Source organism: Lissotriton vulgaris, chromosome 5, assembly GCF_964263255.1.
Source record: "Lissotriton vulgaris chromosome 5, aLisVul1.2, whole genome shotgun sequence".
NCBI classification, from domain to species: domain Eukaryota; kingdom Metazoa; phylum Chordata; class Amphibia; order Caudata; family Salamandridae; genus Lissotriton; species Lissotriton vulgaris.
The window spans coordinates 845,231,119-845,375,297 of NC_141693.1; the positions used below are offsets into that span (position 1 = coordinate 845,231,119).

General features: G+C 45.5%; 1 protein-coding gene across 1 annotated transcript; it reads right to left on the bottom strand.

Annotated features, from left to right (window-relative positions):
* Nucleotides 1-25,225: 25,225 nt before the first annotated feature.
* On the bottom strand, nucleotides 25,226-92,811 carry SRGN (serglycin). Its single transcript, XM_086922396.1, has 3 exons — nucleotides 92,653-92,811; nucleotides 91,587-91,731; nucleotides 25,226-25,615 (listed from the first exon to the last, which is right to left on the bottom strand). Exons 1-3 carry the CDS (start codon nucleotides 92,738-92,740, stop codon nucleotides 25,405-25,407), a joined length of 444 nt encoding a protein of 147 aa, XP_086778522.1. The 5' UTR covers nucleotides 92,741-92,811; the 3' UTR covers nucleotides 25,226-25,404.
* Between the last annotated feature and the right edge of the window lie 51,368 nt (nucleotides 92,812-144,179).

A 144,179-nucleotide genomic window follows, 5' to 3' on the forward strand; every position in this document is an offset into this window, starting at 1 on the left:
ACAGGTTTCTGCTCCTGCGTCTCCATTGCCTGCGCAGTCGGATCGTGTTTATGATTTGCGCGACCGCGCGATGATTAAATCGCCTGAGAGGTTTCAGGCTTCTGACCAACGCTCTCCTCGTTCCTTTCAGGACTCATCGGCTCCGTCAACCGGTGGTGGAGGGGGCGGCAGGGGCCGGGGTGGCCAGCAAGGACGTGGTCAGCCCCGCCCGCGTGCCAGTGGAGATCAGCAGGAAGGCTCTACGCCCAAGAGACCACAGTTTACCACGAAGAAAGTCGCTGCCCTGACCGCGCATCGTTATGCCGAAGATAGTGAGAACGCGGCTTCGGAATCTGACGTGGGCTCTGACCTTGCTAGACAGCGCAGCAGAGATTACCATAGTGAGAGAGGCCCTCCGTCCACTGTTGAAGGTGACAGCGACTGACACTTTTGTTGTGATTGAAACAGCAGATACGCATGTTGCTCCCCCTGAACGACTTTTTGAAATTGTCCTGTTAATTGAAGGTGACATGCAGCGAACTGTAAAAGGGGTATTTTGGGAAAATCTCTCGTCTACGTATGACATTTTACTTTCGGAGGCTGACTGGCCCCCACCTTTTGTTCTCGCAGCTCCGCGAGGGGAGGAGGTAATCCTACCCAGCTTCGCGCACACTGTGCCGAGGGTGGAGGCGCTGCATTTTGCAGAAGAGTGGGCTCTGGCGCTTGCGCCGGCTGTGTACCGCAATCAATGTGGCTGGGATAAATTGTCACCAAGCCATGAGATTCCTTTACGGTCACAGCCACAGCCGCAACCTCAATATCCCATACGGCGTGAAGCGAAAGCTTCAGTCGCAGCTATCCTTGAACAATTGGAATATCAAGGTGTAATTGAAACGTGTGTGTCACCGATGAATAACCCCCTTTTTACTGTGAACAAGCCGGACGGCTCATATCGTTTGGTTTTGGATTATAGGCATTTGAACTCGCATTGCCGTAACTGTGCAGTACAGAATACGCACGGCTCTGCGTTAGTGAATAGTCTTGAGCGTAAACGGTTCAAAACCACGCTTGACATTTCCAATGGTTTTTATGCACATAGATTAGACGGTCTAAGTTCCCAATGGACCAGTTTTACATGCGCCGGTGTGCAAAAAATGTTTAAACGACTCCCAATGGGCTACAAGAACAGTCCTGGAGTTTTTTCCGCACGCATTGTCTCTCTTTTGGAGAGCTTCGACCCAGTTGCTTGTTCGTATGTGGATGACATTTATCTCACAGACGAAGATCTTTGGGAGCATCTGTGTCGAGTAAATAGCATAATTTGTAACTTTGCTGACATGGGTTACAAGTTTAACTTTGCAAAATCGCACATTGCAGAGTACACTGTGTTGTTTCTTGGTTATGAGCTTAACCATGAAGGGAAGGGTTTAGCACCCCATTTCCTGGAGAAATGCGCACAATTGTGCTCTCCGACAACACTGAAAAAATTACAATCTCTTCTGGGCTTTCTGAATTTCGGGAGGACATACATTCCGGAATATGCCCAGCGTATCAAGCCTTTGTATGCTTTGATACAACCATCTTTTTCCAAATCATGCTGGCTGCCAGAGCATTCGGCCATTCTGCAGTCTTTGCAGGCTGATTTGCTCGCTTCTGAATACTTACAGACTCGTGATAACCAGACCAACCTGGTGATAAGGATTATCCCTGGGGCGGTGGGTTTCACGTACCTGACTTTTAATGAAGGTGATACAGTACCTATTGCTTACAAGTCACACTTGTACACTTCGGCTGAATAGCGTTTTTCCACTGTGGAGAAAGTTTTAACGGCTGTACAGATGGCAATTCTTAAGGAACGTGCCCTGTCACAAGGAAAGCGCATGTTGGTTGTTACCCCGTGTCCTGCCTTAGAGGCGGTTACGAAAGCCAGTGTACCTAATTCCAAAGCTTTGCACCCTCGGTGGATTCAATGGGCTGCGTCCTTGACGTCCCAGGATGTCACGTTTATTTTTGACGCCACTTTACGGTCACAGGAATATTTACAGTATGAGTTTGTTCATCCTGCTCCATTAGCAATGTGGCCGTTGGAGGATTTCCATTGCATCATTTACACTGATGGTTCAGCGCAGGTTGCGCATGGCTCTAAACATGCCTACATTTCCGCTTGCGCCATTGTGGTCGGTGCCATGGTGAACAATGAGTTCAAGTCCAGTGTCGTGCACACGCAGACGCTTGGTGACTGCACCGCACAATTAGCAGAGCTTCGTGCTCTGATGCTTGCATTAGAGTACGCAGATCTTAGTGTGACGACTTTGATCGTAAGTGATTCTTACTACTGTGTCCAGTCTTACAATGAAAACTTGTTCTTTTGGATTCAGAATGATTTTCGTGACTCCAAAGGTAGCACAATAAAACATAAAACGATCTGGGTCCGAGTGGCGGAACTTAAAGAGAAGCTGTCACTCGTGTTTGTAATTCATACTCTCGGTCATCAGCGCGTGGGGGTCCACGCTGTTGGCAACTCGCTTGCTGATGAAGCAGCAAAGTCAGCGGTATCAAAATACTTAGTTGCAGCAGTCACGAGGTCCAAAAGCAAAATAGATGATGACATCTTGGCAGCTGTAGCTGCAACGGAGAAGGGAAGTAAATATCCTGCGGGATTCCCTTCTAAATACACATACCACTTAAGTCCCGATAAGGTTCCTTATGTGAAAATCCCTGAAGTTGGCGAGCGTTTAGTTCCCAACTCGGATCGCAGAGCTGCTTTGATTACAGCGGCACATGAAGGTGTGGCGTCTGCGCATGCGGGCGTCTCGGCCACTGTAACTCAGCTACAACAGAGATTCTGGTGGCGGGGACTGTGCAAACAGACGCGTGAATATGTTCTTCAATGTGACATTTGCCAGCAGATTAAACCTTCGACTGCTGCGCGTCCGCCTCAGACACAGTTGTACATCTCGAATAAACCACTTGGATGTGTTTATTTGGATCACTGCGGTCCATTTTCTTCTGATACTGCGTATAAGTACATCTTAGTAGCAGTTGATTCATGCACACGCTTTGTGTGGGTATGGCCGCATCGGAGCGCTGATTCACGTACTGTCATTAAGGATTTGCGAGTCTTTGTGGGAATTTTTGCCTGTGGTACCTTCCATTCGGATCAGGGTCCGGCGTTTGCCTCTAAGGCGTATAAGGATGCTATGGTTTCGATGGGGGTCCAAGTCAAATTTTCGAGTCCCTACAGACCTGAGGGTAATAGTGTAGTAGAACGAATGAACCGCGACTTAAAGCAATCTTTGACAGCTCGAGTTATAGGCACTGGCAGTAACTGGTTAGCCCACCTCATAGGCGTGCAGCGTGCGCTTAATAATCTCCCTAGAAGGTCTCTGGGTGGGCGGACCCCATACGAAATGCTCTTTGGTATCAAGATGTATGTACCTGACCTTGATGGGCTGGACTACAAGGCCCAGGCCGGGGCCTTTGACGTAGATGAACATTGCAATGTTTTACAGAATCTACAAAAGACCAGAGACAGTCTTGCAAAGTAACATTTGCCCTCCACATCGGATGATGCGTTGCAGATCCCGGTAGTTGGCTGGCTACCCCAAGTTGGAGAACTGGTTCGAGAGAAGATCGATAACAAGAAAGAGTTTGGTCCCTCGTATCGAGCACCAGTTCGAGTCCTTGGAGTGAAGGGTACAAGAACAGTCATTTTACCACCACTTCCAGGTCGTAAGGAAAACAGATTTATTTCTATTGACAATGTCAAGACACACAGGGTGGCCGATTCTTCATAGCATGACACCGGCTGTATCCTGTCCTTCCATGGTGAGGCACTCTGTGCTGGCTATTACATCTGGTGCAGAACAGGAGGTGTCCCTCGAGATGCCTGCCATATCCAGTCCTTTATTAAATTCTATTCCTGATACTAACATTGATGAGCTAAACTACACTTATCCTGCTGATTTATCGATGCCTGATTTACAGACCCGTTTGGCAGGCCAGTCCAGATTCTCTTTTGACTCTGTTTCGGAAACTTCAAAGAAACCCACAAACATTGCAAGATATGCCACGTTGTTTAAAAAACATTTTTTAATTCCGCCTTGGACATACATTTGGTTGATCCTATTTTCATTCTATCTTTTTATGTCAATTGGTTTTGTGTTTTATTTTTTCCGCCTGATTGATGGTCACTACGTTAAAGAAAGAACAGGAATTCGGTACCTTAATGGAACATTGGCCCCTCTTTCCTCTTCACATTCTGCGCACAGACTGAAACGAAACTTAAATACAGTTAACATTACTGCTTGGCCTGTCCTTGATGGGATTGTGTGGGATGCGGTTAGGTTTCAGATACATGGGCCTACTGAAGTGATTAATGTTCCAAATGTGCTTAGAGTAAACATGGGAGATGTGATTAAACAAAATATACGTTCTGATGATTGGGATATTCAGGCCGTTGAAGCATTATTCTCGGATTTGAAGTATTATGCTGCCTTCGATGCTGAGGATCTGTATACAGATTCTATTAATTATGGTGATTTGTTTTGTTTTCAACACTATGGTAATCATTTTTTGCATAAGACAAATTCCAGGAGGGTTGCTGTAAATTATACACAATGGGAACATTGCCCTGCTCCATTCAGTGGCAGTTCCAATACATTTCTGAAAAAATATACCTATTTTACAGACTTTGATCAGTCTAATCCCGAGTCATTTTATTTTAAAATGACACAAAAGCCCATTTCCAAAGTTAGACTTACCAATACAAAATTGCTGTATTCGAAGTCCTTTTTAGACAGGTTGGCTGTAGATGGCTACGAGTTCTGGAAAGGAACAATTGACCTTAAATCGGTTTGGGGTACCAAAGATTGGCAGGTACAAGGCACTGAGGCTTTGCACCGTGCATGTCTCATCCCGAATCACGTTGTTTTTAAATTCGACCATTTTCCAGACAACATGCTTTGGGTTGGCTACTTCTAAAAAATTAAATACACCGACTATCCCAGATTTAAATGAATATACAGGTTGGGGTAATTTCACTGGTTCCTCCATTCAAGAGTTGCAGACTCTTTTACATAATTCGTCCTTTAACATTTCTAGTTTGGATTCCAAGGGTTGGCTGGTATGGCAAAAGAGTGCTGATTCTTGCCAGCGCCGTTTTATGGGTTTGGCTGAGGGGTTCACAAAACTCAGGCCCGATCCACGTTTTGAAGAAGACTATACTGTCACAACTTATTCTGTGGGGAAGCTGTGTCAAAATTGGTTACAACATTCCACTTTAGCTGCAGTTAAACTACATCTGTCTCAATTGCATGATAATGTGGATTTGAACGATTTTATAAAAGGCCCGGCTAAAGGTAGATCTAAACGATGGCTGTATGCGATTTACAATGAAATTTGGAAAGTTACCCAGGTTGAGGCTGCTAAACGCCTGAGAGCTATTGATCAAGCTAATTTAGAAAAGGTACTTGCTGTCGTTGACAATAGCATTAACACGCTTTCTTCCCGAATTTACACGCTAAACAATATTGTGTCTTCTGTTGTTGACATTGTACATGATGAAGTGTCTGTGTTATATCATGGTCAAAATCAATTGCGTTCTGTGATGCAATTTGCGTGGACACTACAGACCCTTAAGTCTGGTCGAGTGCCATGGACTTTTATGAACGTCTCATCATTATTTGCCCCGTTCAATCTGACTGAAAAACAGCGCAAGCTGTCAATGAGAGATGCAACATTCTCTATGTTACATATTGAAAAATTAGAATCCCTGCCATTTTCGGTGGCTGAAGTGACTGCGGCAACATGGCTTATCCATGGTATTATAACATTACCTTTTGCTTTGTATAAATTTACAAATTGTATGAAATATATAGCCATTGGGCGATATGAACCATTAGGCAGCTCTTTCCTCCATGAGACATGGTCTTTACCGTACACTTACAGATGCCTTAAGGAGGGAAATGAAGTGAATCTGAATGGTGAAGAATGTACACAGTCGCCTGACCGCTCACTAATATGCAGACACATCCAGCTGCATGGTTCTTGTAATCAGGACAAACCTAATTTGGCCTGTGTTTTGAAAGGGACGCCAGTTCCTGCAATAGTTCCCACGTTCACGTTGTTGTCCAACGGTAGTTATTTGCTTTTGAATAACGAGTTTTGTTGTGGGTTAGAGGCTGGTATCTCGTATGTGGTTACCGTGTCAGAAAGGGTGGTTTGCTGCAAGAATGTGTTGTATCCACCCACGCATGGAAATTCAGAAGTTTTAATTTGGCCAAGAATACCAACCTTGAGAGCTGAGTTCAATGGTTTAGGCCGTATAAGAGCCCTTTTGTCTCAAAAACAGGTGGCCCTGAGCTCTGCCCGTGAAACTTATGTCCTTCACATAGCAAACACACGCACAGAAGTACAGGCACTTTTAAGTACTGATTTGCCGTTTCATTTTTGCGAGCTGGTTCATCAGATCTTCAATGCCTCCTCCACAACGAGCCTCGCTCATTTTTTTAAAATGGTTAGCAGTGGTCTCGTGACTACATTTGAAAAAGTATTTGGTATTATCCCTGCGTTCTTTCATTCTATATTCGCTAGTCTGTTTGGCGGATTTCCTGTTTTGCTGGCTTTGGCGGCAGGCGTTCTGGTGATATTTTATTTTATAAAACATGGATGCCCATCCTGCGCAAGGAAACGCTCAGCCCCTACTGATGCAGTTTCGCAACCGGATGCTTGATTATTATGGATCCCTGCCGCTTGCGACCTTAAGCACGGCTTTTGGATTATCCTTCAGATTTTCCTATTTTTCCTGCCTGTGTTTCATTGCCTGAGCTGTGATTTCGACTGGGCCATTGATTTGTGTCTCTGTTTACCGACTTCTCCTGACGTCAACTTTGATCAGCTGATGTACCCCGTAGTGGCTCACGAGTTGGTCTGTTCTGGCGAAAGGGTTATGGCTGTGGCAGCGATGCATGGACTAATGGATCAGTGGGACATATTCGCAGCGGCGCATGACTTTCTGGCACAGAGCGTTCTCGAGAACCCACTGAGTTGTCCTCTGATGTTGCTAGAGGATTCGGTGCTGGAGGAGCACGTATGTTCTTTCCCATTGCTTAATTGGATGGCTGAACTGTTTTCGGATGATGGCAGTGATTTCATGTTGGAAGCTGTAGCTACCTATTTTGCATATTCATTCAACGAGGAATGACTCTAAATACTTCCATCATTATGGCACGTGACTTTTTAGTAATTCTGAATGGTGCCAATTTCAATACGAACATTCTATTTTTTCACATGTTCTAGGCCTATTAGTTGAAATTAGGCCTCATGATCGTCTTTTATATTTTGTGTGGCCACTATAGGCATTCATACATACAATTTTGTGTTTTTGAATTCTACATACATTTACATACATTTAGCTTGGCTCGATATCATTGAACTCTGCTTTCATGTCTTGCCTCTCATAGAGTATTGGCTTATATTTTTTCTTTTAACCGTCCTCGGATCATTGGGGGGGTGTCATATGGCTATTACGTTTCTATATATTGTGTTAAGTTAGCATGTGCTTATTAAATGTTTAAACGCCATATTTTCTTTCTGCTTCGGTTTGCACACGACACCTAATTGTTATTGCAGCTTTTAACCTAGACGAAAGATGTGATTTATTTGAGAATAATATATTATTGTACTGGTATCAGTCGTGCCTGGAACACTTGGTACAACTGTCTGCACACTGAGAACTGCACACTCTAACACAAGGTTGCTGCAGGCCTGATCCTCGCACTACGTTAGTCATAACACAAATAATGTTTGTGCCAACTTTTGGCTTTACGTGAGTTCAAGATACAGTTACAGGGAATGAGAAGTTAGACTTGATGCTGGACATGCTGAGAGCTGGTAGCTGTTGATGTGATCTCCTCCTACTGAGAATTCGAGGTATGGGTCCGCCCAGCTAAGAGCCCAGATGAGACCTTCTTAGATATAATATAATATGCTAATTAGGGTGCGCGAAATATAGGTGACACAGAATTCTATAGATTTTGCATCATAATATGTTATCACCATTTGCTTACTATGGATTAGTGACTATGCTGCTGACTCTGATTTTTATAATATGTATGTTGATATTATACAAGATACTGCGTTTGAGAATGTTGCATTGAAAAATAAACATTTCAAACTTGCACGTGTTTTCATTGCCTCCCAGTTTCGGTTTGGAATGATAATATAACGAAAGAGTGTTCATGTGTTCCACGATACCTGAGGTATTCTAAGTTCATGTTCTGGATTGTCTAAGACATTGGGAAGTATATACTACCGATGCGACACTGTAGCTAGCTAGGTAAGGGGATTTCTGAAACATAGGTGAGTTGTGGGTCACCCTGGCTCACCCAGGTTCTAGATCTCTGTGCACAGTTCTGTGAGAGAACGGAAACCCTGCGACAGGTTCCTCGGGGACTGTACATCGATGAGGTAGGTAACCTGGCTCTTTTGTTCCACCACTTTGAAGGGACCTGTCCACTTGTCCTGCAGGGCACAGGGTTCCACAGGGGCCATCACCCAGACCTGTTGTCCTGGCTGAAATTCGACCAGAGTGGCATTCTGGTCATACCACCTTTTCATTTCTTCTTGACTGGCCTCGAGGTTTGCCTCGGCCAGCTTTCGGAACTTCCGAGTCTGGTTTCGAAGAGCCAGAATGTATCGAAACACATCTGGTGGGGGCTCCAAGGAAGTCGTCTCCCACCCTTCTTTGACCAGGCTGAGAGGTCCTCGGACGGGGTGCCCGTAGAGCAGCTCGAAGGGGCTAAACCCCAGGGACTTCTGGGGGACTTCGCGGTACGCGAACAGCAGGCAGGGGAGGAGGACGTCCCACTTGCGCCTCAGGGATTCCTCAAGACCCATGATCATCCCCTTGAGGGTGCGGTTGAACCGCTCAACCAGGCCGTTACCTTGGGGGTGGTATGGGGTAGTGAACTTGTACGTCACCCTGCACTGTTGCCAGAGAGACTTCATATACCTCGAGATGAAGTTCGTTCCTCTGTCGCTAACTACTTCTCGCGGGAATCCCACCCGGGAGAAGATCCGCATGAGGGCCCGCCCCACTACGGGGGCCGTCACCGTTCGGAGGGGGATGGCCTCGGGATATTGGGTGGCGTGGTCCACCAGGACCAGAATGAACCGGTGTCCTAAGGACGTTCGGGGGTCAAGAGGCCCCACGATATCGATTCCCACCCGCTCAAAGGGGGTACTGACCACAGGGAAGGGTTGGAGGGGGGCCTTGCGCCTTCCTCCGCTCTTTCCGCAGGCCTGACACGTGAGGCAGGATCTGCAGTGGGCCTCCACATCAGCGCGCATGTGAGGCCAGTAGAAATGGGTGACCAAACGGTTGTACGTTTTGTCTTGACCCAAGTGTCCCGCCAAGGGCACATCGTGGGCCAGGTTCAGGAGAAAGCCGCGGAAACGTAGGGGTACCACCATCACTCGGGCTGACCCTAGTTCGGCGGACTTTTGCTCGCTATATAACAGGCCATTTGCCCAATAGACGTGGTGGGAGCCAGACTGGTCACCAGCGGCCTGGGCGGGGGCCTGCTGCTGCAGCCCCACTAGAGAGGGACATGAAGTCTGCTCCAGGCAGAACGCCTCTCGGGAGGGCCCCCCTCCTGGCGCCACTGGGACAACTCGGTGAGATCGTCCGTGCTCGGGGCTGGCTCACGAGCTTGGTCCAGGGGACCTGGGCCGGGGTCGCTGATTTCGCCGGGAAAGAGGTCAAGGCCTTTTGTCTGCCCGCTGCCCTCCGGCTCGGCGGAGACGGGGCGAGGGTTTTCGGGTACCACCTCCTCGGGGGCGGACACCCGGGCCGTCATGGATCGGGTGGTCACGCAGGCCCACTCGGGTAGGCCCACTATCTCGAGGTGAGTCTTTCGCTCTACTTGCTTCCAGGGGGAGCTCTCTAGATCGTTACAGAGGAGACAGTCCACTGGCATGTCGGTGCGGACTGCTTCTCGTAACTCTCCGGAGACGCTCCCCACTCGAATGGGACCTGAGCTATTCTACAGGTGCGGATGGAGTTGTCAGCGGAGATTACTCTGCAGGAGGCATGGGGTACTATCTGGTCCGGAGTGACTAGGTGCTCTTTCACAGCAGTGATACTGGCCCCGGTATCTCGGAGAACTCCTATGCGGTGCCCGTTGACCGTCACCTGCTGTCGGTATTTCTCTGTGTTATCTGGCAGGAAGGTTCCGGGGACCATTTCTCTATCCCCCGGGAGACTAAGGTCATGGCTGCTGGTTCAAACCCCTCGGGGTCCTCTATCTCTTCTTCTTCTAGGGCTACGTTGGCGAGGTGGCGCGCAGGGGGACTTGCAGCAGGGGTTTTCTTGAGCTGGGGGCAGTTGGGGTCATTGGCATAGTGCCCTGTTTGATTACATCGGTAGCAGGATGTGCTTATTCTGGGTCCTGGTCTAACGGGAGGGAATCCAGCCCTTGCGTCTGGCGGGGGGGTCCCTGGCTGGTTCCTAGGGGGGCTGCGGGGAGGCCCTGCCTGGGAACCCCTCTGTCTACTCTGATTCCCTGCGCCCCTCTGACGTGGAGATCCTTGTTCGTTTCGGCTATAGTCTCCCACGGGACCTCGTGGGACTCTGGTGTTCACCCATCGATCAGCTTCGACAGCCAACTTCCGGGGGTCGGCCAACTTGCTATCCAGAAGGTGCTGTCTCAGTTCCACAAAGCAATTGTTGGATAGGTGCTCATAGGCGATGAGGTCTACAAGTCCTTCGAAGGTGGTCACCTTGCTGCCCTTGATCCACCCTTCCAAGGCCCGGCTGTAGAAATTCACATATTCTACCCATGTGGTGCCGGGGATCTTTTTGCAGTTGCTAAATCTCTGCCGGTACATCTCCGGGGTGAGCCCATATCGAGCCATGAGGGCGTCCTTCATATGGGTGTAGGAGTTCATGACGGTGGAGGGCCGATCCAGCAGAGTGTCTCTTCCCTCGCTGAGGAAGTGGCCCCATAATCCGGCCCACCCAATCCTTCTCAGGTACACGGTGGGCGGTCATGGCGACCTCGTACGCTTTGAACCACTGCTGGATGTCATCATTTTTATAATATTCTTTCACGCCATCCTTGGGGATGTGTACTTTTGGTTCGACCGGGGGACCAGGGTCTCTGTTCCCCAGGGGTCGGGTTTCCTCGTTCCGGGCTTTAATTTCGAGTTCTTTCAAGCTGCGCTCGTGTTCGAGTTGGAGTTTCTTCCCTTCGTGCTCCCGCTGGAGCTTCTTCTCTTCCAATTCTCCTTGCAGCCGTAATTGCTCTACGGCTAGTTTCTTTTCCGCCAGCTTTATTTCTCCTTCGATTTTAAGTCGGGCCAGTTCTAGCTCGTGGTTTCGGTTGTGTTCCCGGTCTGTCATTTCTTCTATCGACAGACCTCTTTCCGTGCTGGCATTCTGTGGTAGGGAGTCGGATCCCTCTTCCCTCAGGCCGTCAGTTGGGGTCGGCGGCTCCTCCTCTCCACCATTTCTTTCTGTCGTGGGGAGGGGGGCACCGGCTTCTACCCAGGCCGTCAGGGCTTTCTGAAAGTCGTCTTTGGTGCTCAACCCAGTGGTAGCGATGTGGAAATCTTTACAGAATTGTTTTAATTCTTTGTGGGTATAATCTTCCAGGTGTTCTTTCTGAAATGCGGTCTTTTCGCTGGTTCCGGTGATACTCATGGTTGCCCTTGTTCGGGTTGTGTGTCAGTTGCTTTACTGTACGATTCTTAGAGGTAGGCTCTGATCCCGTCGCTTGCCACCAATGTTAGGAGTGCGATCCCAGAGGCCAGGTTATGTCTACCCGACTCCTCCGCGACCCGCCTCTCCCACCAATAATGCTGAGCCTTAACGAGAGATCCCCGCCGAGGAAGACCTCAAGTATTGAATCGTACACACGAGGACCACATCACACTTATGAACAGACATCACACCGTGGGTTTTCGATATCAACTTCTTTATAATCACGTAAAAGAATTAGCACTCTTATATACAACGATCGAGGGATCGCAAACGACTCAAGGCTTCAGGGAGGGGGTAGCGGGACAGTCTTAGTCTCATAGGCCAGTACGTAGCGTACCCTGCACACAGCTCTCAATCCTCGAGCCGGGGGGTTACGGAAGATGGTAGCCGCACTTGTGATCCTACTCACTTGAGGATGACTCAACTCGTGTTGGTATCGTCGATAGTCCAGCCGGACTAGAGTACTCCTCGAGCCGCGACGAAGTCAGCTGGGCTCGATCCAGAGGGTAGTTCGTGAGGAGCCACGACCACGTCAGCAGGGCTCAGGAGGTTCGGTTTAGTTCTTCAGCGTTCAAGCTTGAGCCGCGACGAGGTCAGCAGGGCTCCGATGTTCCAGTTCCGAGAATGAGCCGCGACACCGTCAGCAGGGCTCGAAGAGTTATGAGGTTAAGTTCAGCCGCGATCAGATCAGCAGGGCTTTCTTGTCCAAGATACAACTGCCCGCTAGTTCAGGGGCGGGCCTTGATATAGTCCAGTGGCCCTTTGATGTCCGGACCCTCGCAGGTGGAGGTCCGAGGCTTTGGGGGCGGCCCGTGGGTGAGGTCCGGCGGTTGGTCCTTTGATCCCTTTGAGGATGCGTCCGGGAATTCCCAGACGCCCAGCAGTTCTGGAGCCAGCACTCGGGGAGGCCAGAGGTGCAATCGAAACTGGCCCCCAGGGGAAGACCAGAGGTGTGACAGAAACCAGTCTCTCAGGGGAGGCCGGAGGTGCCATTGAAACTCCTTGTCTTCTCTCACTAGGGTAGCCCTCACCCTCCCAACGGGGGCCGGCGCGTCTGGAGCCTAAGCTGCGCTGGGGTCATGATAGACCCACAGAATCAGGGATCTCGGGAAGGGAAAATGGCTGCCGGTGGGCCTATGGGGCCTTGCGGGTTTGGGGCGCGCGGGCTGGGAAGGTGGCCGGGGACAGGCCAATGCGGGCCGTGGGCGTTTGGTCGGACATGGGCATAGCAGCTAGGGGGTTCTAAGCAAGGAGCTGGGCTAACGGAGAGCTGAGTAGCAGGGGGGGAACCACGCCACGAGGCCAGGTCCAACAGGGGACCATCCTTCAGAATTGCAGGCTGGCCCAGTTGAAATCGCTCTGCACGGACTCGCAGGGCACTGAATTCAACGCGCGCCCGCTCCCATAAACCCCCACCTGCCGTGGATCAATCTTTCTGGCAGTAGCGGGACTGAAAGCATCGGCTTACCTCAGTAGTGGGCCTACTACTCCGGTAAGCTCTTCACCATCTTGCCCGCCCAAACTGCAAATTACCGTTTATTTAGGTAGCGGGACTGTGAACTTTTGCCTTGGGAGAACTGTTTTCCTTAAGGGATCAGAGACTGGCTTAATTTTATATGAGTGATTGGGGAATTGTTCTACCCCTAATATTTTCCAGCTAATGGACAGTCGCTACTGGAATATCTGTAACAGTCAACCCAGTGGACACTTGAATAGATCCTTTACTTATCTATATGTGAAGACTTACTACTTCTTTTTGATCTTGCACAACTTTAGATAAAGATACCTTTATTTCCATCTACAAACTGGTGTGGTGCCCTTCTTATGAGTCTGTTTACTGTGTCTCTGTTGGTGAATGCTGCACAAGTACTTTACACATCGCCTCTTAAGTTACGCCTTCCTGCTCTGTACCAAGCTACCCTGTCGGAAGCTGTAGTCCCTACTTGGACTAGGGTGCATACCCCTGCCAACTAGTGACCTCGGTTCTAATAAGGACCAAGCCAGGAGAGTCCACTCTGGGGACGGATACAACCAGGATTATCAAAGACCTAAGGGCGGAAGTTAATTCACTTAAATTATACATTTTAGACCTAAAAGATCAGGTCAAACAACTCTTGGGTAGTGACCCATCCAAAACTTGCGCTCAAGACTATTCCAGTGGTCCTGTAACAATCCCTCTTTTGCACCAAAAAAAATGTTGCTCCTCGAAATTTCACGCCCAACATCCGTCCTCTGATGTCCATTTCTACATGCCCCCCTATAAAACATCGTTCCCAAAGGCTCAGGAACCAGAGGGTAGAAAAGCAGGTAGATATGACATATTTAAGGATAACAACATGCAATATTCTAGTGACTCACTTGTACTGTCCAATTCATCGTCAAAGAGCATCTTCCTGGTTAATGTGCCTAAAATACACACAATTCATATGAAGACCACAATTCCTTAATCAATAAATTGATCCATTGAATCAGAAATGTTAGGGTCTGTAAATCGGTCATTCGAGATGACAAACTATGGGCCAAAAGGCTGAGTCACCTTGATACTCAATTGGATTGCATTGAGTTACATTTAAGAGAGGGGAACCTAGTGCACAATTTAATAGCATTGGAAGTGAGAGCATGTCCACATACTCCGACAGGCACACAGATGAAATATAACTTAAAGAGCATGTCCCAGCCCCAAGCCCAAAAGCGTCCTGTCGCACGGCCAGGGCCAGATTCAGTCTTAGATAAGGTGGACTGACTGGTACCACCGGTCTCTCCGACCGGTACTTTACTATACTGCAAGGAATGGGGCTTACCTAGAGTTGAATCATATTCCCCTGTTACCCTTAATGATAACTATGAAGTTCAAGAAACTAGGGGTGATTTAAGGCCAGACCGACTCCTTGACAAAACAGATATGTCAAATGTACCAAGCCAGCAACCTACATTACAATTGATATCATGGAATATTCCAGGATTGAAAAGGAAGTTGAATGACGCTGAATGGCACAAATATATTGTTAATAATGAAGTTTGTTTGTTACAAGAAACATGGGCCATGGAAACCCCATATAAGCTTTGTTATAAAACATATAGTGTGAATGCCACCTCCTCTTTAAGAGGTAGACCGTCGGGTGGGCTAGTTATATTACATACTGATCTCCATCAACTTTTGGCCAAATGTCCATGACTTAAAGGTCGAAATTAGAGGGGACAGCTATCACTATCCTCTGTGTCTCACAATAGCAGGCAATTCTTTCGATCCTAATATTCGGGAAGACAATGACAATATTCCTCTTTTAATTGAATCCACAGTTACTAATAATCGTAGAGCTCTGAAATGGCCTTCTATAGTAGGTAAAGATAAGATCATGATAAATATTTAAAACACCTTTTCAGACGTTATCTCCCCGTAAATTGACTTACCTACTGCAGGGTTTCCAATAATACAGATCCATAACACAATGACAGACAAACTAAAACAAATTCTGAGTAGGATGCCAGGGGTGAAAGAAGGGGGGGGATAGCTGCTAACTATCCAGTAAACCAATGGAATAATAATGAGTGTCGTAAAGCCAAGTGCGAATGAATTACGGCAGCAAAAAATAATGATGTTATTGCACTAAGAGATAAAAGGTTAAAATATAAAAAATTGTTAACACAAACCAAGAAAGAGTGCCTGGACGGAAGTGATTGCAACAAACAGTAAGGATCATGTAAGTTTTGGAGTTTGATAGCTAAAGGAAACATAAAGGACGTACCAAAGGCCTCTTTTTAGATCCAGGTACTTGGGTAGATCACTTCTCTAAAATGTATTCAGGAACTACAACGGATACAGTAAACATCCAGCAAGGTAATGCAATAAACTTTGAAATAACAACACCGTTCTTTAGCCTAGAGGACACCCTAGCAGCTATCGATTCAATAAAAGCCAGGAAAGCCCCGGGTCCAGATAAACTACCTGGCAACCTGCGAAAGCACGATAAAACTGTATGGGGGCCATATGTCAACTGCCTTTCCAATGTTGTGGCGGCAGGTGCTCCAATACCCGAGTCCTGGAAAGGAGCCAAAATCATTTCTATTTTTAAAAAAGACCGCCAAAAACCCTGCTAATTACCGGCCAATAAGTTTAATCGACGTCCTTCAAAAAATATATGCTAAGCAGATTTTATTAAAATTAAACGATTGGATTGAGGAGAACCACATTTTATCCCAATACCAGGCTGGGTTTAGAGCCAAGACTAGTACAATTGATCAAGTTTTTAGATTTGTTTGTATGAGTTGGAAATATACGATTTAAAAAAAAGGCCACTTGTATATAGCCTTTACAGATTTGAAAGCTGCCTTTGACCTCATCCCCAGAGATTTGCTCTGAAAATCTTTAAGAAGCCTAGGTGTACCAGAGGATCTTCTTGCGCAAATAATAAGATTGCACGAAGATAATTATGCAAAGGTTAGATGGGGTTAAAGTGGAGAGCTTACTGAGGCATTCCCCGTAAGGATAGGTGTAAGGCAGGGTTGTGTACTGGCACCAACCCTATTTTCATGAATTTCTGTTAAACGCAGAAATGTAGATACATGAAACTTCTTTCATCGCAATGCTTGTACTTATTAATTGTTTCTAAAATCATTGCTCTACTTCAGTGAGTAAAGCTACAGGGTATGTGTTCACTTTCCAGCTTGGTAGTTTTCGGCTAAGTATGTTGTCCACTCCTAGTCAGTTCTAAGTTAGCTAGGGACTAATGCTTATTCCAGTTATTTCTTCCTTTCTCTCATTATGCCCTAGTCTGGGATGCACACATGATTCACCAAAGTTAGGTGGGGTGCCAGTACCCGCTCTTTTATTTGCAGATGGCACTATTTTAGTGTTGCAGACCCCGAAGGGCCTTCAAGGTTTATTAGATTCTTTTAGTGTCTATTGCAATTTGAAGGACCTAGAAATTAACTCTAGCAAAACAAAATATATGGCAGTCAATCCACACAGATTATTTGAGTAGAATATAACTGTCCAAAAATAAAAGCTAGAATATGTGACAAATTTCAACTATCTAGGCATAACACTAGACACTAAAATGACCTGGCACCCACATTTCAATCAATCAATCAATCATGGGCATTTGTATAGCGTGCTACTCACCCGGAAGGGTCTCAAGGGGCTGGGGGGGGGGTCCGTTACTGCTCGAAGAGCCAGGTCTTGAGGAGCTTCCTGAAGGAGAGATGATCCTGGGTCAGCCGGAGGTGGATCGGGACGGAGTTCCATGTCTTGGCTGCCAGGGATGAGAAGGATCTTCCCCCGGCGGTGACTTTGCGGATGCGTGGTACGGCGGCAAGGGCGAGGCTGGTCGATCGTAGCTGGCGGGTGGGTGCGTAGAAGGTCAGATGGTTGTTGAGGTACTTGGGGCCCAGGTCGTGGAGGGCCTTGTGTGCGTGGGTCAGGAGCCTGAACGTGATCCTCTTGCTGACAGGGAGCCAGTGCAGGTCTCTCAGATGGCCGGAGATGTGGCTGTGTCGGGGGATGTCCAGGACGAGTCGTGCGGAGGTGTTCTGGATGCGCTGGAGTCTTTTCTGAAGTTTGGCTGTGGTTCCGGCGTAGAGGATGTTTCTGTAATCCAGTCGGCTGGTGACGAGTGCCTGGGTGACGTCTTCCTTGTTTCGGTGGGGATCCATCGGAAGATCTTACGGAGCAGGCGCAGGGTGTTGAAGCATGATGACGAGACGGCGTTGACTTGTCTGGTCATCGAGAGGGAGGAGTCCAGGATGAAGCCCAGGTTGCGTGCATGGTCCGTTGGTTTAGGGGTGGTGCACAGGGCAGGGGGCCACCAGGAGTCGTCCCAGGCAGAGGGCGATGGTCCGAGGATGAGGACTTCCGTCTTGTCTGAGTTCAGCTTCAGGCGGCTGTTCTTCATCCATTCGGCGACGTCTTTCATCCCTACGTGTAGGCTGGTTCTGGCGGTGGTGGGGCCGTTGGTAAGGGAGAGGATGTCGTCGGCGTAGGAGATGATGTTGAGGTTGTGTTTGCATGCGATGGCTGCGAGAGGGCTCATGTAGACGTTGAAGAGGGTTGGGCTGAGTGATGACCCTTGTGGTACACCACAGATGAGTTTGGTGGCCTCATATCTGAATGGGGGAGGCGGACTCTCTGGGTTCCTCCGGCGAGGAGCGAGATAATCCACTCCAGTGCCTTCTCTCGGATTTCGATGATGCTGAGGCGCTGTACTAGGGTGCGGTGGCAGACAGTGTTGAACGCTGCAGAGAGGTCCAGGAGGATGAGGGCCGCTGTTTCCCCGTTGTCGAGCAAGGATCTGATGTCGTCAGTGGCTGCAATGAGGGCGGTCTCGGTATTGTGGTTGGCTCGGAAACCGGACTGCAAAGGGTTGAGGGATCCGTTCATCTCGAGGAAGGCGGTAAGCTGTCTGTTGACGGTCTTTCCGATGACTTTGGCAGGAAAAGGGAGGATCGAGATGGGGCGGTAGTTCTTGAGTTCGGTGGGGTCCGCTGTTGGTTTCTTCAGGAGGGCGCTGAGCTCGGCGTGCTTCCAGGTCTCCGGGAAGGTGGCGATGTTGAAGGAGGTGTTGATGATGTCCCGGAGTTGGGGTGTGATGATGGAGTCGGCCTTGTTGAAGACGTGGTGGGGGCAGGGGTCGTTGGTGATCCGGAGTGGATGGTGTTCATCGTGCAGGTGGTGTCTTCGGTGCTTATCGGGGTCCAGGCGCGGAGGGTGGTGGTGGGGATCATTTGTTCGGTGGTTGGGTGCATGGTTGGTGTGCCGAAGCTGTTGTGTATATCGGCGATCTTGCGGTGGAAGAACGAGGCGAGTGAGTCGCAGAGGTCTTGCGAGGGAGTGATGTCGTTGTTTCCAGCGCTGGGGTTGGAGAACTCTATGACGATGCTGAAGAGTTCCTTGCTGTTGTGGGCGTTGTTGTCCAGTTGCTCTTTGAATGCTGTCTTCTTGGTGGTGCGGATCAGCTGGTGGTGTTTGCGGGTGACGTGCTTGAGGGCCGTCATGTTGTCCGTGGTCTGGTCGTGGCGCCAGGCTTTCTCGAGGGTGCAGCAGTTCTTCTTGGAGGTCTTGAGTTCGTCAGTGAACCAGGGCGCTTTCTTGCTGCCGGGTCGGCTGGGAGGGTCCTTCAGTGGTGTGAGGTCATCTGCACAGTTGGTGAGCCACTGTGTGAGGTTGCTGGCTGCTTCGTTGGGGTCCGTTGTGCTGGTAGGGAGGTTCTGGCGGAGGGAGGCGGTGAGCTGCTCGGCGGTGATCTTGTTCCAGCTCCTGCGAGGACCCTGTTGCAGGTGGTGGTGGGTCGTGGTTTTTCTGAAGCTGAAGTGGATGCAGCTGTGGTCCGTCCAATGGAGTCCGGTGGAGTGGCTGAAGGAGATGTGCTTGCTGGAGGAGAAGACGGGGTCAAGCGTGTGTCCGGCATAGTGGGTGGGGGTGTTCACCAGTTGCTTGAGTCCGAGGTTAGCGAGGTTGTCCAGCTGGGTGGCGGTGTTGCGGTCCTTGTTGTTCTCCAGGTGGAAGTTAAGGTCCCCTAGGAGGATGTAGTCGGCGTAGAGGAGGGCGTGCGGGCTGATGAAGTCGGTGATGTCTTCGCTGAATTGGGTGCGTGGTCCCGGGGGTCTGTAGATGAGGGTGCCTCTGAGGGTGGTCTTGGGGTCAGTGAGTATCTGGAAGTGGAGGTGTTTGGCGGCGGTGAAGGTGTCGACGGGGTTGGTCGTGATGCGGATGGTATTCTTGTGTACGATGGCGATGCCTCCTCCAGTCTGGTTGACGCGGTCCTTCCGGATGATCTTGTATCCGTCCGGGATGGCTAAGGCGATGTCAGGCGCTGAGGAGGCGTTCATCCAGGTTTCTGTGAGGAAGGTGACGTCAGGTGATGTTGTGTCGAGCAGGTTCCAGAGTTCGACGGCGTGTCTGTGGATGGAGCTGGTGTTGAGCAGGATGCACTTGAGGTGGTTGTTGAGGGTGCTCGGCTTGCCGGGTGCGGTGCAGGTCCGGAGGCAGGTGAATTTTCAGGTTTGGCAGGTGAAGGGTCCATGGGTGCGAATCGGGGTGGCTCGGTAGCAGGCGGGGTTTCGGCCGGCGTTGAGTGCGTGGAGGGTGGCGGCATCGTAGGTCTGTCGTATGGTCTGGCGTCGTGGGAGGCCAGGGGTCCTGGCACTGGGCGCGGTCCAGACGCGGACGGGCACAGACGGGCTTGCCTTTGGTGCGCCTTTGGCGCACAATCGGCGCGCCCGCTGCCCGTACACGCGGGTTCCATTTAAGGCCAAGTGGGAGGGAGGAGCAGCTGGGAGGCGGGAGCGGGGGGGCCAATGGGGTTGACAGAAATTAAAAGGGGCTGGGCCGCGAGGGAGCAGCGGCAGGAAGCGGGGAGCGGAGGAGGGGATCACACAGGGGTAAACCGTGACAAAATAACACGGCGCAATAATTCTACTTACAGAAAAAAGAAGCACTAAACAGTAATAACAGTTGAAATACAGGCACAGAGGGCAAAAAGCTGCAGAAAACGGGTGAAATTGCGAGCAGCAACGAGGGGGCACCTGAAGCCAGGGATGGACCTGTGGTGCTGGGGGGAGCCGCGCCAACAGCTGGTGGGCCGTGCAGCGTGGGGGTGTCCTGGAACATTTGGAAAAAACTAAGACTATCCTGAGTCAAAACTCCTTAACAATAATAATAAAAAATGGGAATAGCATCACAAAGCCAGTGTCCCCTGCACTTGAAGTGTATAAATACAGGGCACAAGCAGCATCCCTTTACGGTGCAGAAATATGGGGGGCTAGCTGTAGGAACACATTTGCCAGGCAAGAAAAAACGTTTTTTAGATCGCTGCTACATCTTCCTGTGCGAACACCTAGCATACCCTTTGTTATGGACTTGGATATAAAAGCATAGACCATCAGGCCATATTGAGACCTGTGTTGTTTTGGGTACGAATATAGACTACAACAGAACTAGCTAGTTACAAGGAAGGGCTAGGGGAGTTCCTAGAGTTTGGCAAAAGTAAAACTCTCCAGTGGGTTAAGCATGTGCATACATGGTTTGATAAACATGGGCTAAAGCACTTTTGGGAAACTATTTTACTGACAGCAACAGCCAAAAAGACATTGAAAACTGCTTTCGGGGCGTTTATACAGAATAGTGTTTCCCATAACGCAGACAAAGGCAGATTAACATCTCAGTTACTGCTTATAAAATCATTCCCAGTTTTTGAACAATACTTGGATGAGGTACAGCCCCAGTTGGCAAAAACATTGTATATGAAATTTCGCTATGGTATACTGAAAATTAATTCAAACAGTGAAATGGGGTCAAAGGACTGATGTGATTAATAATGATGACTGCTGTGTCTTATGCCAATGTAACTTACTAGAAAATGTGCTACATATCTTATTCTTTTGCCCTGTATATGCCATGCCAAGGCAAAAATGGATAAAACCCATTTGTCAAAACCGAACTAGGTCTTGTTCTGAAGCGTTTAGAATACTAAAAACTAATACTTTAAAGATTTTTTTTAGTATCAGTAGATACTTATTCGCTGTGGGAATATTAAGAGAGAAAAAAGGCCTGAAATTCAACAATGTTAATGTTTTATAGCTGTAATTTCCAACATGTACTTTCATATTTTTGCACTCACACTTTGAAAAAGGGTAGTGGTCTGAACGAACTTGTATCGTTTTGTTCCATTTGTCTATATGCACTTTCAAAAGCATCTGCACGTTGGTTGCTGCCTTGACTCTTAAAATTCTCCTGTGTTTATACCTATATAGGATTAGAAGCTTAGCATCTTTTTATTACATTTTAAAAGCAACATTTTTTTTGCCGTTGTTATTCTCAATATCAAAAGAATGTCTTGACTTTTAAATTATGTTTTTGAAATCAAACATGTATAAACTGTTTATTGTGTTTCTTTTAGGGTTTTATAAATTGAAATAAAGATTTAATGAAAGAATGAAAGCATGATTAAGCCGATTTTGCTAGACTGAAAGTTAACATTTATTTTCGAGCAAAAGCAGTTGTAATGGATGGCTTTATAATTACATAAAATAAATAGGGAGACACCCTTTATGCTGAAAAGGGAACGGGTATATAGACTACAAAAAACAGAGGTTTCCCTTTTCTTGGTTATAGGTGGTAGGACGGACTGCAGATAAGCAGTCCTCCTACCCAAGCGTAATATTAAGCTACAGCTGGAGGTATAATCAAATATAGGACGCACCACACAATAATAAATTTACATTTCGTCTCTAATCCGTATGAGTAAGGTTCTTGTCTCCCACCCAATTTGAAACACATTACACAGATATGTAGATGGTCAAACGAAGAATAATGATCAGTATGAGTTAGGTTCTTATCTCCGACCCAATTTGAAACACATTACACAGATATGTAGATGGTCAACCAAAGAATAATGATCAGATCATAGAGGTTCTATTACTGTAAAATTGAGTAATTTATTTAGAACAAAAGATAATAATTGACATTCATTGACATTCTGTAAAAACAAGATAAACAAAACATTTTTCTGTTATTAAACATTCTCATTTCCAAAAGAACCTCTCTTTTTTATGTAAAATGGTATATTCTCTTAATCTTACCTTTCACATTTAAAGTTCTTTCTAATAAAGACTTTAAATGTTATTGATGATACTGTTTGGTAACCCAAGACATTATTTTGTTTCTTATTATAACTTATTGTTGCGCTCAGCCGCTATGAATGGGTTTACAATGTTGGGGGCGACTTTTGTAAATTTAATTAGCTATTCTATCTTTTGAAGGGTTGCTCCATGTTAAAGATACTTCCCTTTACATTTTCAGTACTAATCATAAAAGAAGCGCCCTAAGTTATAGAAACCTTGGGTACGAAGTCTGCAAAGCCGAATAAAGCAGAGAATTTAGAGATAAAAGTGAGTACATTAAACTCCTAGGGTCATTCGTTACGTGGGTAAAAAAGAGGGCTAGCACCATGGGGTAACAAATGTTAGAAGATCAAAAATATGTATGTATCTATAAGATGTTTAATAAAAACAATGTACAACAGCTCCCTCTGATTTGAACAAGGGAGACCGTAGATGATGTTTTTCTACCTGATTAATTAGATAAAGAGATGTAGTAATTTGATCAGAGTGATTAACATTTTACATAAAAAAGAGAGGTTCTTTTGGAAATGAGAATGTTTAATAACAGAAAAATGTTTTGTTTATCTTGTCCAATATAGATTGTTTTTAACCATAGAAAGCATTGTCCTGAAGAAGGTGTTCAACCTGTTCACTGAAACGCTGCGTCGACAGTATTGTGCTTTTTCCTTTTTTTAACAAAAAATGTCTCATGATGTTGTTTAAATAAAATGGATGTGACAATGTGTTTTTACAGAATGTCAATGAATGTCAATTATTATCTTTTGTTCTAAATAAATTACTCAATTTTACAGTAATAGAACCTCTATGATCTGATCATTATTCTTTGGTTGACCATCTACATATCTGTGTAATGTGTTTCAAATTGGGTGGGAGATACGAACCTTACTCATACTGATCATTATTCTTCGTTTGACCATCTACATATCTGTGTAATGTGTTTCAAATTGGGTGGGAGATAAGAACCTTACTCATACTGATTAGAGACAAAATGTAAATTTGTTATTGTGTGGTGCGCACAATATTTGATTATACCTCCAGCTGTAGCTTAATATTACGCTTGGGTAAGAGGACTGCTTATCTGCAGTCCGTCCTACCACCTATAACCAAGAAAAGGGAAACCTCTGTTTTTTGTAGTTTGGCTTTATAATTACCACATTAATGCATTACGATAAATCATAACTTTAATGCCTTCCCGTTTTGTTTTAAAAATCTAAATCCTTCTTCCTATCCCCATAATGCAATAAAACGATATTTGTAACCTGAACAATATCAAATTACACAATTGCATGACTAATAACATGTTAGTTTACTGCTGTATAATGGACGCCAAAGTACAAGCACATTTTATGAACCTATTTAAAGACATGAATTGTTAGTTCCTCTTTTTTTCGTCTCTGGGTCAATCATCAGGTAATTGACCTTAAAGGAGAATCCTGTTTCCTAGTTTCATCTACGGGACATGGAATGACAGTAACTCAAGTTCTTAAATATAACCTTAAAAATACAGTGTTTTAAGCGTGAACGTTTGAAATTCTGAGTGTATTTTACTAAGAGCAGCAACGTGGGAAACTTTAGCTAGTATATCCCATTGAAATCCTATGTTTTAGTGAATATTCACTGTTTTTGTGTTCCAGCATTTAATTGGTTGTTTACATTTTTCAGAATGATGTTCAATTTTGTCTCTTTGACTGATAACAGCCTTGAATCGTTTACCTAAAAAGACGCCAGGCATGCCATTTATTAAAAGAAACCTCGCTCTCACACAAATTTCTACTCTCGATTTGTAGGAGATCACATTGATGGAGATCTATATCTCCGTAAATATTTTTTGCAAATGTTTTTCAAATCTGCCATTCGCTATTGGAATATCTCAATGTATTGATATACTGAGTTTGCTTAGGAGAGTGGGGTGTTCTCTATTATTTATTAAAGCAACACTCTTTTAGCGAAGAGGTATGGTCCTTGGATGTTTAATTTTATATATAGCATTTTATAACCAAGTTTTTTATTGGTTTGTATATTTTTCGTGTGATACTTTTGTGTACATTTTAACACCGAAATCCGTATGAATTTCTTGTAAAAATTCAGATTGTTTTTTATTGTTTAATACCTGCGTTTTTATGATTATTTTTAAATGATGGAGTTAAGAACAATTGAGATTGTTGACTGTTATATCATATTTTTGTTTCCGTCAAATTGAAGAAGCCCAAAAACGTGGTCCAGGGATTTTGTTCCAAGATGGGGTTGGCCATACACACTTGTCTTCATTTGAGTGGAAAACATTTGCTGCTGCAATTGATCCTAGTTCACACTACAAATTGGGCGGGTCTACAACGGGTTGCATCGCAAAACCCAGGATAATATCTGCCTCAAGGTTTTATGGTTTTAGCTGCAAACACACAGTTATTACAAATATATAAGCGTTGTTCATTTAGGTGGATCATTATTAGGTTAATAATGCACATTATACATGACCCTAGTTAAAAAAAATGCAGCACCTTATGGATTGAAGCATGGGGCAGAGTTTGCTTATCTATGCTGAGAAATGTTAACCCACTAAGGGCTGGAGTACGAGTGAAGCAGAGAGATATACTGCCCTGCCAAGTTCTGAGGTGACAGGTGCAGAAACATGTCTGATGAACCCCCCTTTGTTTCCACCCAGAATTTCCTCTTGCTTTTTCTGTGCGGAAGTGGTCCTGCAATCAGAAGTATGAGTGCAGTAATGAAAAAGGATTGGTAATTCCAGGCTCTGCAAGGCAGTCCCAATTCTTGACCCAGAAAGTTGCAGTTGCAGGGTGCACAGGTGGAATTACTAATCGGAAATCAACAATTAAGGCCCCAGTAATTCCGAGATCCAGAGCGGTGCAATGAGCAAGTAAGGCTTTTAATGAAAGTTAACACTAAGAACACAATTACGAGACTGTGGGTCATGCATTAGCCTTAAAATATAGAAATTTGGAATTGTTTTGCTTTAAAACCTATTGCTGTTAAGATATGCAAAGACAACAAAATTAAACTTTCATGGCAGAAGCAAGAGCTTTTTTTTACAAAATGAAATCTTCATCTCTGAGTTTCAGCACAAAGTCGTTATTTGTGTAACTTTGAGGAGGTTCTGGGAGTATATCTGGATGTTCAAGATTAGAATTCATGCCGGATCCTAGATCTAACTCTGTTCCAGATGTAACATCAACACCAGATCCCGATTCTTCTCCAGACGAAATAAAAATGCTGGGTCTTCCCACAAAAGTCTTCCTCCTACAAAAAACACATTATTAGTTCAAAGTACTAGACTGAATTCATGGGTTGGCAAATGTAAAACTTGTTCATTTCAATAATTTTGATAAAAGCAAATACAATGTGTGCATTCATAATGCAGGCTTAATTTCTTGCGTCATTGCTACTTTTTCTAGTACTATTTTATTTCTTCACCCAAATTTAAGATAGGATTGAGAACAAAAATGGGGTTGAGTTATTCATTTGATGGATCATTATGTAATTTCCCCTGATGATTCCACATCATTGACAGCTTTACCATACAGTAACACCAAACCCACTTCAGACTGCCAAGTCTCGGTCCAAACTCGAATACCTAGACCAGATAGCTCAAACACAGGGGAGGCAGATCATTCTTGCCCTCTCACTTTCAGGCATCATTGACATCTACTGCTCCAATCCCTAAGCACCTAAACCAGGATTTATTTCTGACAATGAGGTACCCTCTAGGCTGCAAGACAACACTTTGATAATAGAAGTACTAGTGAAGGTTGGCCTAAATCAGCACCCCGCTGACAGAACAGGTACGCTTTATTAACGGCCTTTGCATTATATTGCTTTTAATTCAGCTATCTTCGTCTTTTAAATTATAGTTTAATGCTCTGCAACAAAACCAGCCATAACAATCCTAGGGCTTACACTTAGAGACCACCTTTGTTATATGCTCATAAGGCACAATTGGCTACACATAAAAGACACAAGTTTTGGCAAAGCAAATCAGTCATGCCTTTTAAAAGCAACAAACACCTTGTGGCTTACTACTGCTTTTTGCCAACGTTTTTCCGCATCAGAAAGAAAAACTTGTCGAAGCTGAATAGGATTGTAAAAATAACATATGCGTGCAAATGCGGCACGGTGTTAGGGCAGTCCAGCGTTATGAATCATCATGTATGTGCAGACATTAACAGACATGTGCATGCATAGGGCATGGTGCGACTCTCATTTTGATTTTCTTTACTGATCCAGGATAGTGGATGAAAATATTGGAGCTGTAAATAAAAAAAATTGAATGAAATCTGCACTAAAGTGCTTGTTAACCCTTTCGATGCTGATGACGAGCTCAGCTCGTCATCACCCACGGGTGTCGTGTGCTGATGACGAGCTGAGCTCGTCATGGTGCCACTAAAATGGCATTTTCCAGCACAGGGGGGGGGGAAAACGCCCAGCAGCCATGTGGTTAAGAAAGGAGCAGCGTAGCACCAAAGTGCATGTACTAAGCCCTTGAAAAAATAATGTAAAAGGCCACATGGCAGGCTGGCATGGGAGCAATGGAGGAACTGGTTGTGGATGGTAGGAATTCAGGCCTGCTGAACACCAAGAGCAGCGGTTGGAGCAGCTGCTGCTTAACAATGACAATGCCTTTTATTTATCTGTTTTGAAAACCAACACATAAAGAAAAGGCATTGTCATTTACAATGCCCATAGCTCAAACTCTCGCAAATGCGAGACCTATTGCATTTTTTAGGCCTGGCCTTAGCCAAGATCTTTCAATTCAATTCAATTGATCTTTATTTCGGCACTACATGGCCATAAAAGATTTGCACGGCAAACACATTGATAAAATACATGTTAAATCCCGTTTTTAAAACAACTGATTATTATTGCTAATAAAATCAATACAGTTTTAAAAAATGTGAAGCGTGGTGACATACCTAGCTTTTGAGCATTAGGACACGGAGCTGAAAAAGTTACCAAAAAAATACATACAGTCAAATCACTAAACAAATAAAACCAAGTGAACAAGTGGTATACGATTTTGTCCTTATAGCTTTAGGCCTTTTTTCTTGCGCACAAAGTGGATGGAAAGCCAAGATCTTTCGATTTTTCTAAAATTATATTGTACACTTACTGATAGGGGTTTTCAGTTAGTCCCCTTCCTCCATTGTTCTGTTGTTGTATCATTCATATTTTTATTCCACCCACTGTGGCATACATCATGGAGCTGTGGGTCAGCCCAGTCATCCATTTGTTAACTTCACTGAGTGACAGCATTCTACCCTTTCACAAGGAGCATATCTGCACACACTAGTTCCCTCCAATGCTAGGGTCTCAGATCGCAAGGTGCATATTTGAGACAACAAATATTTTTACTTTCAGCCTGTTTTCTTGTCTATACTTGCACGGGCCCAGCAGCTCCTACAACTCAATCAACCAATCAGTGACTTGTACAGCGCGCTACTCACCCCGAAGGGTCTCAAGGCGCTGGGGGGGGGGGGGGGTCTGTTACTGCTCGAAAAGCCAGGTCTTGAGTTGCTTCCTGATCAACCCATACAAGCCCTGACAAAGCTAAAATGTTTGCAGCCCATGCCCGGCCTATTTACTTTGCCAGTGATTGTTTAACCTTTGTACCCAGCCTCCTAAAGCCCGCATAGGTGTTCCTGTACCAGCGTTTAAGAAAAATACCCAAAAAGATGCCAGACAAATTGTATTATTGTTTCTTTTTCATGAAAGTCCACGAATCAAAGTGTGGATTAAGTTAGGGATGTGAAAAATGTTAACTTTGCCATAACAAAATCAGGAAAAAAAGCTTGCACAGTTCCCTGACCTTAAGACCAAGTTCCACTTTTCTGTCACTTATTTTCTGTAGCCGTTGAGAAGGAAGAAGGTCTGGCTGCAGAGAATTTGATCGGCACTTTCCCCTTTATCACACAATAGCAGTGTTGTAACGCTACAGACTATCCACTCCTCGCCCTCCGGATTTCCCTGTCTTAACAGTAGGATATCAGGGTTTTGATGAATGCAGTCTTTCACAGGGAAAAGTTTCCCTTGTCAAATCATTGTCCATTTCAACACTTTTATATAAACTACACCAGCTTTGCCTTTTGTGAAGTTTTTAGAACATAATTTTGTGAATCTGGAATCATTGAACTTTGTTACTTTTCCCACAACTAGCTTTGTCCATTTTTTAAAGTGCAGTGATAGCATGTTTCTGTCAAACTACCTGGGAGTGACCCGAAACCTGTACGTTTTGTGAACAGAAGCACCTGAAGATCATTGCAGAGATAGCTGCCAAACATATTCTGGCAAGTTATTGTATATAATAAAAGGGTAATGGATAGATCCTACGTGCTATATTTGTTGCAACTTAAGTGCAGATGTACCTCTAACAGTTAAGTCCATTTGATATGCGTAATTTGTCTAGGCAGACGAGTGGTGCCCGTAACTGAATGCATAAAGCACACAGCCCACACTTATGAGAGTGGAGTGGTGTTGCTTGGGGTGGGAAAGCAATCAGAAACAGCGGGGAGGAGGTGGGGGGAGTAATGGAACCAACACAAGAGATGGAGCAGCAATGGCAGGGGTGAATTAGGGACTATCAGCTAGATTCATGAAGCCAAATTGCGATTGCAATAGCTGCAAAAAAGCAATTGCGATCGCAATTTGATGAAAAGGAATTCAAGACAGTGGAAAACCAAAAATTGCGAATTCGCAAAACTTTTTTGCGATATCGCAATTAAATTCGCAGAATCCTGGAAGAAGCCCTTTAGCGATACTGAAATTGCGAGAAACCATGGACTCCGCGAATAAAACTGTGAAATCGCAATCGCAATTCATGAAAAATCGCAAATTGCGAAAAACCCGAAATTCGCATTTTGCGACGCGCAATTTAAGGAGACCCCAAACCAGGTGGTAAATAGTAAGGATTTTTTTTGTTGTTGTTGAAAAAAAAGTTTCCTAATTAGCAACAGGTGCAGGCCTGACCAAACACACTTAAGGAGATGCAGCTGCAGCATCAGGACTCTCACAATGCCAGGACTCTACATGGTGGTCAGGCGGCGAAGGCTACAGCGAGCAGCACGGAACAGACGTAGGATCCAGGAGCGGATATTCCGCCAGCGGGTCACCCTTCTGGGCCAAACCAGGGAGCAAATATACGCTAAGTACAGGGGCTCCATTTATCTGGGCTTTATGGACTTGTCCACAGCTTTTGATCTAGTCAATAGGTCGAAGCTGTGGACAATGCTCCTGGAGCTGGGACTTGATCGGCCCCTTGTGTATTTCCTGGCCGAATTGCATAAAGACTTGAACACCTCAATCAGGATGACGAACGAGGGGAAATGTACGTCCAGTTTTAAGTCCAGTAGAGGGGTGCGCCAGGGATGCATCCTGGCCCCTATGCTGTTTACGCTGTATATAAATTCACTGGAGGTAAACCTGCTAGCAACGACCCTGGACATTCCGCGTATGGGAGACACACCGGTTCCGGTGCTCCTATACGCGGATGACGCTGTCCTACTGGCAAGGACCCCTCTGGGCCTGCAAAGATTGCTGGATTCGTTTGGGGATTTTATGAAAAGCCTGGATCTGGTAGCAAATAACGGTAAATCGCATGTTATGTCATTGGGGCCCACAAAAAATAAAGTTAAGACCTTCTTCTGTGGTAGTGAAGAAATCACTAGAGTGAAGGTATTTACCTACTTGGGAGTAGTCTTTGATGATAAGAGTTTATGGTCCCCTCAGCTTTTATTAAAGGTAAACTCGGTGAGAAATTCTTCAGCCGCAGTGCTAGGTTTTGCCAAAAGATTGGGGGGGAAACCCTTTGAGGCAATTTTAACAATCTACAAAAAGCTAAGACTATTTCCATCATAAGGTACGGGACAGCAATATGGGGATTTATCAAACCCGACGCTATTCAAACGGAAGAAAACAAATTCCTACGCTCCCTCCTAGGCCTTCCACAATCTACTGCTTCCCACTCGGTCCATCTTGAATTGGGGATTGGTTACATAGCAGACATAATTAAAATAGCCCCAATGCTGCTATGGATTAAAATCTGGTTAAATCCGAACCTCTCCCTAAATCATAAGATCTTAAAGGACTGTATTAGGTTAGACAATATGAATAAAATCCAGTGGTTGTCTAATATAAAACTGTTAGCTATGTATATGGGGAGACCAGAGATTTTTTCTAACCCAGAATCTCTCTGTAAGGCTGACATTGAGTGGGTAAAAACTAATTTCATCAAGTTAAGGGAGGCAGAGCGGGAAGGAGTAGAACTATGTAAACCATCAGTTAGGGGCCATGCTTTGGTTACCCAGTCACTTGCAATGTCACCGTATTTGATCATAGTGATGAATTCTTTCCATAGATGGCTACTGACTAAATTGCGGTTTAATCAAATTCACACAGTACTTTGGGATTTGGAGGGTTGGAGTAGACCTGAAGATGCTGCTCCATGCAAATGCGATGATTTTTCATCGCAAGACACTATGCACTTTATCTTTTTTTGCCCATTGTACCAAGATGCCAGGAAAAGGTTTATTTTCCCATTATTAAAAAAAATGAATTTTATTCAGTGTAAACCTGCTTTAATGTTTTTACAATTGTTAGAATCCCCAGTAACTATGTTTTGTGTTGCGAGCTTTCTCGCAGCGTCTGTTAGAAACAAGAGGGATAGACAGAAAGCTGTATAAGAAATTGAATCCTCTCAATAACAGTAATTGTATCCTATCAACTGCTTAATCGTGGGCACGATTGATCACGCATTTTAATTGATTATGAATTATGTTTTTTTTTAATCTTGTATAACAGATTTTTATCAGATTTTTAATGTTTCTGTATATGTCTAGCAAACTTTTATGATTTTAAATAATCGAATAAAGTGGTTTTGACTTGACTTACGCTAAGTACCGCCTGAATGGGCCAATGATCATCAAGCTAATCCAGGACCTAGACCCCCTGATGCAGCACCCAACAAGGAGGACCAATGCCGTGCCCACACATGTCCAGGTATTGTGCAGCCTGCACCTTCTGGCCTCCGGAAGCTTCCAGGGGATAGTTGCAATTGCAGGGGGGATATCCCAGCCCACCATGTCCCGCTGCCTAAGGAGTTTCCTGGATGCAATGCTGACCCGGCTACACCACCACATCTCATTCCCCACCAGCCAGCAGGACTTGGATGAGACCAAGCATCAATTTTACAACGTTGCCCAATTTCCACATGTGATAGGATGCATTGACTGTACCCACATCCACATCTGCCCACCAGCACAAACGGAATACATGTACCGCAACCGCAAGTCCTACCACTCCCTCAACATCCAGATGGTGTGCAATGCTAAGACATACATCACGGATATAGTGGCACAGTACCCGGGGAGCCCACATGACTCCTTCATATTCCGGCACAGCGGCCTCCACACACGACTGGCCAGGGGATACTTTGGTGAAGGACACCTACTCGGTAAGTACACTTGCCCCACAATGTTACACTGTGATGATGTAGCTGCGCAGCACAGGCACTCACCCTCTGCTCCTCTCATTCAGGTGCCAGTGGCTTCGCTCTCCGTGAGTACCTCCTCACCTCATACCTCAACCCTGCAACACCACAGCAACCGCGTTACAATGCAGCACACATACTCACAAGAAATTGCATTGAGAGGACATTTGGCCTTCTGAAGAGCAGATTCTGCATACTTCACAAGACTGGTGGGGCCATCAAATACGAGCCTGAGGTCTGCTGCTGCATTGTGGCCGTGTGTGCAATACTACACAACATTGCTACCAAGCGCCGGATACCTGTAGAGATATCTGGCAGTGAGTCGGAAGGGGACCACCGCCAACCTGCACATGCGCGTCATGCACGCGGGGAAAATCGTGCTGAAGGACACAGACGATGCAACCAAATCACAATGAACTGTTTCTAGTGCACCCACTCCCCTCACCCAACACTTCACTCATGCATGACAATGGAAATAATGACATGAGTCTGATGTACTATTATTGAATAAATATTATTGTTGGTTGCACAATATTATGGCATTATTTCAAACAGTAACATTTGAGGAGTATTGCGTCATACTACTGAAGATTTTGTAGTGGGCATGCTTATGTCAGCAGCATGTCCCTGCCCTATGAACGTTAATGTCATTGGCGCCTCCGGCGCGAAGCTCCTAGTCCCCTCTCGACCTCTTCCTCCGGCTGAGCACGTGATGCAGCAGTGGGCCTGCTGCTGCGGCGTGGAACACTAACCTGTGACGAAGACAGGCTGCTGTGACTAGATGTCCCCTCAAGTGTGTCATCCCCTCCTGCATGGCCATGGCCAGTTGGCTGCAGAGCCTGAACAGCAGTGGTTACCTGCTCGAGTGCCCGTGCCACGTCCTGACAGCATTGGACCATCTGGAGTTGCATGGCCAAAGACCTACGGGACAGCTGGGAAGTGGCGTTGCCAATTACATAATTGGAGCGCGTGTATGCCGAGAGTCGTGTGAGGAGCTGGCGGTGGCGGCGGTGGGTGAGGTTTCGCTTGCTAACCATGGCCGCAGTGTTTGCCTCCATAGCTGTGGTCATCCGGTCCATCCGGTCGGACAGATGGGCAACATTCCTGCCTGTATTGTGCAGCTGCAGGTGTATAGCTGCAAGGTGTCGTGCCTGTATTGGTGCACGCACAGCATGCTGCGCTCTATTGAGAGCCCTGCCACACGCACAGTCATCCCCCTCCTGCCGGTGCGTGTTGTACTTTGGCGCCGCTCCCTGACCTGCCTGCTGGCCTGGGTGGGCACAGTAGGTGTGCGTTGTGTCGCTGGTCTTGCAGCTGCTGGTGTTGACGATGCCACTGGCATGGGTCTCACAGCTGACGATGGTGGTGCGCCTGTTGTAGCTGGCGTTGCAGGTGGTGGTACGCCTGCTGGCACTGGTGCTTGGCCAGATGGAGCTGGTTGTGTGAATGTATCTTCCTCACCCTCAGGATCCTCATGTGTTTCATCAATTTGCAGCCCCTCACTGTCGCTACTGGTGTTATCAGCGCCACCTGTGATGGAAAGTGGACGTTGATTAATTACATGTATCTTTCACATGTAAGGTTGCTACATGCATGCTGGCTACCATTCCCTGACTGGCTGTTGCATTGACTACATTAGGACATGTCTGGCTGCATGGGACTTTTTGTACATTGTGGTCAGACTACATGTCGCACAATGCTATAGGGATATTCTGGTGTGCAAGGGCTGCATGACTGGGGTTTATTATGGGTAGCTATAGGGTCATGGCCATTGTTAGGGGACAGGGTCGCAGTCGCATGGCACTTACCTTGGCTGTCTTGGGTGGGTCAGGATGAGTCCAGCCGGGTTACCCCCACGCATGCCTCAGGTTGCAAAGTGTCCTCAACAAGATCCTCCAATGGGGTGTTGGGAGGGACTGTAGGCTCTCTCCCTCCTGTTGCAAGGCGCTGACCCAGCCTCTCAGCCACCCTCTCCTTGACACAACCTCGGAGGTCATACCACCTCTTTTTGAGATTGTCAATTGATCTCTGTGTGACTCCAACAGAGTTCACTTTAGCGCGGATGCGCAACCACAGTCGCCGTTTCTCGGCCTCTGGCACCCTCCTGGAGTCCTTGCCAAAAAGTCTATCAAGGTCTTTACAGACTCCATCAATGAGATGTTCCAGCTCCTGTTCGGAGAATTTAATTTTGCGCTTTCTCCCTGTGTCACTGGGCCCTGCTGCTTCCTGTGACATAGCTGTAGTCTGCAGTATCCAAATGCAGAAACTGGAGGTGGTTGGAGTGGAGCTTTGAGCAGTGCTGCTTTCAATTCTGCCTCAGTATTCAGAATGAGGTAGGGAACTGCCTGCTTCCTGGTTGTGATGTCATCACAGTGCACAAAATGCGACTTCCCTTTTTTGCGATCTCGCTATTAGCGAGAACGCAATTTGCAATCTCGCTAATAGCGAGATTGCAATTTCAACACTGGATTTGACCGATTTTGCGATTTTTCTGCGATTTTAGATTAATCGCTTTCGGCTTTTGAGGCCGAATGCGAATCGCTAAATTTTATCGCGGATTTACATGAATCCCATTATGCGAATTCTAAATTGCGATTCGGTATTAATCGCAATTTAGAATTCGCAGAATAAGGTTTTCATGAATCTGGCAGTATGCTCGTCTTGGTTGCTGATAGAGTAAACCAGGACAAAGGGGTTGGAGGGGAGAGGATAGGCTGAAAACAAGCTGCAAGCGGTTGTGTTTTCAGGCAATCCTCGTTAGTTTGAAGCAATTAACGAGGATCAGCTGAAAAAACACACACTAATTAAACAAGAACACACGTTTTATCCCCGTCTGCAGTCATTATATTGGGGAACAATTTCCTTACCTGAGCACAGGGGATGTTCACGGTGACAGATACTTCCTTTTCCTCCTCCCCCTCGTCCATGACCGGGTTGCTAGGTGAAAGGGGTGGGTCTTGGGCAGCTGCCGGGAGAGGCAGCGCTGTGTGTGCGGCAGAGGCAGGGGACGGAGTAAGGGACGTTGAGGGTTGGCATTTTCTTGGCAGGCAACTCAGTTTCTTTAGACGCAGCTCGTCTAAAGAAAGGGGCGTGGCAGCTATTAAAGAGAAAGAGCGAATGGGGCGCTTTTACAAAAAAACATTTGTTTCTCTAGTTGACAAACAAATGTTTTTTTTGTAAAAGTGCCCCATTTGCGCTTTCACTTTAATAGCGGTCTCTCCCCTTTGTCTAAAGAAAGTGGCACGGCTGTCATTAAACGTAAAGTGTGGAATGGGGCACTTGAAAAAAAGAATTCGTTCATAAACAAAAAGATAAAAACTTACAGTGTACGGAAACTGAAGTTGGCCGGTGCTCCTTGCTTACAAATTGAAGTGATGTATCGGGAGCGCTAGCCAATAAGGAGCCAGGAAACAAGAGCAATAGAATGTTTAAGCAGTGGCAAGCAGCAGCTGTAATTACACTCTGTAGAGTGATTACAGCAGGTCTTGCAGACAGCGTATGCGCTCTTATGCCCGACCTAAAAAGTCAGGGAGGTGAAGCAATGAAATAGCTATGGTGCGAGGAGTGTCAACAAACAACACAGAGAGCGCGGTTTTATTTAAAGGGAAAGCATCACAGAAGGAAAAAAAACAAGAAAAATGCAAACAATTGAAGGACAGAAGTAATCCAATCAGAATATAGTAAAGTTGAACTGATGTAGCAGCTTAACAGAATAGAGAGGAACGACATTGAATAAAGAGCAGAAAAATAAGATAGATGGGAAAGCCATCCAACCAAGAGCTAGGAGCTGACATAAAGCCCACAATACAATTATATTTTAATGTATTAAAGACAATCGGTCTTCAACAACAGGAAATTAAATCTGAGTTATTTTTCAAAATACTCTTGATAATCTACAGATCTGTCTGTACGTTCTACAATAACCATCTACAAACACAAAGTATATCTGCCAACTCATACTCCGAGCTATCAACAAGTTCAAACTGAAATTCAAGCAGAGAAATCAACAAAAAATTATCTGCAGTCGGTTCTCTTTTTAATTCTTAGTGGGGCACCTGACACATCTGAAGTTTTTTTGCAAGTTCAACAAGAACATCCATATAACAGTTTCTGAAACTACAGTTGGCATATTTTTTCTTCTTGTAACACAAGTATGACAGTGTAGCATCAACCTCCATTTTCAACATTACTAAGCTGGTTATTACTTTGATGTGCTGTCCCCATCAACCATGCACTCCCCTCCCCCCAGTAATCCCTTAATAGCACTCTATTGACCCCACAGTTGTATAGAATTGCAAGTCTGAAGAACGGTTTTCTATCCAACTGTTTCTTCAAACTTATCTTAAATAACGTTATCCCAAACATCTTCACCACTATTCCCATCAGCTTTTTTTATAGTTAAACATTCTTATCTGCTTGCTGTTTCAAATGCCATGATGCTGTCGCATATGACATTTGAACACTTATATGTCGATTTATAATATATAACATGGCATTTGTATGCTAGTATATGCCATTACAAAGGATATTGCCCCATAACAAAACATATAGCAACGAGGAACATACAAGAACCAAGAATATTGTGTTCATTTGTCCAAGTTCTATTCCTATAAAAAATAACTCTGCCAAGAAAATTGGCAGAGGACTCAATATGGGAGATGGGCTTTAATAGCGATGTTCTTCACGATCACCCTTCTTGAAATATGTATGATAAATTAGGTGGACCAAGAGGGAGACAGATGAAAAGTATTCAATCACACTGGATCACCAATAAAATGTAGCATGGAAAGAACAATGAACCTTCTTCTTGACGTACCTGAACTAACCAGCGCCTTAAGACAAATCACTTGTCTCGCTATTTAGGTTATTCTCTCACCATCTCTCCGTGTAGCCTACTGGACCAGGAGCAAACTAATCCAATTTGTATTTCTCTTACTAACAATTGGACCTATCCTGTTTTCACCCTGCTATCTGTGACTATGCCCTCCCTCAATCCTCCACATATCCCCTTTCATTACCTGGCTTCCCTTTTCCACCTGAACAGCATTTTCCCTTATCTGTCCAAAAATTTCCTTAATGCCTCATATACAGACCTTATATTGTCCTTCCGTAGGAAGCCACAGGTGCGGAAGCTGTTGGAGGAAAGCTGTTGGAAGAAAGCGAGGTGCGACCCAGATCGGACCCAGATTGGAGACGCAGTTATGGGGGCCGACCCGACTTTGCCTCAGAATCAACAAGCTCGGGTGCTCGAGGCTAACGGACCCCGAAGAGATGGGAGGCGGGCCGGCGCGTGTTGCAGTCTCCACGCGCTGATGCGCCCCCGGAGTCCTGCATCGGATCGGGAGAGGCCGCGAATGGTTCTTGCTGCCAAGACCTCTGGGATTGTGAGACCCCTTGCCTGGGGCACTTGAGTCTGATGGCTGGTGAGTGAATTGGCAGCTTGCTCCTGGCACTTATCCCGCGATACACTGGTTGAATCTGGGCAGTAACTGGGGGCCCGAGCTGGGTTAATTGTGCCCGGAAAGAAGTAGCACCTGAAATCATGCTCGCTCGGGGGTCAAACTGGGAGCAGCTGCACATCACCTGGCACAGCGACAGCAGCGCTACGCTGCGATGAGCTGGGAGAGCACCCACTGCTAACTGGGGGGGGGGGGAACTATAGTCCTATAAAGGCTGCGAGGGTACCTGGCCAAGTGAATCGGGTTCTGACACTGGGTGGATATATTTTAAATCTGCCGAAAAGAAGTGGTACTGCCTGCATGCTTTCTGGCTTGCTGTAAGCTGCCTACACTGCAACATGGAGTAGTTTGGATTGCTGTGAAGTGCAAGGCGCCTTAGGGATCATGGTGATCCAGTCCGTGTCTTCCAGGCTGCACCGGACAATCCAGCCATTCTGTGAGAGGAGCAGGAGCAAGTGAGGAGCGAGCGAGGAGCAAGGAGGACGCTGCTCCTCTACCTCAAGCCCCTATCTCAATTCCCCACAGCAACTGACAGCTAGGAGCGTTGGAGAGGTGAGCCGCGGCCGCGCCGTGGCGGGAAACGTGCTGGGAGTCGGGAGCAGGCAGCTGCAGTGCCGCTATCAGCGGGCGGTCCTGCAAGTACTTTTTCCTCTCCTTTGGTGCACGGCTGGGAGAGAGCCGGGGAGCAGGTGCCGCGAATGAGAGTGGCCCCGTAGACTTTTCTCCCCCTACTTTGATGCACAGAAGAAGCCACGAGGATCACTCTGCACCTCGCACTTGCTCTTTCGGTGCGTGGTGCCACAGCTGCAAGCCGCTGTCCCCACCGTCCCCGCCAGCTCTGCCAGTCATGCCATTGCAGCTAACATGCTGCAGAGGAGACAGAGTGTGGAGGAGCGGTGAGGAGTGCCACTGACCTGAGAGGAGGGGAGGAGGAGAGGCGAGGTGAGCAGCTGTGGGTGCCGGGAGTGGTGTGGCTCCGTGAGACTTTCTCCGCTCTTTTGGTGTGTGTCGGGGAGCACTTCTCACCCCATTGGCTCACGGTGCATGGCGGACATCACTACCTCTTGCCTTACCTATATACCTACAGTCTCAATCGCTAATGAGTAGACCCAACCACTTGACCCAACCACTAGAGAGCAGCATAGAGCGGCAAACAGCAGTGAGCCTCGGAAAGATACGAGGGGAGGAGTGTTGGCAGCGGCGGCCTGCTGGCTGCTATCCGCCTGTCTCCTGCCACCCGCTTGCTGCCCACCTGATCACCCTCAACCTGCTACCGGCTTGACCAGACCCAGGCAAGGGTGACAAAGAAGAAGCCAGGTGAGAGTTTTCAACCCTGGTCGAACCAGTCTGGGATGGTTGGACTGTGAAATGGTGGTGAATGGTGCCTAGCGCATGGTGGTGTATGGGGGTTTATTTAACTTACACCAACGCACCTCCCACAGCCCACTCTCTCTGACCATAGTGCTGAATAAAGGCCAAGGAGGACAACTAACGATTCAACCATTGCCCCTAAAAGGAACTGAGATCTGGCAGAGTCAGGGGGTGCCCATCTAGAACAAAAAAGGAGAAAAAAATGAGTAAGCACAACAGAGAGTCTTTGACACTCAAGGACAGCCACTCACCAAAACCAAATTTAGAGCAGGCGCTTCATCCCCTGATATGGGTCCTACTACAAGTGATATCAACCCAGAGGCAGGTCTAACCCAGAATTGCTACAAATGGTTACAGCCCAAGATCTATACAAAATTTTGGTTCCTAAAAAATCCGGGGATGCCCTTTTATCAAGTTCAATTGCAGCACAAGGCCTCAAAATTCCGATCTCACCACTCAAACTATCGGATAATGGGGAGAACAGGACTCCAGCCAATGACCAAAGCGCAACAATTGGCATAAAAAGCATCCCCGGGTCAAATGAACCACTATACCAATCACACAGTATTTTGGCCTCAACATTAGTTGTGCAAAGTAAAATCAAACTATTGCCACAAGGGCCACAGGGCCATCCAGAAGCTGAAATACCAAAAGCAATCACACTAAGCAATTTAGAAACAACAAATAAGCCGGCAGTGCCTCCTGGACAAGCTGGAAGAAACAATAAGGACAAGCAGGAAGAGAGAAGCTGCAGTAGGGGAATAGGGAATAACTGTACTACAAATAAGGAATTGCCCAAAATAGAGATAGGTACACCACCTATCGCTATTAAAAAAGTCAAGGATCAGTTGGACCCCCACCACCAAATCCCCATCATTTATTGTCATCAACGCCCCACACCACTGAACCGGTACTCGGACAAGAGTTGGAAAACATGAAGGAATTACATAAGTTGGACGCGGGGGACTGGGATAACTTACTGACAAACCGCACACATCAAACTCCGGTGAAACTTAGGTTGAACCCCCAAAACTCCCCCTCAGCAGAGAACACCTCAGCAGAGAACATAGAGCTTAAAGGGACCCAGGGCAGGGAGGCTCTTTCACTAACACCCGATTTAGGAATTTCAACCAATGTTCATCAAAAGCTGAACTCTGAAAATGCCTGGGCCAGCTTACTCAAGACAGTACAACTTTTAGTGGAAGCCCTCCAGTACCAGTCAGACAAAATGGATGCTCAGTTAACCTTATTAAATACATTGGCAGTGTTTGCTGAACCCGCTCTTTCAGAGCTCACACGGGAAACTACAAGACCCAGAGCTAAATTGTGGCTGTGGCTGTGGCTGTGGCCCAATAGTCGATAAACTCACCTCTCTCCCCTTGATTCTGGAGGACTTGTGTGCCCAAATTAAAGAGTCAGCATGGAATAACATTGAGTCTAACCAAAAGGCTACCCATCCTGCTGAGGTCAAGCACAGAACATTCATACATAACACAGGAGATCCAGGTCTGACAATGTCTATCTCAAACCCTATAAGTACAGGAAATGTCAAAGAAGACGAGTACACTAAGAAACAGGAACTAGTAACAGGACTCTCTCAGGGCTCAGAGATAGAGCTGGCCGAAACAGGAGTAACCTCTAATGCCAAACAAAGGCGAGCTCAAAGGAGAAAAGGCAGGAATCAAAAAACAACTTTGCCCGTCTTTTCAGGCAATTACCACCTGAAAAACCTGACCTTTCTAATCAGAATTCTCCAGTGGCAAAGAGCAAAATACCATTGAGTACATTGCGCACTGGGCAAGGGTTGGTCTCAAACTCCAATCAAAAGCCAGCCTTCACGGGTTCCTTGAAACAAATACTATCAGGGGAAGAAGGAGGAACCAGAACGCCCAAGGATCGGAATCTACCCAGGGAAGAAGTGGAATATCAATTACTGCCATGCGGAATGTTACCAGAAGAAACTATCACACAGCGTCATACCCTCAACCAAACATCTGCAGGACCCATGGTCAAAGACAATAAATTCTCCACACTCACCATCGCTGCTAACCAGCTTGACCACCGAATATAAAATGCGTTAAACTATCCACCCATCCCTGCATCCAAAGAACTAAGTCCGCTTACGTGGAATCTATGGGGCAGCTCTGTGCAGGGCCAGTTGCAAACTTAATTCCAGACAACCAGAGCAGGCCAGAAGTACCCACAAAGTCATCCCAAGCAAGTACAAACACCCACGAGTCCACTAACAGACCACAATCAGATAATCTAGGAAAGGATCCCAATAGGAATGTGAAAATATTAGGGTTTGCACCAGCATACAGATCAAGAGGGGTTCACAACATATTAAATCGTGGGAGCATTCTTCGCTTATTCTCACATATATCCTCACTAACGGAGGTAAACTCAACGGACCTGGACTCAGTAGAGTTTATCAGCCAAGGGGACCTTGGGGGGGGTGAGCCACATGGACAACATGGGGGTCAGAATCCATTGCGCAAAAAATATTACAGTAAAATTCGATATTTGAAAATTGGGGCATAAAAATAAAACCCATCATCTTACCCGGTTATCCAGCCCCATTATTACAGAGCCAATGGGATAGATGGATAACAGAACGATCCAACGCCACTAAGTCAATATTGATAGGAGCAAGGGGTCCCTCGCAGGTCAGCATGAGGCAGCCACAGGATAAAGGGAGATATCACCCTAATCATCTACACCAAGGTCCCTGCCACGAAGACTCAGAATGGCCCATGAGGGTAGTTTCCAACCAAGAAATAAGCAAATGACAGAATAGCAGGTACAATCTCTCAGAAGGTGAAATAAACTTATTACAGATATGCTCATGGAACATCAACGGGCTAAACAGCAAGCTTTTATGAATTATTAAAAGTCATTCCATATCATTGCTTTCCAGGAGACATGAATGACGGATCCACCACATCTACAAGGATATTTACGGTTCTACGCCCCAGCCCTCAAAAGAGCAAGATTTGGTCATCTGCAGGGAGGTCTGGTGACCTACGTAAGCAACAGCTGCGCAAATTCAGTCCATCTAGTGGCCTTAACAACACGGGAATCTATCGCTATAAAAATCTCCACCATAAAGGGGCCATCAGGGAATAGGCAAAAGGATATAGTAATAATAAACACATACATGCATCCGAACAGGAAATCTAACGACGCAAAGCAATTGGCCAACGTCGTAGAGTCTTGCATGAGCGAAGTCAGTACACCAGACATGATACTGACAGGAGACTTTAATTTACATCTACTTAGCCCTTCAAAAGTGGAGGAAGTTTCTATACTTAACCAGTTATGGAACATCCCGCAACAGGGAACCAATTCAACAGCAGCTCCCTCAAAAATTAGTCAGCTTCTTATAGAGGATCCTGAACATCTCATGCTGCGAGCAGCAAATGGCAGAACTACAGGCGATACACCCCCTGCATTCACTTATCCATCATCAACAAAAAATGAAACGCTGGACTATACCTTTGTGTCCCTAACTTTTTTTAAAGACATTTTCTCATTTAGTATGGGCGACAAAGCTGATAGCGATCACCGGCCAGGAACTTATATTTCGCACAAATATCCCAAGATTAACGAAATGGAAGGGCCTACCAGGCACAACTGCTACTATCAACTTTAGGAAAATAAAAGTCACGCAAGGAACGCAAGATAACTTCCAGGAAGCTGCTAAACTTCTATTCGAATCACGGGAAGGGGACAACGAAATAGAAAAATTGACAAATTATACACATGCCTTGGCAACATCTTTCTCCGCCCCAATTAAATCTAAACCAAATCAGGATCACACTAATTTCTCCATGCCACAAAAGAGTAAGATAAAATCCATCAAAAAAAGCATTAACTACTCTTTGCTGCAGGTGCGCCAGTCTCCAACCAACATCACAAAACTAGCTGAATTGCGACAGCAGAAAACACGTCTAAAGCAAGCAATTTGGGAAGCCAGGCATGACAACGAGTATATCCTATGGGCGAAACTGCATGCGAACTCTAAGTTGAAAAACAGCTCAAGATTTTGGGAAACAATAAAAAGATTTACCCATCCGATGCATGAGGGTCTGTCTTCAAATATATCCGAGGAAGACTGGGCCACTTTTGTTGGAAATCACTTTCATCAAGGAAGAACCGTATCGCATGTTGAAACTAGCATGGATTCCACACAGCGGCCTATGATTTTGAAGCATCAATCCAACAAGAGAAATGTAAATTCAGAGGAACAGCATGATGGAGAACCACCGGGACTTACTCCTTTAAAAGATCACAAAAATCACTTAACAAATACATCAAGAAGGGAAGGCAAGAAGGGGCACCAGGGCCCAACAGAATTCCACCCGTGCTCTATAAACAAGACATAAAATACTGGGCAAAGGCACTCAGTCCTTTGTTCTGGGAAATAGGAACAACAGGCCTACTCCCTCCATCCTGGCGGACTTCGATTATTTCACCAATCTTCAAAATCAGGTGACAAGACCCAGCCCAAGAGCTACCGGTTAGTTGCCCTCTTGGACAATGAGGCAAAATACTTTGCCAGCACACTGCTGGATAAACTGCAACTCTGAGGGGAAGACAATTCAATCATACCCCTAAATCAAACTGGCTTCTCTAAATCTGTTGGGACCACAACAAACATACCAACAATGGCTCTGGTAATCGATAAGGCTGAGATCACAAGAATGCCCCTACATTTGTTCTTCATCGATTACTGGGCAGCTTTTGATCACGTACACCGACATAAACTTTGGTTGAAACTGGCAGGCTGGGGCATTCCCCAGGCTTTACTGAACCTGTTAATTAATCTGCACACTAAAACCTGGGTGCAAGTAAAGCTGGGTGACGGGTCAACTTTATCGAGGAAAATTCCAACAACAAAAGACCTCAAGCAAGGCTGCGTACTGGCCCCAACGCTATTTAATCTATTTCTTGCAGATCTGATCCCGCTATTAAATGCCAACAATTAACATTCTCCAAAGATTGGGAATCTAGTACTACCATGCCTATTCTATGCTGATGACCTAGTATTGATCAGCCAAACGAAGGCGGGTCTACAGCGTCTTCTTGATATCTTGAATACTCTGAGGCTAATGACTTAAATATCAACCTGGAAAAAACCAAAACCATGAATATTAAAAAGAACCTTAAAAAAATACCTGTCTGGTTTTGGGACAAGATTCAAATAGACTCGGTTACAGAGTACAAATATTTCGGGGTTATCATTGACAAAGGCTTGCACTTTGTAACTCAAAGAGGTACAATCAAAAGGTAAGGCATAGCCTTAGCCGCCTCAGTGAGAAACCTCAATTCCAGACTGACGGGCCCCTCACTTGCCCTACTGGTTGAAGTTATACAAGCACAACTCCTACCCACAATAACCTATGGGAGCGAGGCACAGAGGGGAAGAGATTCGAAGCTCTTGGATGCTGTGGTCGCGAACGTGTACAGAATCATTTTTGGTCTACCAACACGAGCCTCTCCAGCACAAATTAGGCTCGAGTCTGGTATGCAAAAACAGACCATTACAAGGAAAGGTGCAATAGTAATTTTTGGGGCCAAAGTAAGGAAATCCAAACCAGCGGCAAAATATTTAGCAACTAGCGTGTCAACTCTGGGTCTTACCGAACTTTGGGCAACTAGTAAAGAATAAATCTTGGATCAAAGATAAGGCAGCCCTAACAAGGAGGTCGCATGGCTGGATGATCTTGAGTTCCTATTCCTCCCTGGCTGCACAAAAGTATCTAGCTTCGGGTTTTGCCAAACATACAAAAATTAAAATTTTAAAATACAGATTAGGCTTGTTGCCATGCACAAAGCATTTTCCACATTGGCTGAAAAACCAATCTGATTCTAATTGCCCTTTATGTGGTACACAGCAAGAAGATATGCTGCATCTCCTCTGCACATGCAAAGATCTAACATAGGAAAGGGGGCAGCTTTAAAAAAAAACACTTTTTAACCAGAGAGGCATTTGCAAATGGAGATAGGTTGTGTTGGCATGTTTTGCACCCGAGGACACGCAGCTTAACTGCTGCTTTGTAAATTTTTTAAGACAAGTGGAGAAGAAAATGCAAAGTCAGAACAGCAATACAGCTGACAAGGAAAAAGACTGACGCTGCTAAAATAACTGCTTATTCTTTTAATGTACTGTAAACACTATTTGGTAATAATGTCTTTTAATCTGCTTTAATTTTTATCTTGTAATGAGATATTTTGTAGCAATGGTTTTAAGTAACTCTGCTAAATAAAATAAACTTGAAACTTGTCCTTCCACTTCACACAATAATTACCTCCCCATAGTCACACCTTTATCTGCTACTGAATACATTGTACATTACATTACATTCAGAATAAAGCCCTAGCTAATGATTTTCTGCCTTCACTGCTAACACATACTTCTTGTGCCAATGTCCACACAAGGCCCAACCTAATCAATGACAACACTACTCAATCTTCTATCGCTGAACACCTAAAAGCTGCTACCCCTCATTCTAATGTTCAACCATATACTTCTTCCAACTCACAGCCCTCTATAATCTGTCGACATGATACTTCTAAGACAGAATCAACAGACCCTACACCTTGCCCCAAGAATCTGCCACTATACCAAAATTAAATTATGTTACTAATAAAGTAATGGTTTATTACTTTAACAGAGAGAGAGAGACGAAAAAATAAAAAGAATAGAAAAGTAAAACACACTATAATTAGGTCAACTAATATTTTTACAAACGTCCCCACTTCAAAACACAGTTGAATATCACCAAGATTCAGTAGGTAAGATACAATTTCCTGAGCCTTCATATTCTTCATTTTCCTTACCGTTGGTAAAAACAAAATTCTGAATTGTTTAAACATAGATTCACAAAAGAAGATCACAGTTAAACATTTGAACAATACTATGACATAACAGACGGTGTTGCTATGACTGCAGCACTTTTCCAGTACCCCCAGCTTGCCAGGAGAGGCATTAAATTCAACTTCTGCTGTCTAATTTCTTTGGACTGGAAGTTTAACTGATGTCAGTGTAGGTTCTAGTGGGATTGATTTTAACTTTGTGCTCATATCTACAGCATTGTATGAACTTCTGTTGACCTGTTAAATAGCTCTCCTGCTTTACTATATTCTTAATTCTGGTCTTTCAAATTATGCAACAGGTCCTATGAATTTCCTCTAAATTTAAACTCAGTAATGACAATTCTGATCTAACATTTGTATACCAATGACAGTTACTTTGAGTTTTCAGGTGTGATTTGTTAATAATATAATAACTGTTGTCTGCCCTTGTTGCAAAGATTCAGTGGAAATATGTTAAAAGTCTTCCATAACATTTGCATAAAGTGCTTGTAATACTGAGCTTTTGTTGCAGGGCAAACCTGGGGTTACCTTACGCCAATGATTTCGGCTGACTGAAATTTATTGAAATCTTTCTGATCAGGGGCAAGGCTACACAAGATGGCTGACAGGATATGCCCTTAGGGAACTGTGTCTCCCCGGCGACCGATCCTGCTTTTATCCTGCTCCATCTGCCCTATTACACTGGCACTTCCCCGTCAAATCAAGCCTGTGTGACCTAGGGTGCCTATTGAAGACCTTTGGCAGTCGTGATCACACTACGACTACTGCAAGTGAACGCGATGCGTTGGCCCTTCCTGTGCGGCTGGGCTTTGTACAGAGCGATGGGTGCTTACTGGCTGAGGGTGTCGTCCCTGCTACACATTGCTGGCTTGCTGCCGCCCCTGTGGCTCCTGGGCTTGTTAGAGCAGCTGACACCTTGCCACCCGATCGGCCTGGGGCCAGAGAGATCCTGCATTTGCTCCTTCCAGGGCCTGCATGTGGGAACATCTGCCCCTCCCCCTGCTCCTCAGCATGGCCCAGGGCACCTGAGGCACTGGGGCAGCAGTGGAGGCCCACTCGGTCAGAGCGAGAACCCTTTGGCATTGACTGGGGACCACAGCCACGTTTCTCCTTGAATTGATTTATTCTGTTGCCCTCGTGGGGACCTAAATAGGTGGAAGGGGAATCCCCCCTGCTGTCCTCACGTACAATGGGGCTCTGCCCGGGCAGATACAATTTCCTGAACCTTCATATTCTGCATTTTCCTTACCGTTGGTAAAAACAAAATTCTGAATTGTTCATACATAGATTCACAAAATAAGATCACATAGTTAAACATTTTAACAATACTATGACATAACAGACGGTGTTGCTATGACTGCAGTACTTTCCCAGTCCCACCAGCTTGCCAGGAGAGGCATATGACCTGGTCTTAAATTCAACATCTGCTGTCTAATTTCTTTGGACTGGAAGTTTAACTAATATCAGTGTAGGTTTTTGTAGGATTGATTTGAACATTGTGCTCATATCTACAGCATTGTATGCACTTCTGTTGACCTGTTAAATAACTTTCCTGCTTTACTATATTCTTAATTCTGTTCTTTCAAGTTATGCAACAGGTCCTATAAATTTCCTCTAAATTCAAACTCAGTTATGACAATACTGACCTAGAATTTGTATACCAATAACAGTTACTTTGAGTTTTCAGGTGTGATTTGTTAATAATATAATAACTGTTGTCTGCCCAGCTTAAATACGAAGGAACTGCGGCTATAAGACTACTCCTACGAACACTGCTGGCTGGTGAGGACTGCCGAGAGATCCACCCCATGGATCAGGTAGGCCCTTTTCCCCCTTCCCATGTGACTGGAGCAGGGGTGCCCAGGAGATGCTTTGGCCTTTGGGGACATGCTGGAGAGTCCACCGGATTGGGCTCTGTGGTCTACTGACCCTGTGGAAGGTTTAGTGCTGGGACGCCACCCCAGTTTGCTGGTTCCAGACCTGCACAGGGGAACCACTTCTTGGCCACAATGCTTCAGCGGCCCACCGGATCGCCTGGGGTATATGGATCAAGCTGTGAGTCCTGACTGACAAGGGAGCACAGGCTGGGCAAATGTCACTTGACCCTTGGGGTGATAGGAGCGGGGGTGTCTCAGGGTGAATAGGCCTGGGATTGAACACGCACCCGGGATGACCCAGATGCCTTGGACCTTCGTGTGATTGGGGGAGTACCCGCTGTGGATCATTGCTTGCTGTTGGGCCTGCAGTCTGGGGTTCCTGTGACCCACCTTGCAGGTGACATCAAGTCCAGTCAACTTGAGGCCCTTTCTATAGTTGTGGATGCCAGTTCCTGGGGACCTGCCACACTGTCAGCATCGTGGAATATCACCTTGTCTAATTTACTACCTGCTACCCCACTCATGGACGGGGTTTGGTAGCGCTTGGGGAGACCAGAGGTATGCTGCTCAGATTCTCCCCTTCTGACCTAGTGCTGGTGCCTGGGTGCAGGCTGCCTTGCGCTTTGCCTGCCTGCTGACCTACTGGCTGATATCCTGGATGCACGAGGCCCCTGCTACATGGGTCCAAGTGGTTGACTCACTGGAGTGTCTGATATCTGAGCATGATTCCTCACCACAGCCATGGGGACAGATAGGCTGCAGCGTCAAATCCAGGGCAACACCATTACCTAATATACCACCACGCATCAACCCACGCACAGGATCACTCAGCACGGACAGACAGTGTAACCGGACCAATCCCTGGAGCGTGAGGCAGAGCCCTCTAAGGCGGCACTGTCGGCAGCTATGCAGTGCCAGGCATTGGAGGGACAGAATGAAGGTAATTTTGTTGAGGTCTCCCTTTTACATGCCGATTTATGCACAGTAGCAGACAAGGTAGACACTGCACCATGCATTGGTCTCCTTGCTGCCACCAGATGCTCTGCCCAGGGCTCTCATCGCCAGAATCCTGAACTATCGTAACAGGGACACCATTCTAAGGGCAGGCAGGGAACAGTTGGTTCATGTTTGAAAACCACAACATTGCCATATACCCAGACTACACTCAAAAAGTCCAGGAAAGGTGTAAAAACGTTTCTTGTTGTAAAAAAAGCTTTGTGAGATGAACCTCAAATATTATTTTACTCCACGCTGCAAAGCCCTATGTCAGCTGCTGGTAAATCACATTTTTTTAAACAACCAAATGAAGCTTTGTCCTGGTTGGAAGTGTCTGACCTCATACCAGCACAGACACTAAGTAATTCCGAAGCATTTCATGTTCGTATGTAGAGAGGCGCAAGTGGGCGCCTCAGTGGGGGGAAGACGGGCCAGCGTGAGTCAAGGTTATTTACCCGCATTGTAGTTCGAGAAGACGGCACCATAGGCTCCACCTGAGATGACCACCCCTAGGTGCCAGGCACTCTGCTTGATGTGACCCAGGTCCCCCGGGCCCAGCGACATTGTACTGGACATCAGGCTGCCATTCTACCCTTGTTTTTAACTTTTTAAATACTGAATGTCCTGTCAAACCTGCTCACCCTCATCCTCCTTACCAATTGAATCCTGTTCCCCAATGGCTAGATTGGCTGGGGCAAATATTGAGGAGGATGAGAATTGACTCTGTGCGGAGAGATACCATGTTGGGTTACAGGTGTGAAATCTACTGATACCTGGCTTTGAGCTTGGACAGGCTGAATACTGGAATACATACTTTGATGATCATTCCCTGGGCAGGCTTGCTCCTGGGTCTTGGCTCCTTCCTTTGGGGGGGCATGGAGTCTTGCAACTTTGATTGTTGGCAGAGGCGTGACACCCTGGTGGTCAAAGATGGGCCCTCCTTCAGTTGAGACATGTTAGTGTCTGTTGGGGATTCGGGTATATTAGTGTTCGTCTTGACACTTTGAAATCATTGGACTTGTATGCAAATGTTGAACTGTTATACTTGTCCGGGATGGGGGGAAGTTTGTGTTACTATTGCTCAGTTCCCATCACATTGCAAGAGGGGGTATGGATTCATGCTCACACTTACGGTCACAGTGGTTGGTCCAGCCACCTATAGGTTTCTATCTTGGAATGTGAGGGGTCTGGGAACATACAAAAAACGGTATAGGGTATTGTCGTTCCTGAAGCAGATTGCTATTCACTTCGAATGCCAGCTGGAATCACACCTCTTGGATGTGGAGGCTGGCAAAGAGAGGCAGGGGGCAACTTTACTCTGCTAATTATTCCCCATATGCCAGGGGAGTCCTTATTTGGATAGCACCCGGTTTACCATTTGATCTGACATATTAGAAAGCCAGCACTGAAGGGCAGTTTTTCCTCCTCCAGGGGAGATTCAATGGCACAGACATCAAATCAAATCAAAAACATCTTTATTCGGTTTCAAGAAAAACCATAAAAGTTCATAAAATCAACATTACAAAATATAATTCCATTAACCTATTTACAAAGCAGCCTGAGAGATAATTCATGCAATTCAATTATTTAAAAAAGAGTAGGAAAAAAGATAAAAGTCTTTAAAATTCAATCTCTTGATGAAAAATACCATCTGCTTTACCATGCATTTAATACCCCAACAATGTGCGGTCCTCCCCCAAAAGAAAACATCAAAACCTAGATTGTATTTTGAACGAATTGGGCTGTTCAGCTACAATCACTGATACAATTTCCTAGTAGCCACTGCAACTTTAATGAAGTTAGAAACCCCAATGCATATATTGTATGTGGCCAAAGAATGTAAGTAAATAAAACCTTCAATATACGAACATGGCCTAATTTCTTTTAAAATCAGGACTAAGAAATTTCCTCCTGGCTTTTTATAGAGGGTGCAAAATAGCATAAAGTGCAATGTGCTCTGGACTGCGCTATTATCACATGGGCAAGACGCCAATTTATCTGCCCACCCTGTTTGTTTCAGGAACGCCACTGATGGAGCAAGGTTTCATATGTAAAGAAACTTGCTTGGACTCAGTCCTCTCGAAATAACATGTAACTTATTAATCAACATGTTTTGTATTACTAATAAGTGCACTACGTGACATTTCTAGCATCTAGGGGAAGCTTGCATATGTGCTTTTGCTAACAGAAACCCGAATGCATTAAATGGCCGCCGAAAACGCAGGAACTTTACTGCGCATGCATCTGCCACATCCACGTGATGTGAAGTACTTTCTGCTTGGTGGGAATTTCTTGTAGCTGCGCACTAGTGCCAAAATGGCTACTTCATGTTTCACACACTAAGGTATATGCTTCTGCTTCAACTAAATCTTGTTCGTTCTGCCTAACTATTAATGCTTTAGTTAAAATAAAGTAATGGGAATAGAATAGAAATTAGTGGTATTCAGTGCATTCATTTATTTTCGTATACTAATATGTTTCTTTTTAACTTTGCTGTTAGCTCATATTTGGGCCTGAAGGGTGCTTACGAACTCCATCTTGAAAGAGCTGCTTCTGCGCAGAGGAACTAAAAAATCTCTGAAGCATTGGCATTGAAACGCCGCCAAGTCCTGACTTACTCGTAATATTCATGGGAAGATGACTGTCTGACCCCACAAGAGGAAGAAAATATGAACTGATCGAATACATTGTACACAATATTGAAACAAATATTGCTGGGTGGAATAAAAGTGCATGGGAAAGTAAATTATGGGCGGGAACATGGATCAACGTTATTGAACGAGAATGATTTCATACTGGCATGGTGTGATGACCTCTCCTCGCCTTTCTGACCAATCAAATGAATGGAATACACAAATTTGCAAACTTTGGGGTGGTACATTGCCCTGGAAAATAGTATAACTAAGGTAGGCTTAGTGAGTTAGATTGTCCGACTTGTCACAGACCTGTCACTGATCCAACGTATGCTGAAGAAGAATCGAGAGCAGAGTGCTAGTCGAGCACTCTGTCAGAAGAATCAAGAGTTTTGCTGAGGGAGAAGATTCGATGACGCAGTCGGGGTCCGAGTGTTAGCCTCAGAGAAGGGTGTGACGCTGGCGTTGCACTTAGCTGAGGTTACCTGACCTGTACTGATTTGCACCTGTCCTGTCCTGTTTGCACCTGATCCGTGAGGGGCCCAATTACTTTTTTTGCACCAGCCTGTGGCCAGGGTTGGTCCTCGCACCATTCTAGGTAAATATAATCTGTGTGGGTATGTCCTTGTGCAGTTTCCCTTTCTCATTCTTCCCAGGTACCAATATCTGAGAGATCATCTTTAAAGTCTTGCAGAACTATTGCTTTAAAAATTATTTTCCTATTGTAAAGAATTTCATCTCATTTGTATGGTTTATAATTCACACACTATTGCATAGAGAAAGAGTTTAAACTTTCTCCTGAGTCAGTGGTTATTTCATCAAGGTAAATGCTTATAATACTACCTATTATTCTAACTTCCTTTTCGATCTCTAGAACTTAGGGTACAGGTATCAAGGATTTGGTAAGTTATGGTGTACAGAGATAAGTCCTAAAAGTGAATTAAAATTCTGATACACTGGAAGTTAAGCCAGTAATACTGGTTCAAGGTGTGAATGTTTTATGGGCCCAGGTGAGTATGTTAAAACTGAAGCTGGTAATCCCGCGTGCCATCAGTATTTCTTTGGTAGCTGAGTAGTGGTTAGGATTTAGTTAGGATAGGTAGTTAGTTGATTATTGATTTGTATTGATTATATTGATTTTGTATTGATTTATGTATTAACCCAAAACCCGCTTTGTATTGTTTCATGGTGTCTGGAAGCCCCGGGGATATTGAATAGCGGGTGGTAGATGGAAGCCACACTGCAGTGAGGTTACTTGTCTGATGAAGTAAGTGCAGATAGTTAGGTAGAACTTGAAGCACTGGTTAGGGATTATTTTTTCTGGTGTAAAAGTGAGAGTAAGTGATAGGAGGGAGGCTCGCTGGTGAAACTTTGGCCTTATATCACCTAGAAAGGGTAAGACTGAAGGAGTAACAGGTTCTTTGATGCTTGAGTGAAGAGTAAGCGGAAGAGGTTTTACTTGTTGTGTGTGAAGAGTAAGCGGAAGGGTTTTACTTGCAGCGAAAGAAACTGTCTTTTCTTTAAATTTAGTCAACCAGACACAGTAGAAAATTTTTCTATGTTGTTAATTAATGAAATGTGTATTTAAATTGAAAAGAAATTAAGTGATTGTCTCACCTTGCAAAGGAGGAAGTCAGTCGTGTGTGCTGCACTGACATCACAAAGAGCCGCGCCACAATTGGTTGAGGCAGCGGGTGTGTGGCTGAGGTAATATTGTAAAGGAGGGGTGAGTGCAGAGAGCGTGAGAAACTCATTTAGCAGAAAAGCCACGCAACCATTGGTTGAAGTGATTTCAAAATTAAAAGTTGATTAGTTGTTGAAAATAAGAGACACGCTGGAATTGGAAAGGCATTTAAGTAAATTGATTAAATAACATTTTAGTGAAATTCAGAACAGCTGTAAAATTATATGTGGCATCCAGGCCCTGTAATTATAGGAAATCGCCCTGATAGAAAATATTTAGGATTTGCTAGAGAGCAGCAAATTAGAGGAAGATCCCATATCATGTACGGAGAAAAGAGAAAAATGTCATACTTGCAGAAAATTAAAAATGATTTCAAAAAAGACAAACCCGTAAAAACAAGAGAAGGTATTATTATTCCACCACCGAAAATGGCTGCATCATACATGATGACAGAAAGAGGCTACCATTCTTGTGTATGGTTAGAGAATTGGATAGAGTACACCAACGATGACGGGATTTTGGCATTTCCAGAATATGATACCTTTAATAGTAGAATTTTGCACAATCTGCAAACTTGCATGAATGAATTAGACCCCAGACCAAGATTAACGCAGTACGAAGCTTTAGAAGTAGGAGACTGAGGCTTTTGAACAAGAAATATCACAATGTGATAGAAGTTTTAATAGATTTTATCCTAGATATCCTAAAGAAAAGAGAGACAAGCAGATGAAACAATGGAGACAGTCTATGTTAGTGGAAGGATTGTATCCTGTGTTGACCTCAGAAGAACCGACAGGAAGTAAGAGTACAGAGAAAACAAAGAATTTAATGTCCAGTGGAGATTCAGAAGATGATTATCTTGAGGATTTATTAATGAAAAATCCGCCACCTTATCAGGAAGAAACAAATTGAGTTAATCCTAGTGCTCCGTTCTTAAAACCACCTTTGAGTCCACAAATTGTACATGAGAGCAGTATAGAAAAAGTATTACAAGAAAAGGAAAAGGAAGTGATAAATAAACAACAAAATGAATTAATTCAGAAAATCACTCAATTGAATACGAGTCCTGAAGCTCTAACGATACCAGTAACTGTTGGTCCTGTTTTTCCCTTATATGGAGATAAGCATAGTTTCACTAGATTCAGTGGTATAGGTAATAGGAAAAAAGCAAATAGGCGCCTATAGGTAATTTCACTAGGTATTTGAAAAAGGTGCTCAAAGGGGTAGAGAGAACGACCTGCCTCTGTAGGTTCTGTGGCAAAAGCAACAAGACGGTGTACAGACAAAATATCGACTCCAAAATATCGACTGGACATAATAGCGAGTTTTAAATATAGACTGGACAAAATATCGACTGGACATAATATCGACTACAAAAATATCGTTTTTTAGGTAAGTGAAGTAATATCGACTGTATAAAATATAGATAGCAAAAATATCGAATTTTTAATAATATATAATATTTTATAGTGTATTTTTATGTAATAATATGTGTGAATAGTGTGTATTAATGTTATAAAATATTTTATTAAATGAATTTTGGTTTTATAATAATTGCGTAATGTAATTCTGTAGCGGGTTGTGGGTTTATAGGGGAATAGGGTGGGAAGTAATTTAATAATAATTAATTAATTAATATATGTTTGTTAATATTTTTAATTAATAATTAATTGATAATTAATTAATATTAATTAGTTAATTAATTAATATAATTCTGAACATATTTTGTATTATTAATTAATTGTTAATTAATTAATTGTAATTAGTTAATTACATTAATTAGAGTAAATTTTTAATATATATAATTTTGTGTTATTTTTAAGTAATTAATTTGGAAAAAATAATATTAATTATTAAAATAATTACAGCTAATGTTCTAATATATTTACTTTATTGTTATTGTTAATTAATAATTAATTGGTAATTAAATAATATTGATACATTTTGGGTAAAGGAGCATTTTTAGGGTTCAGAGTCAGTTTTCAGTTTTAGGGTAAAGGGGTATTTTTGGGGTTCAGGGTCAGTTTTCAGTTTTTGGGTAAAGGGGCATTTTTAGGGTTCAGGGTCAGTTTTCAGTTTTAGGGTAAAGGGGTATTTTTAGGGTTCAGGGTCAGTTTTCAGTTCATGGGTAAAGGGGTATTTTTAGGGTTCAGGGTCAGTTTTTAGTTCATGGGTAAAGGGCTATTTTTAGGGTTCAGGGTCAGTTTTCAGTTCTTGGGTAAAGGGGTATTTTTAGGGTTCAGGGTCAGTTTTCAGTTTTTGGGTAAAGGGGCATTTTTAGGGTTCAGGGTCAGTTTTCAGTTTTTGGGTAAAGGGGTATTTTTAGGGTTCAGGGTCAGTTTTGGGTTTTTGGGTAAAGGGGTATTTTTAGGGTTCAGGGTCAGTTTTGGGTTTTTGGGTAAAGGGGTATTTTTAGGGTTCAGGGTCAACAAATAAGATTGTAAAAAATTATTTTTATTATTTTCATTTATTATTTAATTATTATAATTTAATTTAAGTAGTTTTAAGTATATTTTAGTAATTAAAAATTTATTATTAATTTAATTTAACACTGTTTTTAATAAAGTCGATATTTTTTACATCTATATTATTGTTAACGATATTTTGTACTCGATATTTTTGTACTTACCTGTTTGTAGATACAAACTCGATATTTTGACTGTCGATATTTTGTCCACGATATTTTGGCAAGTCGATATTTTGTCCCTCGATATTATTTCAGTGATCCCAACAAGACATCATAAAATGTATACCCCAGCACACGTAAAATCAAACTGGTATTTTCCAATGTGAATCACATATAAAACACAATAAATCAATCTGTTAATTTTCTCTATTTTTCTTTCTTTTCTTTTTTATTTGATCTTCAAGCTTTCAGTTAGTGAACAGTTCCCAAACCAGCCAACACGTGTTTCGTCGTCTCAGTAAAGTTGTACGTACGACTTGTTCACGGCTTGGTAGAAAATAATATGATGTTTTACATTATTTAAAATCGCATCCATTTGTTAAATCATAACAAATGTGCTCCCCGGGGAATTCTAAGTGACATGGTGCCAAACAAACATTTGCACCTCAAAATCTAGTGCATGTTCGTGCATATGGTGCAAACAGTGATATTTCAGTTAAAATGCGAAGCATCATGTTATAAAAAAGCGATTATACACATACATTTGGTGTGCTTACAAAGTAAAAAGTGCGCATGATAGTGATTGGCTATGTGATGAGAATTATTTCTCTATGTTTCGTTGCACCAGTTATTCGAAGCAAATACTCATTGCGTCTCCCAGTGACAAAAAAACAGAAACACCATCTTAATCTACATGCTGAGACCTCAGTAAGGATCTCAGTTGTATCTAATATCACAAATTTTTGAGACTACCAACCTGAACAAATTCACTGTATTGTGGTCTGTGAAGAGGACACAAGGAAAAACACAAATATGTGTATTACTCTCTGAACTAATCTCTGCCCAGTCCAAGCTATACTCTCAATGCTACACATTAATCAACAGCCTTGCAAAATTCTCACAATTTATACATACTTATAGTGTGGCGATAATTCCAAGCCACACTAATCCTGTGGCGTGAGGTAAATCCCGATAAGGACTGTAGTGTTGTGCTAGGCCCTGATAATGATGAGCACAGACACATGTACTTTTTTTTTGTGTAAGACGTTTATTGTTCATTGCACAAGTCACACAGCGTCGCGCCAACAACCCGGAGGCAGGCCGCTATCAGATTGAGTCATCACAAAAACAAATTGTCGCACCATGCGACGTGCCAGGCAGCTACATTATATATTACATTGTCTAGAGGATTGCATATATATGTGACAATAGCTAATCAATTTGTCTCACATTTTTGGGGGTCAATAGACGTATTGAGCATCATCTAATGATAAGTGCTGGCGAGGCAACATTGCATGAATAATAACAGTTGATATGAATAACCGCCAGTGCGGAGCAGCCTACATCTACGGGCCCCTTTCTCTCCCCCCCCCCAACAACAACGAAATGAAATGAAATTAAATTAAATGAAAAATTCCACTTATATAGCGCATAACTACCCGGAGGCCTCGCATAGCTTATGATTGATTACTGTGTAAGACTGCGGGCAGAGTTAGTGCGCTTTTGAGAAAAGGTAAGTTTTTAAGTCTCTCCTAAATGACATCAGGTTGTCGTTCTGTCTCAGGGGTAGAGGCAGTGAATTCCATGCCTTCGCCGCTAAACAGGTGAATGAACGGCCACCCCAACGGGCTTTCTTGATTTTTGCCGTAGTTGCCAGGTGCAAAGAGGCCGAGCGAAGAGTTCTATGTGGCACATAGGGCGATACTAAGGGGTGCAGCACTGCCGGGCCAGTTTGATGAAAAGATTTGTGCAGAATGCACATGGCCTTAAACAGTGTTCTGGCAGCCACTGGGAGCCAATGAAGCTCTTTTAGGGCAGTTCTCGCTGACTGCCAACGAGGGATGTTAAACAGTAAGCGCGCGGCACAGTTTTGAGTGACTTGGAGTTTTTTTGTCACTGTTGCCGGAGCCCCTAGATATAAAACATTTCCATAGTCCAGGCGAGAGAGTATCAGGGCCTGAACCATGACCCTTCTCGCCTGGAATGGAAGTAGGGGGAGCACTTTCCTGAGCATTTTCATCAACCCCACGCAAACAGAGGCTGTTTTCGTGGCTTGGACCGAGAAATCCAGTGCTCTATCCAGCCAGATTCCTAAGCTCTTTATCTGGTCTTTTGGGGGAGGAGGAGCACCGAGACACGTAGGCCAATTCAGCGACAGGGAGGTAGGAGAGGGATTGCCTAGTAACATGATCTCGGTCTTCTCCCCATTGAGTTTGAGATGGGAGAGTTGCATCCACTCAGCAACAGCCTCTGGACACGGACCCAGGGTGTTAGACGAGCCCTCCTTGTGGTCCAAAGAGACCACAAGTTGGGTGTCGTCAGCGTAGGTGACAATCCGCACACCGAAAGGGAGGACTATCTTCTCTAGAGGCTGCATATAAACATTAAATAGTGTGGGGCTCAGGGAGGAGCCCTGAGGAACCCCACAGCTGAGCGGATGCTTAGAGGAGACCACCTCGCCTTCAAATACTTGGAAAAAGCGTTCCTCTAAAAAAGAGGTCAGCCACTTCAGGGCCGCGCCCAACACCCCCATGCCCTTCAAACGGTGTAGTAATGTGGCATGGTTAACTGTGTCGAACGCGGCACTGAGGTCCAGCAGTATGATGGCAGTTTTTCCACCTTGGTCCATTATTGTTCTGGCAGCCTCTGTGACCGCCAGGAGTGCGGTCTCAGTGCCATGCTGAGGACGAAACCCTGTTTGGGAGACCTGTAGAAGTTTATTGGACTCCAGATAGTCCCCTAATGTTTTATTGATATGTCTCTCCAACAACTTACTCATCCACAGGAGCAGCGAGATAGGGCGGAAGTTGGATAGATTGTTGGAATCCAAGTTCGGCTTTTTCAGCAAAGCCCTAACCAGCGGACATTTCCACGTAGAAGGGACAGAGTTGGAGGTAATGGAGGTATTCAGAACCTCCAGCATGGGCGAGCGAATGGCGTCCATTGCTTTCACTAGGGTCTGGGGTGGGGCTGGGTCATTAGGTGAGCCTGAGGTGACTTTCTGGACCAGAGTATCTAAGGCATTAGAATCCAAGAGCGGAAACATGACCAGAGAGCATGGTAAATGCGCGTCTGAGTCCGAGATAAAAACCAACTCAGGTGCAGAAGAGGAGTTACAAACAGGCATAACGGTACGCGCGTGAAAGGGTCTTATGCATTCGGGCAAGTCATTACTCTACAGGTGTGCAGACAGCAGCAGGAATCACAACGGGCAGGCAGCACTCAACTACCCGGGGAAGGAGGGGGGGGGAACAGACCCACACAAGGGATCGCCCAGACAGGGAATGGGTGTTGCAAGTTGTGACGGCAGAAGAGCATGCGTACCCCATCCGGTCACCAGTGCGTTCAACTTACACCCACGGAGTACCATCACACTCAGGCCGCACGTCAACATGAGGTCACACGCGCAGTCTAATATAAGTCATCCCATATCATCAGAAATTTCCACTGCGGGTGAGTGTCCAGATGCGGTGGAGTCTGCACGCTCCCGTGACCACTGCATGAACGGCTCCCATATATCTTTAGGCCTGGAAGCGGTGGACATCGTTTCCCAGTAGTGCTCAAGTTGCGTGTTCCCATATGTGACATCCCGCACCCACGCAGCAAATGTAGGCAACATCGCGCGTCCCCAGTGTACCGCTACTTGTCTCTTAGCATAAAGGAGCAGTAGTGCATGCAGCTTCCTGTCCCCGGGTAAAGTGTCCTGAACATATCCCAGTAGACCTAGAAGTGGGGATGGCTCATCAGCTCTGTGTAGGATCTGATTAATGGCAGTGAAAAGAAACGCCGGACCAGTACTTCTCGAGCTTACTTCAATTGAAATTGCTATATATATAATGCATATTTAAATAACGAAGCAAACCACATTCACTGGATGATGTCATCAGTGATGTCATTTGAGATGCCATCAGTGATGTCACTGACCATGTCATGAACGATGTAATATGTGACATCATCAGCAGTGGATTGCGGGTGCGCGAAATATAGTTAGTACAACTAACTATATAGGAGCAATTTAAATGGTTTTGTATGAGTGAAATGTCCAGCTAACTATAACACCCCTAAAACTTATAGTTTTTGGAGTGAATTTCAAAGGTTTTTTAAAAGCTAATTCCTAACTATATAAGGCCTGAAACCTATGGTTTTTTCAGTGAATTTGCAAGGTTTTTTAAATGCTAATTCCTAACTATATAAGGCCTGAAACCTATGCTTTTTTCAGTGAATTTGCAAGGTTTTTTAAATGCTAATTCCTAACTTTATAAGGCCTGAAACCTATGGTTTTTTAATTGAATGTGCAAGGTTTTTTAAATGCTAATTCCTAACTATATAAGGCCTAAAACCTATGTTTTTCATTGAATTTCGACTGTTTTTTAAATGACAATTTTTAAATGTATTAATTTGTTTTTTTTTATACTGATTTACTACATTTTTGCAGGCAGGTGTTCAGAGGGCACGCCCCCTTTTTACAACACTCTGCAGCGCAACCCCTGGTGTGTTTGCAGAGGAGGAACTAATTCCCTTGCATACTGGGGGTACCAGGGGGGCAACTAGCCCACCAGGAGCCTCCAGTATAAGCCAGGGGGCTGCATTGCAGAGAGGTGTAATGAGGCCACACCCTTTTTTACACCTCTCTGCAACGCAGCCCCTGGGCGTGTTTGCAGAGGGGGAACTAATTCCCCTTGCATACTGGGGGTCCCTGGGGGCCAACTAGCCCACCTGGAACCTGCAGTATGCGCCAGGGGGCTGCATTGCAGAGAGGTGTAATGAGGCCACACTCTTTTTTACACCTCTCTGCAGCGCAACCCCTGGCGTGTTTGCAGAGTAGGAACTAATTCCCTTTGCATACTGGGGGCCCCTGGGGGCCAACTAGGCCACCAGGAGCCTCCAGTATGCGCCAAGGGGCTGCGTTGCTTTGCCCCGGGGCGGCAGTCCCCGGGGAAGTGTGGGGGGGATTGTGGACCCCCCACACTTCTTTATCAATATGCGCCCGCGATTTGGTCCCCCCGTGGGGTAATTTTTAAAAAAACAGACCAGGTTTTTTTGTAAAAAAATGCGGTCCTTTTTTGTCCTTGTGGGACCACCTGGGCAGGCCTAGGGTGTCACGTTTGTTTTTTTGCTTTCTTTTGCCTTTGTCTATCGAGCACAAGATGGATGCCAACACTTCCTGGTTAGAAGTGTTGACAGCCAATGAGCATGCAGCTTTCTCGGGAAGGCATGCTGAATGGCTGCCACTGTCTGTCAACACTAGCACAAGATGGATGCCAACACTTCCTGGTTAGAAGTGTTGACAGCCAATGAGCATGCAGCTTTCTCGGGAAGGCATGCTGATTGGCTGCCACTGTCTGTCAACACTCCAAACCAGAAAGTGTTGGCAGCCATCTTGTGACTCGGTAGAACGAAGGCACAAGAAAGTAGTGAAACAAAGGTGCAAAACACGCAAAGAGAGCAGGGTAGAAGGGCCCTGACCCCCTAGGCCTGCTCAGGGGGTTCCGAACGATTGAAAATGACTTTTCTTGAGAAACATTTGGATTTGGATTATCATGTCCTTTACTTTGGAATTTTTGAAAGACTGACTTTGAGGATGCAATAAATTACTCACGTCTGCCCGAATTGTGTGGGTAAAATTGATACCTAGTCACTTTGAATAAGAATGTACTTACGTCTCGTCTAACATTTGGAAGAAATATCTAGTTATATGACAAGAGGATACCGACATAACTTGAAGGAAATAAGAACGCCCTGAAGAAGTTCTGTTGTACAGAACGATACGCGTCGGCGGGCTGTGGTACATAAACTTAAGGAAAATAAAAGCATTTGAATATACACCAAGATTCAGCACTTCAATAAGGACTCTAAGTGATAAGATTTGATTGGACTTGTTGTGCAAGTGGTGCTGTGCCAAACTTTGGAATATTCTCTACTACTCACTCTCTACTACTCCACTACTCTCTAATACTCACTCTCTACTACTCATTCTCTACTACTCTACTACTCTCTACTACTCTCTCTCTACTACTCACTCCCTACTACTCACTATCTACTACTCTCTACTACTCACACTCTACCACTCTCTACTCTCTACTACTCACTCTCTACTACTCTCTCTCTACTACTCACTCTCTACTACTCTCTCTCTACTACTTACTCTCTACTACTCTCTACTACTCACTCTCTACTACTCTCTCTCTACTACTCTCTACTACTCACTCTACTACTCACTCTCTACTACTCTCTACTATTCTCTCTCTCTGCTACTCACTCTCTACTACTCACTCTACTACTCTCTACTACTCACTCTCTACTACTCACTCTCTACTACTCTCTACTACTCACTCTTTACTACTCTCTACTACTCACTCTCTACTGCTCTCTACTACTCACTCTACTACTTACTCTCAACTACTCCTTACTACTCACTCTTTACTACTCTCTACTACTCACTCTCTACTACTCTCTACTACTCATTCTACTACTCTCTACTACTCACTCTCTGCTACTCTCTCTACTGCTCTCTACTACTCTCTACTACTCACTCTCTATTATTCACTCTCTCATCTCTACCTCTCTCTACTAGTCTCTACCTGTCTACCTTTACCTCTCTACCTCTACCTCTCTACATCTACCTCTCTACCTCTCTCTACACGCACACATATACACATATATATATATGCATATGCATTTATATATATGTATGTGTATATATATATATACATACATATATAAACATATATAATCTGCATATCTATATAAATACAAATATAAATGTATGCATACATATACATATATGCATACATATGCATGTTATTTACATGAAAGTTTGAAAAACACTATTAAAAGCAAAGCTAAAAAGCCACCTCATTACAAACAAAATGGCTTTAACTTAAACGAGGGCGAGATCTATTGCATTTTCAATGCTTGTTTACTTTGGTTTCATCAAGAAGGCATTCAGATTTGTCACACATTTGCCATAAATTCTGAATGTTAGCACTCTAGTTGCTCATTAGATCACTGTAGTAAAGCTACTGCTCACCAGGGAAGTCTGCTGCTGGTATTCAAAGTGCATGTTTCAGTCTGCATGTAAAAAAATGTTTTAATGAAATAGAAGAGGATTTGAGAAGTCACTCAAAATTTGCCCTAATTTTTCTTTCTGAAGCACTAATCATACTTTCTATGGCAACATGAACCCCCTCATTTTGTTCTTTTTTAAATTAAATGTTTTTAGACTTACCACTTCATTCCAATCAAGATGGCTTCTGGTGTGCCATACTTTTGTCATAAGTAGGACTGTTAGCGCTCTAGTTGTTCTTTAGAACACTCTGGGACATTCTGTCATTGGGCTATACTTGGGCTAAATCTGGGTGATATTTAGGCTGCATTTGGGCTCTTTTGTCTCTGGTGGCCATCTTGGGAGGCTGCATGTCAGAATTTTTTTAATGAAATAGAAGAGGATTTGAGAAGTCACTCAAAATGTGCCTAATTTTTCTTTCTGCAGCACTAATCATACTTTCTATGGCAAAATGAACCCCCTCATTTTGTTCATTTTGAAATTAAATGTTTTCAGACTTACCACTTCATTCCAATCAAGATGGCTTCTGGTGTGCCATACTTTTGTCATAAGTAAGACTGTTAGCGCTCTAGTTGTTCTTTAGAACACTCTGGGACATTCTGTCATTGGGCTATACTTGGGCTACATCTGGGTGATATATGGGCTACATTTGGCCTCTTTTGTCTCTGGTGGCCATCTTTGGAGACTGCATGTCAGAATTTTTTAATGAAATAGAAGAGGATTTGAGAAGTCACTCAAAATGTGCACACATTTTTCTTTCTGCAGCACTAATCATACTTTCTATGGTAAAATATACCCCCTCATTTTGTTCCTTTTTAAATTAAATGTTTTAAGAGTTACCACTTTATTTCAATCAAGATGGCTTCAGGTGTGCCATACCTTTGTAATAAGTAGGACTGTTAGCGCTCTAGTTGTTCTTTAGAACACTCTAGGAGGCTGCAGTAGAACACATAGGAATCAACTGACAGTCTCTGTCCTTGTTGGATGTACATGTTTTACTGAGAATGTCAGACTTCATTCTCACATGACTGAGAAAGATAATGTGAATTTACAGAAAATATGCTTTCAGCTTAGCTTATAGATCCCCTTCCAAACCACTGTGGGAAAAACATGATATAATAGTTTTCTTTCAACCATGATTCATGATATCCCAGCAGAAGGCTTTTTCACATGGTAAAATCACCTTAGAACATACCACAATTCCTAAAATGAGTATGGTACCATCAACAAATGATTTATAATGTAACTAAAGTCTTAAAACCTTCTATTAACTGCACTGCTTTTAAATGAGGTGCTATCATGTATATTGGTCCCAAGATGGCTGCCAACACTTCTTGGATGAAGTGCTGACAGCCAATCAGATCTCACAATGAGATGTGTGGTTAGGCTCCGCCCAGATATATATATGTTTTCCTTTTGATTTTCTCAGGAACTACTGGAGGGATTTCCACCATTTAAACAAAAGGCACTTCTGCGTACGATTCCCAACCATTTTGGCAAGTTTGGTGTAATTCCATTCAGCGGTTCGGGCTGTAGCCGTGTCTGAACGTCCTCTGGAAAATAACATGGGGAAAACATGTTTTGGGACCCCCCTTTTTTCTCGGCCCCCACTTGACGAATCCCCCCGACACTTTCAGGGAAGGAGCGGAGCGGAGCTTGCCTAAATTTTAGAAAATTACACTCAAATTCCTCAACCGGCACCAAAGTTATTCCCAATAATTGTTGCGGATTATATATATTACCTACTGGCAGTCGCCAGTAGGTAGTTATAGTTAGGACCTATTTTCCATAGGAAATTTGCAACATTCTATTCCCAATAACTTTGGCGCCGATAGACGAATCTTTACGAACTTTTCAAAATTTGTGGGGCGCTCCGATCTGCTCCTATCTTGAAAGTTTCGGGGTGATTCGCAAGCGGGGGCCGAGAAAAAAGGGGGTCCCAAAATGTGTTTTCCCAATGCAATTTCCTATAGGAAACTTTAGACACGGCTACAGCCCGAACTGCTGAACGGAATTACACCAAATTTGGCAAAACTGTAGCTCTTAGTTCAGAAAGAACCCTTTTTGTTAAATGGTGTAAATCCGTTCAGTAGTTCCTGAGAAATTCAAAATGAAAAAGTTTCGATATCTATGGCCCCGCAGGATCTGCGCACCCTCCTTATCACAAGCTTTATGGTAATTGGCTGTCAGCACTCCAAATAAGGAAGTGTTGGCAGCCATCTTGTGCCTTCTCAGGGGGTCCCAAAATGACCCCCAAAACATTATTTTTTTTTAATGCGGAATGCGCGGAGGATCCGCACATCCGGCTGCAAAAAAAAGAAAAACAAAGAGCGGGCTACCTTGCTTCAATATTATTTAGCCCCTGGGGGGGTCAAGTCCCGGGGGCAATATTTTTTATGTAATGGGGGCCCAGAGGGTTAGGGGGGCTGAAATGCCCCCTAAGCTCCAAGGACCACCACCCCGGGGCTTTATTCGGACATTTGCGGGGGGCTCACATCCCCCCAGCCCCGGGGACTGCCACCCTGGGGCTTCAAACATAAATAGGTGGGGGGGCTCAATGGCCCCTCAAGCCCCGGGAACTGCCACCCCCGGGGCTTTAAGAAAATATTTGCTGGAGGCTCATGGCCCCCACATGCCCCGGGGACCGCCACCTCCCCGGGGCTCTAAATATTAAAATTGGGGGGTCCGTGCCGGACCCCCCAGGGACCACCACCCAGGGGCTTTGTAAATTGTGGGAGGGGGATGGGGCGGCCCTCCTCCTGGAGCCTTGTCATGGCCCTGGAGACAGCCACCCACCAGGGCCAGCTCCTGCAGTGTCCCGGGGTGCCCACCCCCAGGACACTGCTGTTTGCTATGGCAGGGTGGGAGCCTCGCAGCTCCCGCCCTGCCATAGCAAACTTGCTTTGGATTTTGGAAGGTATCCCTGCTCTCTCTTCCACAATCTAAAGCAGATTGCTTTTCCACACGGGGAGCTGCATCTTAGCAGCTCCCCATGTGGAAAAGCAATGCTGGCTCCAGCAGGAGGCGGGGAGCCGGCGGGACCGTGGGGGGATTGGGGACCCCCCATGGTCCCAATGGATAGGGCCGGCCCCGGGGGATGAGGTCCCCGGGGCCATAAGTGGTTCAGGAGGGTGGCCATACGCTGCCCCCTCACAAATTATTTTTAAAAAACAAAAAAAAATGGAAAGGCCGGCACCGGGGGATGGGCTGGGTAGGGGGGCCCACGCAGCCCCCCTCCAATTTTTATTTTTTTTTTAAAGTGGCCATGCCGGGGGATGGGGTCCCTGGGGCTGATCAGTGATGTAATTTGAGATGTCATGAGTGATGTCACTGACCATGTCATGAGTGATATAGTATGTGACGTCATCAGCAGTGCATTGCGGGCGCGCAAGTTATAGTTAGCTGAACTAACTATAACGGGGGAATTTCAATGGTTTTGTACGAGTGAAATGTCCAGCTAACTATAACGCCCCTGAAACCTATGTTTTTATTCAGTGAATATATATCAAAAAGAAAAGGAAATGATAATTAAATGAAGTAATGTGGCAAATACCTCGGTTTCTGTGCGGCTCTATTTCTTCTCTGCAGGGGAGAGTTGTTGGAATATTTAATCGGCTTGGTTCCGCCGAAAGAGACTGCACAGCCAACGAGAGCGCCATCATCCCCAATTCGAACCACATCGTTGACTCCGTCCAAGCGGTCAAGGTGGATGCGGTGCTCCCGGGTACTGGACCCGGTTATGGTTTCAAGCGGCCATAAAAGGGGGCCGACTTGGAGAAACCTGTTGCCTGAAAATGTCCAGAGAAATGACAACTAATGGCATTTAGCAACACCGACCCACTGGAGGGTTAAAAGACTTTCGGAAGGAAATACACGAGGGAGCCGTGGACACTACAGGCACCACCATGCTCAGTAACAGGAAGTGACCTAACCAAGATTGTGCCATCAAAGGAAACTGAGCCCTTAAAATCCAAGAAACACGTAGTGGCAAATCGGCTTCCCAATCAAACAGTGTTTGTAAACTGATGAAGTTCTTGGCAGAACAAAACGCGTCTTGCATAAATGCCGTTTTTTCAAAAAGAAAAGGAAATGATAATTAAATGAAGTAATGTGGCAAATACCTCGGTTTCTGTGCGGCTCTATTTCTTCTCTGCGGGGGAGAGTTGTTGGAATATTTAATCGGCTTGGTTCCGCCGAAAGAGACTGCACAGCCAACGAGAGCGCCATCATCCCCAATTCGAAACACATCGTTGACTCCGTCCAAGCGGTCAAGGTGGATGCGGTGCTCCCGGGTACTGGACCCGGTTATGGTTTCAAGCGGCCATGAAAGGGGGCCGTCTTGGAGAAACCTGTTGCCAGAAAATGTCCGGAGAAATTACAACTAATGGCATTTAGCAACACCGACCCGCTGGATGGTTAAAAGACTTTCGGAAGGAAATACACGAGGGAGCCGTGGACACTACAGGTACCACCATGCTCAGTAACAGGAAGTGACCTAACCAAGATTGTGCCATCAAAGGAAACTGAGCCCTTAAAATCCAAGAAACACGTAGTGGCAAACCGGCTTCCCAATCAAACGGTGTTCGTAAACTGATGAAGTTCTTGGCAGAACGAAAAGCGTCTTGCATAAATGCAGTTTTTTCAAAAAGAAAAGGAAATGATAATTAAATGAAGTAATGTGGCAAATACCTCGGTTTCTGTGCGGCTCTATTTCTTCTCTGCGGGGGAGAGTTGTTGGAATATTTAATCGGCTTGGTTCCGCCGAATGAGACTGCACAGCCAACGAGAGCGCCATCATCCCCAATTCGAACCACATCGTTGACTCCGTCCAAGCGGTCAAGGTGGATGCCTGCTCCCGGGTACTGGACCCGGTTATGGTTTCAAGCGGCCATGAAAGGGGGCCGACTTGGAGAAACCTGTTGCCTGAAAATGTCCGGAGAAATGACAACTAAGGGCATTTAGCAACACCGACCCACTGGAGGGTTAAAAGACTTCGGAAGGAAATACACGAGGGAGCCGTGGACACTACAGGTACCACCATGCTCAGTAACAGGAAGTGACCTAACCAAGATTGTGCCATCAAAGGAAACTGAGCCCTTAAAATCCAAGAAACACATAGTGGCAAATCGGCTTCCCAATCAAACAGTGTTTGTAAACTGATGAAGTTCTTGGCAGAACAAAACGCGTCTTGCATAAATGCCGTTTTTTCAAAAAGAAAAGGAAATGATAATTAAATGAAGTAATGTGGCAAATACCTCGGTTTCTGTGCGGCTCTATTTCTTCTCTGCGGGGGAGAGTTGTTGGAATATATATATATATATATATATATATATATATATATATATATATATATTCCAGCCAAACGAGTCGCTGTAGAACCTTGCCACTTGCCAAAGGCGGGCCTCGGATGGGATAGCGAATCCCAATATCATCCAACCAAAAACCCTCTCCAGTAAGGAAAAAGAAATCCGGGCCACTTGAAAGTGCAAAAGCGTGATTTATTCAAGGCTTTCTCGACGCGTTTCGCAGTAGATCTGCTTTTTCACGAGCTATATATATATTTGATTCCTCCTTTCTTCTCCATGAAACAAAGAAATAACGGAACACACTCCACTTTTATATATATATATATATATATATATATATATATATATATATATATATATATATATATATATATATCATCAAACGATTCCAGTGTTCAGTACCAGAAAAAACGGCCAGCACACAGATGAAGTGTTCTTCTTTTTTATTCCGTTTCCGAACCCCCTACACCCCCGACAGACGCGTTTCGCTCAAGGCTTCGTCAGTGTCGTTTGTGAACAGACATTTTCGCCAATTTAAACAGTCCGCCCTTTACTGTTAGTAAACATAGAAGATGGTACAAGGTTCATGGCGGCCATTTCTAAGTGTGCAAATACTTGTTTTTCTCTTACTGTTCTAAAATGGCGACAGATAAAGTGCACAGTGCATATATAAGAAAAGTTCGACATTTGACTGAATGATTGTTGTGACTATCACATTCAACAATTAATTAGCATTTGATGGTACCAAAAATCTCATTATTTACATATCTGTACAGGCTATTTACAAAAAAAAAAAAAATATATATATATATATATATATATATATATATATATATATATATATATATATATATATATATATATATATATATATATATATATATATATATATATATATATATAACGTGCTCAGAGGGGAGTGTCCAACAGGTAAGTTGCACTCGAACAAAGGATAGCTTTCCCCAAACTGCTGTTTTGACCGAAAATAAAGCTGTTTGGGGAAGGCTATCCTTTGTTCGAGTGCAACTTACCTGTTGGACACTCCACTCTGAGCACGATATCTATAGCGGCTGTCCTGCCGCTGAGTCTGCACCACTCTGGTAACGTGGAGGTCACGGGGCTCGCATACGAGAGGTTCCGAAAGTGAGCCGAAGGACTTGGATTATAACAGCCACGCTTTCCAGAGGCTCACGTGAGAGCCTTACCGCTGCATTTAATTTGAAAGCGCATCCATTGTGGAGTGAAGAAAGGACTTCATCTCCCATAAAGCTACGCATCAACTCATACAGAGCAGCCAATCAGGGGTGTGTGATATTTCTGGAAAAGGGGGGTGAGAGCCATCATGCGCTTTCAGACTGCTTCATCCTTTGAAAAAGAGGACTACTCGAAACGCGTCGGGATTGGAGTCACATGCTTATAATTTGCTGGCAAGTGTTGCTGTTTTACCGAAAATAAAGCTGTTTGGGGAAAGCTATCCTTTGTTCGAGTGCAACTTACCTGTTGGACACTCCCCTCTGAGCAGGATATCTATAGCGGCTGTCCTGCCGCTGAGTCTGCACCACTCTGGTAACGTGGAGGTCACGGGGCTCGTATACGAGAGGTTCCGAAAGTGAGGAGAAGGACTTGGATTGTAACAGCCACGCTTTCCAGAGGCTCATGTGAGAGCCTTACCGCTGCATTTAATTTGAAAGCGCATCCTTTGTGGAGTAAAGAAAGGACTTCATCTCTCATAAAGCTACTCATCAACTCATACAGAGCAGCCAATCAGGGGCGTGCGATATTGCTGGAAAAGGGGGGTGAGAGCCATCATGCGCTTTCAGACTGCCTCATCCTTTGTAAAAGAGGACCTCTCGAAACGCATCAGGATTGCAGTCACATGCTTATAATTTGCTGGCAAGTGTTGCTGTTTTACCGAAAATAAAGCTGTTTGGGGAAAGCTATCCTTTGTTCGAGTGCAATTTACCTGTTGGACACTTCACTCTGAGCACGATATATATATATATATAGAGAGAGAGAGATAGATTCACTGAAAAAACAAAGGTTACAGGGACGTTATAGTTAGCCTCAACTATCACTAGTGCAAAACCATAGAAATTCAGCAGTCAGAGTTATCTGAGCTAACTATAACTTACGCCCCCGCAATACAGTGCTTATGACCTCACATATTACATCACTCATGACCTGGTCACTCACATCACTGATGACATAATCCTGTGAGTCTGTTTTGTATCCTGCTTCTTTCTTCTTGAAATAGCAGCTTCCTGCTTGGGGGAGCAATGTTTTCATCTGTTTCCATTCAGGGAAACAGAAGAAAATTCTGCTTTCTGAAAGTCAGAGCTGTTTAACAGCTCTAGCTTGCAGAAAGCGGAGTTATGTTTGCTTTTGCTTGATGGGAAAGTCAGCTCAGACCAAGCAAAAGCAAACAGCTACCTCCCGAGGATGGGCACCTCGGGAGGTAGTAGGCCCAAGAGGCCTAGGGAGCCAGGGTATACCTATCTTGCTCCAATCTCTTTTTTATGTTTTTTGTGGGACTCGGCTGAAGCAAAGAATGCCAATGTTATTGGCAAAACAAAAAGTGATTTTCCTATGGAAACTAGACCCTTATTTATAACTACTAACTGGTGACCACCAGTAGGTTAGATAGATAGATAGATAGATAGATAGATAGATAGATAGATAGATAGATAGATAGATAGATAGATAGATAGATAGATAGATCGATAGATATGAAATGGTCAGATAGATAGATAGATTTGAAAGGCTGATTGATGGCTGAATTATGTACATCTTTTTTTATGAAGATCTGTAACGGAAGAATGTTAATACTGTCATTTATGAAAGATCGGAATTAGACAGAAACAATTTTGCGTGACATTATGAAATATATGAGGAATGTACTTACTCCATGATTGCTGATCTGTTGTTTTGGAAATAAATATTTGGCTGTTTTCACACCTTCACGTTTGGATATAGCACCCGTCCACAAAGAGTTTGGCAGTTAAACTGGTGGACTGGTTGCAGACTAAATTGTTGAAATACTGCCAGAACTGCCTTATTTGGATCATTGTTCACCTTTAGTGGATCGACGGGTCAGAGGTTATTTAACCACAGGGACTCACAGACCCTCATGATATCTATCAAAATAAGTCTGGGAAACATTTACGGCAGGGACGAGAGGGTGTATGTTTCCTCAAGTTATTTCTAGCAAGCTCCTGACAGAGAAGCAGGGCAGCCCATCAAGAGTGTGATTATTGGGATGACTGATTTATTTACCATAAGAATATCATGTTAACCTCAAGTATTTGGACTTCCTCATGAAATGCCTATTGATGGTTGAATTCTGTATATGTCTCATATGAAGAGCCGTAATTTAAGTAAGATCAGAAATAGACATGCCAATATGGCAGCCAATGAACTGTGTTTTTGAGACTATGATGGTCCCATTTTCATACCCATATATAAACCTCCAATGAGAGTGCGCCTTAAGATTTAAAAAAAAGAGTGCTCACATCATGTCGCTGGCATTGAGAAAGGCACACATGCCGAAACTCATTTGCCTGACATTATGAAATAAATAAGGAATGTACAGACTCTGTGAATGCTCATCTGTTGTTTTGTATATATATTTATATAAATATATCTATATCTATATTCACTGAAAAAACCATAGGTTTCACACCAGTTATAGTTAGGAATTAGCATTTAAAAAACCTATTAAATTCACTGAAAAAACCATAGGTTTCACACCAGTTATAGTTAGCTGGAAATTTTACTGATATAAAACCATTGAAATTCCCACGTTATAGTTAGTCGGACTCACTATAACTTGCGCGTGCAATGCACTGCTGATGACATCACATATTACATCACTCATGACATGGTCAGTGACATCACTCATGACATCACTGATGACACCATCCAGTGAATATGTGTCTTTCTGAAAAATAAATATTAGTGAGTTATGTTTAAATATTTAAATATATATATTAGTGTTTCACTTTGTGTATAAGTGGCTACATGTGTTGATAAGTAGCTACATGCGTATGTATATGGGTTATTAGATATTTTTATTAGTATCAGTATGAGTGTCTATATGGTTTGGTGGGGGTATTACTTAGCACATAGATGCATGAGTGACTGACTCTTTCTTTGTATGTGTTTTGAAGACAGCATATGTACAGGACTGTATGGGTGGATGAGTGTCTATATGTGTTTGTTAGTGAGTAAATGACTGTCTCACTAGTGTCTTTATCAGTAACTACATATGTTTTAATCTAGTATATATGAATATTGATGTATATAAGTGAGTATATGTGAGAGTAAGAGATTGTAAGAGTTCCTGTTTAAATAAGTATGTGTTTCTATAAGTGATTGTTTAAGAGAATAAATATGTGTAATTTTCAATAGAAGTAAGGTGGAAGTGTGTGTATAACTCTATATTCAAATAAATGGTTGTTCAATAGTTTATTTGCACGTGTGAATATGTGTGTGAGTAACTTTTGGATGAATGTCGGTGTGTAACAGGATGTATAGGTGTATCTCTTCATATGATGAGTGAGTATATGTATGAGTGACTATATAGAACTGTTGGTGAATGAGTGGATGTGTATATAGATAGTGGAATTACTGAATTGCTTGTTGTAACTGATATAGGTATCTCCATTTTTTTAAAAATTTCAGTTTCTATTTTTGAATATGTGTCTCAAGGGTTACATTATAGTGAAAGGAGGTCTGTCAATATGTCACAAGGATGGTGTCATGAGTGATGTCACTGACCATGTCATGAGTGATGTAATATGTGATGTCATCAGCAGTGCATTGCACGCGCAAGTTATAGTGAGTCCGACTAACTATAACGTGGGAATTTCAATGGTTTTATATCAGTAAAATTTCCAGCTAACTATAACTGGTGTGAAACCTATGGTTTTTTCAGTGAATTTAATAGGTTTTTTAAATGCTAATTCCTAACTATAACTGGTGTGAAACCTATGGTTTTTTCAGTGAATTTCATAGGTTTTTTAAATGCTAATTCCTTTGTATATCGAGTTTCTTACCTTTTTTTTTTTTACAATTTGCTGTTTTTTTTTAAGTATTCATTTTTTTTATAATTTTTTTCTTTTGCGCTCTGGGTGCGCGCTCGGGGAAGCTTTCAGCTAAGCTCTCCTGTAAGCTTCTCCGTGCGCTCATCTGAAAGCGCACCCAGAGCGCAACTGTCGTTCGTGAAAAAAAAATATGAATGAAAAGTTAATAATAATGCAAAACATTTCGTACCATACAAATAAAATTTTTTTTTTTTAATATGGAAAATGATTATGCATTTCTATGAAAGATTGATGACGTCACTTCGGCGCGCAACGTACGTGCCCTCGGAAGCGCCTACGTGCGCGGCTCCTAAACGCACGCAAAAGCGCCTACGATCGCGCCACGTTTGCGCCCCGGAAGCGCCTACGATCGCGCCACGTTTGCGCCCCGGAAGCGCCTACGATCGCGCCACGTTTGCGCCCCGGAAGCGCCTACGATCGCGCTGCGTAAACGCACCCGGAAGTGCACCTGAGCGCGCAGCGTAAGCGCGTCGGGTCATGTGACCCTAAAATAACACTTTTCATTGGTTGCTAACAGTTTTTTTTTACAATGAATGAAATCCCCACCCATTTCCTTCACTTCTTCTTTCACTTTTGTGACTGAAAGACCTGCCTGTTTTGCTCTTGCATATTTCTTGGATAATCATGGCTGCCAGATCATCCAGCAGTGAAGATGACTTCATTGATGAAGAGCCACCTACCCCAAAGAAGAAGGGACATTTCATCTGGAAATTTTTTAAGTTTCCTGCAGACCAGAAAAAGGTGAATGCACCAAAAGTAGAGTGCAGGATCTGCAAAAAGGTCCTGTCACGGGGTAACCCCCTAAAAAAATACTCTTTTGGCAACTTCACCATGATTCGCCATGTGGAGACCAAGCACCCCCAGAATTTTGCCCGGGAAAGTGTCAGGGCTCTGGCACAGGAGGTTCCTAGAGATGGGGCCTCTACATCAACCGGAGGAGCAACTTCTTCTGGAAGAGAACAAGCTCAGGGGCAGGTAGCAAACATCCAACCTGCATTCAACCATGGGGTCGTCAGATGCAGATACTGCAATCAACTCCTCACCTATGGGGAGCAAAGTGTCCTGCTCATGGTTCGGGCATTAGAGAACCATCACTGCCCTTCCCACCCCTAATTTTTTTCTTTTCTTTTTGCTCCTGTTGAGCAGTTTCTATTCCCTGTTTTTGTTCCTCTTCAGTTAAAAGAAGAAAACCAAAAGTTCTTTTCAGAACTACCTCCAATTCTCATCAAAGAGCTATAATCTTAAAAAATGAAGAGTAAGTGAAATATAGTGCATTGATAATTGAAAGGAGAATGAGTAAGAAAGAACAGAAAGGTATGAGAGGTGAAAGGAAGTGAAGTAGGAGGACTGAAAGAAGGTGAGTGTTAGAAAAGAAATTTATGACACAGTGAATAAACTGGAGGCCTCATTTCTGAAAAGTGACGCATCGCTACGTGAAAATAGCGATGCGTCACTTATCTGGACGCACTCCTTATGACATTCCACATATGTCATATTTAATATATGACTAATCAATTCGCAAGGAGTTACAGATATGTCAGTATTTCTGACATATCTCTAAACACAAAAGTAACGCATTGCAGGAGTGCGTCACAAAAGTGACGCAACTCCAGTAATGTGTCCTTTCACATGGAAAAAGCACCATGTGAAAGGTTTGCTATGAAGCAGGCGCAAGATTTTGGCGCAACTGCATCCTAAAAGTGACTCACTGCGTCATTATTACCAAGCTTTTTGCAAGGAACACCCCCTCTGCATGCATTATACCTGACACTATTTTTTAAAAAGTGACGCATCTAGGTACATGGGTCACTTTTTAAAACTCTGCGCCATATTGTATCTGCATCAGGTATAATGTATGCAGAGGGGGCAATCCCTCGCAAAAAGCTTGGTAATAACAACGTACTGAAATCTATGAGATTTCCCTGCGTCACTTTTAGGATGCTATTGCGTCAAAATTTTGCGCCGGCCTCGCATCACTTTTATGTTTACACATATGTCAGAAATACTGACGTATCTGTAACTCCTTGCAACATGATTCGTCATACATTAAATATGACACATCTGGAATGTCATAAGGACTGTGTACAGAAAAGTGACGCATCACACCAGCAGTGTAATAAAATGTGCCTCGTTGCACTATATTTAAAGGATGCAACAGCATCCTAAAAGTGACGCAGTGAAATCTCAAACATTTCACTGCGTCGCTATTACAAAGCTTTTTGTGGGGGAACACCCCCTCTGCATGCATTATACCTCACGCAGATATAATGTGGCGCTTGATTTTAAAAAGTGACCCATCTACCTAGATACCTCACTTTTTAAATATAACGCAACGCAACACATTTTTTTACACTACTGGTGCAATGCGTCACTTTTCTGTGCGCACTCCTTATGACATTCCAAGTAACGCATTGCTGGAGTGCGTCATAGCGATGCGTCACTTATCTGGACGCACTCCTTATGACATTCCACATATGTCATATTTAATATATGACTAATCAATTCGCAAGGAGTTACAGATATGTCAGTATTTCTGACATATCTCTAAACACAAAAGTAACGCATTGCAGGAGTGCGTCACAAAAGTGACGCAACTCCAGTAATGTCTCCTTTCACATGGAAAAAGCACCATGTGAAAGGTTTGCTGTGAAGCAGGCGCAAGATTTTGGCGCAACTGCATCCTAAAAGTGACTCACTGCGTCATTATTACCAAGCTTTTTGCAAGGAACACCCCCTCTGCATGCATTATACCTGACACTATTTTTTAAAAAGTGACGCATCTAGGTACATGGGTCACTTTTTAAAACTCTGCGCCATATTGTATCTGCATCAGGTATAATGTATGCAGAGGGGGCAATCCCTCGCAAAAAGCTTGGTAATAACAACGTACTGAAATCTATGAGATTTCCCTGCGTCACTTTTAGGATGCTATTGCGTCAAAATTTTGCGCCGGCCTCGCATCACTTTTATGTTTACACATATGTCAGAAATACTGACGTATCTGTAACTCCTTGCAACATGATTCGTCATACATTAAATATGACACATCTGGAATGTCATAAGGACTGTGTACAGAAAAGTGACGCATCACACCAGCAGTGTAATAAAATGTGCCTCGTTGCACTATATTTAAAGGATGCAACAGCATCCTAAAAGTGACGCAGTGAAATCTCAAACATTTCACTGCGTCGCTATTACAAAGCTTTTTGTGGGGGAACACCCCCTCTGCATGCATTATACCTCACGCAGATATAATGTGGCGCTTGATTTTAAAAAGTGACCCATCTACCTAGATACCTCACTTTTTAAATATAACGCAACGCAACACATTTTTTTACACTACTGGTGCAATGCGTCACTTTTCTGTGCGCACTCCTTATGACATTCCAAGTAACGCATTGCTGGAGTGCGTCACAAAAGTGACGCAACTCCAGTAATGTGTCCTTTCAAATGGGGAAAGCAGCATATGAAAGGTCTTGCCTCAGTCTAACACCTGCTGTAAAGCAGGCACAAGATTTTGACGCAACAGCATCCTAAAACTGACGCAGTGAAATCTCAAAGATTTCACTGCGTCGCTATTACAAAGCTTTTTGCGGGAGAACACCCCCTCTGCATACATTATACCTGACGCTATTTTTAAAAAGTGACGCATCTAGGTACATGGGTCACTTTTTAAAACTCTGCGCCATATTGTATCTGCAACATGATTCGTCATACATTAAATATGACACATCTGGAACGTCATAAGGAGTGCGCACAGAAAAGTGACGCATAACACCAGCAGTGTAATAAAATGTACCTCGTTGCACTATATTTAAAAAGTGACGCATCTAGATAGATGCGTCACTTTTTAAATATTGCATAACAATGCGCATTTTTTTACACCGCTGGTGCGTCACAAAAATTGACGCACAGGAAGCGCAAAACTAACAGCGCAAGGCCTTCATAAATATAGTCCTGGATTTTCCCCGTGCTTCCGGTGCGCGTACCATGCGCTTCCCCCGCGCAAAACGAAAAAAATTTTTTATTGCCCTGCAGGACCCTATTTTAGTCCCTACATCAAACCTAGGGGGTCAGAGGGGGTCTACTCTTCCCCCTTATGGTCATTTGCCCCTTTTTTTTTCAAACCCCTTGTGTCTCGATTTTACCGAGACACAAGATGGCGGCCGCTCCGCACTGTTTAGAATGTTTACAGACAACTGAGATCCAATCAGCTTCCTGTGCGCAAGTCGCGTGTCGCGCCTGGAGCGCTCTCCCGTGCGCGCACGGGAGAGCGCCTATCCCCGCGCAAAACGAAAAAATTTTTTTAATGCCCTGCAGGACCCTATTTTAGTCCCTACATCAAACCTAGGGGGTCAGAGGGGGTCTACTCTTCCCCCTTATGGTCATTTGCCCCTTTTTTTTTCAAACCCCTTGTGTCTCGATTTTACCGAGACACAAGATGGCGGCCGCTCCGCACTGTTTAGAATGTTTACAGACAACTGAGATCCAATCAGCTTCCTGCGCGCAAGTCGCGTGTCGCGCCTGGAGCGCTCTCCCGTGCGCGCACGGGAGAGCGCCTATAGATATATATATTTTTTTGAACCTAAATTACTCAAAATCCACTGGAGCACATATCTTGAGACATAGCAAAGGCACATCGGGCTACCAGTCCCTACAATTTTGCCAAGTTTGGTGGAAATCCATTCAGCCGTTCGGGCTAAAAGTGAAATCGACCGCCCTATGGAAATTAACATGGGGAAAACGCGTTTTGGGACCCCCCTTTTATCTCGGCCCCCGCTTGACGAATCCCCCCCAAACTTTCAGGGAAGGACCGGACCGCCATGAGACCATTTTCCTGAAAATTTCAGGCAGATTCGACAACCGGCGCCAAAGTTATTCAAAATAGAATGTTGAGATTTAACATTGAAAATTATCCTAACTATAACTACCTACTGGCGACCGCCAGTAGGTAATATCTATATCTATCGATCTGTCTATCTATATATATATATATATATATATATATATATATGTATATATATGTATATATATATGTATATATATATATGTATATATTACCTACTGGCGGTCGACAGTAGGTAGTTATAGTTAGGACCTAGTTTCCATAGGAAATCCACAACATTCTATTTGGAATAACTTTGGCGCTGGTGGACGAATCTTCACGAAATTCTCCAAGAAAATGGCCTGCTCCGCTCCGCTCCTTCCCTGAAAGTTTGGGGGTGATTTGTCAAGTGGGGAGCGATAAAAAAGGGGGGTCCCAAAACCTGTTTTCCCCATGCAATTTTCCATAGGACCTTTAGCCAGGGCTGCACCCCGAACGGCTGAACGGAATTACACCAAATTTGGCAAAGAGGTAGAGTTCGGCTCCCAGATTGTGCTTTTTGTTAAATGGTGTAAATCAGTTCAGTAGTTCCTGAGAAAATCAAAAGTAAAATCATAGTGATATCTAGAGACGAAGTACCGTACTCTGTACTGTACTCTGTACTGTACTCTGTACTATACTCTGTACCTTCCCGAGCATGAGCTGCATGGTCATTGGCTGTCAACTGTCTGTCAACACTCCAAACCAGGAAGTGTTGGCAGCCATCTTGTGCCTCAGTAGAACTGAGGCACAAGAAAGCAGTGAAACAAATGTGCAAAACACGCAAAGGTGGCAGGGTAGAAACACCCTGACCCCCTAGGCCTGCTCAGGGGTTCCCACAAGGACCCCCAAGGCCCCAAATTATTATTATTTTTTTTTTAGAAATCGTGGGGTACGAAGTACCGTACACAGTACTGTACTCTGTACTGTACTCTGTACCTTCCAGAGCACAAGCTGCATGGTCATTGGCTGTCAACTGTATGTCAACACTCCAAAACAGGAAGTGTTGGCAGCCATCTTGTGCCTCTGTAGAACTGAGGCACAAGAAAGCAGTGAAACAAACATGCAAAAACGCAAAGGGGGCAGGGTAGAAACACCCTAACCCCCTAGGCCTGCTCAGGGGTTCCCACAAGGACCCCCAAGGCCCCAAAAAATATTTTTATTTTTTTTAGAAATCGCCAGGGGGCTGCGTTGCAGAGAGGTGTAAAAAGGGGCATGGCCACATTACACCTCTCTGCAAGGCAGCCCCCTGGCGCATACTGGAGGTTCCTGGTGGGCTAGTTGGCCCCAGGGACCTCCAGTATGCAAGGGGAATTAGTTCCCCCTCTGCAAACGCGCCAGGGGACTGCATTGCAGAGAGGTGTAATGAGGCCACGCCCATTTTTACACCTCTCTGCAACACAGCCCCCTGGTGCATATTGGATATATAACGTCACATATTACATCACTCATGACATGGCCAGTGACATCACTGATGACATCTCAAATGACATATATATATATATATATATATATATATATATATATATATATATATATATATATATATATATATATACATATATATCCGCAAAACGACCAGGATTACTGAAGTCTGTGGCCCGTAGACAGGTGGTGAGCCGCGTCGGGCAGGCCTCCTGGCAAAATATATTCCACACAAGCGTCTTCTTCACAGAAGGACTAACTCTCTGAAAGTAAACCACGGTTTATTCATGTAGGTTACACGTTTCAATAGAGAAGCTGACTTGAACACGCCTATATATATATATATATATATATATATATATATATATATATATTTTTTTTTTTCTTGATTGAGGTGAAACGCGTTTGTCAAGGGGGCAGGGGGGTCTGCCAATAAATCTTTTTTGGTAAAACGCAGACTTGGAGTGCCGTCTATTTTCTCACTTGAGGAATGTGGAGTGCGTAGCAGTCATATATATATATATATATATATATATATATATATATATATATATATTACCTACTGGCGGTCGCCAGTAGGTATATATAGTTAGGATTTTTTCTCTATGGGATTTTTGAAAATTCTATGTCTAATAACTTTGGCGTTTGTGGACGGAATTGGCTGAAATTTTCAGGAAAATTGCACATTTTGTTTCTGAGCAGCCCCTGAAAATGTGGGGGGGTTCGTCTAGGGGGGGGCCGAGAAAAAAGGGGGGTCCCAAAACGCGTTTTTCCCATGTCAATTTCCATAGGGCGGGCGGCCTCACTTTTAGCTCGAACGGCTGAATGGATTTGCATGAAACTTGGCAAAATTGTAGGGACTGTTAGCCCGATGTGCCTTTGCTAGGTCTCAATATATGTGCTCCAGTGGATTTTGATAAATTAACGTTCAAAAAAATATATATATCTGTGACAGCGCTTCGGGTAGCGCTCCGGTTCGCGTACTTGACGCGTAACGGAACTTCGCGAAGCGAAGCTGATTGGCTCTCCGGTGTCTGTCAACATTCTAAACAGTCCGGAGCGGCCGCCATCTTGTCTCTCGGTAGGATCGAGAGACAAGAGGAGGCCAAAACGAAGGGGGAAATGACCATAAGGGGGCATAGTAGATCCTCCCTGACCCCCTAGGTTTGATGTGGAGGCTTTAAAAGGGCCTCGCAAGGCAAAAAAAAAAAAAAAAAATCATTTTTTTTGCGTGGGGAGCGCCCGATACGCTTTTGTGCAATGGGCGTATTCACAGTCAGTACCCTTCCCCCCCGGCCATGTGCACAAAGACCGCATACATCCCCCATAACATCAAGGCTAAGTAACTAGAACGTCATAAGGAGTTGCAAGTCGCTCCCATACTGGCGCCATTTTGGTCGAGGCCAGGCAGGTTCAGAGTATAGTTCAATGTCTCCAATAAGTAGCGGCAGGACCAAAATCCCTTTCGGCAGTTCTGGCTTCGTCATTACGAGCACTAGAAAACAAGACATTCTGGGCGATACCACCCTTGACGCAGCCCTTTATTCCTCAAGATGGTGTCTTTCAAAAGCCAGGGGTATAGGAGTATGTAACAAGCGAGCCATTTAATTGAAAAAACTAAACATGACAAACGGTTGCAGGATCAGTGAAGGTTGATTTTTTAATTGAAAGTATAACAGGATCAGTTTCAATAAAATCGTCCAACGCACACCATGGGCGAGTATCATGGGTAACATTACTTCGAAGCTTTATTAATACAATAATCAATCATGAAAAATCGACATCAAAAGGGTTGTCCGTATTCCCAGTCAGTACCCTTCCCCGCCCGCCATGTGCACAAAGACCGCATACATCCCCCATAACGTCAAGGCTAAGTAACTAGAACGTCATAAGGAGTTGCAAATCGCTCCCATACTGGCGCCATTTTGGTCGAGGCCAGGCAGGTCCAGAGTATAGTTCAATGTCTGCAATAAGTAGCGGCAGGACCAGAATCCCTTTCGGCAGTTCTGGCTTCGTCATTACGAGCACTAGAAAACAAGACATTCTGGGCAATACCACCCTTGACGCAGCCCTTTATTCTACAAGATGGTGTCTTTCAAAAGCCAGGGGTATAGGAGTTGGTAACAAGCGAGCCATTTAATTGAAAAAAGTAAACGTGACAAACGGTTGCAGGATCAGTGAAGGTTGATTTTTTACTTGAAAGTATAACAGGATCAGTTACAATAAAATCGTCCATACGCACACCATGGGCGAGTATCATGGGTAACATTACTTCGAAGCTTTATTAATACAATAATCAATAATGAAAAATCGACATCAATAGGGTTGTCCGTATTCCCAGTCAGTACCCTTCCCCGCCCGCCATGTGCACAAAGACCGCATACATCCCCCATAACGTCAAGGCTAAGTAACTAGAACGTCATAAGGAGTTACAAGTCGCTCCCATACTGACGCCATTTTGGTCGAGGCCAGGCAGGTCCAGAGTATAGTTTAATGTCTCCAATAAGTAGCGGCAGGACCAGAATTACATTTATGAAGAATGTTGAAGAGTAGTATGTTGAAAATCTGAAGCCATCGTTCTACAAACTCTCAACCAGCCTTGGATGGAAAAATCCTGAAGAATGTACAAACTGAAAACCAGTTTTTGTCTGCATAGCATCAGCAGCAACACTTGAGTCAGCTTTGTGTGAAGTCGCCATCTTGATCCAATCAATACCGTCCCCTTGCACACATTCAGGGAACAGGCCGCAGGACGTGTCTTCAGGTCAAACGGATTGTGGGACAAGGTCCAGAATGGAAGAGTCGCTGTACCACAAGAGTGGGTGCAATTCAGCCGGATGGCGGGTGAGACGCTGTAATAGCAAGAGCAGGCGCAACTCAGCTGGCCGAGAGAGACTTGGGGAGGGGGCAGGAGCTAAGCGCCCCCTCCCAGTCCGCGCCACCACACCGCCCCTGGGGGGCCTCGTCAAGCGGTTCAGGGAGGCACCGCAGGCAGCCGTTCTTCAGATCATTGGCTCTCACCGGCAAGGCTCCCCTCCGTCAGCAGTAATCGTTGGCGCTGTGGTTGCGGCCGGAGGCCCCGCCTAGTCAACGCCCCGGCCTCTCCATGTCGTAGGCTGCAAGAGTGGTCGCAACTCAGCTGGCCGAGCGAGACTTGGGGAGGGGGCAGGAGCCAAGCGCCCCCTCCCAGTCCGTGCCACCACACCGCCCCTCGGGGGCCTCCGTTAAGCGGCTCAGGGAGGCACCGCAGGCAGCGGTTCTTCAGATCACAACAGAGTCTCATGCTCGATCGATTGAGCTGGCCAAATCAGGCAACAAGAAGGTGTGGGGGGGCACCTCTTGCTCAACCACCACCTGAGGAGGTGGTACTCTCTTCCTAGGAGGTGGTGGTGGTGGTGGGGATGCACCAGCTGAAGCTACAACACTTGCTATTGCTAAGTGATGAAAAAAGGTCTTCCTCTCACAAAGATGAAAGTCAGAGTGAGGAAACAAGGAGGGGTTTTCATCATTTGGGACAAAAAATAGTTCTCAACCAATGAAAAGTGTTATTTTTAGGTCACATGACCTAGCCTTACATCATTAGGAACCCAAAAGTGAAATGAACCAATGAAAAGTTTTATTAACAAGTCACATGACCTGTTATGCTTACGTTACGCGCTCCGCGCCGTGCCCCGGATCGCTTCCGGGAAGCTGCGCTTCACGCCTCGCGCACCGGAGCACTTCCGGGTGCGCTAACGCGGCGCGTCATATGACGCATTACGCGACACGTCGCGGTTACGCGACGCGTCACGATGTTGTTTTCTAACACGGCAGTTGCGCAAACAAAACGTTTATCGGCCGGGCATATGGAATACATACACATTCATACCATACAATCAGGGCATGTACGCACAGTCACACCATACAATTTTTCACGTTCCCAGTGATGGTCTGCACTACATACAATATCTCACAGCGCTTGTCTATGTCTTTCCTTACATGGAGCACGGTGCGGTCCATGTCCACTCCATTCTTCAGTGGGAACTCCGATGTAACCTGTAGCCTGTCGCTGTACCGCAAGAGTGGGTGCAATTCAGCCAGATGGCGGGTGAGACGCTGTAATAGCAAGAGCAGGCGCAATTCAGCTGGCCGAGCGAGGCCCTGTGCCGCAGGAGTGGGCGCAACTCAGGTGGCCGAGTGAAGCACTGGGGTGTAGCTGAGAAACCTCCACCTGGGGAGGTGGGGGAGGCTCGTTTGCGCCACCTCTCCCTTCCAGTGCACCCCACGTCGTCACCTGGCGCAGGTATATGTGATGGTTAGACCAGGGCACCGCAGGACGTGTCTTCAGGTCAAACGGATTGTGGGACAAGGTCCAGAATGGAAGAGTCACCAAAAGGCAACAAGTTCCGCCTGACCCCGGGAGCCGGCCGCCTATGTCGGGGGCGATCTCAGGCCACACCAGGGCAACAAGACTTGGGGAGGGGGCAGGAGCCAAGTGCCCCATCCGAGTCCGCGCCACCACACCGCCCCTCGGGGGCCTCCGTCAAGCGGCTCAGGGAGGCACCGCAGGCAGCGGTTCTTCAGATCGGTGCCTCTCACCGGCAAGGCTCCCCTCCGTCAGCAGCGATCGTTGGCGCTGTGGTTGCGGCCGGAGGCCCCGCCTAGTCAACGCCCCGGCCTCTCCATCTCGTAGGCCGCAGAGTAGTCGGGGAGAAATCCTGGGAACGGCGGCATGCATTTGGATCGATGTTGCAGCAGGCTGCCATGTAAATAGTTATTTAATAAAACGTTTTACCCTGTTACTTTGCTGGTGTGTTGTATATATTTATAATATTTGCATAGGGTTTGTCGTTTTGGGCAGGGTGGGCGGCGGAGCCGAGCTATCTTGCAGCCATCATGGCGTCAAAATCAGTTCTTCTCACTAGTTTCATATTTCTCATGAGGGGTTGTTCCTAATGTTTCTATTTTAGCGAGGTCAAAAAGAGATCCCATTAGTGGCCTACTGATTTTGCTTGATTCCTTTTGTTTTTTCTAACGATTTTTCACTATCTGCAAAGACTAAACAGAGTATTGCGACTCTGTGCTTGTTTGTAAATAGAGAATGAACCAAAGAGAACCAATTCCAAAACAGTAAATGCTTGGATAACAATCAATCAAATGGAGAGGGAAGCAGGCACGACGGATTGCAACGGGGGCAAAGGCCTGCGTTACCTACCCTTCACTATCTGCAAAGAGAGAATACTCCTAAAAGAAAAGAGGGGGGGGCAGCGTTCAAAGCACATCAGCGTGCATAGACACGAAAATGTTTTTACCTACCACGTACTTGACATTTTAAAGCTTTTGATATTTGCTATTAAAAAACCATCGAAATTCACTGAAAAAACCATAGGTTATAGACCATATATATTTAGGAATTAGCATTTACAAAACCTTGAAAATTCACTGAAAAAACCATGGGGTATAGACCATAAATAGGGGTCGATTAGGATCGCGGACGGACTTGCGTCTGTCCGCGACCCCAGAGCAGGAGGGAACCTCCGCATGGCATGCGGAGTTCCCTCCTGTGCAATTAGGATGTGACCGCCACCCTGGCGGACACATCCTCTATTTTTAACATTGCCGCGGGTGCAGCTTCAAGCTGCACCCGCGGCAATGTTAAAAATGCATGCATTGCATTTGCATGCAGAAAGAGGCAGGCACCGCGCGGTGCCTGCCGCTTTCTGCATGCAAATGTACCCCCCATGTGCACCCCCCACCCCCCCCTTCACCTATGGGGCCCGCAACGGGCCCCCGCAGTGAAGTTCCGTATGCTTTTCCGCGGTGGAAAACCTGCCGCGGAAAAGCATACTTTACTGGCCATCCTAATATGGTGGACGGTGTCTGGAAGACACCGTCACCATATTAGAGCTTTTCCGCCGCGGTTGTAATCCGACCGCGGCGGAAAAGCTGCGGACGGAAACCAGGACCCACCAGCCATCCTAATCTGGCGGTGGGTCTTTGGTCAGTCCGCTGCGGATTTTCCGCATCCTCGGGGCCGGCGGTGGCTTCCGCCGGCCCCGAGGATGCGGAAAATCCGCAATCATAATGACCCCCATAGTTAGGAATTAGCATTTACAAAACCTTATTTTACTCACACAAAACCATTGAAATTCCATATATAGTTAGTTGCACTAACTATATATCGCGCACCCGCAATCCACTGCTGATGATGTCACATATTACATCATTCATGACATGGTCAGTGACATCACTGAAAAAATTATCAACAGTAGAACAGTCAGCAATCTGTTGTACAGTAGATTAAATGTGGTGCGTGTCAGAATTGGTTCTAGTTCTACCCACATTGGAACTTTGAGGAGGAATACAAACATTGCGCTTCTGAGAAGCACATTCGGTACTTTTCTAGTCAAAGCATACATTATTGTCTTCAGCTGTTTCAAAAAAACGTTCTTGTGTAGAGAGCTAAGGCATCAAGCTGAGACAATCTCCAACCGCTTCTGCTGTATTGAAACCGAAGCTACTGCATCAGTGAATTCCACATTACATGTATAGTCTATATGACATAAACAATAGCTATTAGACATGAATGACTAAATTGTATAACAAAAATAAAGGTAGGATACGATTGCCACACTGTTCTAACCAGTTTCTAAACAAAGTTGTCTTTTTTCATTTTTATCGCCAGGTTGTGAGCAGAGGCTGAGTGTGAGTACATTTGTGTGAAAGGGCTTCATGGATAACAGGCAGGCAGAGAGATGTGTGCACAAAGAATAGACGTGGTTTGTAAATGGGTGTCGGGTTTAGGCTCATTTAGCAAGTAAATAACGTATTTGCATAGCTGTGATATCACTCAGAACCCTGAGGTAAAAAAAATCCCAATAGTTCATTTTTTACCAGCCAATAATTTTAGTTCCATATAGCCCCCCAAAATAATCTGCCCTTGCTTTCAATTGTTATGCAGGGGTAGAGGAGTAATGAGGCGTCCATACATAACATGGCCTTTCCTCCCTGACACAAATGTGAAAATAAATACCTTACCACCCTCAACCAACCTCACCCCTTTGTTGTCTTACTTCCCCCACCGGCAGCTGTGATTTCTGCTTTCAGTCAAAGCAGACAAGCATCTCTGCGCTGACAGGTACTCGGAGTAACCTGTCAGCCATACCCAAGAAGGCCATTATGACATAGCTACAGTGCGTAGTGAGTTGTGTTATCAACGCTTACATTAGTTTTTTAGCAGATTTAGAATCTGGTGCAAATGATATAGGCTTCCTACGGAAGCCATGCATAGCAAGTGCATTATATCCTGTTGCATTTGTAAACAATTAGGCCTTTAGTGTATGTCAATTAATCGTCTGTGGATATTATGAAAGTCTGTCTTGGATCTGGCCCTTCTAGGCAAATGGTGGACACCCCTTCATTACTGGTTCCTTTTCTCAGGGAGTCCAGGGAGCATCTTTCTAATCTGACTCTTTCTGTTAATTCATGAATAAATCAAGAGGGAGAAGGTATGCTTATTGTGGTGTTCTGTTTTGGGCTCAGATGTCATACTTCCTATTCTTCCAGTGCTAGGCAAAGACACCTTCCATGTATTCTGTGAATTACCCTACCTGCTCTCAGGTTCCCAGTGTTTTCAAAATTGACCTGCCTTAGAAGCATCCAACGACTCAACTTCTGAAAGAACAGGGCTGACTAATCGGGAATGTCAGCGGTGTCACCAGAGACAGGTTAGTGTTCCAGGTTGTTCCCCACTAGGAGGCAGAATTCTTATTTTGGGACTCTTCTCAATTTTTAAGCCGAATAGGCGATTGCAGCCTTTCTTTTGTGATCATTCACAGAACTTGAATCCTTTTCAGTGATTCCTATATGGGTATGCAGATTGCACTTCTAAGATGTTATGGGCTGCATGGGGAGCTACTAGGATTGAATGCAAAGGGTTACTGCCACTTGAAGGGATTTATTTTGTCAAATCTACAACCTTAAGGTGTTCCTGTCACCATGATATATATTGCTGGCTCTGAGAACATTGAAGTTGGATGCTTTTAGCCCTCGAAAGAGGTACCTTTCACTGGCATTTGTATAAGATATTGTTTTAGTAGCTAAGTGTTCAAAGAATGTTAGGCACAAGCGCGTGCGCCATCTTAGGGTGCTGGCAAAGGTTTTTATACAAAAACCATGTCAGGCACTTCTACCCAAGGTGTTGTTTTTCTTTTGATTGGGCAAGAAACAGCCTATCTGTATCAGGTCAAGCCAACCTTAAATTCAAGAGTGGATAGAGGCTGAGATGAAAGGTTGGAAATGGAATAAAAATGTTACTTGAGAACCCACAAAATGGGTGGCAAGATGGCGGCAGCAGAAGGGGAGTGGAGTCATGAGGGACAGCGCTATGAGGAGCAGAGTCATTGATAGTTAGACTGTGCGTTTTTCTCAAGTAAATGGCAACATGGAAAGGCTCTTCTGCTTTACCTAATTTGTCACAAAAATAATGCATTTCAATATGTCTTAGGGCCTGATTTAGAACTTGGCGGATGGCATACTCCATCACAAACACGACAGACAATTTCATTATATCCTATGATACTTGTAATATAGAGGACGGGATATCCGGCACGTTTTTGACGGAGCATCCCATCTGCCAAGATCTAAATCAGGCTCTGAAGGAGTCAAGGCGTTTGCTTCAAAGATCTACGTGTCAGTAAGTGCCAGCCTTTAATACTGGTTAGATAACTCTGGTAGTTAAAATCTTGAACAGTTGATGTGTCTGCTGCAGAGCAGTGAATTTAAGGTGTAGGTCATAAAGTTCTATTTTATGTATGTGTAACTTCCAGGTCAAAAGTTACAATGTTGGTAAAGTAGCCCAATTTGTTTTGCACCCATTGCAAACAGCTGTGTGTAATCTTCAAGGTATTAGTTCGAAGCTTTGCAGGCTTTACCTCAGTCTTTTGTTCAAACTGAATAAAGGGTTTCTGGTGAATGCTAATAAATACTTAGGGACTCATTATGATGTGGTTTGGACCGGTTGTGGTCCAAACCTCATCTACTGCTGCAGACCGAACGAAGCATTAGGACGCGTGCATTCGGAGGCAGCAGTCAAAGGGACTGACCAACGGCTTCGTTCAGAAGCTCCTCATAATCCCTCAATGGTGGTGTATACGCTGTTGGGATTATGATGCTCGTTTCTAACAACCTTTCCATGTCGGCCTTTCTGACATGGAAAGGCTGTCGGAAAGTGTCTTTTTGGGCCTCCAGCAGGGATCCTTTCTCCCCTGTTCATCCGCATGGGGCCCTGCATGAGGTGCCTCCCTCAGGGTGCAGAGATGTTTAAAAAGTTCCATTTTTCAGTGGGATCTTGTGCTGCAGGCATTTTTGGCCCGAAGCATAATCTCCCATTGAAAAATTAAAGTTTGGGACCACACTATGTGCAGTGGCATCCTAATTGTGGGGTCCGAACTGCCGACCTGAGGTTGGTCAGTTCCCAATCCGCATCAATGTCAGATGGAGGCTACTCCGACCGACATTGTAATTAGGGCCTTAATTTCCTTGAGTGTCTGCTGTATCTATCAGCAAGGTGTGAGGTACTAACTAGCCAGATCTCTCAGAAATGTTTGTGTGGCGCTGGTCTCACACACACACTTCATGCAGGGCTCCGTTTCTGGTTTTCTGGCAGCCTGAGCACCTTGTTCAAAATTCAAACATGTCTGGTGAAACATTTGAGGGCAGCTCAAGCATTTGGCACCATAGTGCCAGCAGCCATTACCTACATCAACATGATTATATCGCAAATGTAAGGCTTCATTTATGATGTATACATTTTTTCACAGGTAGCACGAGGCTCTGAAAAGTGCGTGGCCTGAGGTATTCAATCCGAACCCACCCCATTTTGAGATGGTTCTGGTACCAGTGGTGTTCAGGAGGACCTCTGACTGGTCCTAGCCAGGTCACAACTCTAACAAAATAAATGACTGATGCCCTTGAAATGAGAGAATTGTCACTGGCACTGCTGCCTTTGTTGAGGTATCGGCACATTGCACTGAGACATAGTAGGGACAATTCTGTGTGACTGATCTGGAACTCAGTTTTGGCTGTGAAATAGCTGCTGCACTCTGGCTGTACCAGTGCCAGCACTTACAAGGTTACTTAGTGTAAAGAAGGCTATTAGTAAGTAATTAGGGCATAAGCCAGCTTGTTTGAGGGGACACATCTTGATACAAATGAAAGGGCTGTGTTGAGAGCAACATTCGACATTAAGTAGCAGCAGCCAAGTTATGGAATTCATTACCCTCAAAGGTAAGAACCGCAGAAAAATATCATATCTTTAGAAAACTACTCTAGAGTTAGCTCTTTCCTACATGACCACCACACTCAAACACAAATGTGCAGCATATGCCTGTGCATGTAAACATGTATAATCTGATTATTTGTACGTATTTACATGTGTGCATTTCTTTGTACAGTTATGTATACTACTTATGGCTTAAAATGTGTAGATATTATTTTGGCTTGCTTAACAAAGGCATATATTACTTATGATTAAATTAAATATTTCTATTTAAATATATATACAATATGTTATGCTTAACATGTATATAGGTCATTGTATAGCACTCATATACTTATTTGATAACATGCTGATGGGTCTCTGTTTATTTTATCTATCGCAATATATAAGCATGATAAAAGCAAATTAATATTTAAACAATATATAAAAATGTACAAATAAATGAGCTTGTACATACAGCAACGCTGGAAAGTCTGAATTTCTAACTATCTATCCATACTTGCACATCTGGAACTTTATACAATACAATTTTATATCTCTATTATTATTTTCCTTATGCATGTATACCCTTTCTATGTAGTTATGTACCTATATATTTATTACTTTACTCCTACTGTAGAAAGAAAGGGGAAAAACATTCAACTCCCTCTAATGGACTACTTTCTGTCTCATCCTATACCTCTTTCAATATATCCTCTACCTCCACTCGCTGATCCATTCCAAAACTCATTCTCCTACTATGATCTCCCAAAGACCCTTTCTAGACTCTTCCCTCCTCAATCCTTCCTCGACTCACCCCAAACCTCATTTTACTACTATGATCTCCCTAATAACCCTTTCTAGGCTCTTCTCTCCTTTATCCCTCCTTGACTCACCCCAAATCTCATTTTACTACTATGATCTCCCTAATAACCCTTTCTAGGCTCTTCTCTCCTTTATCCCTCCTTGACTCACCCCAAACCTCATTTTACTACTATGATCTCCCTAATAACCTTTTCTAGGCTCTTCTCTCCTTTATCCCTCCTTGACTCACCCCAAACCTCATTTTACTACTATGATCTCCCTAATAACCCTTTCTAGGCTCTTCTCTCCTTATTCCCTCCTTGACTCACCCCAAACCTCATTTTACTACTATGATCTCCCTAATAACCTTTTCTAGGCTCTTCTCTCCTTTATCCCTCCTTGACTCACCCCAAACCTCATTTTACTACTATGATCTCCCTAATACCCCTTTCAAGGCTCTTCTCTCCTTTATCCCTCCTTGACTCACCCCAAACCTCATTTTACTACTATGATCTCCCTAATAACCTCTTCTAGGCTCTTCTCTCCTTTATCCCTCCTTCACTCACCCCAAACCTCATTTTACTACTATGATCTCCCTAATAACCCTTTCTAGACTCTTCTCTCCTCTATCCTTCCTTTGACTCATCCCAAACCTTGTCTAATATGTTCTTCCAAATAACAATATCTAGACTATTCCCTCCTTTATACTATTAAATCAAACTAACAGACTTACGTGTCCACCGCTCAAATCAACAATTTATATTTCCTTATACTAATCCACCACTAATCCTTTGGGTTACAGAGTACTGTTGTACTCGTCGGGGGTAGTAAGCGCTATATAAATACAATTACAAATATGGCCTCCTGTAACCAAAGTTAGGGGTTTAATGAAAAATGTATTATGTACTGTGTGTAATGTAGGATCATTTCAGGGTGTAACCTCTTGGGTTTTTAATACTGTTTTTTATGAATTAATGTTTTATTGTAATGTTATGTGGAATTCTTCGGAATTCCAAATCATAATAAAATAAAACTAAAAAACTAAAGAACTAAAAAACTAAACTAAATACTATCACAAATATGGCCTCCTGTAACCGTTTCATAGCCCGAGCTGCCGCTAGTCAAGTTTCTCAAAGATGTAGTTCAAATACGTTCAGGTGGTGCTCCATTATTAAGTTTCAGAAGGCAAATGTGTATATTTTCATAATGCCTAAACCCTAACACAGTTGAGATACTTATTAAATATCTCGAAATAAAATGACCCATATATTCACATTCTTATCGCCTTTATGTAAGCATGTCCGAAATGTTTGAGTATGAGATAGACTTCTGTGCAGTGTGACAGCAGTGTCACCGCAAGGTGCATAACATGCTATGCTGTGAACTGAGCATTATTCCACTTACATCACTGGGACGATCTTACGAGGGAGAAAACTATTGGCTTCTTGAGTGATTTCAAACTCCGGTCCCTGTTCTTCAATGCAGTTCGCTGAAGCGCGGTCTGGTTTGCATCGCACCCACTTGTATCTCGCCTTGTCCACTGGAGCACCTGACCAAAAAATATAGGTGCATGTTAATCTGCAGCAAATGTATACACTTGGGGGCTGATTTACAAGCCTCTTGCGCCACATTTGAGTCACTTTTCCCATGTTAAAAATGACGCAAAAGTGAAGCAAGGGCCTTGTTGTTTAGAACAATTAACAAAACTACTCCTTAGTCACAAAATGCTGCTTTTGTTAGGAGAAAGTTGAAGGGCCATGAAGACAGGCACTTCGTCTCGCGCTCACACATCCCCTCCTCGGAAGTACCTAGTTCGGAAACCGATATGTGTCATCATGATTCAACACTTCCTGTCCAACTGCCTCAAACTGCTGTTTTGTAAATTCTCAGAAAACATGAAAGTTAAATCTGAATATTCATTGTATCCGCACAGCATACTTAGGAAGAAAATATAGAAGTGTGGGATGAATATAAAAAACATTTGGTGGTTGTCAGTGCTTGAGGTTTTATTCCAATGCGTTTGAGATTGCCACAAGTATTTTAGTGGAGTGGAAAGCTGATGAAGCTCACCGAGAGTGCAGACGCTGCACCGTTAAATCAAGTACTTTTAATTTTCTTTCTAGATTTTGAAGTAAAATAAACGAAAGTATCTGAAACTGCTGCGAACACTTCCGCTTTCAGCATTATGCCTCCTCATGACTGCGCAGCCAGTGAAATTAGTCCTCGCAGCACATCTGAAGAAGTGCAATCTACAGAATAACGAACCAATCATTATAAAAAGTTAACTCGGTTTAAAATAGCTATGTGATATCAACTTCGACCTATGTCTAATGTTAATTCAGATTTTTAAAAAATACAAAAACGCCCGGTTGTCTTTAAAGTACCTTTGCAAGGACTGAAGTTCTGAAAGAATCTAATGTCACATATTTCCGGGAAAAAAACATAAACATGATATAAAGTATGATATTACCTTGCGCCAAGTTTCCAATGAGGAGGCTCGCGGACAGTATGAAGATTCTTATGTTCAGTTTGGAGAGGGATGCTGTATTGCGCTGCATTTTTCCTCACAATAGCAGTACTCTGTCCACTACTTTCAATTAGAAAAAAATAACGAGAACCGAGGGCGTCTTTAGCAAATGTTTCCACATTGCCCTAACCCAACCCACTCACTGACTGCGTCACTGTTTCCTGCAGAAACGAGTACTGCTTGCCCTGCGAAACACAAGTTAACATAATAATGGATGGTAATAAGTAGCTTGCCAAAATTGGCATCTTCTTGTACGAGTGTCTATGAGTGCATACTGCTTAATAAGCACTGTTATCTCAGACTAGGCACCCTGCATAAAAACTAACATGCGAGGCAGTTCGTGTGAGTGTCGGCAAAAACTGCATTCTCCTTCATTGACTTCGAAAACATACTTTAGAAGTACATAACTGGTGTAACCCCGAGAAATAGCTCTTGACTGGTGCTTTAACATAGAAGGTTAAGGTTGGAGTCTTCGGGGAAGTTATTTGAGCATGACGCGAGTAGGACAAAGGGAATCCTCTCCAGGCACCAGGTGTGGCCATCCAACAGACGATGCTGACCTTGGAGTAGGTCCAGCGAAGGGAAAAGATTGGATGATGAGCATGGCAGGCCTGATGGTGCATGTTCTTTCTATAAAAAAGGTAGATTTCTTGATTGTCTGTGGAGCACTGCCATTTTCAAAATGTCCTACAGCTTTTGGAAATGTCGAGCTTCCTGTAAAAATGTTTTTACATTTTGAACATCTTCCACAGCTTTTCAATATCTGACTTAATAATTCTGCAAGTGAGAACGTCTGCAAAGTGTTCATAACGGAAGGGGGAGTGACCAGTGCCAAGAACGCAGACCCGAAGCGCTGCTCTCAACGTAGATGAGCATCCATGCAGGTCCTACCTGAGGTACTCGTTTATTAGGTCTCGCCTGCGACAGCGCTCTCACTTGCAAGAGATATTGTATACAACAAGACAACCAGCCCATTCGTTGACTTCATTGTCACTCCTATTTGCTGCCTTCTAACTGACGCGCACACGCTGGCTTCACTTCCTCTTCTTTCTGCTCAAATCTGTTTATTACATTTTCAAAAACATTACAACACTTTTGCAGTTGAGAAAACAATCTATAGGCATTGGCATAGCAGTAGCAACAGATCGAGCAAGGTATGCAAGTAATACATTGAAACAGTTCATAACCCCCTGGCAGGGGGGATGCCTATGGCTTGCTTTATGTGCTCCTGGTGGAGAGGCCAGGAGAGCTAAAGAACAGGACAGGACGTGCTGCTCTCGTGTCTGTGCTTGCCTAGTTGAAGAATGGAACTGGTAAACAAACTGGGACGGGGAGGGAGGGAATAAGCGGGGCATCAGGGAAGGTCAGGGGGTCTCTAGCCAGTCTGCCTTGGTCCCTTGGGAGTGGAGCCGCAAGAGGAAAGGGATGCTGATCGCAGTGTAATTTCACACTACTAGACCCCAACGGGGGTAAGGAGGAACTCCCCCTTATCCTGATGTGTCAAACATGTGAAGAGTGTGTAATCTGGGGGTTTGGAAGCAAAAGTCTTCTAAGCATGACGTGTAGTCAATAAGAGGTCCAGAGGTCCAGAGGTCCAGAGGTGCTAGAACATTTTATCTGTGAGGAACAATTTCTGAATAATCTGCTGTTTAACAATGGTGTGCCAAAGTTATGTGAACCAAGATGCTGCTGAGGGGTCCAGGGGAACCTCCAGGCTCAAGCTATAAGCTGTTTGGCCACGCCCATCATATGACGTGTGAGAGACCAGTCCGTGTGAGTCATTGCGGCCAGCAGCTGAAATAGAACAGCCCAGGGTGCCCTTGATTTGACTCAGGATCTCCTTCCAAAAGTTGGTAAGAGAAGGGCATGCCCACCATATGTGGCGATAGTCCCCCTTCTACGCTCCACATTGCCAACATGCGGCACAGGCTGTAGGGAATATGGAGCGGAGAGGGGCTGGGGTGTAGTGCCATTGGAGCATTATCTTATAGGCAGCCTCTTGCTGACAAATGCTTCTGTGTGTACACTCGGGATGTCTTTACAGAGCAGCTCCCACTGTTTCTTAGTGATATCAAGAGTGTTGTCTGGGGCCCATTTCCAGTTATATGAATGGCAGGGGAGGAGGCGGGATTGTTGTAGAACCTTGATTTCCTTAGACACCTGCCTGCAGTGCCCTCTAAGCTGCGAACCAGCTGCTCAAAGAGGGTAAGGGTGGCAGCTTTTGCATAGAGGGGTAGAGGGCCCAGTGCCTGGAGCTGAAAGTATGGTTGACGAGTAGTTTTAGGGAGATGAAACTATTTCTTACATTGGTCAGAAGGCTTGACAAGCGGGCCCTGAAATAGGTCCTGTAGAAGTCTGCATTCACCCTGGACCAAATCTGGGAAGGAATCCCGGGGAGGGCGGAAGAGAAGCCAGGGGTCTGCGCAATTGGAGTATTTGGGGATGGGACAGTAGTTAGACCTCTTCCGATGGCTAATTTGTCCCATATCTTCAGTACTGTGCATGTCGGGGTTGCATTATGTTGCTTTGGAAGCCAGGCGAGGCCCCAAATTGGCCAACAGGTGCCTGCTCAGTCAATGTCCACCGGTTCTTCTTGCTCTTTTGAACCACTCACTTAAAGATGCAGTGCAGATGGGCGGCCCAATAGTAATCCTGGAGCATGGGACAGGGGAGCCCTTCCCGGTTTCTTGGTAGCAAAAGGAGCGCAAACATGGGGGAATCTCCTTTGGAAATGAAAGTGTGAAGGTCCTCCTACAGTCACCTGATGTCGTCAGTGGGGATGGGAGTATGCAATGACTGGAATAGATATGGAAACAGTGGAGGACATCCATTTTTGCCACATTGATGTGGCCTAAAAATTACATGTGGAGCGCTCTCTAGTGCCAGAGCTCTTCAAGTATCGTCTTACGGTTGCGTGGTCAATCAACCTGCTTCCAAGTGGCTAGGGAGTTCGTGATTGGAAGGCATAAGTATTGAATAGAGTGAGAGAACCACTGGAAGGGGGTGAGTGCCTGTAGGTGGTGGGGATGGCCAGGAACTTGTTAAAGATCCAACATGTCAATCTCCTCAAGCCCCACTGTGAGAGGCTCGAAGTCACCATGCTCTTGGTGACGGATGTTGAAATTAAGGAGAAGAGAGAACCTCTCCCCAACCTCCTGTTTTCTAAGGAGCAGGTAGGTCAGGGGAAGGCATCAACTTCTACCCTACCCTGACCCGAGTACAGCAGAGGGACTCTCACCACTTAATGGGGCAGCTTTCCTCCCTGTTCTCACTGATCCCTGGGCTCACCCATCTGTGTCAAAATTGGAGCGCCACTGCACTTCAGATCCAGGCACACAGCTGATATCATGAGTGTCACACATATTTTAAATGACTTTTTCCTTTTCTTTTCTAATTTCTCCACTAATAAATCAATGTACTCCATGACTTTAATTTCATTCCTTTTTATTGTAGTTGTTCTTTCCACACGTGATTAGCTTGCGTTTTTACCACTTCTAATGCCACTGATATGCCACTCTAATGATTCAGAAAAAGGGGGTGGTGATGAACAGAGTGTCTGAATTAAGCAGACCACTCTTACCCAGTCCAAAGATCAGGGCTTGATCCATCACCCTTTTTTAGCTCACTGCACCATCCCAGCTCAGAACTTGGCTATATGCAAATTAGTCTGACCCTGGCCCAGTGTATCATGGGAACAGGGCAGACCAAACTACCAAGCCAATTCTTACACTGGGAAGGAAACAAGCTACCGGGTACCGGTTTCTGGCATTTCAGCCGTCTTCGGCCCGGCTTGCTTGAATCCTGATGGTGCAATGAGCTAGGGACTCACATCTGAGTATACCCTTCCACGCTTATGGTGGACAAAAATGATTCAGAAAAAGGGGGTGGTGATATGCCACTCTAGGCCTTTTTTCAGGCAGCAAAAAACATAAAACATCCTCAAATGTAAGTGAGCCTTTTACCCAATGCATTTCGGGCTGTACACAGCCCTTCCTCAGGGGTTCACTACAAAATAAGAAAACGTTGCTGTTAACATTTTTGCTTCAAATTGCTACGCTCGGCACTTTCCATTTTAAAGCCAAAGAACCATACTATGTTTAAGATCAACCCATGTGTATAGCGCATTCCCTCTAAAACCCGGAGCTGAAGTGCTACGTAATTAAACTGTAAGGATTCCTCTGACCAACTCCCTTTCCCGTGTTTTTACCCTTCCATAACCTTACATGACATGCCCAATCTTTCACCCCTATACTGCTATCACCTCCTCCCACTGTTACCTCCCTGGATTTGCAACCACTCTATCTCGTACCTTCGCAGCTTGATTCCATTTTTTTGCTCTAAACCACGTTTCCCTCTTAATGACGGCGTTTTGGGGATGTCATGCAAGCTAATCACGTGTGGAAAGAACAGCGATAATAAAAAGGAATGAAATTAAAGTCATGGAGTACATGGATTTCTTATTGGAGAAATTGGAAAAGAAAAGGAAAAAGTCATTTAAAATATGTGTGACAATCACAATATCAGCTGTGCGCCTGGATCTGGAGTGCTGGGGCACTCCAATTTTGATGTTGCTTACTCTGACGTGGAAAAAAAAGGTCAGATCACATAACCCAAGGAGCACGCAAACAGCTTGAAGTTGAAAAAGAAGAAGCATAACATTCTATAAAAGGTGTGCACGGCAATTCTTGATAGTTCTCACCCATCTGTGTACACATGACACTGTTGCGGGGGACAGTATGCCTGTGAAGAATAAGATCTGCAGTATATCTGACAAGATGAGGGCCAGCATCAAGGAGGAAGTGTTGAAGATGCTGTTGTGTGTCGATTTAGATATCGTATATAGATTTGTCGATTTATGCCCTTATATAGGTACAATTCACATTGCCCTTATTTAGGCATAGAAATCCAGCCCTTATTAAGGCATGGCCCATGCTAACCAAATGCAGGCATGGTCAACTACATCGATCCACTTCGTCACAACGAGTTCTTGGAAAATCAGACTCTTAAGCCTTTAGGACTTCCTCTTGCCTTGATACTTGATTTCTCTAAGAACTCATTTATTATGGATGAACATCTATTCCCTAGGAGTTCATTAATGATGTTTTTAGGCCTGACTTGTACGTCAATACTGGCATTCCTAAACACCTTCAAGGTATAAATATATCTTAACTTGCTATGGCAAGGCATGGTGCGGTTCGGCTACCTTCTTGCACGACGCCGCTTGCCACAGCAAGTCAAGTCCCCAACTGATGCACTGACCACACGCTGTCATCCTCCTCGCTGAGAATCCAGCTCCAGTGTTTCTGACTCCCCTTGCGGGGTGTTAGAGATCGAGTCCTAAGAAAGAGATACCAACCTCTCTCATTCTAAGGTATGGAGCTGATTAGAACCTACGGAAACTTTTGGCAACTCTTGGCAAAACTAAACTTAAGCTAAACTAGACTACAGCTGAACAGCACCTACTTCTTTCCTTGTACTACACTTAGGTTAGGTACACTGAGGTAGGATTATTTTAGAAGCACCAGTTGAGTATTTTAGCCTGTGTTATTTATGTTTGTATTTTTATGAATATATGTCATAACTACAAGCCATGCTATTGCAGTATTATTTTATCTTACTGCTAATGCTGTACGTATTATACTTAGCATTCTGTATTACGATTGTAGCAGTTCATATCTCTTGCATGAGAAATAAGACTGTACAGTAACCCCTTTTATTGAAACGCTGTCTCTCTATTTCTATGCAACTCTGTAGAAACGAGCATGCATGATTGACTGAGTGAAACTGTAATCTGTTTCCACGACACTGAAGATATTGTTTCGATTCTAAGGCAAACAAAGTTGTCATGTTTATGCTGTTGTCAGAGACTAATCCCTTCTTGTTCATTCAAGAAGTTTCTAGTGACCTCTGAGTTAGCTGGCAAGCACAATTAATTAAGTTTAATGTACTCGATAGATACATACTGACCTCAGTCCTATGTCAAATCTATAGGATATATTATTCCAATGCGCAGAACCTATCAGGAATATAGGAACTACACTACATGGCGCCCAACGGTTTGGTAAGGCACTAATTTAATGCTAGATACTGAAGTAACTCAGTCGTGCTTTTCTCAGAGACCCCCTACTCATAATACTCCATAAGAATTCTGGAGTGGGTAGGGATAAAATCCACCATAGCTGAGTAGGACGAAAATCCTATGTATTAGCTGTTTGGTTTGTTCAACGTTGAAGGATACAGTGTTCCAAAATATTGTGCACCTTATCTCTGTTCCCTTGAAACTTGCTCTGCAACTTTCATTAAACAAGTACCGAAGACGCCGTTAACAATGGAGCTGCTGCAGACGAAGTCGCAGAAGCTTTAAATCATAGAGGTTTTATTGAAACCGATGAGAATGCTATAATCATTCCTATTAATTTAAGGAGAGCCATCACTTTAAAACTTATAAAACATGGTCTAACGCCAAGAGGTGGTAGAGAAGTTTTTGTAATAGAGGCACATGAATCTCACCAGACAGAGGTATTCTACTCATGGATAGTATTCCCTGAATCAAATCCAATATCACATTTGTTTCACTTCTACAATGAAGATGATCCACCGGAGGAATATATTACTTTCGAGGATATTGAAATTCCACTCACATGCCAGGAGCATGAGCTCTGGTTTAAAGGCACCCTAAAACATTTAAATCATATTACCAGGCTCGGTACACTAGGTAGACCAGGAGCAACATGGCTGGTTTTAGAGGTTACACACCTCATCCTAAAATCGAAGACATGACAGATGTAGAATTACTTGCTCAACTCAAGGAGTTAATTAAGATCTACAGACAACTGGTCCAATATGGCATGAGGACTCTTACAGTCCAACCAACATTAGTTATTCCACAACAAACCTCTCACCAGGAGAATACACAAAAAATCACTCCACAGACTTTACACGAAGTCATGGGTAAATTGCCCGCAAAACGTGAACAAATTCCGTTCTGGATAGCAGAGAAAATTACTCAAATCGAATAGGTATTTCCTAATACCATCCCTTATGAGAAACATAGAATTCTAACAATCTGTTTACCAATGGGAACCACACCACATCTGGCAGACTGCACCACTTGGGGCATAGTCTTTGCTGCTATCTACACTAAAACACATGGTGTTCCGTCTATGGCGGTGATACCTGATGTCCTGAAACAGATTCAAAACAAATACGGGGCAGAGCCTGCTCTGAATTTAGATATGAAATTACTGAACATTTTTCTTCAGGTCTCATCAATAATATGATCTAATATTAAAGGAGAAGCAGCATCAGTGGCAATCCGCCATAGATTAAGGGAATTTGTTGTAACAGAACAACCACAAGAACTAGTCAGAATAATTGATTGAAAAATCCTATGAATAATCAGGCAGTGGTAGGTTGGATGGGAAACCAGTTAAACCACAACTGTCTGAAAGTCCTTTACTGAAAACAATCCTACATCCTCTAAAAATAAGTGGGAAATAGCAAACAACCTTCCAAAGAGAAGCGTTCTCAATCCCGAGGTAGGTCTCCTCAAAAGGAGCCCTCTGAAAGGAGGTACAACCTCAGGAATAGGGATAATTTGAGAAAAACTGACAGGTATCAAGATACTGATACACGTTCCTCTCGTACCTTTCAGATATTGTCACAGACATCCGAAAGAAGAGGATGGTAAAACATCAAGGAAGAACGCGTGAAGTCCATAGGCGATCAACACATGCAGAAAAGCAAACCAAACCCTGAATTTACCAAAAAGAAAGTAGCAGGTCTAAAATTCAGACATGCCGAGGATTCTGAGGACACAACTCAAGAGCGGAGAATGGGCTCAGACAATGTTGGACAGCGCAGCAGAAGTATCGATAGCTCACCAGAACCTGAAGGGACTTCTGGAGAGTGGACCTGAATGAAGACATTCAAGTTGAAACTGCAGACACCAGGGTTAGTTCTCAACATAGGTTATATGAAATAACGCTCCGGATGGAAGGAGACATACCAAGAAAAGTGAAAGCACTCTTTTGGGAGCGACTTTCAAAGGGTTATGATATACTTCTGGCAGAACGGGACTGGCCACCAGAATTTGTCAGAGAGTGCCCACATGGTAAAGACACCATTATACCAGCCTTCTCTAACCATATTCCAGTACATTTAAAATATACTTATGCCAGGAAATGGGCAGTGGCCCAAGCCCCAGCGTTATACAACAATCATGTAGGATGGGATGAGGATTCTCCTCAACATAAAATCCATCTGAAAAATCAAACAACTGCACAAAGGCAGTATCCAGTTAATCAAGAAGCTAAAAACCTGGTCAGGGAGATCTTAGATCAACTTGAATACCAAGGCGTGATTGAAAGATGCACCTCATCAATGAACAATCCTTTGTTTCCTGTTTCCAAGCCAGACAATACATATCGTCTAGTTTTGGATTACAGACATCTAAACTTTTGTTGCAAAACATTTGCAGTGCAAAATGCACATAGTACAGCATTAATGAATAACATTGTGCGTAAAAAATATAAAACCACATTAGACATTTCAAATGGTTCTTTTTGACAACACATTGCACCTGAAAGTAGGTATTTGACCGCTATCTCAATAATGGGGACAAAGCATCAATTCTGTCGTCTCCCTCAAGGATTCAAGAATAGTCTGGGGTTATTCTCAGCAAAGATAACAGAGTTACTACAAACTTATGATGACGAGGCATTGTCATATGTCAATGATATCTATCTGACAGACGAGGACCTGAACAGGCACGTGAAAAGGGTGAACACCATTATATTGGGCTTCGCCTCTGAAGGGTACAAATTCGATTTTAAGAAATCAAGAATTGCCCATCTCAACGTCCGTTTCCTAGGATATGAACTATCAAGTGAAGGCAAAAGCCTGGCAGCCAACTTTTTAGACAAGTGTGCGCTGCTCCAACCTCCCAAAACACTGAAAAACTTACAGTCGATTTTAGGTTTCCTGAATTTTGGAAAAACATACATTCTAAATTACGCAGAAAGGGTTAGACCTCTCTACGAATTAAACAAACCTGATTTTAAAACAATACATTGGACACAAGAACACACAGAAATTTTGAGTTCTCTTCAAGCTGACATGTTAGCAACTAAACACTTACAAACACTTGTAAACGTATGCAACTTAGTGATCCGAATCATTCCGGGTCAATGCGGATTCACCTACTTAACTTCTAACAAATGTGAAAAAGTACCAATTGCATACAAATCACATTTGTATACACAAGCAGAAATGAAATTCACTTCTACAGAAAAAATTCTGACAGCAGTTCAAACAGCTGTTCCAAAAGAGAGAGCCCTAGCACAGGGGAAACACATTATGGTCGTAACTCCTGTACCAGCCTTAGAGGCAGTGACAAAAGCGAGCATTCCAAATGCAAAAGCTTTACATCCAAGATGGATACAATGGGTTCATTCTTTTGCTGCAACTGATGTTGAATACGTTTTTGATCCTTATTTGAAAACACAAGCATTCCTGCAATACGATCAAGAATGTCCTCAGCCTACTGAAATTCTACCTCTAGACCAGTATGAATGTATAATTTATACTGATGGATCTGCACAACCTGCTACGGGGTGGGTAAGCAAGCTTAGAGTGCAGCATGCACAATCATTAAAGGTCTTATGCGCATTGGCAAATTCAGACCTATGGTCACAAAACGCAATCTCTAGTAGATTGTACAGCTCAGAGAGCTGAACTACAAGCATTCATAATGGCACTTGAAAACACGGATTGCGAATTCCCCACACTCATAGTGTGCAATTCTTTCTATTGTGTACTATCTTATAATGAATATTTACAGAATTGGCTTCAAAACGGTTTCAAAGATGCAAAAGGTGGCACAATGAAGCATGAAACGCTTTGGGAACAAGTAGTTCAGTTGCGAAACGGACTACAAAACACTCATGTGATGCACACGCTGAGTCATCAACGTGATGGCGTTCACGTTGAAGGGAATTCATTGGCTGATGAAGTAGCAAAAGGGGTTGTGCAAACGGCTTCCGTAGCTGCAATCACTCGTTCAAAAACAAAAATAGACAGTGAAATAATACTGGCTGTCAATGCATCAAGCAAAGGCAGCGGTGCAGCGTTACCTAAAGAATTTCCACTCAAATACTCGTATATAACTGATACAAATAATGTTCCATTGGCTCGAATCCCTGGAGTGCGGGATAGAGTAATTCCAAACATGGAACATAGATTGGGACTAAGCCTAGCAGCACATGAAGGGCTCGCCTCTGCTCATGCAGGTGTTTCTGCAGCGGTATCGTTTTAAAACAGAGGTACTGGTGGCCAGGCATTAGGGAACAAGCCCTAAACTATGTTTTGGACTGTGAAATATGTCAGAAGATGAAAGTCTCTACTGTGAAACGTCCTGCGCAGACGCCCCTGTTAATCTCAGATAAACCATTAGCGTGTGTTTACCTGGACCACTGCGGTCACTTACGAAGGGATGGTAACTACAAATATATCATGGTCACAGTGGGTTCGTGTTCAAGGTTCCTTTGGATGTGGCCTCAGTGCTCGGCTGACGCTCAAACTGTTATAAAAGATTTGCAAGTTTATCGGTACACACGCAATAGGCACACTACATTCTGACCAGGGTCCTGCCTTTAGCTCTCTAGCTTACAAAGAAGCCATGGCCAGTTTTGGCGTTGAATTGCGGTATTCTTCTCCATTCCATCCTGAGGGAAATTCTGTTGTGGAAAAAAAAAACGGGACATAAAGCAGTCTATAACAGCTAAGGTATTAGGTTCGGGTGATGGTGGGTCAAACACCTTATTGGGGTTCAACGTGCACTTAACAATTTGCCAAGAAGTTCTCTAGAGGGTGTCACTCCATATGAGGTCCTATTTGGGACAAGAATGTTGGTTCCGGATCTTGATTGTCATGGAACAGTGGTGGAAAATAGGAAATTTGATATCAAAGATCGTTTGGCTGTTTTACAGGACGTAAATGAACTAATATCAAAACAAAGCAAGTTTCAAGGAAACAAAGATAAGGTGCACAATATTTTGGAACACTGTATCCTTCAACATTGATCAAACCAAAAACGAATACATAGGATTTTCGCCCTACTCGGCCATGGCTTATATTTTTATCCTTTTACCCACTCCAGACGTCTATTGGAGTATTACGGAAAAAGGGGTGTCTGAGAAAAGCACAACTGAGTTACTTTAGCATCTAGCGTTAAATTAGTGCCTTACCAAACGTTGGGTGCCATGTAGTGTAGTTCCTATATTCCCAATAGGCTCTGCACATTGGAATAATATATCTTATAGATATGACGTAGGACTGAGGTCAACTAGTCAAGTCAAGTCAATAATTCTTTATTCGGTACTTAAAAAGTACCATAAAAGTACAGTTAAAACAGTGAAAATCAATGACATACAGTTCGTAACACATGATTGGAGACAATTAAACAAGCAATTCATTCATCACCGCCCTCGTGAGTTCCTTAGCCTTACGGCAACCTTGATAAAATTCATAATGCAACACGGTGTATGAGGATCATTAGCCCTTTGCAGGAATAACAGGGCAACCTTGGCATGTTTAAACTTGGTCTGTTTTAAAATTCCTATTAAAAAGCTACGCCTAGGTAATGCATAAAATGGACATAGTGGTACAAAATGAAGGGTGTCCTGCGGAGACCTATTGTCGCAGCCGAAGGCACCCTTCTGCTTAACGGTTGAGGTAAAACCTGGTGGATCAGCACGTAAGTGGTGTAAAAAGTTGAGCCTAAAACGAGTTATTAAAAATCTGTCCTGGGCGTTATACATAAGAGCAAGATATGGTTCCATTCCTTCCACTGTTTTCACCATTCTATGGGCGCAGAGTGAGGTTTTACTTTCCTCCGAGGTGGCTCTTCGTGAGGCTGCATCGTCCAAGAATTTTATCTTAACTCTCAGTATGTCTTGGGGGATAATTTCCAATGAGTTGATAAAAAGATCCTTACAACCAATTCCCTAAAGTGTGGACTTGACATATTTTAGCCAGGGGATACTCATTCCATTGTCCCTGTCCATATAGTCTCTAATAATCTGTCTGCTCAGGTCTGCCTCAGTGTTTGACTAAATCTTTAGCCAGGCCGTTAGGGGTCTGACCGTTATCAGGTCCTCAATGTATACCCTTCCTAATTCTTCATGGATATGGTAGGCGGGAATACTTTGCGGGGTTTTTTAGGACCTTTCTCAGGTATTTGTTCTCCTCTGTCTGTAATTTCTGAGTGTTGACAAAGCCCCAAACTTCGGCCCCATATATTGCTTTTGAGCAACAGATTGAGCTGTACAGGTTCATAACTTGTTCCGGCGACCACTGACCCAGCCTGCGTCCATAATTCATGATCGCTCCAGTTGTGGCCACTAGTTTGGAACACCGCTCTTCAATTAAAAGTTTAAAATTTAAAAGCCCATCAAATAACAAGTCAAGGCAAGGGACGGTCTGTACTTGCCCTAATTTGTCTGTGCCTATTCTATATGAAAACTTTTTGCAGGGTTTGGTTCCCGCCAGCATGACATATGATTTTGTTAGGTTTGCTGACAGGTCTAGAGTGTCCATAAAACTGACAACCCCGTCTATCAGGCACTGCAGTCCCTTAGTGGTTCGGGCTAGGAGCACCGCATCATCTGCGTACAACAGCACGGGGACCGGGCGGGAACCTACATGGGGAGAATCTACTTTTAGTTTGCCTAGAGCCTGATCTAGATTGTTAATATAGAGGGCCAATTAAAATGGGGCTAAAATGCATCCTTGTTCTACCCCGCTGTTACAGACAAAAGGTGCTGTGGTGCCCCCTTCCAGGTTATAGCGCACTTTGTCAGTGGTGTTCCAATACAGGGCTTTCAATATATTAACCAAGCCCTGATCAACACCTAATCTGGACATCAAGGCCCACAGCTTCTCTCTATTGACGTGGTCAAAGGCTGCAGTGAGGTCCATGAACCCAAGGTATGTAGGGCCCGATGTAGGTAGGGCGTTACCGCTCGGTAACGGCCAAAAATACCGATTTTTGGCCCTTACCGATCGGTAAACAGCCATCGAGATGTAGGGAACCAAAAACATAAAGAATCGGATAGAAAACCGAATCGGAATGAGTACCGAATGGGAAAGAATCCGATACGTACATACCGAAAATCGGATATGTAACGATTCGGAAAAACACCGATTCGGATGCAAAGACCGAATCGGTCCATGTACCGAATCGTTAGTGACACCGAATCGGAAAATCACCGATTCGGTCCATGTACCGAATCGTAAGTGACACCGATTCGGAAAATCACCGAATCGGTCCATGTACCGAATCGGTACAAAGACCGAATCGGAAAATCACCGATTCGGTCCATGTACCGAATCGTTAGTGACACCGATTCGGAAAATCACCGATTCGGTCCATGTACCGAATCGGTACAAAGACCGATTCGGACATGAGCCGAATCGGAAAACATGCCGATTCGTATGAATCGCCGATCGGGAAATTCCCCGATTCCGACAGTTGGGGAGATGTAGGGAGGCACAGAAACACCGAAATCGGCTCATAATCGGTAGAATTCACTCAGTATTTACCATGGATTGCAATCAGGTGGTAACCAACTCCAACCCATATAAACAGTCCCAAAATGCATTGCAACTTGCAGGATGGCAGCTTTCTATGTCATTGCGAGGCGGCTACGGCTACAGCAGGAAGGACAGAGGGAATGGCTAAGAAATGAACAGGTCTACAGACAGAGGATAACCCTGTTCATGCTCACAGAGGCAGAGATACTACAGAGATACAGGCTGGACTCTGACACCATACTTGAGCTCATCAGGGATCTCAAACCATTCTTGGACCACCACACCCCAAGGGCACACGCCATCCCTGCGCACGTCCAGGTGCTATGCAGCCTACACCTGCTAGCGTCTGGCAACTATCAAAGTGGAGTTGCAGCAGCAGGAGGGGTGAGCCAGAGCAGCCTGTCAAGGTTCTTCCACACATTCCTTGACGCCATGATAGACAGGATGGACCAATACATCTCTTTCCCTGCAACCCATGCAGAACTGCTACAAACCAAAGCTGACTTCTACCAGATGGCACAATTTCCCCAAATCATCGGTTGCATAGATGGCACGCACATTCCGATTTGCCCACCAGCGGACACCGAATACATTTACCGCAATCGCAAGTCTACACACACCATCAACGTGCAGGCGATCTGCAATGCAAAGTGCACCATCACAGACCTGGTAGCAAAATTTCCAGGGAGTACCCATGACTCCTATATATTCCAACAGAGCGGCATATATGCACGGCTGATGGCTGGCGAATTTGGAGAAGGATACCTCCTAGGTGAGACACATCATCAGACCCCCATAACACATAGTAGGTAGGTGGAATACATGTATGCATGTGTCTAATGTGACCCCTTTCTCTTCCAGGCGACAGTGCATATGCCCTCCGCTCATTCATACTCACCCCCTACCTCAACCCCTCCACACCCAGCCAAAGGAGGTATAACCGGGCCCACATACGCACAAGGAATGTTGTCGAACGGACCTTTGGCATCTGGAAAAGTAGATTCAGATGCCTGCACAAGAGTGGAGGTGCAAGGCAGTATACCCCCATCACCTGCTGCAAGATCATAGCTGTATGTGCAATGTTACACAACCTTGCGGTGAAGAAGGGCACTGAGGTGGAGTTGTCTGACTACGAGGACCATGACGACGACGAAGCTGTGCCACTGACACAGCCAGCTGGGGTGTGTACGCCAAGTGATGGCAGATACAGACGTGAGGAGATCACTGAGAACTATTTCTGACTGAGTACAGATGCAAAGACAGCTAAATGTTGATTGGAAAAAACAAATTTTAATAGTGTTGCAACACAGTTACAGCACTGATGTGCAACAAAAAATGGTGTATGGTAAATGAAATAAAGTCCAAGGTACTGGTTGCCTCACCCGGCCTTGCAAGGCTACTTCTTTGCCCGCTTGCCAGACCCACTGGGGTGTCCCTCAGCCCCCTCTGAATGCCCAGCAGCATCAGCGGAGCGCCTGGTGCTCCTCCGTGGCTCAGACGCAGCGCTGGCCGGGCTGCTGCGGCTGCTGCTGTCCCCAGCATCACCCAGGTCCAGGGCAGGATTGGAGGCGGTGTTTGAAATAATCATGGCCTCCATAGCCGTGGTGATCCGGGCCATCCCCCTAGTAAGCTCAGCCATATGCTGACTAAGGACAGATTCCTGGTTGGCGCTGCGATGGCACAGTTGTGCCGTCGCCGCTGCAAGGCGGCCCATGGCGCGGTTCAGCACCCGGGCATCCCGCCTGCGCACCAGCTCATGCTCCTCCTGTCTGCTACATGAGTGGGTGATGGCAGTGGTCAGCCTGCCTAACCCTGCTGCCACCTCCTTGTTCGATTCCACGACGGCCTGGAATCCCTTGACCAACTCTCCCATCTGCATGTTGTGCTGCAGGAGCTGGCGTTGGCAGGCCATAGTGGATCTTGCCTGTTGCCTCTGAATTTTCACCATCTGTCCCTCCAGGTCCAGGAATACACTGCCCTCCCGTGCTGGTGCAGCAGTGGTGGTGATGGTACGGCGCCGGGCACTGCTGCTTCCGGCCTGCTGAGTGGGCTGGGGTGCCACTGGTGGGGGTGTGAAGCTGGCCGGTCTCTGAGCCCCTGCTCCCAGGACAGGTTGAACAGGTGGCAAGGCCACGGTTGTGGCAGGAGCTGGTGTAGGCGGAATGGTGTCCCTTGTAGGGGAGTTCACTGGGGAGAACTGCAAGGGGGGTGTGCTGGCCATTACTGGGGAGTGCAGTGCATCGAAGTCAATGACCAGGACTCCCTCCATTCCTAGCCCTGGGGTGTCTCCTTCCTCCTCCTCCTCCTGGCCAGCCTGGCTGGTGCTCGGCCCTGCGACTGCAGTGTCGGACGGTGCTGCTCCCTCTGATGCCACTGTTGTTCCGCCTGATGGGGCCCCTAGGTACAAAGAAGCATTTGTAAACTGAGTGCCGATGTATTACAGTCAGTACAATTTTAGCATTCCACATGTCCTTGCATCTCCTTACACTGTGTCACACTGTTTCCTGTCTTGTGATTCTGCACTGCCATATTTAGCTAACTTCTGCTGACTACATGTACCATGATGCTTGTCTCTTGTATGTTGGTGACAGTACTGTGCTGGTGTTTGCCTATGCATTGTGTCTAATGGGGAGGTGTCTGGTAGGGTGTGTCATGATGCGCATGCTTCTTACCTGTAGCTGTTGCTCTCGCAGAGCTGTCCAGGGTCCCGATTCCACTGACACTCTCCCTCTCAATGGTGCTGGAGACCAGGTCCTCCAGCTCGGTGAGGGGTGGCGCCGGGTTCCTGCCTCCTCCAGTGCCTCCAGCCTGCCTCTGTATCTCAGCCATCTTCCTCTTAGTGAGGCTGCGGATGTCGTAGAATCTCTTTTTCAGTTCTTCTACAGACCTGGGGGTGACACCCGCAGCATTCACCTTCTGGGCGATGTCGGCCCAGATTCTCCTCTTGGTGCTGTCTGGCACGTTGAGGGACAGCTTGCCAAACAGCTGGCGGTGCACCCTCACCACCTCCTCGACCAGCACCTGAAGTTCGGTGGTGGTGAACTTCGGCTTCCTCTTCTGGGAGGACTTCTGGCTTTCTGACTGCTCTGCCATGTTCTCCAGTTCAGTTGGCAACCTCCTACTCCCACTGCTGCTAACTGTGAGTGTTGAGCTCAGGCTGGCTCTCCAGAAACTTCTTAATTAGCTGCACCTGCCAGTGTTGCCACTCCCTGTTTGGGTGGGGGAGGGGGAGCCACCTCATTGGCTGAATCGGCATTTGCCGAATCGGCTTTTACCGATTCGGTAAAATCCGATTCGGTATTATCCGATTCGGTAAAAGCCGATTCGGTTCCTTCAATGCATTCCTATGGGCTTTTTCGCCATGGGTGTGAAGTATTTCGGGGTTCCCAAGGCCTACACGCTCCAGAGATTACCCACTTACACAAGAACTGTTGGCACGGAAACTGTAAAATGCAAAGAACAAGTTTATTAGGACCCCATGGGGTGGTGGTACACTCAAACAGCACCCTTCGGTAATGCAAGAGGTATCACACCGAACACCGGTGTGACCCCGTTTATATACAATTTTGGAGCAATAAAAGATAGGCGGCATAAGTTAAGACACAGTTTTAGAGACATATATGGTCATGTTTTGGAATACTGCCAGCTCATTGGAGAGTTTCAAACCCACTGGTCAGTTAGCGGCACATTCCTGAAGGTTTACGGGTCAGTGAGAACTGCGCATGTGTGGCTTGACCAGTACTAAAAATAGCCTGTTGCTGGGCAGATGAGAGTGGTCAGTGGAACGGACAAAGGACTAAAGGGCACGTCGGCCACGAGGCCGCTCATGGTCTAAGATGGCCGCTGCAACATTCAAAATGGTGTTTATCGTATATAGCCAAGTTAAGAAGCGAAACGTGTAGGTTCAGCTAATCGCTAATCCGATCGGGCCAATTACGACAGACGACCCTTTTAGCGTTTAGCTGAATCTACCTCATAATGAACATAGTCTGGATGTTCGTCCTCGATGTCTATTAACATAATTTTTGTCACCTCTGTGTGTAGCATCATTTTATCCTGAGCAAGAGCTCGTCTCGATGGTAAACAAGCTGATAGACACATTGAACATAAGGCAGGGCCACATTGGATACACAAGCATATAAAGAACATTGCTCCCACAAGTATACAAAGAATTGTCAACAGTTTCCAGCCCCAAGTTGCAATCATGGACCAGAACCATCCAGAAAGTGTCCAAGTTCCATTGTCCGGGTGTATTTCGGCAGCGATTTTATGCAGCTTGGAAATCGCATCATACACAGATGGAGAATTATCAGGGACATAGACACAACAGCTGCTTCCGATGATTCTACATGCCCCCCCACGATCAGCCAGAACAACATCCAGCACCATCCGGTTTTGGAGGGTGACAATTCTAGAAATCTGTAGTTCTTCGGTAATATTCCCCAGGGCAACAGCAGTGTCATTCGCAACAGCCTCGACAACGCGAGTCAGCCGTCTGATTTTCCGGCTGTTCAATGCAGCCCCCACAAAGGAGAATAGTCCCAGATTGAAATCCACATATTGTTGTAAAGCAGTGTCCGTTTGATCAATATCCTCTAGAGCAACAGTTCGCTTAACTCTATTCAGAACAAAATCGTGGTACAGAGTATAGTCGTTGTGGTACATCGGAGGGGCAATGAATACAGGAGGTAGCACAAACGATACATAACATGTGCCCAACCACCCCACTGGAAGCTGATGGTACCCCTTCGTTCCACAGATGAAGTAAGTGTTTCGAGATGCAACAAATGAAATGCCATTCGGGCTATCAAACGTGAGAGTAATATTACATTCGCTTTTCCCCACTGCAATCGTGCCCTTGTTTCGGATACATAAATCGGCCTTTGTGGCAATAACATTTATGACATGAGCACTGGATACATTCACATTTCGCTGATTGCTATATATTCGTGGAGCAGATACATTATCAGGCCTATACTCTTCCCACTCAAAGCGTGTACCCTCAGCCCGGGGAAACCCATCCTTATCATGGGAACATACTTTATTCAAACGGAAAAGCACCCCCCCTTTTGTTGGCCATCTCAAAGTAAAGAGGAGGGTGTACCAGGCATTGCATGACCCATTGTGCGAAAACGGGAGTGGAATAAGTGGGGTGCCCCCTCTCTTCTGGTGCCCAGGCAACATTCCACACACCCAGCAGTTAGAGGTATTGGTCATATTATGCGTGTGGTGAAGGATCTGAATGAAGCTGTTATTTAAGTACGTTTGGCGATGGCGTTCTTCATGGAATGGCAATGTAAAATGGAAATGTTCAGACGGTGCCGGGGTAGTCGGCAGCAAGTGTTCTCGTACAGGCACCACAAGTTCAACTACCCAAGCTAGAACAGCTATCACCACAATCGTGAAAACAAAAAGAAAGGCACCCAGTATTTTCTTATCACGCGATGCCGTTGATGCCATAGTTCAAGGAAGTCTGTGCAAAGTCTCAAGCGACACAAATTGTTCACAGTTTTTCACAAATAATCTCTGATACACGTACGTGTATACCCTAAAAAAAAGAAAAATACGGTGCTGAACTCCGAGGTAGCCGTTGTTTTCTTCTCCGGGCCAAGACGGGTGTCGCTACTCTGGCAGAACTGATCCCCCCCCCTTGGAATTCCCGGTTTCCGTTTCACAAACCTGGAGCGGTTACCAACCAGTCTAAAAAGGAACAAAAATCTTCTTTATCGCGGTCGTAGATTGTAGCGCTCTCTTCCAGTAGCAGATTGGTCCGGGAAGACTCCCTCCACTTCGGCCGACGTCACAGCTGGGCTCTTTTCTTTCTCCAAGATTTCTTTGTAATCAGTCAGCACAGCAGGAGTCACCAGGTCCGGAGAGACACGGCGACAATGGGTCGAATGCACCCACCGCTTTCTGTTCGTCACTCGTACTGCGGTGCGGGTCGCCAAGAGGACCTGCTCGGGGCCTTTCCACCTGGGCTCCAAACTGCTTGCTCTCTCAAACGAGCGGATCATCACATGATCCCCAGGACGAAGATCGTGGCCTTCTCCAGTGGAGTTATCAGGGAGCGCTTCTCGAACCTGTTGATGAATAGAGAGCAAATCATTTGTTAATCGTGCCAAATAATCATTCATCATAACACAAGGCACATCATGTATTAATCGCGGCTTGGGCACCCCCCAGATATTCATGGGGCGGCCAAACACCACCTCATAGGGCGTAAGGCCTGTTCGTGAGTGGGGTACTGATCTAAGAGAGAGCAGTGCTAGCGGCAATGCATCTGGCCACTTCAACGATGTAGACGCCACGATTTTGGCCAGCTTAAGCTTCAAAGTGGCATTGTACCGCTCGACCAAACCTGCTGACTGAGGGTGGAATACAGCGTGAAACTTTTGCTGAATCCCTAACCCCTTCAGTACATATTCCACAATCTTCCCAACAAAATGGGGCCCATTATCGCTCCACAAAAATTTGCAAACTCCAAAGCGAGGAAAGAATTCCTTAAGCAACACCTTAGCTGTTGTCAAAGCCGTATTGTCTTTCGTGGGGTAGGCCTCAACCCATTTGCTAAAAGCACACACCACCACTAAGACGTACTTCAAGTTATTGCAGCGCTCGAGTTGGATGTAATCCATTTGAAGCACTTCAAACGGTGCAGAAGGTGGAACGAACCCTCCTTTCGGAGTATAGGCCCCCTTTCCAGGATTGTGTTGCAAACATACCAGGCAGGTCTGCACTACTCTCTTTGCGGTGTTCGCAATCTCGGGATGTTCCCAAACTCGTGTTAAAAGCCGAGTTATTGCAAGAGCTCCGACGTGGGCCAGTCCATGAGTCATCTGGACCATCGCCTGTAAGTAAGCCACAGGCAATTTCCACTTCTCCATGTCTTTGCTTCTCCAACAACCTTCATCATCTAGCACCCCATCTGCTGCCCAAGCCGCAAACTCAGATTCTGTAGCTGATTTTTGAATATCCCGTATCTCTGCTCTAGCATCACTCCATCTCTCGGCCTGTGATTGTACCACGTACATAGGGGAGCTAGTTCGGGACATGGCCGTCTGCCTTGCTATGTTGTCTGCAAAGGCGTTTCCTTGACCCACTTTATCCGTGATCTTTTTATGGGCACTGCACTTCACTATTGCTACTTTCTTGGGGCAAAGCAACGCGTTTAGGAGATCACGCACTAACTCTCCGTGCATAATGTGCTCTCCGTGTGATGTCAGAAACCCGCGTTCCCTCCAGAGAAGTCCGAAGTCATGCGCCACTCCAAAGGCGTACCGGCTGTCTGTGTATATGTTCACACATAGGCCAGCACTCAATTCGCAGGCTCTTGTTAAGGCTATCAGCTCTGCTGCCTGAGCCGATTTTTGTGGTATTCTAGCTGTTTCAACCACCGTCTTAAGAGTCGTGATCGCATATGCTGCAGAAGTCGTACCATCTGGTAGCCTCAAACACGATCCATCAACCCACAGTTCCCCATCCACATCAGGAAGTGGCACATCCTGTAAGTCAACACGACCCTTTGTCTGTTCCTCAGTCAGGAAAACACAGTCATGATGTTTTTCTTCCTGACTTTCCTCGGCCGGATAGGGCAATAAAGTCGCGGGGTTCAAAGTAGCGCATCTTTTCAATGTTATGTGAGGCGCTAAAAGCGTCAGCTCATATCCTGTAAGTCGTGCACTCGTAAGATATTGGGTCTTTGTTTGGTTTAACAGGGCATCTACTGCGTGGGGAACTAACACCAATAGTTTGTGTGATAACACTATGCCCTCACTCTGTCGTATGGCTACTGCTGTTGCCGCTACCGCCCGAAAACACCCAGGCAACCCTCGTGCTACAGGATCCAAAATGGCAGAGAAGTATGCACATGGTCTCTGCTTATCCCCGTGTAACTGCACTAACACTGACAATGCGCACCCATCATTCTCGTGCACGTACAGTGTGAAAAGTTTCGTGTAATCTGGTGTTCCTAGCACAGGTGCAGAACAAAGAGCCTGTCTCAACTGCTCAAAGGCTTTCTGACATTCGTCTGTCCACTCAAGAGGCATCGGTGTAGTTTTGGACAACAATGCTAGCAAAGGTTTTATGATATGTGAAAAACCCATGATCCATTGTCTACAAAAAGATGTCAACCCTATGAAGGCACGCACATCTCTCTGCGTGCGGGGGACTGGTGTGTCTAAAATTGCCTGAATTCGATCAGATGTTAATGCCCGCCCCTCCTTAGACAACAGATGACCGAGGTAGGTCACCTGGGGTCTACAGTATTGAAGCTTTTTCTTGGAAACCTTGTGATTGTTGTGTGCCAAAAAGGAAAGCAACGCAAGCGTACTCTGTTCACATTGTGCATAGGAGTCGGCGGCGAGCAGAAGGTCATCCACATACTGGATGAGTGCCACGCCAGACTGCAATGTAAAGGAATCTAGTTGACGTTTCAAAGCCTGGCTGTAGATGCTAGGGCTCTCAGTATAACCTTGGGGAACACGACAAAATCTATACGATTTATTATTGAGCGTAAAACCAAACAGATATCTGCTATCTGGGTGAACAGGGATGGAAAAGAACGCATTCTTTAAGTCAATAACACTAAAGGTGGTGGCTGTCGGTGGAACCAAGGTAAGCAAGGTCGTAATATCAGACACCACCGGGTATTGGGGAATGACAATTTTATTTATTTCACGCAAATCAATAATAAATCGATAGATCTTGCCATCTGAGTCTCTTTTAAGAATCGGTAGAATAGGGCTGTTACAAACATTATAAGGGACCTCCTCCACCACCCCTGCGGAAATCAAATCCTGAACAATATGCGTCAGTGCAATTTCACCTTCCTTCGAAATCTTATACTGTGGCACTCGTGGTAGGGGGGCCCCCTCCTTAACAGTAATGTGTATTGGTGGAATGCGCATCTCTCCCACATCCGTATCTGATGCCGCCCACAACGTGTGCGGCAGAGAGGCCAGAGCAGGAATATCTAAAATGACACAGAATCTATCAGGGTCGGGGCAATCGTCAGGGTCAGGGTAGTTGTCATTCAGAATAACCCGCACTCCTTCTGGAGCGCAGCGTATTGTTGCTCGAAAATATTTAAGCAAGTCAATGCCCAAGATATTATCCGGGGTATGGGGCGATAACAAAAATTGGCCAAAACTAAAATATTTGTCAATGCATAGTGCAAGGGGCTTGGACAATGGGCTGGGGGAGGGTGTGCCATCAAACCCTACACACGTAATCATTTCGCCAGACAGGGGAGCCCTCGGAACCAAGTTTTTCGACAGAGCGCTACGAGTAGCTCCTGTGTCGACTAGAAACTGATCAGTAGAACCCAAAATACCCGCTGTTACATATGGACCTTGCTGATCTACTGGCACTTCAACTGATTCCTTACCCCATCCTACGCAATCCTATGCATGCACATAATCCTGATGTTCCACGTTCTCTCCTTCTGAAATCTGATATTGATTCCGTCTATCAAACGTATTTCGTTCGTCCTGGCCACGGCCCCTCTCCTCAGCCTGTCTACGATCACCTCCACCACCTCTCGTTCCAGTATAACCTCCTCTTGACCTTCCACTACCTCGACCACGCTGACTACGCTGTTCACGAAGTATCGGACAATCGTCGGCCCAATGCCCAAACTCCTTACAATAAGCACACTGATCCTCCGCAATGTCCGTACGACCATATGATGCGTTACCTCCACCTCGTCTACCTCTCTCATTCCCTCTACCCTGTGTTCCCCGAACCTGCGCCAACATCACCTTCGTTTTCAATTCCTTCGTCTTTTTCTCTACACTTTCTTTAGCCTCCACTTCCTGCCGTTCATAATACTGAGCCATAGTTAACAAGGACGCAGGGGTCGCCGTGGCCCAGGAACTCTCACTCGACTTCAATCGCTTTGCAATCTCTGGTAGGAGATTAGCCACATACTTATCTACAAACAAATGCCGACCCGTATCGTCAGTTAAAGATTGACCACTGTAATCATGAAATGCCTCCTCGAAGCGGGTAAAGAAATCTGAAACCGTCTCATCGGGTTTCTGTTTGCACGACGTTAACATGGTCCAATCTATCTTTTTGGCGGGAACAAGCGTTTTCAATTTATGCAAAATAGCTGCCGGAAGATCTAGAATTAGCTGACAAGGCTTACATGCTGGTTCTCTATCTAAATCTGCAGCATTTATCTCTTTCCATGTCCCCCCCAAAATCGTTTCGTCATTATTTTTACGAATTTGCCTCCACATATCAGGTGGTAAAATTAGCCCAAAAAACAAATCTATATCTACAAGAGTCATCACACAAGATGATATAGCTCCTTCCACCCCCTCATAAAATGCCGCTGGGTTCTTTCGGAGATCAGGTAAAGAATTTTTCAGTGCCATGACATCTGCCCTATTCCATGGCGTATATACCCAATTATACACAAAATACCCTTTCGCATCCTTCGACAACTTATCATCATCCGTACCTTCCCCTTTTGGTGGAACATACAAAGGCGCGGCTTCACGCATAGGCATAACATGCAACGCAGAGCTCTTATCTGAACCACGGAGAGAACACTCCTTAACCGCCCCGTCATTTCCCGGCTCGGACTCTTTTTGCCTCCGTTTCCGTTCCTGCCTCAAATGGGTTGTCTCGTCTCGCAGCTTGATCAATTGCTTGAACAGGTCGTCAACATCTGAAAGATCAAAGTCACCTTTAGCTAAATTTTCACGGTACACCGACAACACTTTTGGCTCTAACGTATCAGAAAGATCTCGATATGCGCTTACAACCTCATCAGCCAAGGAAGACAAAAAATACATCACTTCAAGATCCGTCCACCCTGCTTTCTCTGATATCAATTGATCCTGAGTAACACTATGCTTATTCACTTTGCGAGCCCAACTACGTAAATGAGCGGACCTCTCCGCAGTAAACCTGAGAGCCGATACACCCTTCTTGCCCGACTTATCCCGTCCGTCATCGTCAGAGTCCACAGCTGGAGCCGTCGGCGTAACATACGGAGGCGGTGACCGATCTAACAAAGAAAAATCATCAACTTCATTATTAAGGACAGGATAAAGTGGTCGGCGAATAGGAAACTGACCAGCAGTTTGCAAATTACGTTCCCGTTCCTCCCTTTCTTTCTTCTCCTGAGCCTCCTTTTCCTCAAGCTGTAAAGCCTTATCCCGAGCAGCCTTGCGCTGCTCTTTGTCCGCCAAGGCAACCTCACGCTTCATTCGTTCACGCGCCGCTTTCTCCCACATTCGCACACAATCAAACATGTTTTGTCTAGACCTGCGCTGAAACATACATTGCTCCACAAATTGGATTTTACTCAAATCGTATGACCCGTGTAGGGGCCATTGCAATTCGGGATCGGCCTTAGTGTACTTATGCCGCAACTTACTGTACATAATAGGGGGGAGGCCGAACTTGATATACATTTCCCTATTTGGAGTCCCCTCTGGGGGAGCCGGCTGTGATTCCGCTAACCTGATTGAGGCACCTTCTCCAAAACAACACATTCCTCGGAGTGTGCTAAAAACAGGCATGTTCGAAAAAGTATCACGAAAGCGTGATACCAAGAAAAAAAAATGGCACTTACAATTCTCCACACGATCGTGCCGCTCAAGGGAAAAAAACAAAGTTAGAGAAACATCTCTACATGCCTGCCTATGTGAAGTGCACTACACATATAAGTTCAAAGATCACAAATTCACAATGTTAGCTAACTCAAATCAAAGTTCATAGAATTCGGCAAGCGTCCTCACCGGTCACAACGCACAGATTTTTCAGTAAGCGTCCGAAGACTACCTCACCGAACACAATTCGCAGAACTTCAGTAAGCGTCCGAAGACTACCTTACCGAACACAATTCGTAGAACTTCAGTAAGCGTCCGAAGACTACCTTACCGAACACAATTCTTACCAAATACTCAACTGTCCAGGTTCCAACTGCCAAGGTCTTGTAAGCCAAATCAGCCAAACGGCACTCTCTCAGTGATGCGGGCACTTCGGAAACTCAGTCGGAGACCGGCGCCACCTGGAAGGTCAGATCGGAAGGAAAGGAAAAAACACCGTGGCAGCCAAGACTCGGGTCACTCGTGGCAGCGCGCGCCCATGGCGGATTTCCAAGCCTTCGTCACGACCTCTCCTTCGGGCATCCGAGTCGCCGATGAGTCCCTTCGTGGTCGCCAATTGAAGTATTTCGGGGTTCCCAAGGCCTACACGCTCCAGAGATTACCCACTTACACAAGAACTGTTGGCACGGAAACTGTAAAATGCAAAGAACAAGTTTATTAGGACCCCATGGGGTGGTGGTACACTCAAACAGCACCCTTCGGTAATGCAAGAGGTATCACACCGAACACCGGTGTGACCCCGTTTATATACAATTTTGGGGCAATAAAAGATAGGCGGCATAAGTTAAGACACAGTTTTAGAGACATATATGGTCATGTTTTGGAATACTGCCAGCTCATTGGAGAGTTTCAAACCCACTGGTCAGTTAGCGGCACATTCCTGAAGGTTTACGGGTCAGTGAGAACTGCGCATGTGTGGCTTGACCAGTACTAAAAATAGCCTGTTGCTGGGCAGATGAGAGTGGTCAGTGGAACGGACAAAGGACTAAAGGGCACGTCGGCCACGAGGCCGCTCATGGTCTAAGATGGCCGCTGCAACATTCAAAATGGCGTTTATCGTATATAGCCAAGTTAAGAAGCGAAACGTGTAGGTTCAGCTAATCGCTAATCCGATCGGGCCAATTACGACAGGTGTGTTTTCATGGCTACGAATCTCTGATTGCCGAATCGGATTTTACCGATTCGGCTTTTACCGAATCGGTGTTCGCCGATTCGGGACTATCCGATTCGGTGGTAGCCGATTCGGTAAATTCCGAATCGTTGTTAGCCGATTCGGTACTTTCCGATTCGGACCGTGCCGAATCGGAACGTACCGATTCTCATTACCGTTGCCGACCGATTCGGTTTTCTTTCGCTTTTTTTTCCCTACATCTCGTTTTCTGATTTCAGAATACCGATTCGGCCCGCCTCGGTATTTTAAAATCGGAAAATCGCGTTTACCTACATCGGGCCCATAGTCTCATTTGCTAGCTAGGGTGTATTTTACCACCAGTAGATAAAGATTCAGGCACTGGTCCGTTGTAGATCTCCCTGCCCTGAAGCCGTACTGAATATCTGTGATGATTTGGCGTTCGTCGGCCCAGTCCATAAGACGATTAAGTACTACTCGTCCCAGCCCTTTGGCCGTTACATCAATCAAAGATATGGGACGGTAGCACTGGGAGTTGTCCCAATTCCCTTTTTTAAAGATGGGAACTATTGTTGCCGAGGACCATGAACATGGGAGGCCAGTTGCGACTGCCGCATTAATCACCCTTATGAGTATGGGGGCCCACAGGTCCACCTTGATCAAATAAAGGTCAGGTGAGATGCCATCTGGTCCTGGCACTTTGTTTTTTGTTAAACCCTGAATGCCCGCTATTACTTCCTTCAAGGAAAATTCAGTCGTAGTTGCCCACCAGGATCCCTTCCCCTCATTCTTGTTAAACTCAACAGTATGATTATATAAGCTTTTAAAATGGTCATACCATTGTGCTGGCAAGATGGTGGTACCAACTTCTAGGGCATTTGTATCCTGGAAACAAGGGTCGTTTATTAATTTCCAGAATGTAGTTAGATCCCTTCTGTCCGCAGCATCCCTTAGATCTTCCCAGGCTTGTGATTGGATAGAGTATTTCCTACACCTAAGCGCCTTTTTGTATGCTATCCTGCACTGTGCGATACGTGACTTATCCTGTGGTACAATTTTCAAGCAAGATTTTAGCTCTTTCTGTGCCCGGTAACAGTTGAGGTCCAACCATCTTGGGGTGGCATTTGCTCTCCCTTGCTTAGTGGTCTTTAATAGCCCATCTATTAAAAGCGGCACTTCCTCTAATGCTTTGACAACGGCGAATCCCTCCACTGATAGATCGAGACACACCCGAGCATTTCATTCCCTGTCTCCATTAGAGATTTATAGAAAGCATCCCCATCCACTTTGGACCATCTGAGTCGCCTCCCCTGATCCGTTACTCTCTCAATGCTGGCTACCCCTACACTTCTTTTGACACTTCAAAAGCTATTACGAGCACTAAGGGGTTGTGATAGCTGAATATGCTCCATTTGATCTCCCCCTCTTATCCAGTTCTTAAATAGGCTAGAGACCACTACATAATCTATAAAGGAGCGACACCCTCTGCCCTTGAAAGTTGGGTTAACCTCCCCTCCACTTCCTATAGCCACTAGATCTAGAGTATGTACTAGGGTGTGAGTTTTCAATACCCTGTCCAATTCCATTCCCTCACCTGAGTGCTGGAAATGAGGGCCTTTCTCCAGCAAACATCAATACCAGTCCTCATTAACAGGGGTCAGGTTTGGACACAGGTGGCAATTAAAGTCGCCCGCTAAAACCACTAGCGGGGCCACGCTCCCTTCCTCAGGGATGTTTCTACGCTTAATCGGTTATCTAATTCTCTTATTGTGGATCCCCTCCCATTGGCTGCCACTGCATTATACACATTTATCAAAATGACATTTAGCCCATTAGTGTGGAACCCCAGAGCCTGCAAATTATTTGTTGGCCAGTTTAAATTGGTCCATACTCCTTCCAACTGCAAATCTACGAATATAGAAAGTCCTCCCATGCCTCTTCCCGATGTTGACTTCAGTGCGGGCACGGAGAAACACTTATATCCTGCTAGGTGAAAGGAGCTACAGTCTATCGCCCAGGTTTCCTGTAAACAGATTATCTGAAACCTGATGATGTACTTCCTCCACTCCTGGTTGTCAAATTTTGCTGATAGTCCAGTTATATTCCACGAGACCAGTTTTATCTCCTCCTGCATTTGTGTCTCTCTGGGGTGTGACGTGGCTACATTATTATACTCTGTCCCTTGACCTATTAGGTCCTCATTAGGCTTAGGCAGTTTATATCAATTCTCTAGTTGCTGGTGGTGCACGGGGAGGTGATCCGGCCCTGGGGCATCCTCACTCCCCAGTGGTCTGACCAGTAGTCCATGCAGATTTCCAGAACTAGGAGGGACCACATCACAGACCGTTGGGGTCCCATCCAGGGCCTCCACGCCTGGATCTCCTGATTCGAGGGACAGTGGCCAAAAAGGCATGGGTGGAGCGGAGCTGTTTATTAGGGAGGTAGGGAATGATCAATGAGTGGTTGATCATTGGACCAGTTTTCCAATAGACTTGATGGGAAATGCACATGGATTTAAATTTAATTCTCTCCCTAACAGGGAGCCAGTGCAGGCTCCTGAGCCCGGGCCCAACTGAGATTCTACGGGGGAGCTGGAGCAGCGTGCGTGCAGCGCAACTCTGAATCAGCTGGAGTTTTTGCAGGGAGTATTCATGCGCCCCTAAATACAAGGCATTGCTAAAGTCAAGGCGAGACTGAATCAGGCCTTGAATAACAATTTGCTTGGCTTCCAAAGGTAGAAGAGAGAGTATTTTCTTCAGGATTCTGATGAGGCCAAAGCAGATGGCTGATAGCTTGGTTGCTTGAGTGTTAAAGGACAAGGATTTGTCCAGCCAGACCCCAAGACTTTTTATATTGCCTCTAGGTATGGGCGGCAAGCCCGAGCTCGTGGGCCATAATGATTCGATGGTGGACAGGGCTGGGGGGTCCAGGAGCATGAGCTCAGTTTTGTCTCTGTTGAGCTTGAGACATGATGCAGTCATCCAGCTTTTAACCTCCTCCAAGCAGCTCGTCAAGCTGTCCTGCGCTGGGAGGCAGTTCTTTTGCGTAAGGGAGACCACTAGCTGGGTGTCGTCCGCATATGTAATGATCTCAATACCATATTGACGAACAATCCCAGCAAGCGGTCTCATGTATACGTTAAATAAAGTAGGACTCAACGATGAGCCCTGTGGTACCCCACAGCCCAGGGGTTTGCTCGAGGATACGGAGTCTCCTTCAAAAACTTGAAAAGTCCTGTTGCTCAGAAAAGATTTAAGCTAGGTCAGTGCTCTCCCTGACATTCCTGAGCTAAGGAGTCGACACAGTAGAGTTCTAAGGTTTACCGTGTCAAACGCGGCGCTCAGATCAAGGAGGATAACTGCCACTGATCCCCCCTGATCCAAGATCCGCCTAGCTTCCTCTGTTACAGCCAACAAAGCAGTTTCCGTCCCATGTTTGGGGCAGAAACCCGTCTGGGTGGCATCAAGCAAATGGTTACTCTCGAGAAATGTTGTTAAATGCATGTTAATATGTTTCTTGAGGATTTTGCTCACCCAGGGTAACAAAGAAATGGGACGGTAGTTGTTGGGGTTACTAGAGTCTAAATTAGGTTTTTTTCAAGAGTGCTCGCACCATGGCTTGCTTCCATGTGAGGGGTACAATACCTGTGGATAGAGAGACTTGGCTGTCAAGCCCCAAATGAAAGCACTGTCCACCATTACAGGGGAAGTGCATGGTGAAACATCGACCAGCCGATTCTCACACACAGGTCACAACTGCCAAGGCCAAATCAGGCAGGCCCATTGGACCTCTCATGCACAACACCCCCATCCTGTGGTAAATATTTTACTGTATCGTTTTTGCCATATAATTACAAGTACAAGAATAGCTCAATCAAATGAAAGGCAGAGTCCGGGGTGTCTGAGTCTTAAAGGGCTTTAATTCAGAAATGACTCGAGTCACTGGAGATCTGTTCCATCAATACAAGGGTTCGAGCATGCAAGGGAAGATGTCAGGAAAGATGTCAGGAACGATGTCAACGATTTATTCACAGTACATGGCATATATAGTAAAATGACACAATAGCATTGCATACAGTAGGCGTGACTAGTGAAATGTATATGATAAGAACACATGTGCGTAGCGAAAAGGCGTGAACATGGGTGTGCACAGAGGCGTGAACTAGAAACGTCACAGAAAAGTGTCATAAGTGGGTGGATGCTTAGTGAATTCTTGCAGAGTCAGCTGAAACCTATGGCCTGGATGCGCGCGCAGCTAATATGACGTGTGATTGACGTGCGTCTGGAGGGAGCTAAGAGTCTGACTTTTAACACTAGTGGAGAAGACATAAGTCTGGCATGTCAGATCGACCTGTTCCTAAAACATATCTGATATCTCGTGTTTAGGGGATGTTTATACTGGAGGAAAAGGTCTTTCGGGCAGAGGCTATACTACACTGAATGTATGCGTGTCTAGGTGCAGATGCGCAGAGCCAGGGCCTACCATGGTAACGGGAGCAATGAATTACATGAGGAGGACAGGAAGGCTTTACCCTTTACTCTGCAGCCGGGGAGCTGTTTACTTATTTTACTAGACAGGAATGTGTTTTCGAGGAGGCTGAGCTGGCTACGCTGATAACTTGAAGGCAAAATACTGTTTTTGGCAGGCAGAGCAGGCCGAGCCGGGCACCGCTCGCTTGGCAGGAAGTGAGGCAGAGGTCAGGGATGCATCTCATCTCCACGTTGCAGCTTTCGGAGACAGAGACGAAAAAGTGGTTCAATGGCAGGAATCAGGGCCTAACTTGGCAGAGCCAGGAAAACGTGAAAGTGCACCATGTAAAGACGGTGGCACGGCATACTTAGGAACTGAATTATCAATCCATTCATGGTGGATCTGAAAGAGGACATGTTAACGTTGGACGCAAATGTATTTGCGTCTTTAAATTCGGTGACGGAGGGAAGTTACATGCACTTTAACTCGTACATGGAGACGATGGGGTACTCGTCAGGGGACATAACTGACCATAAAAATTCCAATTACCTCAATCCCTCAGTCAATGTGATAGACACAGCTCAAGAAGTGAGAACTCAGAATCGGGGTAACAAAACTGTGCAGCAACATTTTAGTATTAAATCTCTTTATTTGCGGAAAAAAATAAGCTAAAACAAAAAAGAAAGGGCTCTTACATACAGCTGGGAGATGGCATAAAATAATACAGATAACCACGTTTGCGATGCATAGCAAGATCTGCCGAGCTCCATTCTAAGCAAAATTCACAATGTCTTATAGTCCTTGGGAGCCACGAGCTCAACCAGCAGAGATTATCCAATGCTTAGGAGCCACAAAAGAAGAAGAAAAGAAAACATCGAACCTTAACTCATACCCTCAACCAATACCCAAAGCCCCACCCCCCTCCTGCCCTCCGGATCCTTCTTCTAACCCCACACTCATGCCTCATACTTTCATCCAGATTCGTCGTTCACTTGTGACAAGCGGAGCAACCGTAAATACCTAGGACAGGTCACTTCTCGGAATTCGGTGGCTAGCAGGGATAAAAAGGGCTGCCACAGCTCCGCATATTTCGACCCCTCCCCAGCTTTCACCAAAGAGAGTTTCTCCATACCCAGGACAGACCAGAGTCGCCACAGCCATTTCTAGCGGGTGGGGACTTGCGTGGAACGCCACATGGCTAACAGAGCCTGTACAGCTGAACCCAGCGCTATCGCTATCAATCGACCCCTACGGGCTCTTAGAGGATAGGTTAGAGCGTTAGGGAGCCCCAATAGCACATAGGCCGGGAATCGCGGGATCTCTGTCTCAAAGTGGGCATTGACTTCATCCAGAATCAGTTTCCAAAAACCCTGTATAAGACTACAATCCCACAAAAGGTGTGTTAGAGTGCCCCTTTCCCCGAAGCCCCGCCAGCACAGTGCATCCCCCATTTGGCCCATCTTGTGCAAGCGCTCCGGCGTGTAATACCAATAGGTTACTAATTTGGTAAATGTATCAGTCAACCCCATGTGATAGGCCGAGTGTCTGGTCCGGTAGTAAATGTCCTCCCATTCTTTGTTGCGCAGTGTCCGCCCCAATTCCTTCTCCCATCGCTCCCGTCCTGCATTGTAAACGCGCGAATATCTGTCCAGGAGGAGTCGATATATGTCTGAAATAAGCCATTTATCTGTAGTGCGCGAGAGAAGCCAGTATTCATATTTACTGAGCTTGCGTGTGGCGACTCCTCGGACCTGGGGTTGAAGCGCCCAATGTCGGACCTGTTGATACTGAAGGCGTTCGGTCTCCGGGAGGTCTTCCGGAATTCCTCAAAAGGCATCACTCCCTCACCTGAATATATGTGAAAGAGGCATCGGCAACCTGCCGGGGGCCACCGTGCAAAAGCCTGGACATTCCCACCTGGGCTGAAGTCAGGATTCTCCAACAGGGGCGTGAGGGGAGACGGGAAGGTTGTTAGGTCGTGCAGGACACATGTTCGATCCCAGACCTCTAGCGGTACCCTCGTGATGAAGGAGGCGTATAGGTTAGGGGGCCGGTGCTGCCGCCGCAGAAAAGGCACCTCCTGGAGTGGACGCCCCGCAACAGCTTGGTCCTGGAACAACCAATGGCGCTCCGATTCCCATTTGCTCCACTCCAGGAGGGTCCTCAGTTGGATCACTTGGTAATAGAGATGCAAATCCGGCAGTCCCAGCCCACCGCTCTCCGGTGGGAGCATCGCTAGCCTCAATTTGAGCCTGGGCCTATTCCCATTCCACACAAACTGAGCCAGCTCCGATTGCGTGCGGCGAATCCATCCCTCCGGGGGACGGAGCGGGATAGCCCGAAAAATTTATAAAACTTGCGGGAGGATTGTCATCTTTACTGCTGCCACTCGGCCCAGCCAAGATAATCGGAGGTGCTGCCACCGCCCGATCTCCGCGCGGATAGTGCGACTAAGGTCAGCGTAGTTGAGACACACCGTTTCTGGTAGTGTGGCCGCCAATTGTATGCCTAGGTAGGGGACTGCACCGTCTGCCCATTGGAAGGGGAATTGTGCTTCTAGGGAGGCCCGTGTGTGTGCCTCTAGGGAGAGATCAAGGGCTACTGATTTCGCCATGTTAACCTTAAAGCCAGAGGCCTTCGCAAACGCCTCTAGGATGGCCGCCCCAGCCGGCAGGGAGGTTGCAGGGGAAGCAAAGGAAAGCAAAACGTCATCAGCGAATAAGCTGATCGTGTGAATATAAGCCCCGAATTTAATTCCCTTGATGGTCGGATGCGATCTCATGGCCTGCGCTAGGCGTTCCATATACAGCGCGAAGAGCAGGGGTGAGAGCGGGTACCCCTGCCGAGTTCCGCGTTCGATGGGGAATGTGGGCGATGAGCAGCCGTTCACCCGAACCGCCGCCGTGGGGAAGGTATAACAGTTCAGAACCCATGTACGGAATTTCTCGCCGAACCCTGCCTTGATGAGCACCTGTTCCAAGTACGGCCAGTGGACACGATCGAAGGCCTTCTCCGCATCAATTGCCAACATCATGAACTCTCCCGGCAGCCTGGAGGCCCGTTCCACTAAATGGAGCGCCCTTTTGGTATTGTTGACCGTCTGCCGCTCCGGGATAAAGCCGGCCTGGTCCGGATCGATCAGACCCGGCATGAGGGGACCCAGCCGCTTCGACAGTATACTGGTGTAAAGCTTCAGATCTATGTTGAGTAACGAGATAGGGCGGTAGGCCACGCATTGCGTACGGTCCTTCCCCGGTTTGGGAATGACCGAAATCATGGCACTCATCAGATCTCTTGGGATGGCGCCTGGCTCTGAGAAGGAGTTAAAGAGGGCAGTCAGCAAAGGTGCGACCTGGGGGCAGAACATTTTGTAAAAGGCGGCGGTGAAGCCATCCGGTCCTGGCGCCTTGGGCAGCTTGAGGTGGGCAGTCGCGGCAATGACTTCTTCAGGGCGGATCTCCTGGTCAAGGAGTTCCGATTGTGCTGGTGACAAAGCCGGTAGGGACACCGAAACCAGGAAGGCCGTTCCATCCGCTGGCTCCAGAGCAGTCCCCTGTATAATGTGGTATAAAAGTCACTAAATGCCTGCGCTATAGCCCCGTCCTCTGTCACCGCAACCCCATCCTGTGTGTGTATTTCCTGCACTGAGTGTCGCTGTTGTTGCTCGCGGAGTGCCCAGCCCAACAGTCTCCCGCATCTGCCGCCCCCCGTGTAGGATGCATGTCGTACCCGCAGTGCCGCATATTCTGCCCTGTCTTGATCGAATGCTGCTAACTGTTGACGTGCCACTCGCAACTGTTTCCACACCCGAGGCGCCCCAGTCCTCTGGTGTACCTGCTCCAATTCCTTCATGCGAGAGGAGAGCTCATCCCTCTTGCGAGCCCTCTCCGCATTTTCTGCCGCCGCAATGGCAATGAACTCGCCCCTTATGACTGCCTTGAGTGCCGCCCAATGTGTTGCGTGCGAAGTGTCTGTCGGCTTGTTGTGTGCCAGGTAGTCAGCTATAGCTTTCTTGATCTTGGCCACCACCTCCCGTCTGTGCAGCAGTGTATCCCTCAGCCTCCAGCAACGGGCGCTGCGCCCCACCGGCGGAAAGGTAAACACCGCTGTGAGTGGTGCGTGGTCGGAAAGTGCTGCCGCTCCTATCTCAACGCTTGACGCCAGCGCTCTGAATGCGGTAGATGTAAGGAAATAATCTAGGCACGCATAGGTTTTGTGTGCATTGGAGTAGTATGTGTAGTCCCTGTCGCCCGGGTGGAGGGAGCGCCACAGGTCCACAATTCCCAGCTCCGCCAATCTGTTCAGTCCCCCCTCCGATAAGGTGCCTGCCTGCATGGAGCGCTGCGCTGACCTGTCAAGTAGGTTGTCAAAAACTAAATTGAGGTCCCCCCCAACCAGAACATGTCTATCAGGTGTAGCCGCTGCTTCCGTAAGCACTTGGTGGAAGAACTTCTCCTGCCCCTCATTTGGCGCGTAAACCACAATCACCGTGAAGGTGTGAGCTCCCAATGTGAACCTGCAGGACAGGAGGCGCCCTCTAATTTCTGTCCCCCGGTGTAACAGCTTCCCCTTAAATCTCCTAGACACCAAGATCGCCACCCCAGCTGTCTTTGTGGCCATGGATGAGAAAAGTTGGTTTGGAAAGTGACGGGATCTAAGCCTTTGACAGTCTTTAGTTAGCAAATGCGTTTCCTGGAGGAGACAGATATCAGCTTTAGAATTCTCGAGCAGGGACAGCACAGCCCGCCTCTTAACCGGATTTTTAAGCCCACGCACATTCAACGTGAGCACACTCAATTCAGTCGCAGGCATAAGGAGTCATTGCCCGTACTCGCATTGAGAGAACTTCCGCTGGCCGAAGCAACAGCCCAGCCCAGTCTTGCAGCGTCCCCTGCCACCCAGGACCCTCAGATTTGCACAATGCGCCGCACCCTTTCATTCCAACATTCACTCGGATCCGGAGTCCCCGCCCCATTAACAACACCCCCCTCCCCACAATGAACAACACCCTTGACAACCCCCCGCCCTCCCACAAACCCAAGATACCAACATTGATAGTCCTTCATCCAGAGATAAATGGGAAATGTCACTCCCGGCCCAGAATCTCCCCTTTCCGGACTGGCCAAAGAAAGAAAACAATCTCTCCCCACCGCACCATCGACCAAGGACTCCACCCACCCTCCTCCGTCCCCTACTTTATGAATACAACGAACAGTAGTCCTGGCCAACGTCCATAGTTGTAGACGAGTAGGTAGGATCACCTCCAGGGGAATGCGTCGGGGTCCAATACCTCCACCCCCACTGCCGACTCAATCAGCCCCAATCCCCGTTTTCTCACCAAAAGCCCTTGTGCCTCACATCGGTGACTATTCGTTGTCGGAAGTCGCCAGTCCCAACGCTACAGTTTCCACCGCAGCCCGACAACCTTCTTCTATCTCCTGCGCCGCCGGGCGATTCGGCCTGCGCCGTTGCTGTTTCCACTGTCTCAGGGCGTCCGCGCCATTTGCACCCGCTCTAGGCGGATCATTGTCCTCCGTCGGGTCCTCGAGGCCTAACAATGTGCATGCATCTCTGAGGGACCGCAACTGGTAGACCTTGTTGTCCAGCCTAAATACCAGCCAAAAGGGGTGACCCCAGCTATATGAGATGTCGCCACGTCGCAGTTCCGCCGTGATCGGCCGGAATGACCGTCTTTTCTCCAGGGTGATGGCGGTGACGTCCTGATATAGTGTCGGCGAGTGGGCGCCATATGAGATGGTTCCCATCTGGCGCGCTTTGCTAAGGATCTCTTCCTTCGTGCGGAAGTCCTGCACGCAGACCAAAATGTCGGCCGGATGGGACGAGGCTGCCCTGGGCGGGCCCGTTCTATGGGCTCTGTCCAACCGGAGCGTGGAATCCGCCGGCCGGCCCAGAATGTGGTTGAATAGGCCCTGGCTGAAGTGGAAGAGGTCTTCTGTGTCGGGAGCCTGCTTCACTCCTCGAATCCCGATGTTGTGCCGCCGGGAGCGGTTCTCCAGATCCTCGGCGTGTGACTGGAGGTCCACCTGTTGGTCGTGAATACAGACTATTTCTTGCCGTAGCGCCTCTATTTCCACATCACGTCCGTCGCTTTTGGTCTCTAGGTCCGCCACTCTCTCGCCTATGGCGTCAGTGTTGTGCCGGACTTCCCGTATCTCCTCCTGTAGTTCTCTCTTCAACGCGTGGATATCCTCCCGCAGGCCAGCGAAGAAGGATTCGAGAAAGGTCTTTGTGATAGTCTCCTCCATATCCGCCTTTCCCGAGGGCGGAGAGTCCGTGGCCTTTTGTTCCGTGCCGGCCCGTTGGCTGGACGTTGCGGCGTCCGTCCGCTTCCCCATGGTGTTGGGAGTGAATAGGTCCTTGATAGTCCTGTCCTTCCGAATTCTCCCCTAGGACATGTCACTCGGGGCCTCCCCTGCGTGGACACCACCAGTGCCGCTTAATCACTTGTGATCCAACAACGAGGGTGCAAGGAAGCTCGACGGGACGGCCCGTTAGTCGGGGGCGCTCACCCAGGGCCGCACCGTAAGCCTGGTCGTCCCCACTCCGGTGCCGAGGCGACTCCTGTTAGTTACTGCTAAGACCCTCGGGACTCCATAGCTGGACCGGGACACCCATCACTGGTGTTCGGCCGCTCCTGTCCGGACACTGGACTCTACCCACCGAGCGCCTCCGGTTTCCGCCCGCCGCGTTGGGGCCTGACGGGGCTTTTAGGACGCCACCCAAGGTTAGTTCTGTGCTCGCGGAGGCGACCAGTGTGCTACCCAAAATGGCGGACGCAAGCTTCAGACGCCAAAGGCTGCAGCAGCCCCTCCAGTGCGAGTCCGGTGCCACTGTTCGAGTCCCCCGCGGGCTCTATGTTGGGGTCTCCGAAATCCACTGGGTCCGGTCCAAAGGCCGCAGCAGCCCCTCCAGTGCGAGTCCGGTGCCACTGTTCGAGTCCCCCTCGGGCTCTATGTTGGGGTCTCCGAAATCCACTGGGTCCGGTCCACTTGCCGACTTTTCCAGCCGCCACACGGGTGCGATTCTAACCCGCTGCTCCTCACCTCAGTTCCCGGGGTCTCGGGTGCCGTGTTCTGTTCGTGGTGCTCCGCGGTCAAGCCCACTGCGCCTGGCCACCCGACCGTCCGCCGTCGGAGATCTCAGCCTCGGCCGCATTCGCAGGTCCGCAGTAGCCCCCGGACTGTGTCGTCCCAGGGGCCTCGCGCCGTTAACACGAGGGCCGGACTCGTTTTCTTGCTGTCGGCTCTCGCGTAGTCTGCCGCCGCCTAAGGCGCCACCTAGGCGGATTGCCGCGCTGGGGCCCAAGGTCACGCCCGCGGCTCCTCTTCGCTAGGCCCAACCCGGCCTTGCACTTGGCGCCACTCCACCCTCGGTTCTGTACTTCTCCGGTACCGCTCGGTCTCCTCTCCGGGTGCAGACCTCTTCTGGCGACAAGCTCGCTTCGATGGGGCCCACTGACGGGGGATTGAAGCGCTGCAATGGTGCTATAAAGACGGCCGGCGGCGAGAGCTCTCGGAGACATGTCCGCTCACACTGCCATCTTGGCCACGCCCCCTGCAGCAACATTTTAAAAGGTAACCCAAGCTCACCTTGTGGGGCTGCCAATACATATTAGTCACAAACAACCAACAACAGATTTTTGTGAATAGGCACACAGGCACTGCCCAGTGTGAGTATGCACAAGCCAAATTTTGTATCCATGTCCAGTGGGAACATGTAGCAGATGCAGGATAAATACAAACTATGCCAGGGACCAATGCCAGTGAGGCAGACCCATGCTGAACCCACATAGAATGGGCACAGTGTTGGATGACAAACATGAATAGGATGCCAGGGTGTCTCAGGGGACTATGGTGGGCACACTGATCTGTGGGTCTGGAATTAGCTGACTGTAACATTAAGAACCGTCATGGCACTATGCATATCTCCCAAATAATGTACATCATGTCTCACAACACAACATGGGTAATGCATGCTGCAAGGGTGTGCAGTTGAAACCTCACACTACTATGTTGAGACTCATCATCAGTGCAAACAAATGTGAAGCCTTAACACAGTGCACAGGTCATGGCACAGGCAAGGTCACAAAACATGTCACAGACCACCCTCCCACATGATGTGCTAATCAATGTGCAGTATAAATAACTTGCACCCTCGCTGAGCATGTGCATATTTGAATACACATAGACCAGGGGACACATGTGAAGGAGGGGAAGGGATGAAAAAGAGCACCAGCTGATTATGGGGAATCTAAAATACACTGCACATATAACCTGTCTGACCAGACACCCCAACTGTGGGAGTGTTTCCAGGCTTCTGAGCACCTCAAGAAGCAGGTGACACACAACACAACAAACAGCCATGTACCTACCCCTCCTTGCTGCTGTCTCTCCTGCAACTGCCTATCGAGGTCGGGAAAGACCACAGCCAGGACCCGGAGCATGTGGGGGGAGGGGGTGAGGTGACGGCTGCTGCCATGCTGGCGTGGAGCTTCCAGCTTCAGCTGGACCCGAGCGATATGCCGGGTCCAGCACCGGATGTCCTGCCACCTTTTCACATGCATTTGTGAATGCAGGGGTACGGTGCGTTTCACACACTCACGCATGGCACCATTACAATAGTGATACGAGGCGCACATATGGCAGGGATGTAGGGGTACGCTTCAAACAAGGATGTGTATCAAGTTCTTTTCATTTCATACTTACATGTGCAGGCCCTAGGTGTGTCAGGCGTTGCTATAGCACAGGGCATATGACCTTGTTGCACAATTGATGTGTGCTGACCTGTTGACACATGTCATGTGGTACACAAGACCTTTACACTTGTCACATGTGCACCATTATGCAGATGTAGCCATGCACATCTACACTGGGATGGCACAGTCTTCAATATGGGCACCTGTCTCATGATGCCAGGGACCGGGGCACTTTGTCACTTGACATTTCACGCTCAGCATGACCCTAAGTGACTATGTCCGGTGTGTGTCATGTCAAACCTTGAGCTTGTTGTTTGTGTAACCTAAACTGCATCTGCTGTTGGTGCATCTAACATGGGTCTGTGTTGAGATAGGGAATGGTTTCACATGTACGCTCACCATGCCACGTGCATTTCTACGGCTTTTGGGTCTGATGTCATCAGACATCAATTTTCCCAAGGCACACATGTCTGCATCCTGACAAGGGCTGAGTCGTTTTTTTGTCTCATGCACACCTTTATCGCTATGTGTTTGAGATGTACTTTTGATATTCCGTCTGACCTGTGCATGTGTCTTGCAGTCAGCTGTCTGGATGGGTTAACAACCTTCCACTGCAGGATTTGTGACGTCTGTCACTCAAGTGATATCTTGGGTTCTTCACACAGACCAGTTCAGCAGCCTGTTTCAGGGCATGTCATGTTTATTGAGGCAAACAACAGGTGTATCTGGGTTTTTGTAGAAGTGCCAGCAAGCTGGCATATGTGTACGGGATGTATTGCACACGCCAGACTCCATAGTGACATGATATCTAATAGCAGTTTTGCATGTGATATGTACCTTGCCATTGATGTATTTGACAGTTATTCTCCATTCTTCCCAAATATGTCCTGCAGGGCACCGCCTCTACCAAGGCCATTTCCAGACTTGGCTACCATGAGGGAACGTGACTGCATCCGACGTTACAGATTCACTCGAGCGTTCATTCAGGACTTGACGAACAAGCTGGCACCGCATCTCCAACTGCAACACAGGTATCCTACTGCGCTGAGCCCCAAGATAAAGGTGATGACAGCCCTCTATTTTTTTGCTTCAGGTACGTTCCAATTAACCATAGCTGACGTAGGTGTAATGTCACAAACAATGTTCAGCCGTGTCTTACGTGATGTGTTAGCAGCCATGTTGGAGCATATTGATGAATTCATCAGATTTCCTACTCCTGAAGAGTTGAGAGATGTCAAGGGTGATTTCTATGCCCTGGGTGGGATGCCACATGTAATTGGGTCCATTGATGGGACACATGTGGCTTTGGTGCCACCACAGGCTCAGGAAAAGGCTTACCGCAACAGGAAACACTATCACTCAATAAATGCCCTGGTGGTGTGTCTTGCTAACATGATGATTTCCCATGTTTGTGCACATTTTCCCGGATCGTGCCATGATGCATTCTTCATGAGGCGTAGCAGGGTGCCAAGAATGATGCTGCAGCTGCGCAACGATCGGGCATGTCTTGTTGGTGGGTATACTCTGTGTGTCCTGTGTGTTTCAATATCCTTAGCTCATTCTGCATCTCATGAACCACTTATTGACATGATGTATATTTGCAGGTGATGCAGGATATCCCAAAATGCCATGGCTGATGACACCTCTCCCAAGAACAGCTGCAGATCAGCGGTACAATAATGCACACGGGCAGACCAGGCGAGTGATAGAGCGGACATTTAGCCTCCTGAAGAGCCGATTCCTTTGTCTCGATAAGACTGGTGGATCCCTCCCATATGCCCCAGCCAAGATCTGTAATATCTTCATCGTGTGCTGCATGCTGCACAACATGGCAGTTGAGAAGGCAGTCCCACTCATCCTGGATCCTGAGGAGCAGGAACATCTACCCGTTGAGGATGAAGGGCTTGGTCACGATGCAGTGATGAGGAGGAGGATGATATCCGGAGTCAGCTCATACGCAACTTCCTCTCATGATGGTGAGTTATTGTGAATGAGTGTGCAAGCTTGTAGCATTGAGTGGTATGTCTTGCAATGTGTGTATCCAGCTGACTGTATCCATTTTCACTTTGATGTGTGTTCTGATGTGTCACGCAAGTGCTGATGTCATGCCACACTGAAATGCACAACGACTTAGCTATAATTTTACATGTGTACTACATTGTTCGTGTTTTGTTCCTGCCCATGTCTTCAGCAAAGATTTGTAACAGTGAGCCCTTATGTGTCTCTCATTCCCAGGTTGCTGTGCCTGTTGTCTGTTTGTGTCACCTCAGTCCTCCTGCTATTCCTCATGATGATTGCAACGTGTGCCGAATCAACGTTCCATGCACGGACATGTGTAAATGTCAGTTCAGGTAAGAGAACAAACAGTTTTTTTGTGTTGTTATGGTTTTGGAATGTGTGGGAAGTGTTTCTGTGCATGTTGAAGGCCCACCCATACATGTCTAATCACCATGGATCAATTTACATGTTGCACCACTCCCATGACAGTACAGTCTCCCTTCTTGACAGTCATCTGTTGTGGAGTATTGACTCTGGTGAAGGCATCAATTTGTGTCAACCTTGACCCTGACACATTGCAGATTCCACTTGTTGACATTGTGTGGGACATCACAACCACACGCTCCATGGTGAATTGCAGCATCACTGTGTGCAGCAAGATGTGTTTGGCACATCCACTTAATCTTGTGTGCCAGTACAGTTTGATTTGTAATCAACCATGTTGTGAACGTGTGGGCCAGCGTATGTCCCACATGTTCTGTCAAGTGTCCTGTCAGTCTGTTCGTATGGATGCATTGCCCCTTGTGCCACTATGTCATGTCACTGTCACGTTACTTCCTCAGGGCCGTTGGAGAACACTGCTTTGCAAGCCTTCTCGGTCAGTTGACGTTAACTTTCTTTTCCCATGATGCCACAAACGTTGTGCTGATGACCTCACAATGTTGTGCTGTAGCTATTGTAAACGCTTACGTTGTACCAGTCGGGTGACGTCAATTCCAGGATTCTGTTGTGGCGTGCTGCATATCCTGGTCACGGTAGGGTTTGTTTTGTGGCATTGCTCCTCATTACTCTCTGTTGATTGCCGGACCAGCAGCTTGTTATGTTAGACATTTCAAAGCCCAGTTGGATGAGACAATGACTGTCTATTGTGGGGCTTCCTTGTGTTTACATAATTCCCTCCTTCGTTGGATGAGTTTCTTAAGGCTCTTGCGGGTGATGTATAATTTCACTTCTTGACACTCACAGATTGCCTGGGGTGACTAATGATTGTTGCCTTTGTGTGAGTACCACTGCAGCGCTTTAGTATTTTTAAACATTGGAGCATTATTCCTACACTGTGATTACCTTCGTTACTGCATGGCTCTAATTGCATAGAAGCAGCCTGCACAGCGTTATACACCCTTAATTTTGGCTGAAAAACTCTGCTACCTTTTATGTGTCCATGTTGAAACATCAGATCTAGTATAATTTTCATTACTGTGATTCCAAGTATTATACAGTGGCTGTTGTTTTCCTTTATAGGTGTAACGGTTACAGTCTAGGTCCTAAGGTATTCTGTGAATCAGTGGCAAGATATCTTGAATGCTATGCTTGTTTCTCTTTGTTTCAGGTCTCCCCCCCTGCTGTTCCCTTCCTTTCCTTCCCTTACCTGATCACCCTATTGAGTCAGTAATTCATACTCAGACCAAGGGGGTATCAGGTGGTGGACCATAATGATCATTGCACCTTTATGAGGAATCAAGGAAACAAAAGTCCCAGGCTGTCGTGTGCACATTGTCTCACCAGCATTACAGGTAAACTCCTTGCATGAGTGTTATTTTCTTCTGAGCAATGGGACTGGATATGGACATTGGCTAAAGCAGCATGGGCTCCACACAAACTTAATCCATTTGTATAGGAAATGTGTCCCACACAGTACAATGTGCATCATCACAGTGACCACAGAACTCTTGCCAGTTTGCCTCTGTCATCTATGGCATAATTGACAAAGATTGTGCATATGGGAGTATGTGTACTGTGGCAACATGCATGGTGTTCATCATAGCTATTGATCCATATTGTGCATGAAGTACATGGTTGTGTATGTATTGTTGCCGCTTGCTACACACAACAGGCAGCCCACAGCGGCTGACGCTGTGTGTCCTGTGCGCAGCTTGGGCTTTTGGTGCCTGAACCTGTGCTCGACATTTATGGGGATTGTTATTCCATTTCAGGTCTGTGATCAATGATTAACCATACACCATACAATCCTTCCTTTCCATACACCGGTTACATTGTGCCTTTCAATCTTCCTTCTCTTTCTGTGCTAGTTTTTGCATGGTGTCTCACCCCTTCCACCATTATGTGTTCACCCATTCCTGCTGCTGCCTCCCCTGCGGCATCACCCCACTGAGTGCCCTGATTCTGCAACACACACACCTCCCAGATGCTCCTCCCTCCCTCCACCCATTGTTTTTTTTTGGGGGGGGTTTATTCCTCATATACCAATGATGGGCATTCCAGATGGGGAGACCCCCCTCTTCACTCCAATGTTACGATGTTACGCCCTCAGCCATTTGAAACAGAGGAGAGAGAGATAGGGGAAACCCCTCCAGTTTCAACTGTTTGCTTGCTCCACTCCAATCCTTCATACATCGATGGCCCTTGGTTTGACTGGAGGCTAAGCACACAGTGCCCAGGTGAAATCCTCGGAATACTCTCGGATTTGACTCATCTATTCCGCCATGCCACCAGGGCTGCCCAGATTTTATCCTGGCTAAGGCTATTACAGGCCATATCTGATTCAGAAATGTAGATGATATATTGTAAACATTCCGCAAAAGTAGGGACATTAATATCCTTCCAAGCCTTATATATTTCCCGCCTTGCTAAAGACCATCACATAAAAAATAAATTGGGTCGCCATATCATTAAGCTGATACTCTACGGCTAGCCCAAACAAAATTGTCCTAAGAGTAATTGAAAATTGTATATCCAATACTTCCGCTACAAACCCTTCTATTTGTGACCAAAAGTTTATAAGCCTAGGACATTCCACAAGCATGTGTAGGTCGTCAGCAGAAGGGGCTTTACACCTTGGGCAGAGACATTCTAGATTCGTGATCTTAGCCAATTTTTTGGGAGATAAGTAGGCTCTGTACAGAGGGAATAGATGATTCCTTTTAAGGGGTGCAGCCTTAACTACTGCATAGAGTGTCATAAATGAATTCCTCCACAAATCCTCTAAATTATTGTAGTCTAAGCTCGCTATCCCCCCCCATATTTTATAGAGTTCTTGTTCCGTAATCCCCTCTGCCTCCAGCATAGCCTCATACCAAAAATATATCTCTTTTTTCCACCTTCCCTTTCTATTTACCATATCCAGCTTGGGTTCAAATACACCAGAGACCCATGGTATAGTAGCCCACCAGCCAGGCAGCTGGTAGTATTTGAATCTGGTAAGGGTTCCACCCATCAGGTTAGAAATGGTATCCCAGTCCAAAAGCTGTAAATTATTTTGGAGATCCTGCCAGTGAGTAATGCCCGCTGTTTTAAAGGGGTTTGATAATTGGTCTTTAATGCATTCAGGTGTCCCTGGGGAATCCCATATCGTGGCCTGATGCACATAATACGGAATTCCTAGTTTTTTTCTGAAGAATACCCAATTCTTTAGGGCTGTACCTAAAATCATCAACCTTACTTTTTTATAGAATCTGGGATCCCCGAATTTATACAAAAAATACTCATGCCCCTGGGGAAAGCCCTGCAATAACGCCTGAAATAAGCGGCCCATTGAAGACGTATCTGCTTTATCTGCCATTATCCTGAAATTTTTAAAAGGAAATGAGTGGCAATAGATTAATATATCAGGCAGTGCCAACCCTCCTACTTTCAGTTTCCTCCTCAGCTTTTTCCAGGAGATTCGAGGAGATTTTGAATTCCAAATAAAGGATCCGATTTTCCCCTGTATTTTTGCTATGTCCTTAGGACTAAAACTTAGGGGTATAGAGTTGAATAAAAAGGTCACTTTGGGGAAAATTATCATTTTTATTAAATTTGCCCTCCCAAAACTATTTAGAGGAAGACCAGACCAGCGCTGTAAAAGCCCACAGACCTCCTTATAAACTTTATTAAGATTTAGACTAGATATCTCAGAGATATTTTGTGTCAAGAGTATTCCAAGATATCTCATCTGAGGCTTAATTGCATGGGATACTACTGCTTGGTTCCACTGCATAATTTCAGTTTTTTCCTTGTTTATTTTATACCCTGAAATTGCGCCGAAGGCCTCAGCCTGATCAAGAAGTCATGAAATTGCCACTTCAGGATTGGTGGTAAACATTAGAAGATCATCCGCATATAATGCACATTTTAAAACCAATTCCTCTAAGAGAAAAGGCTTAATCAGTATGTCAGATCTCAACTGGGAGGCTAGAGGTTCAATATATTAATTGAACAACAAAGGGGAAAGAGGACACCCCTGCCTTGTACCCCGGGATATTTGCACCCAATCTGTAAGAGTACCGTTGACCAGAATTCTGGCTTTTGGGTTTAGGTACAGTGCTTGTATCGAAGATATAACATTTTTGGGAAATCCAAACCCAGCCAATGTTTCCCAGAGGTATGACCAACTAACTTGGTCAAATACCTTAGCGGCATCTATTGCTACAATTGTTAAAGGGAGTTTCTTGTCAGTGGTATAATCTATTGCAGCAATGGCTTAAAAGGTCAACTCATTGAGCTGCCTCCCCGGCATGTAGCCCCTCTGGTCCTCGTGCACCACAGATTTAATCACTTTAGCCAATTTTGCCGCCAAAACCCCTGCAAAGAGTTTATAGTCTGTGTTTAGGAGCGAGATCAGCCTGTAGGACTCGATGGCCAGGGGATCTTTATTGGGCTTCAAAACCAACATGACTGTAGCCTCTAGCCAAGTTTGAAGAATAAGTTCTCCTGCCAAGTGTATTTTATTAAATAAGGTTGTAAGGACTGGAACGATGATATCTGAACCTATTTGGTAGATTTCTATGGGGAGCCCATCTGGGCCTGCTGCCTTTCCTTTGGCCATTTTTTTCAGCTGATTATAGACCTCTCCCTCCTTAATAGAGGAACTCAAGCAGGAACTATCTGCCACTATTAACTGTGGCAGGTCAAGTTGCTCCAACCAATTCCCTTTTTTTTAGGCAGAGGGTCACTATTTCCAGTATATAACTTTTGCATATAAGTTTTGGCCTCTTCAGATATCTGGTCAATATTATACGATACAGTGCCTGTGCTAAACATTTTTAACCCACTAATTTGGTTTCTCACCCTATCCATCCTGGCCTTCCATGCTAAGAGGCGTCCACACTTTTCTCCATAAGAAAAATTTTGCAACTTACTCGCATAACACCTATCCTTGACAATCTTGTCTAGGCTAACCTGATATTTAGCTTTTAGCCCCTCCAGCTCTTTCTGAATGGCAACCAAATTATCCTGCTGATCTAATGAGGCCTTCTGCAACTGCTGTTCCTTTTGTTTTATCAAAGATAAGGAATCCTTTTCCGCCTTTCTCCTAGCCTTATTCCTGCCAATCATGATGGTAGTAAAGGATCCCCTCAAGTAAGACTTAAAGGCCTCCCACACTATTTGATCAGATGCAGTGGCACTATTGAACCTGAAATATTCAGCTATCTGCTTCAAAATGCTATCTTTTACATCTTCTTGCAGGAGTAAAGATCTATCCAGAGTCCACCTTCTACTTCGCGTTTCCTGCTGGAACTTAATTACTAACTCAACTATTGAGTGGTCAGATAATATAGCTGGAATGTAAGAGATAGTATCAATTGCAGGGAATAAACCTTGGTCTACGAGAAAGAAGTCAATGCGTGAATGATGTCTATGTCTGTGGCTATAGAATGAGTAATCCCTCTTTTTGCCATTTTTAATCCTCCATGCATCCAATAAGTTAAAGTTCTTCGTAATGTTTTTCAATTCTCTTTTCGATTTATGTGGAGGAGAAAAAGACAGCCCTGTAGGTACGGTCCAGGCTAACCCTGGGTGGAGAACTACGCTCCGTTCGCTGAGTTTGTGAATTTTCGGCAACTTCGCACTTCGCGGAGAGCGCAAAGCTGTCGACTACTTCGCAATCTACAGTGTAGCGTAGTAGTTTTTCTTCCTCGCGCGCTCAATAGCATTCTCGCGTGTGCGGTAATGACTCACCGTGGTTCTGCGTTCGCTTTCTCGCTTTTCTCTCCCGGTCGCGTTCGCTACGATGTTTGGAATCCGGCCCCACAATCCAACCCGACTGTGAGAACGCGATAACGTAATTCGGACGTGCGAACACGTCATTAGGACGCGCGATCTTCCTTACAGCGCTATGTAGGTAAGATCGCGTTTCCGATCACGCAGAAACTGCAATCTGGCACAGAATATCTCTCGAGCATGTTAAAATTTTCTCAAAAATGTTCATTTAACCCCTCAGATTGTGATTTGGCTGTATTTTTTTGGGCTAGGAGTCCTCTTTTTGTTTCTACTCTTTTTTTCAAGAGAAAGGAAGTGCCCCTGAGTCTCCAACTTCCTGTTCCTGTCCACCAGGCTCCTCCCAGTGCTTTGTCCATGTGGTGTTCACTTTCATTTGGAATTGGAGCTGGAAGGATCACTGTTTGTGTTTGTCTGCTGCATCATAGCATTTAATTGGATTTATTGAGGAATTTTGGATTTGAACTTTTCTTTCACAAGTAAGTTTGAGAACTGAGAATTGGTGTACTGTAAATGTTTTTTTAACTACAGTTTTCTGTGCTTCTCAATCTTTCTTAAACATTATTATTGAGGGAGGCCTGTACTGTTTTGGTAAGTTTGCTACAACGCGACCTTACAGTTTTTGTCTTCTTCGCGCGCTCAATGTGCGTGCTCGGGCACGCGATCACGACGTTTTGTACAGTTCGCACTGCCGAACACGCCGAATTTGCATTCTCGCGAGCAATATCTCTCGAGTTGCCTAAAACGTTCCCAAAAATGTAGATGCTGTTCATTGCTAAAAGAAACTCCTCAGGTTGTCCTTTGCTTGTACTTTTTGGAGCATGGACCACTTACTGTTTCTGTCCTCTATATACCTTGTTGTTGAGGGTGGCCTGACCATGTGGACGGCTTGGAGGCCATTTTGTCAAGCCAAGCATTGTCCTTTTGCCATAGGAATGTATTGTCTGTCTTCTCTTTCTTTTCATGTTTTTGGGGGTGGCCAGGCCATGTGGGGGCGGCCATTTTCCATGTGGGGGCGGCCATTTTAATTCCTGGTACTAGTAGCAGCCTCTGTGTTTTTGCCATAGGCCTCCAAGCTTGTGGCCTACTGTGCCAGTAGGTAGGCCCAAGGGTACTACTAGAGTCCTCCTCATCATGGGTGCATGAAAGTTGTTCAACTGTTATAGGGGTATTTAAGTTGTAAGTGTAACATCATGTAAGTCATGGATGGCTTTGGATTAATTAGCAAAATGTGTTTTTGGTGTTGAATTGCAGGTTTTGGGTGTGTGTTGAATAATATGGCTTTTTCCTGCGCACTAGGTAACCCTAGAATTCAGCTCGCGTAGTTTTGGTAACTTTGCACACTGCTACAACGCGACCTTACAGTTTTTGTCTTCTTCGCGTGCTCAATGTGTGTGCTCGGGCGCGCGATCACGACGTTTTGTACAGTTCGCGCCGCCGAACACGCCAAATTTGCATTCTCTCGAGCAATATCTCTCGAGTTGCCTAAAACGTTCCCGAAAATGTAGATGCTGTTAATTTTGCTAAACGAAAATCCTCAGGTTGTCATTTGCTTGTACTTTTTGGAGCATGGACCACTTTCTGTTTCTGTCCTCTATGTACTTTGTTGTTTGAGGGTGGCCTGGCAATGTGGGCGGCTTGGCGGCCATTTTGTCAAGCCAAGCATTGTCCTTTTGCCATTGGAATGTATTGTCTGTCTTCTTTTTCTTTTCATGTTTTTGGGGGTGGCACTGGCCAGGCCATGTGGGGGCGGCCATTTTGTGTGACCTTCCATCCTGGTTTAGTTTTTTTGCCGCAGGCCTACAAAGTTGTGTGATTTTTTTCTGCCAGTAGGCCTAGAGTCCCTTAGATAGTCAGCGGGGATGCTTGATGTAGCGGTTTCCATTTTGTCTGTTGAATTTAACATCATTTAGGGCATGGGTGGCAATGCATTAAACTTTCAAATGTGGTGTTTGGGGTGTAGTTAACTGTTTGGGGGAAAACTCCAAATGCCTTTGTTGTTTGTGTTGTTGTGTAACTTTCAAACCTTGTAGCCATGGGGATTTTCTTTTTTGCATTAAGCTGTGATGTAGGCATCCTCCTTTTTCTGGACATATAGGGAGGGATATAGGCCTGTTTGAGTTTATTTTTTTCTGGCCTTTACCCATGTACCTCTGTTGAGTGCCCATGTGGAGCTGTGATGGTAGTAGTAGTGTGCTGTTTTGTTTTTGACAAATTGACCTGTGTCTTGCCATTGTTCCTGTTGGCTTACTACTGTTCACATCCCCATTGCTATCTGCTGCAGGTCACTGATGCTGCATCCATCCAAAATGATGCACAAATTAAGGATAAACAAGTTCCACTTCCACTACATTTGCATTTTAATTCTTTGCTATTCTTACTCTTACTGGATGTACTAATACTTCTAGTAGTAATTAAAGCTAAAAAAAATCCATATTTGACTGATGTTGTTCTGCCTTCTTTGCTTGCAGGTGCACAAAAGACTGAAGAGGAGGTGTCTGTCATCATTCATCGCCTGTTCTACTGCCAGACGGACGTCCTTCTGTACTACGTCACGTGTGGTGTGATTGACTAACCTGACCAGAAATCATTCTCAGCAACTTGTGCAACTGAGTGCTGCTGCTGACATCTGCAGAAGATGGGCCCAAAGAAAGCAGGTACCAGGTCCTCCAAGACCAAGAAAGTTGCTGAGAAGAAGGAAGAACAGAAGAAGGAAGTGACACTTAAGTCTGGTGTTGACCCGAAAACCTTTTTTGGGAAAAAAAGGTACGCCTGCAGCAGCAGTGACCGGGGTTCAAGCTGGGGCCATCACCTCCGCATCAGTGGGCCCAAGCCACCACCCCAGGCCCAAGCAGATGAGTGGGGAAGAGGTAGCCAGCCTAATGGTGGAAAGCAGTGATACTGAGCCTGACCTGAACTTATCTCAATCTCAAAGTAGTACACATTCTACGCAAGAGGGAACACAGCAGAAAAGTGGTGAACAACAACCAGCGCTCGCAATAGTAGATGTTCATCAACCACCGCCTGCAATAGTAGATGCTCAACGAAAAGAACAACCACAACCACCGCCTGTAATAGAAGTTGTTCCACAACCACCACCCGCAATAGTAGATGTTCAACAAAAACAACTACCACAACCACCGCCTGCAATAGTTGTTCAAGAACCACCACCAGCAATAGTAGTTGTTGTTCCTCCCGAAGTCGGGGCAGTTCAGGAAATTGAGCCTGATGCAGATCAAGAAGAGGCAGCACCTCATGCAGGAGATCTATTGTTTTCCAAATCCCCACCAAGGAAAGGGAGGGTTAGTCCATCGAGTTCTTCGCCAAGCATCCCCTCTGATGATCTTGACCTCAATTGGGAGCCAGAACAATCTGAGCATGAGAGGGAGAGACATCCCAAGAAGACCAGGCTAGGGAAAAGGAAGGTTCCACGAAGCCTACCACTTATCGAGTGCGATGTTCAGCAGCCGGATAATGATGATGGTGATGAGGAGTCAGACCCAGTCATCACAAGCATTACTCCTGGCCCTGAGGACATGGAGACCAACATTTTAACCCTATCAAGAATGGCTGCGACTAGGGATGTAGTAGCACGCATACCACCAACACAGGCCACACCAAAACTACCTCCTGCTTCCATTTTTACATTTGCACAAAGCCGGCAGAGTCCAACATCCAGCACAAGTTCCACCTCAGCAGAAGTAGGTAGTGGTACTACTGT

Bases quoted from the DNA above. Each gene is read 5' to 3' on its own strand.
- SRGN (XM_086922396.1), bottom strand. From the start codon at position 92,740: ATGCAGCGCAATACAGCATCCCTCTCCAAACTGAACATAAGAATCTTC. The intron at 91,732-92,652 runs GTAATATCATAC...TTTTTTGGTCAG, and splicing joins CATTGGAAACTTGGCGCAAG to GTGCTCCAGTGGACAAGGCG. The intron at 25,616-91,586 runs GTAAGTGGAATA...TGTTTTTTGTAG, and splicing joins CGTAAGATCGTCCCAGTGAT to GAGGAAGACTTTTGTGGGAA.